The sequence below is a fragment of the Sceloporus occidentalis genome, unplaced genomic scaffold, assembly GCF_023333645.1.
Source record: "Sceloporus occidentalis isolate IW3139 unplaced genomic scaffold, rSceOcc1.0.p SCAF_13, whole genome shotgun sequence".
Taxonomy (NCBI): Eukaryota; Metazoa; Chordata; class Lepidosauria; order Squamata; family Phrynosomatidae; genus Sceloporus; species Sceloporus occidentalis.
This window is the reverse complement of record NW_028316993.1, coordinates 13,581,838-13,726,016: the sequence shown is the minus strand read 5'-3', so window position 1 is coordinate 13,726,016 and position 144,179 is coordinate 13,581,838. Positions and strand designations below refer to the sequence as shown.

Here is a 144,179-nt window from a genome sequence, read left to right as displayed (position 1 = left end):
AGTTGGATATATATATATATATATACACACACACACACACACTTCTTGCTTTCTATTAGTCCCTGAGGGTAGAGGGACGATAATGTTTCGGTCACAAGATCCAAACTACTTTGGGTATGATTAGAGTATGATAGTTTAATTCCGGAGTTAAAAGATATTCAGCCGGCAAGTGGTTAGGGCAACTTGGAAGTGGGAGGCATGACCTTCTTTGCTTCTCCTCATGTGTTCAATCCTAGAAACCACAGAGAAGGTCCTCATGTGATCCAAGGCACTGAATTTGGAAGCTCTTAACCTTTGCCAGGATCTGCATGGGAATGAGCGAGCAAAAGAAAGGGAGAATGTAAGGAGATGAAACTATAAGGGCTGTAAAAAGGGAAACCAGGAAAGGGATTTGGATGGGATGGGTGAGAAATGGGATACCATATTTTAGGAAACCCATGCCACTTATCTTTTCTAGGCTCAGAACAGAGACTAGGACTATAGTTTTTTGTGGGTTTTTCAGGCTATGTGGCCATGTTTTAGAAGAATTTATTCCTAACATTTCACCAGCATCTGTGGCTCGCATATACTGTCCCACAGTATATATATACCTAACTCCTTTCCATGCAAGCATTCTCTGAAGATGCCAGCCACAGCTGCTGGTGAAACATCAGGAATAAACTCTTCTAGAACATGGCCACATAGTCTGAAAAACCCACAAAAAACTATGGCCATGAAAGCCTTCAACTTCACAGAGACTAGGACTATCTGAAACAAGGTCTCTCACCATACAAAGCTGGTGGAGTCTTAAGATCTCCAGGAAAGGGTTTTCTCTTGGTCCCACCACCATCATAGGTATGACTGGAGAGAGACTTCTTGGTGGTTGCTCCCAGGTTATGGAATTCCCTTCTTGCTTCCCTCTCCGCTTTCTTTTCCCCAACAAGCAAAGGCCTTTTCATTGAAACAGACTTTTGCGTTTTAACCGATGGTGACAGAAGGATATTTTCCTAAGGTGCAATGACTTTTAACATCTACTATGCTCCAAATGTGCGCAAAGAGAATTGGTGGCACCTTTGAGACTAACCGAAGGAGAGAAGTTGGTAGCAAGAGTTTTCAAAGACTTGAGCCTACTTCCTTTGAATATATATTTAACTGGTGAATATGTATTAATTGGATTGTTTGCATATATTTTTTTAAAAGTTTGTATTATATGTCATGTTATATTGGTATAATACGTTTGTATATTATATTTGTATATATGTTTGCATTATATGTCATATTATATATTATATTTAGCTATCACAGTGATCAATGCTAGACTCAGGCTGCAGAATCCATGCATTTCGAACCACCTTAACTGCCCTGGCGCCATAATATGGGATCCTGGGATCTGTAGTATACTGTGACGCCCGACAGAGAAAGCTTAACAGCTCACAAAAATGACAAATCCCAGAATGCCATATCTTGGCACCATGGCAGTTAAACCGGTGTTGAACTACTTTAATTCTGCAGTGTAGATGCTGCCTGCACATATGAACGGAGTGAAGGTGACATTTTGGAAACGGCATAGTCTCTTGCACAACATGTCAGCTTTTCCTATGGACCCATCCTGAATATTCATCAAACTGGCACCAGATCAGAATATATATATATCTATTGGTTATTTCTTTAGCAATAAATGTGCTTTATTGAAACTGTAAAAGCATCTAGTAACTAACTCTAGATTTTATTCCAGACACGAAAGGAGCTAGCTACAGTTCTGAATCCTATTTTCTCCAAAATTTAGCACTAAGGATAGCTCCCTTCAAGTCTGCTTGGTGCGATGGCCCAGCTTCCAAGTGGCCTTCTCTATATAAAATGGCTGGATTTTGGCACCCAAATTGCCCAATATTCATTGGTGAGAAAGAGACCCTTCCCTCCATCTCGGTTTCTCAGCAGTGAGAAACCGAGTCAGGTAACAGCAATGGGAAGCATATTTGCAAATGATCCTTCCCCCAGTGAGAAAATGGTGTCTCCATACAATAAGACATCTTCTCAAGAAAATAAGATTCTTTTGCATATGAGCTTTCTTTAAAGGGTAACATGTATTTGCCTTGCTGTAAACGTAACATTTTTTTTGTTGTTGTTGCACAAAATACAGTGCCTTTTGCGCAAAGGGCAATGATCTTCCGCACCAAAATTGTCGGCATGTCTGCAAAACCCAAGGCCTTTTTCTGCAAACAAGCTCTTTTGTAAAACCAGTGCCTCCCTCTCATCCATTGGGCTAACAACAACAACAACAACAATAATATCAATCAATCAATGTTTATTGATTAGCCCTTAGGCCATCTCAGAATAACACTAAATCAAATAAAGCACACTATAAAATCCTATAGCAATTAAAAAAGAGCTAAAATATAGTGACATCGACCCTGAATTGTACATAGAGTACCATATGGATGTCATATAAATGTAAAACAATAGAAGTTCAATAGAAGTACAATACCTAAAAATGGAACATGGTTATAAGCTGATACTAAAGATCAATATAGAAGGTTAATAATAATAATAATAATAATAATAATAATAATAATAATAATAATAATAGATTTTATTTACTTCCCGCCTTTCCATAAGGATCAAGGCGGGTTACGACGAGATACATAAATAAAATATATAGTACAAACATAACTCAAAGTACATATCCCTGTCTCCCTTACCGTAAAACTAAAATAACAACACTAAAAATATAATAATAATAATAATAATAATAGATTTAGCTATTGCTGAAGGGATCGCACGCAATCGGTCGACAACAGAGTTGGGAAAATATTATTTTACTATACTGTGGTTCCCAAAATCACACTGGAAGAATTTCTCTTGATTTCAAATGAAAAGAAAGTGGGGCCAGAACGCATTCACATGAATTCGCTAGTTCAGCGAATTTACATGAATTTGAATTGTGTTCGAACTGACTCCCGATTGCCCAAAAATAGCTTGCCATTGCCCGAAATTGCATGTGATCACCTCTCACGCAAAAACGTGAAACCCCAGGATTGCTTTCGGACTGACTCCCCATTGCCCGAAATTGCATGCGGTAGTCTATCACACAATAACGTGAAACCCCATGATTGCGTTCGGATTGCCATTGGATTATACTTCCAATTTCCCTTGTCTGATAAACTCCTAGGAGAGGTGTATTATTATTATTATTATTATTATTATTATTATTATTATTAGGATTGTTGGACAGAACCTAAAATGCATTTCATCCTCAGTACACTGGATTCCCCCCCCCAAAAGGACTTCATGCTGTTTTTAATATTGCCATTAAAAATAATAACCAATCCGTCAGGTGGTTGTGTAGGAGCTTGGAAAATACGATCAATCCGGGCCTGCCTTTGATGGATATCAGACCTTTTGCCCAAAGCGTTATGAAAATGGGGAACTTTGAAAACACATAACAGCTCTTTTAGGGCCATAAAATATTAACTATTGTTGGGGTTTCCTTCTTGTAAGTTTTTTTTCCCCCCCTTTCTTTTAATTAGGAAGACTAGACAACAATCTATGTGTGTCGCTGATGAAGGCCAGTCGTCTGAAATGGGTTAATGGTCTCTTTAAAAATAATAGCCGGAATTCTATAGATTATAATGCAGCTTTAAAAAAATGTAGAGGACTAAATGATCAGATAAACTATGAAACATTCCTCCTCCGATATGTTGGAACACAACTCCTTGATTGTGGATGATGGGAGCTGTATTCCAACCTATCTGGGGAACGTTGCCGTAACTGTAGGAAGACCACACCAAATGGAAGATGCAGGGAGTTATGGTCCCCAAAAAAGTAACTTTTCCAAGCTCTGCATCTGTTGTCATGTATGTGTCGAGAACCTTTTTTTTTGTGCAAAGGATATTGGAATGGGAAGAAAAACAAAAACAAATTGGAAACAGCCATTTAAAAGCCCGTAACCGCGATGAAAGGCCAGAACAATGGCCGGTTTTCATTCTTTGAAAAGGAAATTCAGGGAAACGTTTTGTCCAAATGGCTCCCTGGGAGCAATAAGGAACATTATGGTAAGGAAAAATAAATACTTACTTAACAAGGTACAAAACCCTTAATGTTCAAAAACCCAGATAGGATTATATACTGGGACATGACATGCTATTTGCTGCAAATGGCATTAGCGAGTACAATAATCTGTCGGAGGACTTTGCATACATACCATAATTCTGTTGTCTTTTCATGCTCAGCTCTTTGAAGAGAGCATGGGAGTGCGAGCCGAACTCATGAGCTGCAGGCGCACCGCCAGGATTGCGGTGGCAAGAGTCCAGGCCCCGGGGAGCAGCAAACACCAATGGAAAAAGAACAAAATCTTAAATATTAGTTATTTAACTCCTCTAAGTTTGATAAACTGCATTTTTAAAAAAGGTAACTGTCGCCAGTTGGGCTCTCAAGTCTTTGTAGCCATTGGAAAGCAAAGAAAAGCTATAGGCTTTGGAGTCCGGATGCATCCGTTGACCAATTGCTGGGAAAGGTATGGTTTGAACCCAGGCCTTGCAAAGATCAAGAGTAAGGCGAGTGTGGGCACCGAATATTGGTCTTGGGTTGGATCCCACATGACTCTTCTCCTATCTTTTGTGAATACACTCATCCCTCCATATTTGCGGATTTGGTTATTCACAGATTTGATGCTTTGAGATTTCCTGCATGGCAGAGGGTTGGACTGGATGGCCCTTGTGGTCTCTTCCAACTCTACGATTCTATGATTCATATGTTCTCTTTAGGAACATCTAGGTCCTCCAGTGAAACTCTTTGGTCAACTTTAACTAAACGTTGCACTGAACGACTGAGAGATTCCTAAAGAGAATACTTTACTAGGCCTTTGTAGCTCCTCCAATGCAGTTCTATGGCCAGTGTCTGTCAGACGTTGACCACAGAGTTGCTCTGGAGGACCTAGGGGTTCCTAGAGAGAATACTCTACTAGGCCTTTGTAGCTCCTCTAGTGCAATTCTATGGTCAGTGTCTGTTGGATGTTGACCACAGAGTTGCCCTGGAGGACCTAGAGATTCCTAGATAGATATCCTCTCAGGTAAAAACATGAGGTTTTTGTTATTTGTGGTTTTTCCATAGTCACAGGGGTCTTGTGCCTCTAACCCTAGAAAATATGGAGGGACAGGTGTAATTTGGTAGGATATTATCCAGAGACATTAATCTGGAATATCCATATGCAAAAGGGACTTGTGCAAATGACTATCCAAGGGTAGCCATGCCGGACATATAACAAACATCCAAAATCCTTTTTCTGCTTAAAGAAACCAGTGGAGCTTTGAAAGCTTGCAGGATGTATTTTGTGCATTTTGCTTGATCGTATGAAAATATTGCTCCAGACCTTCATTTGGAGGTTTTAAAACAGATGCTGGATGGCCATCTGTCGGGATGCTTTGATTCTGTGTTCCTGCATGGCAGAATGGAGTTGGATTGGATGGCCCTTAGGGTCTCTTCCAACTCTATGATTCTGTGATTCCTTATGGATTTTGAATATTATTGTTACTTTGCAAAAGAATTTGTAGCATGGGCTTTCATAGACTTAAGTCTACTTACTCAGATGCATGGAGTCAAATGGTGCCCAGTTCATTCCTTGCTTCTGAAGAAGTAGAAAACTGTTACTGAAAGACACAAAGCAATGACAGCAACAAAGACGCCGATCCAGTGTTGGCTGGTGACTATTGTATGGGACATTTAATATCATCTGGTGCAGGGTTTATTTTGGAAACAAGGAACAACATCTTCGATAGCTTCTTTAAAGCTAAACTTTAAACTTGCTTCTTTCAAGCCAAAGAGCTGCTTAGGTTGTTGTGTGCCTTCGAGTTGTTTTTCCCAACTTATGGCGACCCTAAAGCAAACCTATCATGGGGTTTTCTTGACAAGTGTCTTCAAGGAGGCTTGCCAATGTAGAAGTCAAGGGAGCATTCCCTTCTCCTCTGCGCTTGCTCAGAAATAGCCCTGGCTGGATCAGAGGATGGATCCCTTCACTCCTCCTCTCTCCTTTTCAATTTCCTAAACAATTTCCTAATCGGACTTTTCTGTCTGGAGTTTATTAACAATTCACAGAGCGAGAGGAAATGGTGGATTTCTTTTCTCCCCCCCTTTCTTTGCTTCTTTTTCTTTCTTGGACCCTGCCTTTGCGGAAGGGAAGGAGACGGCCTCTGCGTTCTTCTTTTGGAGCTGAGAGGGTCAGATAAAACAAACCACAGAGGAAGTCTCTGAGGGACATCTGCCCGAGTCAAGAAGACCATCTCCTGTCCCACCATTATTATTATTATTATTATTATTGGTGGTGGTGGCCATAGAATCATAGAATCATAGAGTTAGAAGAGAGCACAAGGGCCATCCAGTCCAACCCCCTGCCATGCAGGAAATCGCAATCAAAGCATCCCCGACAGATGGCCATCCAGCCTCTGCTTGAAGACCTCCAAGGAAGGAGACTCCACTTCACTCCAAGGAAGTGTGTTCCACTGTCGAACAGCCCTTACTCTCAGGAAGTTCCTCCTAATGTCGAGGTGGAATCTCTTTTCCTGCAGCTTGGATCCATTGCTCCGGGTCCTAGTCTCTGGAGCAGTAGAAAACAAGATTGCTCCCTCCTCAATATTGCATCCCTTTAAATATTTGAACAGGGCTATCATATCACCTCTTAACCTTCTCTTCTCCAGGCTAAACATCCCCAGCTCTCTAAGTCGTTCTTCATAGGGCAAGGTTTCCAGACCTTTCACCATTTTAGTCACCCTCCTTTGGTGGTGGTGGTAAGAGAAGACAGGGAGCTACAAAGTTACCAAGAACAAGACACTGGCATCAACTCTCCATCCGGTCATCCAGATTTTTGTGAATCTGTTGTCCTTCCTCAACATCTCTTATGGCAGGAATGGACATAGCATGGCCCATTGCCTTCACCGATGGCCCCTGGACTCCGTTTTTTTGGGTGGTTCATTGCAATCTGGAAATGAAAGTTTAGTTCAGCTTGTATTAAAGTGCAAATCATACATTTTTTCCTTCCCATGCCATTTCCTAGAATCATAGAATCGTAGAGTTTGAAGAGAGAGCCCCAAGGGCCATCCAATCCAACCCTATTGCCCCATGCAAGAAGACAATATCCAAGTACATCTGACAAATGGCCATCCAATCTCTGTTTAAAAACCTTCAAAGAAGGAGATGCCACCACACTTCGAGGGGCCTATTCCACTGTTGGAGAGTTCTTACTATCAAGAAGTTCTTCCTACTGTTGATGTGGAATCTCTTTTCTTGTACTTTGCATCCATTGTTCTGTGTCCTATTCTCTGGAGCAGCAGAAAACAAACTTGCTCCCTCCTCAGTGTGACATCCCTTCAAATATTTAAACAGGGCTATCATATCATCTCTTAACCTTCTCTTCTCCAGGCTAAATATACCCAGCTCCCTAAGTCTTTCCTCATAAGGCATGGTTTCCAGACACTTCACCACTTTGGTCACCTTCCTCTGGACCCGCTCCAGTTTCTCAACATCCTTTTTGAATTGTGATGATCAGAACAGGACACAGTTACAAGGCTTTTGGGTGAAATCAGAGATCGGTCTCTTTGACTCATCGCTAGGAAGGTATGCCTGTAGCCATACTGGGACACTGGGGCCTAAATCTAATTGTTATTCCTAACAAAAGTTACTCCCATTGACAAGCCAAAGCTTCATACCCTCCAACTCTGAATTGCTAGGGACAGACTCAATTAATGAATGGATTGGTAAAAGCTAAAACCAGATGTCCTAAGGAGGGCAAAGTCACCGCACAATGTAGGATCTTCTGGGAAAATGGAAGGAATGACCACATAAAAGCTGCAAACATTTATAGAAATATAAATCCGCGCTTCTTCGTCATGCTCAAAATGGAGGACACTTTGGAATTCTCCCTGGAAAGAAGGTTGAAATGTAGGACATGTCTGGGGAAAGGATGATATCTGGTCACCCTGGTTTCACAGAGTTGAATCCAAGATGGTGGACCCTTATGGATGGATAAGGGTCCACCATCTTGGATCCAACCGAAGAGAGCAGACGCCTCTCCATCATCTCAGAGGAGGACCTCCTTCTGCTTCCTTTCTGCCATCTCCTTCAGTTCACACGGGAGATTTCTCCTCTTACCCTGGGAGATGATCCCCTGCTGTCTTTCACCCCATCCTCCAAAGGACCCCCTTTGGAACGGCCACCAAATCCCGGGTGTATTTACCCAAATGTGTTTACAATTACACAAAAACGCCAAACCGTCTGCAACCGTTCACAACAGGCCCAAGTCAGCAGCGGGGCAACCGAGGGCTGGAGGTCAAAGCATTGTTTACTTTAATTTCTATGAAAGCTTTTTGGGAGATTTCTCCAACTCTCTCCTTCCTCCCCTTTTGCTTTATTAAATTCAGCTGAGGCAGTCAGAGAGGGTTAGATTACAGATGGTCCAGAGAGGACTTTTTTGGGAGGGGGAAAGAAAATTGACGCTTTAACCCATTGGGGAGGAAGATGAGCCTCTCTGCATGCTGCTGCTCAGCCATTTTAAATCAGTTTCAAAACGCCTTTGTGGCTCTTGTGTTGGGACTCAGCCTCCAGGTCTCACCAGTGGCATCTATGAAGCTCAGAGTCCCACCAATCCTTTCCAAGGAAGAATTTCACAAAGAACAGAGATTATTCTCTGGAAGCGATAAACTGGTGCAAAATAGATTTTGGAGGAGTACATTTGAAGTAACTGCTCCATCAGTCTCTGAAATTCCTGAAGGAGACCACAGATGAAGTTTCAGGGGAACATGTATTCCCTATAGCCTTCCGTGATGATGATAGACGGTGGCTTTAGTGTACCTTCCACCACTCCGATTTGGTGGGATTGTAATGTATTTTTTAATTTTTTGCCCTCGTGTCTTCTGCCGGGCGGTATCCCCCCTTCAAAGCATCCCTCACATGCGGGAATGGTTAGGACCCGATTATTCATCCTTCCTGATGGAAAAAGGTTAGAGCAACAGGCCCTGGTGACACACGCCAACGTCATCGGGCAGCAAAGCGGGGTCTTTAGGCCTCTGCTGGGAACAATTTCGTTCAAAGGCAGTGGCACGTCGGGCTGGATTGGCGAATGGAAAAACACAGCAGATGAAAAGCAGGTGGGGGGCACCGTCCTTTGCACGAATCCTGGATCAGGTCTGGAGCCGAGCGGTTGGTTATCTCGGTCGCATAGTAACTCACACGCCTTGGGCCATCCAGGACTCCTGGTATTCGTTCTCAGCTCAGGTTGCCAGAACAAAATTGCAATAAAGCAAAAAAAAGGGCATTCCAGAGCAGTGGATTTCTTGGAAGCTCTGGAAATAACAAATGTGGGGATGGTGTGTCATTGGCAGCTGGATGGCTTTCCATTGGACCCCATGGAATTTGTCCTTTCAAATTCTGATCATGGGGAAACCTGGTTTGCTTCAGAGACTGCCTTATTCTGGCGGAGGGATGGACAGACACCGGGGACCAATTTTCTCCTTTCCAATCCTTCCATCTTTCCAGGTTTGCCCCCCTGATATTGCTCCGAAATATTCCTCCCTTTATGGGAATCCTTCCCAAAATGGTACCTAGAAGTGTACAGTACCTTGGATCAAACACTGATCAGAACTACTGATCAGGCAGCTACGAAAGAACTAGAAAGGGTCCTCAAGAGCAAAGATATACAACTGAGCACAGACGTTAGAACCGTACAAGCCATTGTATTCCCCATTTCCATGTATGGATGCAAGAGTTGGACAGTTCAGAAAATGAACAAAAAGAGAATAAATTCATTGGAGATGTGGTGCTGGAGAAGAGTGCAGAGGATCCTGTGGAGAGCAGAAAGAACAAATGGATGGGTCCTAGAACAGATCATACCTGAAATTTCCCTGGAGCCAAAGAGGACTTTGTGTACTGATATTCCAGGCTATGTCTCTGCAAGCTAAGATACTTTGGACATGTCATGAAATGACACGATGCTTCGGAAAAGATGGCAATGCTTGGCAAAGTGGCAAGGAGCAGAAAAAGAGGAAAGCAGGTTGATTGATTCCATCCACGAAGCCACGGCTGCCCTGACAATTTGCCACAACCAGGGTCAAACTGCATTAATTCTGCATTAAAGCAATGTCAAACTGCATTCATTCTGCAGTGCAGATGCAGCCAGGGATTGTCAGGGGCCTCTGATCAATAGGGTCGCCATTACTCACAGCTGGATTTGATGTCGAACAACAACAAATGCGCCTTGTGCGCTGCAGTCAGAGACACTCCCTCCCTTTGGAGCAATTGCATAAGGTCCAAAAATGTCATATGCTCCCCTCCCCACCCCAGATTGTCCCCCTGCAAGCCCTTTTGGGTGTTCCTGCCTCCATCTTTTCCCTCCTCCGTCCCCCAAGTGAGGAGACAAGGCCCTCTTATGTGCCAGTCCATCTCATGTGATCCTTCTTTTCTTTTCCAGCCTTTTATTCCTCCTCCTCTCAGCAACATCTCCTTCTTTTCTTCCTTTCAAGTTTCTGGGGCGCCTCCAGGCCAGGAGGAAAGAAGAGAGAGATCCTTTCAGAATGGAACAGATCTGTGGAGCGGGAGAGAATGCGGCAGACATGAAAAAGTGTGGGTGATCCACAAGGTTGTTGTTGCGTGCCTTCAGGGTTTTTTGCAACTTGTGGCGACCCTAAAGCATGCCTATTATAGGGTTTCTTGGCAAGATTTGTTCTGAGGGGGCTTGCCCTTGCCATCTTCTGAGGCCGAGAAAGTGTGGTTTGAGCATTGGACTTCAACTCTGGGGACCAGGCTTCAAATCCCTGCTCAGCCATGGAAACCCCATGGGTGGCCTTGGGTGAGTCACACACTCTCAGCTCCAGAAAACCCCTGGAGTGATAGGTTGACCTTAGGGTCACTGTAAATCGGAAAGACCTTGAAGGCCCGTAAAAGGCCTAAAACTGTACTATATTTCTAAATGTTCACCTGAAGTTTGACGTGACGGCAATGCTAGAAATCTGGGGGAAATTTTCGTGGGAGGGTACAATTCTTAATAGGGACAAAAATGCCTTCATTGTGCCCATCCTATCTTTCTATCCTGGCCAGAAAAACCAAAAACAAAAGAGGGTCAGGGTCTGGGTGAGTGAGAGCCTTGGCTTGGCTGCTGGGCTTGCAGCTCCTTTTCCTCCTCCATCCATCTCTCCATCCCTCCATCCTCCATCCTTCCATTGCTGCATCCATCTATCCTTGCATCTCTCTGTCCTCCCATCCTTGCACCCCTCCATTCTTCCATCCCTGCATATCTCCATCCTTCCATTGCTGCATCCTCCATCCCTAGTCCATCCTTCCATCCTCCTTCCCTCCATCCCTACATCTTTCCATCCCTGCATATCTCTATCCTTCCATCCCTCCATCCTCCATCCTTCCATTGCTGCATCCATCTATCCTTGCACCCCTCCATCCTTCCATCCCTGCATATCTCCATCCTTCCATTGCTGCATCCTCCATCCTTAGTCCATCCTTCCATCCTCCTTCCCTCCATCCCTACATCTTTCCATCCCTGCATATCTCTATCCTTCCATCCCTGCATCCTCCATCCCTCCATCCTTCCATCCTCCATTCCTGCATCCCTGCATAGCTCCATCCTCCCTCCCTCCTTCTTCCCTCCATCCTTCCCTCCTTCCTTGGCGTCACGGGTGACGCTGCCCTCCTCCTCCTCCTCCTGCTTCTCTTGCTGCTGCTGCTGCTGTTCTGGCCAGGGCTGGGTGGCTGGAAGGGAAGAAGGCAGCTCCCCTGGAGGCCCTGGATCTCCCTCCGCAGGAGCCCAGCCCGGTGAGTGGCCCTGCCAGGCTGCCCTCCCTTGCCTTGCAATCCCAGGAAAAGAAAAGGAAGGAAGGAAGGAAGGAAGGAAGGAAGGAAGGAAGGAAGGAAGGAAGGAAGGACACCCCCTTCCTCTGCCCCTCTCCCCCTTCCTCTGCCCCTCTCCCCCTTCCAAGGGCCAAAGGACACCCCCCCCCCAAAGAAATCAGTGCATGTGTATATATAGTTGTATATGGGTCTACCTATACTGGTATATGTATGTCCAGATCTGCGTCTATTGTGGTATATGTGCATGTGTGCTTTCCCTTCATATGTCTGTATGTGTATGTGGAGGTGTATAGGCCTATTGATATAGGTACAGGTATCTTTTTCTTTCCCTATGTATATGCCTAGACAGATAGGCATCTTGTCTTTTCCTTCTTATGTGTATATGTCTATGTGTATGTGTCTATATATATGTATATGTATCTTTTCATTCCCCAGGTATATGTATAGAGAGACATGTGTCTTTTCCTCCTTTCCCTCCGTATACGTATATGTTTACCTATACATATATGAAGGGAAAGAAAATATACATATACATAGGAAAAGAAAATATGTATATACACATATATACACATATACATATATGAAGGAAAAGAAGGAAAAGACACATATCCTTTTCCTTCATATATGGATACGTATATATGTGTATGTGTCTACAGTACATATGTGTGTGTGTATTTTTGTTTTCCTTCATATACATACATGTCTTTATGTATGTGTGTATGTATGTATATGTATATATGTATATTTTTTCCTTCATACATACATTAATATGTATATATGTGTGTGTATACACACAAACATATATGTAAATGCATATGTATACCTGTATATTTTCTTTTCTTTCATATATACTGTATGTATGTATATATATATATATATATATATGGGTGAAGAGGGAGTGAGGAATAGCTTCCCTGCTCTGGGCAGATTGGGACTGCAACTCCCAGCATCCCTAGTAGCCCAGTTAAGGGATGCTGGGAGTTGGAGTCCAGCAACATTTGGAGAGTCATATAGGAGAGTCTGAGATGTGGCACATGTGTGCATAGGAGAGCCTGAGATGTGGCAAAAAGGACGGTGTTACACCTGGAAAAAAGAAACCTAGGAATTTCTTTGTCTTTCATCTTGGTTAACTTTTGCCAGAAGTCATTCCTTTCAATAGGGTTCACCATTATCCATGGTTTTATGTTTCCATGGTAGCCCCTGTGGATACAGGAATCATACCATGTTTTAGCCAGTTTTAATTTGTCTTCTTTAACTTGATGAGTTATTTTTAGCTTTATAAAACAATTTTATTTTTGTGTTGTTCTTTGGTGCCATCAGTTAGTTTCCAACATATTTTTTACATTGTTTAAATGTGTTGGTTTTCTTGTATGCCACCCTGAGATCTTTAGGTGGAGGGCAGAATACCAGTATTTAAGTTCAGTTCCTCTCTTTCTGTTTTCCACAGCCAGGAGGGCACACTGATGTTTGCCATGTGCCAGCCAGAGCTACCACTCAATGCGCTCTTCAGTGAAGTGAAGGGGAACGCACAGCTTGATGCGGCCTACCTTGGCGGAAGGGACAGGAACCTCAACTTCATGGGCGAGGAGCCCTACGACAGCAATGAAAACTGGAACCAACACACACCAGGGACCTTGATGCACATGGAAATGGGGCAGCTCAGGGACAGTGCGCCGGTTGCATCTGATAATCGAATAGACCTAATGTGTAAGCAGAAAGCAAGCGGTACTCCAAGGAATGTCCATCAGGACCTGAAATCTGACAGCATGTTTCTTGCCTCTGAAGAGGAAGAAGAGGAGGAGGAGGAAGAAGAGGAAGATGGAGAGGGGGAGGAGGAAGAAGTAGAAGAAGAAGAGAACATCCGTCGATCTCCAGAGGGAGCTGAGGTCACAATTCTGGAGCAAGAGAAGACCACCACCAAGGAGAGAATCAAAGGAAGCAGGAAGCTAGCCAGCTCCCCCTTGGAAGACAACGGTTACGCCAGCAGTTCCCTGAGCATCGATAGCCCTGACAGTGGAGGTACCAGCACTTGGCAGATACCCACCATTGGCACTGAAGAGAGGAAGGGCTGTGAGGCTGAGCCAGAGGACTTGTCTCCTAGTTCTGAGACCCTCTTCCCAGCACTGGCGGAAGCTTTCCAGAGCCTCCAGGAGAAGAAGAAGTTGAAGGAGCAGGAGAAGCAGAAGCACCGGGTCCACTTGGTGATGTACCGCCGCCTGGCGCTCCTCCGCTGGATCCGCAGCCTCCAGCAGAAGGTGGTTGACCAGCAGAACCGGTTGCAGGAGAGCTTTGACACCATTTTGGACAACCGCAAAGAACTCATTCGGTGTGTCCAGCAAGGCATGGCATACACCAAGAGCCCAGTCCAGGCAGAGTTGTGAAGGACCTACCTGCCCTCCATACCCACATACCCACACAGAGTCATTGTGCCATCCTTAACTTTGTCATTCACGCAAGGGACTTACGCAGTTCCATATCTACCCGCAAATCTTGCATGAAAGCAATGTTAGCTGGTGGCTTCCATGTCAATGGCAGGGTGAACCCATCCTCAAGGTTTATTTCAGATTTTAAAGGAGGGATCCAGTGTCCAGAACCTATGTTGGCCATAGGGGCCTAGCTTTTATTCCAAGTTCTAGAGCTATCCAAGATGCTGAGGTTATTGGGGTAATAGGGTTCTGGTTTCACCCTACACTTTAGAGAAGTGGTACACAAACTTTGGTCCTCCAGGTGTTTTGGACACCAGCTCCCAGCATTCCTGATTGTTGGCCAAGGTGTCTGGGGCTTCCGGGAAAAACACCCAGAGAACCAAAGTTTGGGAATCATTCAGCTCCTTGGATTGCTCCTGGAATTAATTCTGTACTAGATTCACTGAAGCCCTGCAACGGAAGCCACTCAGCCGCCATGCGCCATGGGACACTTGCTTCTTTCCTTTTCAAACCATGTTTGATGTTCCTCCAAAGACATGTCAGAGTATTACCATTATTTGCAGGCACCTTCCTCCTAGTGAACAGCCTGTCTTATTTATGAGTAGATGTGACCTCTCTCAATAGCTCCAACTTTTCATTGTGGTGCATGGCTTCTGTGGATGAATGTTAAACCCAGTGCACTGTGAAAGAAATGGGGAGTGTATGTTCATGGAGGAAAACATCTCATGGGCATAGAGATACACCCGTGAAAGTTTTGGCCTCTGTGCTCTCAGAAGGGAGTTATATGCACATTGTGGACATTTTCAGAACGGCTACCAGCCTAAATGCTGTAGGGCCATTATTTGATAAAGGTATAGTGTAGCTATAGGGCTGGGCAGTGGCCAAAATGAGGGCAATTGTGTCCTTCCATGAAATTCTCCTTCAGTTCCAAAATTCCTACCATTGGAGTCCTTTCAAACTTTAGTTGAACATTTTAGAAATACAGTTTGGACATCCAAAGAAAAGAGGTAGACCAAGTGACCAAAGGAAGGAGGAGGCAGCCAATATCAGAGTTCTGGGTGTGATATATTTTCAATTCTCCCTCTCTACAATGCTAAAAGTTTGGGGGACTGGAAAGAAAGTTGCATGGTGGGGGGAGAGCCTGAATTCTTAAATAGGACCAATGTCCCAAATCTGCATCCATGATCTAGTCCATTGACCAAGGATTTTGTTCATTTGTATGTTGTTTCTGTCACTGCTGCTGTTTTTATGGGCTGCTGGGGAAAACAAAACTAAGCTTAGCATGAAAACTCCCATCCAACATACACATTTAAGTGCTTAAATCTTCTATCCACTGACCTCAGCTTGGTTTAAAGTTTTATTTGTTGCCAACAGAATTGTTGGTTGAACATTCACCATTTTTAGAATGTGTTTACTTGGGATTTCTTTTGCACAGCAAATACATATGGCTATATTGAAAGTGTATCTATAATTATATTATATTGTATTATGTGAATGTATATCTTTAGAAAATACATACGAATCCTGCAATCCACCAGATGTTGGTGAACCGTAGCTCTCAGCATCCCCAGCCAACGGAGCCAATGGTGAAGAATACTGGGAGCTACAGTCAAATGTTATCCAGAGGGCTGTATGATTTCCTCCAGTTTCATCAGGTTGAGAAGCATGGAGGTTAAAATGGCCAACCTCAAAAGAAGAGAAGGATTTTGATGCATATGATAAGTTGCCACTGTGTATTTTTTTTAACAGAATGAATTTATTACATATAATATATTTGTTTGGGGGGGTCTTGCAAAGCAGGATTGCAGTCCCAATGTATATCCAGATGGGGTGACCATGTGCCAATAACTGGAACAAGGCAAATGGTGTGAATGAGTGATAATGTCTTCTAGTCCTAAGATGTATCTGCATTGCACAATTAATGCAGTTTGACATTGCTTTAACTGCCATGGCTTTATCCTTTGGAATCCTGGGATTTTTAGTTTGTTGAGAAGTACCAGAATTCCATAGCACTGAGCCCTGGCAGTTAAAGTGGTGTCAAACTGCATTATTTCTGCAGTGCGGATGCAGCCTAAGACACCAAGAAGATGTCAGCCTAGTTCTTTGTAGGTGTGTATCAATCCAAACCTGTCATTCGAGGTGAACAAACTTAGAAGAATACAAAATGAAAACTCTCCTTTTGTTCCCTCCTGTAAGATATTGAAGGTAAGATCACTTGGAGGAGCCCTTTCCTTGAACTTTGTGATGTCCAAGATGCTGGAATACCGCTCCCATCATCCCAGCCAGAATGCGCATGTTGTCTAGGGATGATGGAAGTGTGTAGGCCACTGAGTTGATGAAGGGTCCTGCAAGAGATGCTCACATGTGCCATGATGTGGTTGATGTTATGCCAAAGGTTTACCTCTTGAGGTGGAAAGGGACAGAGTCTGTCCAAACAGTCTTACAAAGATAGAGGGGTCTCTGTTGACAGCGATTATGGTAGAAATCAGATACAATTCTACCGGCATGTCTAATACAACGTTACACAGATTAAATAGACGTTCCTTCTTAGAAGACTTTGGGAATGATAAAAGCTCAGAGGCAGAGATAGCCAAAGATCTCCAAGAGCTTTCTGTGTTCCTCCTGAAGCTACATTTCTGAAGACTCTTTCCTGGAAGCCATGAAACGGGTAAAAACTGATCGAAGTCTGTAGCGTGGTTCAAGCTTTCATGTATAACTGGGGATCATGTGCAATAAGCGTGCATGTGTCTAATGCTTGTCATTATTTTTGTTTTGTTTTAAGTAAGAATATTAATAAAACCACATGCCTGACCAGTCTTTGAAGTGGCCCTTTATTTCTAACTTAATTTTTAAAAATTTTAATTCAATGTAAACCATTCTCGTTGGAGGATACTGATTATTCCAAATGCTCAAAATAAATGAAATCAAATAAAATGAGGAAAATGTGATGCTTCTGATTGGGAAACACATCTTTTGATGTCACTGTGGATGCGCATAGTGCCTTGGGCACATCAGCAATGCCACATGGCACCTCTCTTCTCCAGACCCTTGACTCCAAAAATATCCCTGGGATCTTATTTATTCATTCATTTTGAAGAAGAAAACCATTTCAGGGAAGGCTGTACTCTATTGCCCTATCTCTTTAACTTTTAGGCTGAACACAACATACGAAAAGCAGAAATACTGTATAAACACATGTATAAGTCTGGAAATTTTAGTCAAAACATTGACTCGAAAAACCGGAGTTGACTTATCCATGTTCAAAAATAGTATAAATTCCAAATATCAAACCTTGATTTTCCATTTTATATAAGGGACACCATTTTGCTATGCCATTGTATTTAATGGGACTTGAGCATCCATGGATTTTGTAATCCACGGGGGATCCTGGAACCAAACCCCAGCGGAAAACAAGGCCCCACTGTATACTGTTGTATTTTACTCTTTGTATGCCACTTCGATCCTGGTGGTATATAAGTAAAAATTTATTATTATTATTATTATTAAAACCTGCCCTCAACTTATACATGAGGTCGACTTATAGTTGAGCATATATGGTAGATTTGGAAGAAGGAGGAGTGAAAACTGGAGGAAGGAACACCAAGAATCCAAGGTATGCAGAGGTTCCTATTGCTGCAACTCAAGCACAACTCCTGGAGGAATCAATTCGCACCTTCAAAGACAGGAACTCAAGGGACGCATGTGCATGTGCGAATCGGTTCTTAAAGGAAAGTTCAGCACAATACACACAGGCAGGTGTTGAAGAAAGGTCTCGAGTGAGGATTGTGGCACTCCAAGTGATCCGATTCTTCAGGTTCTCTGATCCTCTCTTGCCCTCCGGTTGTTGCTTAACAAGGAGAGAAGGCCAGCTTAGCCGAGGCAGCTATAAACATCTGAGCTGCGACTTAAAGGTGACTCTGCCGGAGGCTTTGTGGAGATTAAGTTGACTATTCAAACAGTCTTTTTGCTCCTTCCTTCACCTTGTTTTCCTTTCTCCTCCTCCTCCTGTTCACTTGGTTGCAATTCAAGGAAGCTGAAACCAAATGCACAATTCTTCCTTCGGAATTTGCCAAGCAACTTCTCCAGGATCGAAGTTCTTTTAAGGAAAGAGAAGAGAGATGTTCTGACGGTGTTGACTGTGCTCTGGAAGGAATGGGTTTTTTGGACCTCATCCCCACTTACAAATGAACCACTTTGCGATCCGAATCAATGGATCGGATCGGCGGCAGAGCTTGGTTCACACTGCATTTGCACCAATTGTATTTTCTGGCTGCAAAATAAAATAAAATAACCTACTTGTGGTTCAATTGACGAATGGATAGATTCAAAATGGACCCGCTCCAGCCGGCCGAAGGGCAAATTTAAACCGATTCTGATCCGCATCTGGTTCACACTTGCACAGAATCCATTTATCCAAAGAGATGCAGGGGAAAAAATCAGCGTCAAAAAGATGCGTGTTAAATGGGTCTAGCGCATGGCCCCCCTCTACGAATTGCTTCAGTGATTCAACTCAAGTGTGAACCAGGGTTATTTAAACTGGTTCAAACCAATTTGTGTTCCGGTTTAAAAGGTTGTGGGAATGAGGCCTTGGAATGGGTGCATCTACACTGTAGAAATAATACAGTTTGACACCACTGTAAGAGCCATAGGTTCATCCAATGGAGCCCTGGAATTTGTGGTTTTGCAAGGTCTTTAGCTTTCTCTGCCAAAAAGTGCTGGTAACCTCACGAAAAGTACAAATCCCAGGATTGTGAACCATGGCAGTTAAGGCTGGTTTGAGTCCCTGTAATGGGGGGAAAGCAGCAGATGCATGAATCGATAATAAGAATATAAATAAAAATACTACTACTGTTCCCTTGTTACAAAAATAAAAATAAAAGGCAATTGATTTGTAGCTACTTAATGTTCTTGAGATTCATTCCCAAGGTCTTTCTCAAAGGCATGATCCATCTGGGAGCCCTTCGTTCTGTCTGAACCGGGTTTCCTTGTCATATTTACAGACCCGGTTTGTGAGTCAATTTGGTTAGCGAGGTTTATTTGGCTGTTTATTGCTCTTGGTGCGGTCGGGAGCCTCTTGGATTCAGTTACTGCAAAAGCCCGGAGCTCCTGCCGAATTTGATTTCTCCTCGAGGAAAAGGACTGGGGTTTCTCTGTTTGCTTTGGTCAAGTACTCAACACACAAGATACTCATTTCCAAAGCAAATATTGTGAGAGAAGTCTGGTTATTTTCCCAAGCAACTGAAGAATAACTCTGCAACTGCGGTATCAAAGCCGGGGCTGCCCATTTAAGCGCTTGGCTTCCTTCCATAAATAAGACTGAAAGCCTGTCTGTTCTTGCCTAGAGTATTGTTTTAAGGAGACTATTTCTCATCTCAAAAGGAAACCACTCTAGAGATATCCATGGGTTTCAGACATGTTCATCGGGTGACTTCTGGTGACTACAGTGGCTTATAAATGAATATATCGCTTTGTGGACTGCATGCCCTCCACCATTTCAAAAATGAGGACTGAAACACATGCGGCGAAGCGATATCGGAGCTAAGAGAAGCTGCAGCAGTTTGCTTTTGCCTCGACCCACTGGTAAGGGCAAAGATTTAATCCTCGCTTCTCCTCTCTTCCCATTTGTTGAGTTGATTTGGTGCAAACTACTTTTGTCCTATGCACTCATTCTGCGGCAAATGAAGTAAACTAAGTGCAAATGGGAGCAGGGGTGCATCCGCACTTCAGAAATAAAGCTGTTTGGCACTACTTTTAACTGCCATAACTCAATGCTATGCAATTGCAGGATTTGTAGCTTTGTGAGATATTTACATCAATACATTAAAACATGGTTATTGAACAAGTCTCCAGACCAGTTCAAAAAATACACACACAAAAACAAACCCATGCATGGTTAAAACTTACATTAAAAGAAATTTCTATACAATTTAAAATATTTGGATCTGATGATGCCCCTCTTGTAATTTGCACAATGGTCTATACAAGGCCCTTTTTGGCTTCTTGCATCCGTAGAATAGCGGCTTTCACTGCAAACAAGGCAATCCTAAGAGTTGTAAAAGGCTCTACTCCTCGCAATAGCAGAGACGGCTTGCGTGCCTCGCATATACAGAGCCTATTAAGACATTTGTGAGATATTTTGCTTTCCTTTTTGGAGAGCTCTGGTGCCGCAACAAACTACAATTCCCGCAATTCCATAACACTGAGCCATGCCAGTTAAAGTGGTGTCAACCTGGATTATTTCTGCAGTGTGGATGCAGCCAAAGAGACTTGTCGTAGCTTAAAGCAGCCAGACTGAAAACCCCATCATCCCCAGCACTGACCAGCGTAGCCAAATGTTCGCTTTAGATATTTTGTAAGCTCTTCTTCTTTTTCCTCCATCATCTTCATCATCACCATCCTAAGCGTGAAGATCCTGCCCTTTGCGCTGTTATCCCCTGCTCCACCAATTTGGGGATGCCTTTTCCAAAGTCATTTCTTGTCCTTTGTCCCTTTTCTTGGCAGCCTTTCATAGGCAGAAATCCGAAGTGTGTAACTAGGCCCCGATATCTGATGGTAACACAGCCTGAGCCTGCCTTCTTTAATGATTCTCTTTGAAATGGCGTCACGTGCTCTGAAAAGACCCTTCGGGGAAGAATATTAAGCAAGAGCAACTCAGCTGGAAATGCAGATTGTGAGTAGGGTGTGTGTGTGTGTGTGTATTTCATTTATATTCGGACGATAGAAGAACCTTTTTAAAAAACTAGCCTCTTTCACTATGAGGTTCCCCAAAACACACACACCAAGAAGTAAAGAGCTGCTTCCGTCTCAGAGTCTGGGGTTAACATCTTAGTCCCAAATTCCTAATGAAATCTTTGGTTCTTATCCCTCTTTTCCTCTCTCCTTTTCCATTGCTGGACTGGCCCTTAACTGTATCCAGTTTAAATGAATGCTGAACCGTCTCGGGCCACCAGTTTTCTATGGAAAGATGTGACATTGAAGGAAGGCTGGGTTGTCCAATATTTATTTTTCATTGATCTGTCGGCTTTCCTCTGTGTCCTGCAGGTGTACAGCAACCAAAAACTAGACCCAAACAGAGGTGCCCATTTCTCTGAAGATGCCAGCCACAGATGCCAGTGAAACGTCAGGAATAAACTCTTCTAGAACATGGCCACATAGTCCGAAAACCCCACAAAAAACTATAGAGGTGCCAATGTTCGGTATTGTCTGAAGCGCTTGACCTCAATAGTAGCTCACAGCAGAGCGCAGAGGCACAACCCAGTATGCAGATTGCCCATGATGTCCTGCTCTGTTATGATGATTTTAATGTTTTAATGGCTAATGTTTAATGATTTTAATTGTATTTCCAGTTTTGTTGGATTATAATTATGTGGATTATTTTATGAAGGAGGGGGGTAATGGGATGTATTTCTATTATGTTGCATGTTTATTATTGTACACCGCCTCGATCCTTGGAAGAAGCAGGATGAAAATACACTTGTATTTTTATTAGTTATTATTTTATTATGCAGTATTTGGCACTAAAGCACTGGCCAACCTGAAATAAGGCAGAGACACAGTCGACTTCTTCCAAAGTCCTTGGAGGCTTTTATCTCCCCGTTGCAAAATATGTACAAAGTATTTCCAACAGATGCTCTGATGTGAAGTCAAAGGCTTTCATGGCCAGCAGCCATAGTTTTTTGTGGGTTTTTCAGGCTATGTGGCCATGTTCTGCAAGAGTTTATTCCTGCCGTTTTGCCAGCATCTGGAAAGTTTGCAAGTTCTCTGAAGATGGATTTGACCACTTCTTAAAGGGACATTTTACCCCACATTTTATCTACAGACCACACTGACTATAGGAGTTCATAAAAGCTCTGAATGTGAGAGAAGAAGTTTGGGGGGAAAGGGGCAAGAAGCACAGAATATCCTGCAGACATCAGGCACGAAAGAATGAACCTTGATGGCATTTGCAAGAAATGCAAAACGCACCTTAAATAAAACCTGGGGAGGGAGGTAAAGTTTTTAAAGACAATCCACCCACCCACACAAAAAGAAGACAAAACAGAACGAAGGGAAGCCCAGCCAGAGTCTGTTTGGTGTTGATACTGTGCAGAATTATGTCCCATTGCTGCTACTCATAGCCAGAGGGGAAGCAAGTCACTCCCAGTGGAGAGGGAACCCAAGCTGGGGTGAGCAGTGTTGCGCTTTTGGATTGATAACCCAACTCGAAAGGGGGGAAAAGGGGGTGGGTGAGGACTTCCTTCAGGCCAAAAAGCCTGTATTTATCCTGGCGATAGCAGGCAAGCTTGCGCCTCCGGCCTTTGGAGCAGAGAGACCAGCTTAACCTACCCACCCCACATGCTTCATTTATCAGGCAGCTGCATGGAGTTGGAGGGGGATCCCAAAAGGTACAAGCAGCCTGAAAATCAGACTGTTGGTGGAAGGTGGAATCACTCCATTTTTGACATGTTGGTTGTTTCTTTCCTGCATGCATCAGAGTTTTTCGCACTTTGCTGGGCATAGCATTAAGTACCGCGGACATGGATGAGCATGGTACTAAGCACTGTGGCATAGAGATGGCATCAGTGGATAATAATCATTGGCCAGATGCAAGACTGGATGGGCCTAAGTGCTGTGCAGAAGGGGGCCCTTTAAGCAGGTGTTACTTGGCCTGTTTTGATGTTGTTGTTGTTGTGTACCTCTGAGTCATTTTTGACTTACTGCAACCCTACAGCAAACCTATCATAGGGATTTCTTGGCAGGTTTCTTTGGAGGGGGTTTACCATTGCTGTCCTCTAAAGCTGAGAGAGCGTGACTTAAGGTCACCCAGTGGGTTTTTGTTCTTGACTGGGGATGCAAAGCTTGGTCTCCAGAGTCTTATTCCAGTACTCAAACCATTACATCAACTTGGGCTACACTTGCAAAAATCCTCTTTTCTGGACAACGGATAAAGGTGAAAGATTGCTGTTAGTTGCATCTGATACAGCACTGGCTTGCAAATCCTGTGCCGGTGGGGCAACGAATCCAGTCCAAGTTTTTTAAAAGGGTTTTCAAAGTTGCTGAATCTATGGATGGGGGGAATGATAGGGTTTAGCACTTTGGACAGTTCCTTTAAAACCTGGAGTGGGTTCACTGGCCCATTGGCAATGGAAACCTTGGGTTGTTCTTGTAGGTTTTAATAGATTTTTATGGACAGGTGTGAAGTATTGTTCTGCTATGCAAACATCTGGGTTTCAGTGCTTTTCCTCTTGGCAGTGACTCACTTTATTTGCTCAGCTGTTTCCTGGCTACCAGTCGGTTACACCATCCTTATTTGAAGTTATAGGGAAGCGGCTAGGTGCCATCTATAATGCGTGGCACATGCACTTGTTGGCATTACCTTCGTGGCTGTGTTTGTATATTAACTTAAAACTATGGTTTATGTTTGTTTAGTTTGCCGATTTAACCCTGAATTGTCCTGTAATCACAGAAGCAAATCATAGTGGTCTCATTCAAAGATATCACCATGTTATTCTGTAGAATCAGCATGTAGAGAGATCTTGTAGCACCTTTGAGACTAACAAAGAAAGAAATTGGCTGCATGAGCTTTCCTAGACTTCAGTCCACTTCTTCAGATGCATTTGGTAAACCATAGTTTGTCTGCCTCCTTTTCTAGTCTGTTTCCCTCATTCCCCTTTATGTGTTCCTATATTAGGATAGGCGGCTGGGGAAACAAACCAAGGAAAAGTCATAGTCCTGGGCTCCAACATCACACGGCTATACAAACCAGAATTTGTAAGACAACCAACCGTGGTTTTTTAGTCATAGCTGGCTAACAGCTTATTACTTGTTTGCGGGATCAGATTTGGACACAACAAGAAGCTAGAATTCAACAAACCAAGAATAGCAAATCAAGGCGGAATTCTCACCAGAAGTCCAAAGTCATACTTTGGACACTTCATACAATGGTCTGTCTCATCAGGAAAGTTGACAATGATGGGGAAAGTGGGAAAATGCAGTAGGAAAAGAGGTGGGCTTTATTACTGATGGATTGTATATGGATCATAAATGACTGTCTGGATTACACTTGGGTCCATCTCCAAAATATCTCATTATGTATATGCAAATATTCCAAAACCTGGAGGAAAAAATCCCAAACACTTCTGGTGCCCAAGCATTTTGGATAAGGGAGACTCAACCTGTATAAAAATAGTTTGCATTCAGTTAACTTGTGGGGGAGAAAGAGGGGACAGAAACCTGTCCTTCCCAGTAGGCTGAAGCAAAAGCAAACTGCTGCAGACTTTCTTAACTTATCTACATTTCCACATCCATAGCTTTTCCCCATCTTGGCCACACTCTGATATTGCCAAATTAGAGCTAAACTTATAGAATCAATGGAATGTAAAAATGTTGACTGACAAGTACTCATTGAGTTTATTCTCCTTGTGACAAATAGTTGGATGTAGGCCTTATAGTCCAACAACCTTTGGATGGCTGTACATTTCCCAGTGATAAGATATGTGTGTCCCAGTTCTCGTCCGTGAAATGTTGGAGGGTATGGTCACATTTTTCACCTGATCGCTGACACAAACACACACATATATACACACTGATCCTTAAGGCCTCCTCTCTTGCTCAAGGAAGGCCATTCCTCAGCTCCCACCTTGGGATGCGTCGGAGCATGTCCAGCCCAGCCAAAGGTGGGAATTTTTGTGAGCACTGCTTTTGGATGAAAGTGAGCCTTTAGGGTACAGCGTCGTTCCCAAATTACCCTGTTGATGGATTTCTCCCCAAAGCAATTGACGGGGAAACAAAGCCATTGAAAGATGAAAATGCCAATGCAGGTTGACTGCTGTCAAGGTGAGAGAAAGAGGGGGAGGCCAAGAAAAATGTTGCATTCACATTAGGAATCCGGACTACAATTTCCAAAACTTCCAGCCTACACAGCCAATGTGGCAGTGGATTCTGGGAGCTGTAGTCCAAAGAACTAACTTCAGCAAGCTGTGCCTCGTGGGCGGATGAGTTGGCCAAGCAAGGCCCATGGAAAGCGGATGGATACTAAGCCCACATGACAATCTGGAGAGCAGCGGGCCCCTTCTTTGCTGCGTCTGGTGGTCCTTAGCTCTCCTTGCAACTAATACCTGTGAAAATGGAGGCTTAGCTGAGCCCTGGTTCTTAATCTTCACGCTCCGTGGCATAAGACAAAAGGCCCAGCTCTTCAATGGAGTCCTTCGAATAAACCGTAAACCTCATCAAATCCAGTCGGCCAATGCAAAAATCACGTGGAACAGAAGGCTGGCCCTTAAGCTTCCCCTTCTTTTCTTTAATGCCAGGCGAACAAGTTTTCACAAGAGAGTGTTTATCCGCACAATTTGCAGGGACCCATCCAATCTCTAATCCCAACAGGCGTGAAAATGATCCGCCGGGCCCAAAGCAGGTGTATTGTTCCTCCTCCGAGTGGTTTTTCTTGGGGGAGCCAAAGGAGGAGGAAAGGGGGAGTAACACTCTTGAGAACAGGGCAGCTGCAAGCTGAAAGCATCTCCAGCCCTGACCTCAAAGGTGGCTTCCATCCTTTTGCTTTTCTGTTATTTCTGGGTCCACCCCTCCTGCTTCGCCATTCACTTGATGCATGTATTTCTTTCTCTCCAAAGGCAGCAAAAGGGGTTACAAGGTTTTTAAGGGGAGGGAAGCAAAACGCCGGACAATAAGACAGGACAGCAACAACAAAAAAGAGAGGAGAATTTGGAATTGGCTACTTAATCCATAAATGCATGATAATGCAGTGGATCCTGGGGCTAGGAGAACCGAAGCCCCCTTAAGCTAGGCTCCCGAAAAGACTGGAAGCTTAGTGGGATGGGATTCGTTTTTTGCCCTCTGGCATGTTAGGACTTGAGGAGGTCAGGAGGGACCTTCCTGGAAAAGGAGGATAAGAGCAGGTTGTTGTGTTGGGAGAAAATCTGATGGATCCCATTCCCTTTCTGCCTTGCTTTCATTATACCCACAGAGAGAGGAACACACTTTGCATGCGTCAAATGGAGAGCACAACACCTTTTTATCCGAAATGCATGGTTTACTATACTTCCACCTGTGGTTTTCAAAACTAGAAATGGGATGGGAAGGGGTTGAATCAGAGAGTTAGTGTTAAATCTGCCCTGGGTTGTAGTGCGAAATTTAAAGGAACTGTCCAAAGGTTTGAAGCTGGTTTAGAGTGTCTGTGTGTGTGTGTGTGTGTGTGTGCGTGCATGTGTTACGTTTTAACACCAAGATTGTTTGTCGTCCGGTTGAGAGTTCTGGGATGCTGCTAAACACATTAGCCACTTCATCTATTTGTCTGCACCCAAAAAACTCTGGACAGTTTGTGACTCCAGGCTATAACACTGAAGCAGTAAGGCAGAAGGACACGAGGTGGATGTGTGAAAGCGTTCTTGCTTAATTTGAGAAAGATGGATGGTGCTGTGCTGCTACAAGGGAAGAAGACATCTCTTTCCTATTGTGGGGGATTGGTAGCACAGTTTATGTTTCTATAACCCATTCAGGCACCCTTGGAGAACCTGAGACTCCTGGACATGAAAGACCTCCATGTCCAATGCTATGGAATGCTAGGATTTGTAGTTTGGTGGGATATTTACCCATGGATAAGTCAACTCTGTTTATTGGGGTCAATTTTTAGGCTAAAATTTCTAGACTTATTCATGAGTATATACAGGATTTGGTTTAATCTGAAGTGCACATAGGTCCACATATGAAGATGTGAAGTCCTCAACTGAATCGGAGCCCAGGTCTTTTTTTTGACTTCATCAGTTGAACTCTTTCAAAGCTTCTGCCAGATAAGGAAATGGGGGACATATGTGACCAACTATAACAGGATTGCCCTTGAGAAATGGAGAGTCCGAAAGAAGCGATAAGAGCTGTTCGACTCCAGCTGATAAAAATAGCCTGGTTGGGTGATCAGGGCTTCTTTTGGCTGATATCTGCACACTCCATGCCCAAATGCAAACGGCTGCTCCGCGAAGGCAATTGCTTTGCAAAGCTTGCTTAACGCCATCTCTGTTTTCGAATCCCCTTTCTTAGGCCATCCATCAGCTCTTTCCATCAGGCCCTCCAGCCATTTTCGGAGCCCTACCAGGCCCTACTGGCTGTTTGTTTTCAGAAGTGTGCAAGGGTGTTCTCAATGTGAGCAAGTGACCAGGCCATCTTAATCCTCCTCCTTTTAATTGATTCGACCCAAACTCTTTTCTACCCGCAGGCCATGGGAATGAAGAGGGGGCAGAAGAAAAAAGGAGAGACCCCCACTCTGTATAGATTAGCACCCTTTGCTTAACAAATCTGCCAGGTTTGCCTCCTTCCCCCTCTTTCTGCAATGCATAGAAGTAACACTAATCTCATTAAAGCAGAGAAAGGAAACCTTCGGAGTTTATTAATAATGGGAACGGACAAGAGGGAAAGCCAACATTTCAGTGTGTCTTTCTTTTCGGGTCTGTTTTCAGATCTGAAAAGCGACGAGAGAGAAATAACAAGGGCTTGCGATGGGTCACGGATTTTGCTCGGAGGAAAGCAAAACCTGGGTTGGGTAAAAGGTAGAAAATGGATTGGTTTGGATGGATGGTCCTCTTTCTCTGAAGATGCCCTCCACAGATGCTGGCGAAACGTCAGGAAGAAACTCTTCTAGAACATGGCCGCATAGCCTGAAAAACCCACAAAAAATTACGGAGGCCGGCCATGAAAGACTTCGACTTCACATTGGTCCTCTTTCTCTCCAAAAGGCCAGTTAGAAGGAATGATAATGGAGGGAAATCCAAGCGACCGTACAGAAATGTAGGTTTAAATGGCACAACCAGATCTTGGCCATTAAATATCCTTTTTAAAATAAAACAATCCTTGTGATGACACACAATTTAGAAAGTAAGAAAACTGGTGAGTGGTGTGAAGATGACCAAGGCGGGTTGTGTTATCTTCTTTTCCCATTTCTATCCAATACAGAAAGAAGGCAAGACCTTTTTGTTTTTGTTGTACAACAAAGCAGAAAAACAAGGGGAGACTGCTAGACTGAAGCATTCGTTCTTATTTTGAAATTGATTCGAGGAATAAATAAAGGGAGGAGACGTTGGCGAAGGTCTTTGTCGCACGGCTGCAAAATCGATGGATTAAAAAAAGCCGCGAGAGTTTGCCACGCAATCTAGCGAGAGAAGCGCTTTATGATGGATCATTCCAATTTCGTGCGAGTTTCCTGCAGGCTTCAAACTCTGGGAAGTCCTGGGCTTTTTCTTCCCCCTCCTTTCCAAAAGTTATTCTGCATAAAGTGTTGGGCGCTGAGCTGTATTTGAAAGAGAGAGGGTCCTTGATTTATTCCCTGACATCAAAGTGTGGGCAACTTTGGATACACAGGCTTCAGCTGAGTGATTCATAATCCTTCCGCATCCAACCTCCGCCTTCTGCGTGGGGCTTGGAAAAGCGAAGCCTTTTGCAAGGAAAGCTTACAGCTGGGGATCCAGGGGCATATTTCCACAAAGAGCCATCTTTCTCTCTCTCTCTCTCTCTCTCTCTCAGGCATACACTACACACATCACTGCCTTTTTACCCTGGATACCTGTTTCTTTTGCATGCAATTAATGACTGTGTTGGATTACAAACGCCGCACGTGCAACGCTTCCTCACAATCATAGTCCAGCCCCTACAATTAAAAAATAAAGAAGCATAAAATGAGCAATTGCAAACTGCAAATTGAAAATCTAGGGAAATTCCAAGCTATGTAGATGGAATAGTAACAGAAACGTAACCATCCTCTGTAAGGAGTCCCTTAGTACTGATAGAATTGCAAAGAGAGTTTAAACAAGCAGGAGATGCTAAAACAAAAAAAGCCAAGGATGCATCTACACTGTAGAAAAAAATGCAGCTTGATACCACTTTAAGTGTGGTAGCTGCATCCAATGGATCCCAGTGATTTGTAGTTTTGCAAGGTCTTTAGCCTTCTTTGCCAAAGAGTACTGGTTTCCTCACCAAAGTACAAATCCTAAGGTTCTGCAGGATGGCATCAGGGCAGTTAAAGTGATGTCAAACTGCATTATTTCTACAGTGTAGGTGCACCCCAAGGCTAGCATCCTATTAGTCAGTTATATATACGTAGGTTTCCCTATATGCATGGGGCTGCACACTTTTGGCCATGGGGTAATGTCTATATTTTGGCCATGGGGTAATGTCTGTATTCGTAGAACCTTAGCGTACTTAGATATTGAAAGTTCTGGAAAGCAAACCTTAAGAGGAACAGCTGAGGGAGCTAGAAATGTTTAGTTTGGAGAAGAGAAGATTCAGGTGTGACATGATGAGAGTCGTCTTGAAATACCTGTACTGTAAATGACGAAGGCCTGATTCCCACTACCTTTTAAACCGGATCGCAAATCGGCTTGAACCTGTTCAAATGACCCTGGTTCCCACTTGAACCGAATCACTGAAGTGGTTTGGGGGGGGCACGTGCTAGACCCATTTAACCAGTGTCTTTTTGATGCTGACAAGCAAAGAGATTCCACCTAAACATTGTTATTGTGTGAAGTTGAAGGCTTTGTTATTGCGTGCCTTCAAGTCATTTCCAACTTATGGCAACCCTAAGGCGAACCTATCATAGGGTTTTCCTGGCAAGATTTGTTCAAATGTGGCTTGATATTGCCTTCCCCTGAAGCTGAGAGGATGTGAGGTCACCCAGTGGGTTTCATGGCCAAGCTGAGATTCAAACCCTGGTCTCCAGAGTCGTAGTCCAACACTCAAACCACAACACCATGCTGGCTTATTTAGAAGAAATGTAAGAACTGTTCAACAGTGGAATAGACTGCTTCAGAGGGTGGTGGGCTCTCCATCTTTGGTGGGTTTTAAGCAGATGTTGGATAGGTGTATCTTCAAGGAGTATTTTCATTGCATGCTCTTGCGTGGCAAGCGAGGTGGACTAGGTAGATCTTGTGACCCCTTCCAGCACCATCATTCTATATGATTCATTTGAGCAATGTCAGAGGGTGTGGGTTTTCATCCTTCGTTCAAGTCCTTCCTAAATGGAAAATGCAATGTTTTTGAAACAAGACTTGTGAAGATGTAAGGTGGAGAAGGTTGGGGGGCAGATGGATGGGAAAAGTCGCAGAGAGGGAAGGAGTCTGGGTCCTCCGCTGTTTTCCCTGCAGGCTGAACCCCAATCTCTCCCTCCTCTCTCCGCTTTATTACTCTACCTAACATGGCATGCTTTTAAATAAAATATGCAAAGATTTCTCAAATTATTTCCTCGGGGCCTAGCGCACTTTCGAGCTTCTCTCGTGCATGTTAATCTGAAAAATGTAAATGCCAGGAAAGAAAACACTCGCGTACCCTGGCAATCTGTCGAGGTATGGCCGTTTGCTAAGCTTTCCTCCAGAAATGTGGGCTTCCTTTCCCCCTTTTAAAAAATGGATTTTTAAGCAACCATTTCAGTATGTTTTCTTATCCATCCGGACCACTGACTGTCCATATTTATCAGAAGAAAACAACAGTAAGGTTTCATGGACAGTTATCAAACAGAAAGTACCAACGTAATGGGTATCCTCACGTACTATATTATTATTATTATTATTATTATTATTATTATTTTCTTATATCCCACCTTTCTCCCAACACAGGGACTCAAGGTGGTGAACAACACATATAAAACAATTCAATTAAAAACAATTAATATCCAGTCTAAGTAGTGGTGTCATTTGTTAGGATATATAGTATGTAAGGATACCCATTACCTTGGCACTTTGTTTAGTCTCCCCTTGCTATTTGATAATTGTCCAGATAAATATGGACTGTGTGCTTGTGCATTAAGGAACTAAGAAATACTCAAATATTCTAGCAAGCGGTTGCAGCAGAGACTGGGGATTCTGGGACCTGTAGTCCAAAAAAGCTCCTTTTCCAGGCTTTCCACCTAAGCTCACATGGAAGACCAATTACAATGACATACCATATATACTCAACTATTGGTTGATATAATGTATAAGGCAGGTTTGGGGGCAAAATTATGGATTTTGATATGATCCGTGGATAAGTCAGGGGCATTTATGGATAAGGAATCCATGGATACGGAGGGCCGACCATACAGTAAGTCTCAAGCAGAATGCCATCCCTTATTTTCATTATCTAGATTAAAGTAGACCAACTAACTCAATGAGACCTACCTACCTGTTGACTTACCATTCAGCAACGGAGTCAACGTCTCTAGTTGGGAATTGCCAACAGGATTCCAGCCGCTTTTGTTTGCTTTCTGCCAGCAGACGGCGGTGGTGGTTGTTTGCATGCGCCGTTTGGCTCTGTGATGGGGTCACTCAGCTGTCCAAGATGATTTCTGTGATATTTATGAGGCTCCAAGGCCTGTGCGCAAGGAACGAGGAAAGCCGCCCCGGGGACGGCCGTATGGGAGACGCTGAAGAAAACCTCCAAGCCAATTCCAGGATGGCCTTCCCTTCAGTTCTGTCTGGAGGGTTCCTCTCCAATGTCATTAGAGGAGTGCATGAAAACAAAAACCACACATAGCCGCACATAGCCATGCACTCAAAGTCCGGCCTGAGTTTTGGCCGTGACGAGAAGCCAAAGTGACAGAGCTCAGGGTTTTGAGTCTAATTGGCAGCTTCCTTTCGGAAGGCAGCCTGCAAACAAAGTTGCTGGGAGTCTAAATTATCTCCCGTCGCATGCGTCCTCCTCCCTCCGTCGACGTGGACGATAGGTTCGCCGTCTTCTTCACATGGGGCCTCCGGGTGGCCCTCAATGAGGCCAAAAGAGGAGGAATCGGTTGGGGAGGAAGGCGCAACAGGCCTGTCTTCTGACTCTTGCCAGCCTTGGGGAATGTCAGTGTTCACCTAAGTAATGAGGCAAAATAAAGGGGGTGGGAATGAAGACGAAGCGAAGGAACGAGAGGAACGTTCTTCCATTAAGAGAGCAGATCAAAGCTTTACCTTCCTCCACAAAATGCTGTCCCGCAGCTATGTGGAAACTTTGGCTAATGATCTTCAGAGCGCGTTTGCCTCTCCAATGGCTCCAAAGGAGCAGAGGAGGGACCCAAGCCAAGATTGTAGGGGTGACTTAAGTTGTCCCAATTGTGGTTGGAGCGTTGGACTCCAGGGATCAGGGTTTGGTTCCACCCTCGGCCATTGAAACCACAGAATCTTATAGGGCAGGAGTGGGCAACGGTGGTTACAGGACAGTTCTCCCCATAGGTTCTCCCAGGCCTTTGTCTCTTTCTCTCTCTTTCACAAATACCCAACGGCAAGCTCATATACCTCTCTTTTCCTCTTTGGCCTCTCTCAGAATGGCAACTGGAAGTCATATCACTTCCCCTTGCCATTTTGAGGACTGTAGGGGAAAGCATAAACACTACAGGGGTGCTTGTGGTGGGAAATATGTTGTTAAATGCCTTAAACCTATGGCAACCCTATGAATGAGATAAATGACTCCAACCTATGGTGACCCTATGAACAAGAGACTTCCAAGTCTTCCTATCCTCAGCTCCTGCAGATGCCTGTTCATGGCTTCTTTGTTTAAGTCTATCCAACTAGTATATCTGATATATCAATATCAATATACCAAACTACAAAGCCTAGGAGTCCATAGCACTGAGCCATGGCAGCTAAAGCGGTATCAAACTGCATTCATTATGGTGTGTAGAGGCAGCCTCTGACTAAAACAGCTCCCAAAAACCAGTCCCATCCAAGAGCACTTGCAACTGACTGGCAACCACTTGTTCAAAAACCTTTCTGCAGAATATTTGCAAACACTGGCAGCCACTCTGTAGTTGTTCATTGCCAATTTTGTAGGTTTTGTAGTTTTTTTAAATTGTACTGTGTTTTTTTTTTTAGACTCCTAAGCTTTGGGTCCCAGTCTTGGGAGGAAAGCAGGATAATAATAATAATAGTTTTTTGTGGGGTTTTGGGGCTAAATGGCCATGTTCCAGGAGATTTTATTCCTGACGTTTCGCCAGCATTCTCTGAAGATGCCATCCACAGATGCTGGCGAAACGTCAGGAATAAACTCTTCTAGAACATGGCCACATAGCCTGAAAAACCCACAAAAAACTATGGATGCCAGCCATGAAAGCCTTCAACTTCATAATAATAATAATAATAATAATAATAATAATAATTGTTCCCTGCTTCCAAGTTGAGGATTTCTGAAGAAGAGGTTTCAACAGCCTGCATTCACTTAAACCATTGCAACGGAGGCGTGAATTAGCTCTCTGGCCCAACTGGCCATCCCTTTCCCTATGGGATTTTTGCCATCCACAGGGAGCTTGAGATAATACTACTACTACCACTGGTGGCGCAGTGGTTAAATGCCTGTACTGCAGCCATTCACTCAAAACCACAAGGTTGCGAGTTCAAGACCAGCAAAAGGGCCCAAGCTCGACTCAGGCTGGCATCCTTCCGAGGTGGCTAAAATGAGTACCCAGACTGTTGGGGGCAAATTAGCTTACTTGCTAATTAGCTTACTTGCTGTTCACCGTTATGATCTTTGGAATAGCGGTATATAAATAAAACAAATTAATAATAATAATAATAATAATAATGAATACAGGTGGGCATCCAAACTCATCCAGGGATCCAAGCCCCACAGGTGGGATGTTCCTTATCTTGGTCTTTGCTCAGTTTTGGGCTGAAAGTCGGAGATGGAAAGAAGCCACAACCGGCCTAGAAGGAACACTTTGTGTTAAATATAGTTTTTATTTGCATTGCTTCCGCCGAGGATAAGTCGTGTCTGGTGGCCGAATCCAAAGCCTGGATATGGTTCCCATTAGAGGAGAACAAGATATCCTTGAGAGGTTGTTCTCAGCCGCGTATTAGCGGAGAGACCTTTCGGTGAAAGATAAGCAGCGTTCTCCCTGTGCTTCACATGCGCAGCCACTCCTGCCAAGGGTTAATGTCACGGCTAAATGTTGCTGTTGCTGGAGTTGGGTCTTACTCTAAAAAAAGACATTTTCCCAAATTCTTCTTTTTTTCCTGTCGCAGCATTGTCTTGGGCGGCTATTCATTTTGGTACAAGTCCCTTGGTTTTGGCTCCGCTCTCTGAACGGCAACGCTGTCCCTTTAAAAGGGAAATAATAAAATAAAATAAAATATAAAATAAAATAAAATAAAATATAGGCAGGCTCCTTCTTTATTTTTATTTTATATATATATATTTCTTGTTAAAGGATGTCTGCAAGGGGAACTGCCAGTCTGAAAAATGATCCTTGCTTTCCCCCACCATTTTCTTGGTATTTTACCTTCCAGCTCATGATAATCTGTTCAGGTAAAACCGGAGGCACATTCATTAAATCTTTGTCTTTGACACCTCAGCTGGTTTGCTGCCCTGGGCTGCTTTGTCTCTTCCCTTCCCTACCCTCACTTTTCTTTTTTCCTTTTAAAAAGCTTATTTTCTTCTTCTTCTTCTCTCCACCTTCCTTTTCCCCTTCCTTCTCATCTTTGAGCTGATCTGATCAGAGAAAAGCTGAAGGGAGGATAGGGAATGCAAAGCTGGTTTAAATGGAGCTGCTGATCAATGCATTCCCATATGTTTGGCTTTTAGACAAGGATGGGCAATCCTATAGAGTCCAGGGGCTAGTTTTTCTTTAGGTTGTCCATGGGCCACAGCAAACTAAGATTTTGCAAAAGTTCACAACATGCAATATTCTTCTGCAGTCCTCTCCTCAAAATGGCAACCAGAATCGATGCCAGGTCACACTGTGAGAAGGACTGCAGAGGGAAAAAACTGGAACTATTTGGGGTGGCTATAGCGTTCTGCAATGCTTGTGGGGACGGGGTGGGTATTTGTACATGTTTGCATGCACGAGGGGCCTTTTTGCATGGGTTCGGGGTTCAAAGCTGGCCAAAATCCTTGCTGATATTTTCCAAAAACTATTGGGGAGTCGGGAGTTATTGTAGATTGGTGTGTCACAAAGGCTACAAAAATGTAAGTGCTGCATATTCAGTAAGACTACATTGCTTTTCTGCAAGACGACCTAAATGCCCACCCCAAAGCCCACCTTAAGAGCCATCAGCCTTATCATGAAATGGAGATCTGTTCCATTGCAAATCAGGGCATAGAAAAGATGACATTTTTGGCCCGTTCCCAGAAATGGGTCTTCGGCAAGAAGGACACGTTTCCCTGTATTGTATGCATGCGTATGTAGCTATGTGTTGAGATGAATGAGTTGTCTTTCTCTGGGTGCATCTACACTGTAGAAATGAAGCCGTTTGACATCACCTTGGGCTGCAGCTCTATCCTATGCAATCTTAGGGTTTGCAGTTTTACAAGGCTTGTAGCCTCTTCTGCCCAAAAGTGCTGGTGTCACGCAAAATCTACACATCCCAGGGTTCTGTAGAATGGAGCCATGGTTGCTAAAATGGTGGCAAAACTACAATAAAGGCTCATGCCTCCCGAAAGTACTGATCCCAGGATTCTGTAGGATGGAGCAATAGCAGATTAAGTCGTGTCGAACTTCATGGCTTCTACAGTATAGAGGCACCCTACTTGTCTCTGCAAAAAAAAAAAGGGGGGGGGGAAGATAGAAGACAAAAAGTGTGACTGAATTTGCATTTGGGAAGCGTGTGTCTCTGTGTACGCAGAGAAACACGCAGATATACAAGGGCTCCTCTTTGCAATTCTTAAATGATAACCCCCAGCCTCCAGTCCCTGCTGGGTGTGACTTTTCAAAGCATCAAAAGATCTAAGCATCAGAGGATGGCAAGTGACTACCGTGGGTGTGATCTCAGCCAAAGCAATGAGGCGTGAGAGGTTATTTTAAGAATCTTGGGAACATAGAAACTCTTTTTTCTCTCATTTATTTATTTATTAAAAACACTCCTCTCTTTCTTTCTTTCTTTCTTTCTTTCTTTCTTTCTTTCTTTCTTTCTCCCTTTAAAAAAAAGGACAGCAGGGTATGAGAGCCATTTGTGAAATTCTAGCATTTGCGTGTGTGTTTTCTGCCTTCAGGTCACCTGTTGACTTATGGCAAATTCACTCCGTGAATTTCCTTCCTTCCTTCCTTCCTTCCTTCCTTCCTTCCTTCCTTCCCTCCCTGCTCTCTCTTTTTCTCACCAACACATATGCACACACACCTTCCTTCCTTCCTTCCTTCCTTCCTTCCTTCCTTCCTTCCTTCCTTCCTTTCCTGATCACTCTTTGTCCTTCCTTCCTTCCTTCCTTCCTTCCTTCCTTCCTTCCTTCCTTCCTTCCCTGCTCTCTCTTTTTCTCACCAACATATATGCACATACACCTTCCTTCCTTCCTTCCTTCCTTCCTTCCTTCCTTCCTTCCTTCCGTCCTTCCTTCCTTCCTTCCTTCTTTCTTTCCTTCCTTAGTTTATATCCCGCCTTCCTTTAATGTGCTCAAGGCAGGGTAAATGCTGCTCCTCTTCCCCACTTTAATCCTCACAATGACCCTGTGCGGTAGGCCAGGCTGAGAGAGACGTGGCTAGGCTAAGGCCTTACAGAGGATTTGTGGGACCTCAGTAGGGGTTTCATCCTGGATTACTCAAATGCAGATGTAACAGTCTAATCAAAACTTCATACTGTCTTTTTCTAAAAAAATAAAGAGCTGAAATCGAGAAGGGAAATGTGAATGGAGCTAGAGCAGGCAGCTGCAGTTTGCAATTTCTTCCCCATGGCATCTAGAACCCCCCCCCATCATCTAGAACCCTAAACCTCTAAATCTGTAGCATGTTTACATTTCGCTGTGCTGTGCCACCTCTCACCTCTTCTGCAGGAGGTGGCCTTGGCTAGCCATGGCTCCAGCTGGTAGCCAGAGGTCACATGCGCTGGGTTTTAGTTCATCCCTGATGCAATCCTGTTATTCGTTCCTGCCCTGGAGGCCCTCTTTGTCTCTTGGTAATGCCACAGCTGGTGCGCCTGGCGCATGCCAACTCTGGTTTCCTCAGATCAGCGGCTCTGGAGGGATTTCCCAGGCTCTTTTCGGCTTGGACTTTCCTCCCAAAAGGGGCTTACTTTGTTCAGGCCTGGCGGTCACCCATCTGGCCTGCTCAGATGCCACTGCGGGCATGAGAGGAGCTATATGTGTGCGCAAGTGTGGAGTTTGTAGAAAAATAGATGGGCATAAGCAACAGTGATGAACAGAGAACAGAGCTGGGGAATGCAACTTCCTTGAAACTACAGCTCCCAGTATCCACTGCTGGATGGGGGATCCTGGAAGCTGTAGTTCCAGAAAGTAACTTTTCCAGCTGTGCATGGAGAAAGCATTCGATCAAACTCTTGATGCAATATTTGATTCAAGCCTTGGTGTCTATGCTGGCTGGGGATTCGGGTACATTAATTAATTAATATTTTGCTGGGTCTCTGGACTGTAATGATTGACTGATTGATTGATTGATTGATATATTTCTGTGTTGCCCCTCAGCTCGCAATGAGGAGACGAACAAATAAAACCAATTGAAACAAAACATAGATTAAAAAAAACATTTGTAGAAGACATCAAAACACTGTTTAAAAAACTTTTAAAAGCAGCCTAAAAACAATCCTAAAATACATTGGGCCATTGGTATCTGCTGGGGTTTGGTTCCAAGATTGCCCATGGATACCAAAATCCATTGGTGCTCAAATCCCATTAAATTCCCATTAAATACAATGGCCTACTAAAATGGTGTGCCTTATGTAAAATGCCAAAATCAAAGTTTGTTATTTGGAATATATATATACACACACACACACACACACACACACACACACACACACACACACAGTGGATGGTTGAGTCTGTGGATAAGGAATCTGTGGATATGGAGGGCCAAGTGTACAACTTTAAAATAGAACAATTTCAGACATTAAAGATCATGCAGAACAGCACAACAACAACAACAACAGCCTTTTATTACAGTCCACAGACCATTAGGCAACACATTAAATACATGGACATATTGAAATAGCTCTATATAACATTTGATTCAAGATTTATAATACAATTTATAAATGTATTTATAAATCTATTTAGCATATTTTGGCTGCCCACCAGTGGCATAAAAGATAATCCAGCGGGCAGCATAAAAGAGATGAAGCCAGCCTAATTTTCTTGGGCAGAAGTCCCACAGTTGGCGTGTGACTCTGGAGACCAGGGTTCGAATCTCAGCTCGGCCATGAAACCCACTGGGTGACCTTGGGCAAGTCACACTCTCTCAGCCTCAGGGGAAGGCAATGGCAAACCTCCTCTGAACAAACCTTGCCAAGAAAACCCCTTGATAGGTTCATCTTAGGGTCACCCTAAGTTGGAAACGACTTGAAGGCACACAACAACAAAGTCCCAACAGATTGTGTGTGGCGAAGGCATTCGAATCAACCCTTGATGCAGCTGGCGGATGTGAAAATGCTCACTCTTGAAGGGGAGGAACCCATGTGCGGTGTTCATGTCCCATCTTGTACAAGGAGCACACCTTGTAACTTCAACGCTGCCTCTCTCTCCCTACTCCCAAAATCTGATCTGACTTGCCTTTCTCGGGCTTTGGGTCTCCTTTAATTGTTTATTTTAAAGAAGGAGAAGGAATAGGAAAAGGAAAAGGAGAAGAAGGATGAGTGAGGAAGTGAGGCCAGGTGAGCAGTGAGAGATATGCAGGTTTTCCAACCAAGCCTTCCAAGGAATGACTCATAGAACTGGATATGTGTAGCTTAGAGAAGAAAAGACCAAAGGGGGACATGATCTCTATCTTTAAATATCTGAAGAGACGTCATGTAGAAATGGATCAAGCACATTTTCTTCTGTTCCAGAGACTAGAATATGATGAACCAATGGATTCAAATGACAAAAGATTCCACCTTTAGGAAGAGTGTCTTGACTTTAAGAGCTGTCTGACAGTGGAAGCGACTGCTTAAGAGAGTGTTGGACTGTCCATCTTTGGAGATCTTTAAACAGAGGTTGAATGGGCATTTCTCAAGAGTGCTTTAGCTGTGTGTATTCCTGCATGGCAGATGGGTTGGACTTTGTGGTCCCTTCCGACTCAGACACGCACTTCCATGCCACCAACCTCTGAAGATGCCAGCTATAGTTGCCAGCAAAACATCAGGAATGAATTCCTCAAGAACGCAACCATACAGCCTGAAAAACCCACAGAAAATGATGGGTGCCAGCTGTGAAACCTTCGACTTCACTTTGAGGAAACTGTTTTCCATGTCAGACTTGCTTGCCAGAGTGCCTACTGTGGATTTTAAGGAAGGGAGCATAGTTTAGAAATGCGCTCTCTGATGTGGAGGGCCAAAAATTACTCTCTGAAGATGCCAGCCACAGATGCTGGCGAAATGTCAGGAATAAACTCTTCTAGAACATGGCCACAGAGCCCCAAAAAACCACAAAAAACTATGAATGCCAGCTGTGAAAGCCTTTGACTTCACATTTACATTTGGTTCCCAGTGGAAACCCAGTTGTCTTTCCTCACTATTCCTCTGCTTGTCCTAAGAAGGTCACTTTGGCTGTGACATGAGCCTTGCTTACAAGGTCCGGGACCTCAGTAGCATCCAAAACTGACCATGCCCGATGCTTCAGCAGCAACATTCAAAGGTGTGCCTGGAAAGCACCTCTTCTCTGGGTTCATTCCAGCAACGCCGCATCGCTTGCCAAAGCAGGGATGCCCCAGGACAGGGCGGTTCGGAGAAGGTGTCAGTGTGCCAGTGCCCTAGGATGCTGCGGATTCCTGCTGAGTTTTGTTTGCAGGAGCTGCGCGCACAACCCAGTGCCCTGCTCTGAATTAATTATCCGCTGACACGGTTTCGCTTCTCTCCCTCTTTGTGCGATTTTAATTAACGGAGGCCTCCTCTGAGCAAGCCAGCTGTCGGGGAAATTGTAAAACTGTCAGGATGTGAAGGAACTTAACAGGGATTTGGTTCTTGTTCTTGTTGTTGTTGTCTTTGGTGGAAAAACCGCACGCAGTGAAGATACGTCGCACACCCATACATGCACAAATGTATAATCTTTCCATCATCTTCATATTCTTATTGGGATATCCTTCACCAAAATCAACAGTCTACCATCCTCTCACAACCCTTTATTATATTGAATATCCAATGTGCAATATCCAATCTGGGTTTTTCCCCACACACATTGTATGATTATATATCTTGGCAAACTCTATTTTGGCAGCAGCGCATGCAAAAGGGATCTATTATTATTATTAATATTATTATTATCATCGCACCCTTCTCCCGAGGCTGGATTCAGGGCAGCTTACAACATTAAAAAAAACACCATAGAGTTCAAAACATACAAAAATAGTGTATTCTAATAGAATTAAATTGCTACAACAATTAATAATCCAGGAGTCTCAAGTGGACCACAAGATGAACATGAGACAGTATGATGCAGCAGCTAAAAAAGCAAATGTGATCCTAAGCTGCAACAACAGGAGTGTACTGTCCAGATTGAGGGAAGTAATAATACCGCTCTGTTCTGCTTTGGAAAGACATCACTTGGAATATTGTGCCCAGTTCTGGGCACCACAATTCAAGACGAATGTCATGTTGAAGAAGGAGCAAGCTTGTTTTCTGCTGCTCCAGTGTCTAGAATACAGAGCAATGGATTCAAATTACAGCAAAAGAGATGCAACCTAAACATTAGGAAGAATGCTCTGATGGTGAGAAACACTGCCTTGGAGAATGGTGGACCCCTTCTTAAGAGATTTTTAAACAGACGCTGTATGGCCGTTTATTGGGAGTGTTTTGATTCTGTATTCCTGCATGGAACAGGACAGGAGGCATTTCCACTTTTCTCTCACACAATCCTAGTTTCCATACCTTCCAAAGCTCAACAACTATCCCTCGACAACATGGCAATTGCATGTGGGAGCAGTGGTGGATCCAAGATGCCATCCAAGTTACAGGAGCCCTACCCCAGATCTAATCTGGCAATCCTATGGATGCTGGTGGCCAAAGGTCCCATAACCCTGGATGTTACCCATTGCTTAACAAAATTACACATGGCTATTCGGAGGGTACAATTTTGCTGGAGGAGAGCCTTTGCTACGTGCCATTTTCCATTCATATTTCAACTTGGAAGATACTCCAAAACTACCCCTTCCACCGCACAGTGTGAGCTGAACGAATTCAGTCCTTCTACAAAGGAGTGGCCTTTTACAAGGTGTTTCCAAACTGCCCCCCTGCGCCGTGTGAGCGAAATAAATCCAGCAAGTCTACAGAGGGATGGCAGTTTACAAGGTGTTATGGATTTGGGCTGTAAATGGGAAGGGACTTCCTTAGCAAGGGTGTTGTTGTTGTTTTTTAACAAGAGGTCCGTCGGCCTAAGATGTGGGGTAGAAACCCCATGACGCTAGCTTTGGATGGAGCGTCTTAACTAACTACGTAGAAGTGTTTATTATCTAAATAACAGCGGTGAAAGGGAGCCTCGGGGCAATAGCTGAATAGCAGGAAGCCTTTTCAAGGGTTGTATATCCATCCCAACTTCCTGATCTGGGTTTTTCATAGACTCACAGAATTGTAGGATGCTAGAATAGGAAGGGGCTTCATGGGCCATTCAATCCAACTCCTTGCTCAATGCAGTGTCTCCAGCTAAAACATCCCTAGCAAGGAGCTGTCCAGTATCTTTCTGTGTATTGTGTAATAAGGCTTCTGTTTTTTTAAGCTATTGGTTGAGGTTCGTGACTCCCAGTTGCATCCATTTGTCCCATCGCATAGGCACATAGTAAGCTGAATGTTGGATTACATCTCTGGAGGCCAGGGTTCAAATCCCGGCTTGGCCATTAAACCCACTGGGTGACTTTGGGCATGCCGCACTGTTTCAGCCTTGAGAAAGGCAATGGCAAACCCTGAAACTTGCGAAGAAAAAAACCATGAAAGGTTCGCCTTAGGGTCGCCATAAGTCGAAAACGAATTGAAGGCACACAACAATGAACAGTGTCTAGAAGTAAAGGTGTTTTTGACTTGACAGTCATAAGAGACACTGGGCCAGATCAGTGGGAGGATATAGGTACAAATTCTAAGTGATCTATTTGTAAAATCAAAATGGAAATATTGCATTTTAAAATCAAAATGGAAATATTGCAACCGCCAAATCCATGCCTACCCCTCTCCTCCTCCTCCTATCATGACAAATGGCAGGAGGCCTTAATGCCCCCAAAGTTTCATTTTCCGAAGCAACAGGCCCACGCCACTCCGATAGATTGACAAATTGAGGGTCCCTACCCCCGCCTCTCATTTAAATATGTTCTTCGTTTCCGCAGCCTATGCTAATTTATGCACGGCCCATTCAGCCGGTGGCGATTGTCTGTAAAACCGCATCTGATCAGGGCAACAGGGCAGTTAATGTACTGGCTGGTCAGTGAAGCGATGATCGCGCGCGCAGCCTCCTTCCTTCCACTGGCTCGACATCCCAGAATGGAAGAACTGAACTGGAAGGAAAGTGCCGGCGGCATATGCTGAAGTTCATGCTGTCAGCCCACAAACAGCGCCAGTCTCAGCGCTCCATAAAAGCCACCCTGCGCATTTATGCAGCCTTCCGATCCGATGTGGATCTTGAATTTTTTTTTTCCAGAACTGGGGCAATCCTATTAAGACCTCAAAGAAGAGAAGAAAGATTGTTGTGGTTGGTGCTGTTGTTGGTTTTGTTAGTGCTCGGGATATTTCTGCATCCTTCGTGTGGACCCATCAAATGGCAGAGAAATGTCTAGATCAGTGGTATCCAAACTTGGTTTTGGACTTCAGCTCCCCAGATTCCTGGGAGTCGAAGTCCAAAAGAACTGGAGGAACAAAGTTTGGGCAACACTAGTCTAGATCTTACAATAGCACTGCAGAGCTTAATGTGGAGTTATGCATTGACTGTGCTCTGCAAGTTGTGTTGTGATGCGCAACTGAGTGCAAACTGAATGGGCCTTTAAAGGCACATGGCACAGAATCATAGAAACATGGAGTTGGAAGAGGCCTCATGGGCTGCTGAGTCCAACTCCCTGTATAGAATAATAAAATCAAAGAACTGTAGAATCATAGAGCTGAAAGGGGTTTCATAGGTCTTGGTTCCTGAGAAGGAGATCCCACTATTTCTCTATGCAACTGGTTCCGTGGACAGGTGGTCTGAATCATGATAGTGGCTGCTTCTTATGGACATCCCAACATTCAAAGGCAGGACATCTTTTTTAAGGACATGAGAGATGTGGACCTAGATCATTGCCCATGTTTGTAGCTTCATCTTTTTCAGGGCCTCTGGAGGAACCTGCAATCTGAATCTGCTCAAACCAGATGCCTCTTCAAGGCACCTGCAACAGTTAGGGATGTGAAACACTCCTCATGTCAATTCTGCTGCTTTTCTCTCAATCCTAACTGTATGCTCATCCCATCCTTGGTATCTATTGCATTGGGAGATTTTGAGGGCTTCCCTACTGCACAATTATAGTACTTTGATACTACTATAATCACCATGGCTCCATCCTATGGAAAGCTGGGGCTTGTAGTTTCATGAGATACTGGAGAAAGTTGTAATGCTGTAGTTCAGGAGATTATTCCATGTACCTCACCAAACTGTAGTCCTCCAGGGTTTTAAATTGTGGGGCAAGTCTTGCCTCCCAGGTCTGAATAAGGTGGGATATAAACCAAATAAATGAATTACTGAATCAATCAATCCAAAAATAACTAAAGCCATGAGAAGACTCTGAGCAGAAATTGTGACAGCAGAAGCCTGGGACAAATACTTTCTTTGTCAAAAGGATGAGATGATCTGTCTGGCCTGGGGCCTTTCACAAAACTAGGAGTGGGCAAAGTGTGACCCTATGGACCATATGCAGCATGTGTGGCCCCCAAATCTGACCCTTAGAGCCCCTCAAAGCCTCCCCAAATTAAAATAATCTGGGCATTCTTTGACCCTCAACCTCCCCATTCAAAACTGTTGCAAAATGTGGCTTCTCCATCCAATCCCCCCTAACCCTCAAAGGGAAAATGTGCCAAAAATGTGCTGAAATGAAAACTGGAAGTGATACAGTATCACATCCCATTGTGTCAGGTTGCTGAAGCGGGGTCATATGGGTGTGAAAATTGGTTCCCTTCTCCACAGTTGCCCACCTCTGGCCAAAAGGATCCATTTTCAATGGACCTGTCCTTCCCTCTCTGTTTCAAGAAGACACATCTCCAGTTGGGCTGGCCATGCAACTTGTAGGCTTTCGGCTGGAAGGCCGCAAGGGCACCGTGTCACATGCGCTCACAAGGGAGAGCCCCAAATTATCTTCAGAAGTCAAACTTCAAGCCTCCTTTGCCCTCCCCAAACCCTGGAGGTGGACTAGATCCAGCTGCTTGCCACAATAAAGCACGGTTTTGTGCATCAGAGTTCACCCTTCGCTTTGACCCAGTCTAGTTGCTGGAGCAATGTTTGAATGGAGCACGGCGTCTAATTAACAGGATTTTCAAGCTAATTAAGACGATCTTTCCAGTCTCATTTAGATCTCTCCGTTAGGGCAACATCGCTTTGTGTCTGTGTGTGAGAGAGAGAGCTGCCGAGAAGATGGTATGTGATGTGAGGGTCTGTCGGGACTCAAAAGATGAAAACTCCTTTCAGATGACTGGCAAACCAGAAACACGCAGAGACTGGGATTCTGTTGGTGCCATAAAGATGTGCAAATTCTCTTACACATGCTATCGGACCCCTTTGGTTCTTGTGCAATGGGTTTATTCGGTCCCTGGTTGTGTAATAAGAGTTCCACAAGTTTTACCATTTCAGGGGGACCTAAATGCAATTACTTTAGTCCAGTGGTTCCCAACCTTTGGTTCTCCAGATGTTTTGGACTTCGGCCCCCATAACGTCTGACCGTTGGCCTATTTGGCTGGGGCTTCTGGGATTTGAAGTCCAAAACAAATGGAGATGCAAAGGTTGGGAACCACTGCTTTAGTCCCTACTGGAGAAAGAGAACCAGCATGGTGTAGTTGCTTGAACATTGGGCTACAATTCTTGGGATCAGGGTTCAATTCCCTGCTCGACCATGAAAACCCATTAGATGATGTAGGGTCAGTTGCACACGCTCCATATCCAAGGTGACCAAATGTCCTCACTGCAAAGGAGGACAAGGCATTGCAAAATGTTGGACATTCCAGAAAAATGAAGGGCATGACCATATAAAACACTAAAAAGATTCATAAAATATAAATTCATACTACTTCATGTTCTTCGACAGTTTGGAATTCCTCCTGGACAGAAGGACTCAGACCACTAGTAACCATTGCTAAAAAGGGCAGTCCCATTGGCCATGGCTTTGGTTCTCAGAGCTCCCCATCCAACTTCTTTTCAATGCATAAGCATCCGCACATACATCATGCACAGACAGAGCAGTGCATTATGGGAACGGATGCCCTAAAAGCAGCAGCAACAGCAACAAAAGTGCATTCTTGAACATTTAGTGAATTTATTTTTGGAAAAAATATTATTTATTCTAAGGGGGAGATCAGAAGACTTCATAAAGTGTTTGGAAAAGGAGGGTGTCTGATCACCCTGTCCACCCCAGAAAACCCCATGATAGGTTTATGGCACCTTAGGTGTGCCATAAGTCAGAAACAACTTGAAGGCACAAAACAACAATGGAGTAGAGCAAATGAATCAATTGGATTTATCTTTGTGTTGACAGTAGTTGGGTGAACTAGTCTCCTCCAGTCGTCCAACATCCAACAGGATCCAGGCTATGAAGTTGTTTATTCTTGGATGTGTAGTTATGCAGATGGGTGAAGTGCTATGGTTAGGAGAAGCAGTTTGATATTTAGCCTGAGTATAATCATCCGGCATAAAGACATAAAGAGGTTGAATCCTGGGCCTCATTCCCAGCATCTTTTAAACCGAATTGTGATTCAACTGGTTCAAATGACCCTGGTTCCCATTTAATCCGAATCGCTGAAGCAATCCCAAGGGGGGGGGGGCATGCGCTACACACATTTAACCCACGTCTTTTTGACGCTGATTTTTTCAGCTTCTTTTTCAATAAATCGATTCCGCGCAAGTGTGAACCACAAGCGGATCGGAATCGATTCAAATTTCCCCTTCGGCCGGCTGGAACCAAATCATTTTGAATCGATTCATTCATGAATGGAAACCACAAGTGGGTTATTTTGATGCCAGAAAATGCGATCAGGGCAAGTGTAGTGTAAACCACAACCCAACATTAAATTGATCCATCGAATCGGATCGCACACCGATTTATCTGTAAGTGGGAATGAGGCCCTGCTGTAAAGCCATTGTGAAAGCAGTTGTATTTTGTCAGGGATTATTCATGGCAGCAGGCAATAGGTAAGATCCTGCACTGGAGACACATAATCAGCTCTCAACTCGTTTCAGGATTGTGACATTGCACAACTAAATGCACATTATACTTCGATGCTTAGCCATGCACAACTATGCAACTATCTATAGCGATATCTATACTCTGAAAAAGAAAAGAGAGAGAGAGAGAGGAAGTGACGCTAGGCTCAGATTGATTGCAGCATGGAGTAACTTTTGCTCCAAACGGCTCCGCTCCCCACGTCTTCCTAGACATCACTCTGGATTACACCGAGAGTGATATGATCAGTCCTAATAATACGGCTGCGTTGTCCCTAATTAGCTCCTCTCTAATTAGGTACCCTGGAGAAATCTTTTAAACAGCACAGGGGTCTGTTTAGTTGGAGGGGTTCGTTTGTGCTTCTCGACACGGGGAAAGAAGAGAGTTTCTTTGTGGCTGAATTATTGCTAGGCCCTTTCCTTTGAGATTAGGAGCCAAGGGTTGATTTTCTTTCAGCCAAAAGGCCAATTCCTGCGCAACCGATTTCATGGCACGCTGCTGATTAACTTCTTTAACTGGGAAACTTTAAAAAAGGAAAATGAAAAGACTAGATTAGTTTAAAAATATGTTCTGTTTCTGTTCAAATCCCACCTATTGATGAAATCTGCAAAAAGGATGTCCTGGAAAGAGAAGGCGAGGCATACCTTGTCCTACTGTTTTTAAATTGGATTGTTTTATGCTTGTCGTTCGCTGCTTTGGGTCCCTATATTGGAAGAAAGGCGAGATATAAGAAAATATAATAATAATAATAATAATAATAATAATAAGTCAAATGTTATTGCTTTTGGCCAGTGATCTTTGCATAAAGCAATATCACAATAACAACAAAGTACATACATATAACATTTGCAACATCAGTCAGTTATACAGCAATTTATGATTTACAACATTGAACATATATATATATATGTATATATATATATATAGTATAAAATTGTTAAATATAATCATCATCTTTACAACTTATGGCTATCTCTGCTATGTATTTCTTCCTGATTTCTTTGGCTGCTAGTTTCAATGAAGGGTGCCACAAATCATTCCCTTGGTTCACTATATAGTGGACAAAACAATATGTTGTGGACAAGGACATTGCTTTTCCCTGAAGCTGAGAGCGAGTAGCTTGCCAAAGGTCATCCAATGGGTTTTATGTCTGAGTGGGGTATCGAACCCAGGTCTCCAGAGTAATAGTCCCAACACTCAAACCACTAGTAACCATTGCTAAAAAGAGCAGTCCCATTGGCCATGGCGTTGGTTCTCAGAGCTCCCCATCCAACTTCTTTTCAATGCATAAGCATGCGCACATACACCATGCGCAGACAGAACGATGCGTTACGGGAATGGATGCCCTAAAAGCAGCAGCAACAGCAACAAAAGTGCATTCTTTGCTAAGGGGAAGATCAGAGTCTTCATAAAGCTTCCTTCAAAAGGTGCGTGTGCATGATGGCGAGGGATGGCCATTGGTAAAACTCTGTTCAGCTTGAGATGTTAACAGAGAATGCATACTCCACTGTAAACAGTCATCCCTCCATATCCAGGGATTCAACATCCATGGATTCCACCGCACACTGCTTGCAAATAATCCAAAAAGCAAACCTTGATTTTGCCCATTTTAAAAAACAAGGGGTACCATTTTACTGCACCGTTGCAGATAATGGGCATTATTTTTGGTATTCACAAGAGGTCCTGGAATCAAACCCCAAAATATACTAAGGGTCGACGGTAGCCAAAGAACAGCTATTCTTTGAATCCATGTTTTATGCACTTTGAAATGTGCCTGCATTATTCCCCATATTAACGTTAGCCATTTTGGCAATGGTCAAACTTGGATAGGGGTGCAATAGCAGAATGCAATGCATAGGGATTCCTTTGGAGCGAGAAGTTTAGAAACACCAAGGCAGTTTCCTCAGCAAAATGATTAGCTGAAATAGTTAATATGAAATTATGCCATCTTTCCTGACCGCCGTCTCAGGAAAAGGAGAAGGGGGGAAAGAAACCCTGGAATAATAATTAAAAGATGCCTAGAAACGCTCTTGGAAGAGCATAAATTCTGAAGATGAAAGTAAATGATTAAAATAATTAAATACTTCAAGTTGACAAGCAGAAGCAGAATCTTGCCAACGGACATTTGTCGGTAATTAGTTAATTAATCCTAACACAAATTATAAGCCATAACAAACCAGTCAGGCTGAACGCAGCCGGCTGTTCGGAATTAAACTTGGGGAATGGGGGAGGAAGCAAGAAAGAGAGGAGGAAAGGAGAAGGGAAAGTTTGCAAGTTTCTGGCAAGTGGAAATGGAAGAGAGCAAAATATTTTGACATGGGAGAAAGACACTATAAGGGGAGCATTGCATTTAAAACTCTCTTTTGCTCTGCAAGTTACTTGTCCACATTGTTGAGCTTCTAAAGAGTTTGGTCCAAATGTCACATTATCCATAAGTATGTCCTATAGTAATAGAAGGATATAAATGACATGCATGCATGGATACATACATCTACATACATACATACAATAATGGGAGGCTGGTAACTCTTTTAAAGGAGAAATAGTACCCTTTGCATGAGGATATTCAGGAAGAGAAGTATGGCAAAAGGAAAGAAGAACTGAAACCTTAAAGCAAAATCTTAACATTAAGTAATGTAATCCTAACTCAGGGGGCATCTACGCTGTAGAAATAATGCAGTTCGACACCACTTTAAGTGCCGTAGTTCCATCCTATGGAGTCCTGGGATTTGTTGTTTTACAAGGTCTTTATGGCCTTCTCTGTCAAATCGTGCTGGTTTCACAAAATTACAAATCCAAGGGTTCTGTAGGATGGAGTCAGAGCAGTTAAAGCGGTGTCAAAGCACATTCTTTCCACAATGTAGATGCGCCTTCATGCCAGCCCTGGAAGTTAGGCTTGGGCACAAGTGTCTCTTGACAGCAGAAATATGCTTCTTAGAGAATATCTCTGAGGTCCGCCAACAGAGCCATCTCCCAGCAGAACTGCTCTGCTGGCTAAAACCTTTGAGGAAAAATGCTGAATATAATAATAATAATAATAATAATAATAATAATAATAATATTCCACCTTTTCCCCATGGAATCAAAGTGGATTACAACAAGAACATTAAATATAAAATAATCATACAGTAAACGTAAGCCAGAATACAAAACATAAACCTGAAGAGGTTGGAGACATGGCAGCACGAAAGCAGCATTTTCCGATCCAAACCTCTTCCAATCCAGGAATACAGCCAAACACCGGCATAAAGTTAGACCCAGTTGAAGGCAGTCCAAAATAATTTCCAACATCCTTAGGCTAGGAAGGGTTTAGGTTTAATATAACTCCCAAAGGGGCTGGTGTGGGAACCTCTGACATGGATTCGCCGCCAATGCTTCAGCTGCCTCATATATTTAACAGGGCCATGCTTCACCATCCAAGGTAGGACTGTCTTTGGATGCTAACATCTGAAAGGCAACAAGAATGGAGAAGTGTGCTTGGGACAGACAGGTGCATAGCCTGGGTTGGGGGCTTTGAGAGCTACGGTGAATTTGCTCTGGGTTTTATTACAGACAGGAGCTATCCAAGGTCCCGAACACTGTCCCTTAAACATGTTCCATGCCTTGGACAGTTCCAGTAGAATCAAACCTAGGCTAGATCTGATGCATCCCTAACATGGCAGCCTCTGGATCAGCGGTTCTCAACCTGTGGATCGAACGGTCCTTTCACAGGGGTCGCCTAAGACCATTGGAAAACGGTAGCAAAATTACAGTTATGAAGTAGCTACGAAAATAATATTATGGTTGGAGGGATCACCACAACATGAGGAACTATACTAAAGGGTCGCGGCATTAGGAAGGTTGAGAGCCACTGCTCTGGATGCGCCTGTCAGGGGCCAACCTGGAGAAAGTAGAAATGAAATTATACAATACACTGAATATGCATTGAATATGCGTATCTAAGACAATGCAAGGAGGAAAGAAGGAAGCAATGTGATCCAGTTCGGAAGCAAAATATTAACCAAATCCCTTTATGGGGCGGGGTGCGTGGTTTCAGACCCATGCGCATCCCTGGTGAAGGAAAACTTTGGCATCTATGCCTGAGCGCACGCATGAGTGTGTTTGTGCGCGCGTGTGTGGTTTTTTTAAAGTGTTTTGCATGATGTGAGCTCTGACCTTCAGAGAGGAACAGCAGGAATATTTTCTCGCCGGGGGCTAACGTTGTCAGTGAAATGTCTGTCTTCCTTAATAATTTCAATCCGGGTGACAGGGGACAGGGCATTTTTGCTTTGAACGAACGTACTGTAAAAACTGTCAGATGGGATTTGTCTCAAGATGCGGCGTTTCCATCCAGTCAGGGTCATAATCGCAGGCAGCCCATGACCTGTGGAGTGGAGCATTGCTTCTTTCCGCCAAAGAGAGGGAGGTCTAGCAAGTGCGTGGACTGGCATGCGCCGACACCATGGTTGCCACCACTTCTAAAAACATCACACAAAAACCCTTTCTATCCAAATTTTGTGCCTGTCCCTGCAGAAAATAACCCAGGGAGAAATCTAGTTGCACCTTTAAGACTCACTTGTTTCATTTAGCATATGGTTTGGTGGATTTCAAACCACTTTCTCAGATGCTTTGATCAAACGCAATGTTTATGCCACAAGTATGGGTCCCTATATTGGGCGAAAGGCGGGATATAAGACAATAATAATAATAATAAAGAATGGTTACACAATTGTTGAGATGAGATCCTGGTGCAACAAGATCAAGCCGGATGCAAAATGTGACAGTGACCATAAACCTTCAGAGGGTTTGCAATATGATACAGGTCTATCAAGCAGTTAACCTGTTAGTCTTAGGTGCCAAAGCAAAACATTTTTTCTTACCTGAAAGTAAGATACTTTTCTGAGAGGATGATCCTTTTGCTACCTATTTGATGAAAAGAAGATATTACCTGAGTGTAGATTTCTACCCTGCAAACATGATGTACGATCTCAGCCATAGTTGGGGGGAAAGAAAGGGACGTTTTGCACAGAAATACATTTTTGTCCACCTGAGCATCTTTAAGATTGGACATTTAGGTGCAAAATGTCTTTCTCCAGCGCCTTTATGCCCTTGCCCATATTGACAGAGGTCTCTGTCAAGCGAGAGGTCACAGGCGCCTGGTCCTAGTCGTCCTTGCGCTGATTCTCACCTTTGCTATCCATCAACTGAAAATGGACACAAGTGCTAATCGCCTCCATTGACACTACCGGACAGGTGGACATTAATCCATTTTCACCTGTCCACACATCAGTTGATTTCCCCATCTCAGGTGGAGAATAAACACCACTTCTGATGATTGGTGAGAAGCACAAAATGACCGAGTCCCAGAAAAGAAGCTGGTTGCGTTTAACCCACAGGGTGCCAAGGCGGAGGGAGTTAATGGACTAGATCAGAGAAGTCCAAACTCTGCCCTCCAGATGTTTTGGACTTCAGCTCCCAGAATCCCAGACCATTGGCCAAGGTGGCTGAGGCTTCTGGGAGCTGAAGTCCAAAACACCTGGAGGTCCAGAGTTTGGACATTACTGGCCTAGATCCTCCAACTAGAGTACAGTCATACAATCAATTGGATTTACTTACTTATTCCATAAAGGATTGATTGTGTCTGCTCTAATTGAGATGAGTCAAATGGATTCCATGTTGTTGGAGAATGTGGGAGCTAATAGAGTATCTTGCAAACAGAATAATCATTATTCACATGCAGAGGATGAGCAACAACCAGCCCCATGTCATCACCTCCAAAGGGTCTAGCAAAGATATAAAGAAGGTTTAGTCTTCATTAGTAAAAAAAAATGTATGAAGTAGGTTTACTTACAAATGCTAACATTTCATAGCATCTCATGGTGAAGGGATCTGCAACATGGGCTCTTCAGACATGGAGGAGTATGTGAGAGAACAGCAGACTATAAAATGGCGGGTGAACAAATTTGGGCCAACTGATGTAAGAGGAGATTGATGATGTGAAACGGTGCAGGGCAGCCTTTCGGGAGAGCCATCTACCCTCTTTTTTAAAGGCATTTTGGGAAGTCCAAAGGTCACAAATACAGCCATACGTGACCCCAGGGCTGGACTTTTGGTCTTCTCTGATGGAATAGTTTGTCGCAAAAGATCACCGATCCTTGAGGCTCATGGTGACATCTCTATTCTCTTTTGACCAGCAGGCAAAGACCTTTTTATTTAACCAAGCCCTCAGCTCTTAATGGTTTGAGGCAGAAAGATTTTAAATGGTTGGGCTTGAAAGTTTAATTCTTTGCTATGTTTATTGTGATGACTTGTTTCGGCCTCAACTCAGTAACTAAAGTAAATCCATTCAATCAGCAGGAACTTCATGTGTTATTTCCATATGATATGATGAGTCTGTTGTAGTGGGGACTAACAATCGGATTTGGGTTGCAACTCCCAGAATCCTTATACCAGTACGTCCAGTACTCATATTGGCTGAGATTTTGGAAGTAATCCCCAAAAAGCAACATTTCCAAGTTCTATACATAGATTATAGAATGATTTGGGAAAAGACTTGATCTACTTATGGCTCGCCTTACCTTTGAATTTACCGAATCAAAAGTCAGTTTTATTTCAACCCTAATTTGTGCTTAATTAATTGTATTCAAATCTATATTCTAAAATGTATTTTTCCCTCTGGAGACATAATATTTCATGAGCTATTCTTTTTTTCCTTGCCGTGAAATACATTGGAAAACATCCAAGTTGGTGGATAAACCGGTTCCAAAATACATGATCAGCCTGGGAGATACGGATAGGTATAGTTCTCACTGGGATTCACATAAGTTGAAAACGCTTGAACGTCTTAGAGGACCGACCCAAAACGTTTTGCAATGAGTTATACAATATATTTGTTTTAAAAAGTAATGTTCTGAGTTGTAGCACAAGGGCACAGCAAAGTAAACAAGATACATGAAGTATGATCCATCCCATGACTGTCAACATTTGCCACCTCAAGCAATTGCCTGACTTTAGTTATGGAAGAGCTAACTGCTTAATCTCAGTTTAGTGATCTTGGCTTCTAGGAGTAGAATTCAAAGATATCATATAAATGCATGAGTACATCCATTTATATGATATGCTTGAATATCACGTTTATATGATATGCTGGAATATAAATGTTTCTAACTGGATGTAAGGTAATTTTTCTAAACATTTTATTATTTGATGCTATCTGTATGCTGTAATAAAATTCATTCATTCAAGATATAGACATGTTAGTCTGTAGAGATCTTGTGACACCTTTGGGACTAACTGAAAGAAAGAAGTTGGCAGCATGAACTTTCCTAGACTTAATTCTACTTCTTCAGATGCATTTGGATATGATGATGATGATGATGATGATGATGATGATGATGATGATGATGATGATGGGTCTTGTAGCAGCTTTGAGACTCACTGAAAGAAAGAAGTTGGCAGCATGAGCTTTCCTAGACTTAATTCTACTTCTTCAGATGCATTTGGATATGATGATGATGATGATGATGATGATGATGATGATGATGATGATGTAGAGAGATCTTGCAGCACCTTTGAGACTAAACGAAAGGAAGAAGTCGGCAGCACAGCCTTTCCTAAGATTAAGTCTAATTCCTCAGATGCATTTGAACTTAAGTAGACTTAAGTCTAAGCAAGCTCATGTTGCCAACTTCTTTCTTTCAGTGAGTCTCAAAGGTGCTACAAGATCTTTCTACATTGGCTTCTAAGGGGAGTTCAAACCTGATTTGCTCTAAGACGCATTTATTAGTCACTTTGGCAGTCCCATGCTCCGTATTTGTCCCATGCTCCGGTCAGCAAAGGAGGATGGTTGCAGTACAATGGCTGTTGAGAAATTAATCCAGTCCGGTTCAGTCACAGCTTATTCAAACAAGACGGAGAGGAAAACAAGAGGATGGTCATCAGCGGGTCCAGAAGTCCTTACACCAAGTCAAAGCCAGCAAGGAGAAAAACAGTTGTCCATTGTAGTCGGTCCAAAGTTGAGAACATGCTAATATTTATTTCACTTTTGCGTGTGTCCTAAGCTGCACCAAAGCCACGATCCAGTCCTAAAGTCTGGAACGCAGCTTTGGCGCAGCTTCCGGACTCTTAGGACGTATGCATCATTTAAACAGCATACCTCCAATGTGACCCAAAGCAGCTTTATTTTGGCAGTCTGTATGGGGCCTAAGTACAATCTGCTTTTGTACCTTTGAACTGGTTTTGCAGCAAGTGAAGTACAATGAGGACAAAGGAGGAAACTGGGAAGAGGAGAGAGAAATCGGGACGTTTTAAAAGCAGCTGAAAAGTGGGACGGCAGAGGATGAATCGGGACTGTCCCTGTCGAATCGGGACAAATGGAGGGTGCAAATATAAGACTTTAACATATATGACTTGACATAAATCCTTTCTTTCTTTCTTTCTTTCTTTCTTTCTTTCTTTGCTTCTTTCCCTTTGCAAACGGGGTCTCTCTGTTTTACCGTCCTCCTTTCCGTTTCTCCTTCCTTTTGAAAATCCATTCTGTCAAGACAATTCAATGACACCTTTAACATTTAATTGTACCCCCGGGCACAATACAAAACGATAATAGATGATAGCCATGGCTTTTCTTCTTCCCCAATTCCCCCACAGTTTTGGTTAAAGTTCCTTTGGAAACAAAACAACGCAAACCCCTGAAGTTAGGAGGCTTTGTATATCTATGTGCAACCCCTCGCAATCAATGGGGGGGGCGTATTTTAAACCCCCAAACTGGTTCTATGCAGTTTAAAAGGGGCATTGGATAGGAATGGCCATTGTTTTGGTAAAGGGAAGCATCCTGTTTTGATTTATGCATGCGGCCGCTCGATTTAACAAGTGTCGCTGGGGGGCAATTGGAAAATAGTCAGAATGGTGAATAACTGCCCATTTGTACCATTTCTGGGAGACAGTTTGTTGGTGGAGGCGTGTAGGGTTTCTCTCCTGGAATATGGTCCTGAAGGACAATAATAGGACAAGAACAGCTTTTACTGAGTGCTTTTATTGATAGTGTTTTTATAACTCTGAGGTGTTTTGGTCAAAGGCCGTAAATAAACACACATACAAAATCTGAGTCTGAAGTCCAGGATGTTTATTCATTTTTGGATTCTGTAGAGTCCCAGAGAGAGCTGCAAGAAAGCCATGTGAATGCAACCCACACACAGGCAACACAGAAAACATGCATAACTCTTGGGTTGTGTGGAGCAATGGTTAGAGGTGGCACTGTCGTAGATCAATTTAAAACCAGAATTATAACCAGAATTATAACCAGAATTACCAGGGAGACCAAGAGCCCAAATGGAAAGGAAACGGTTTGTTTAGCTGCAGCCTCCCCACAGACTTCCACATTTCTGGGGCCCAGATCCCAAAATGGACCAATCTTTTATAGCACTTTGAACAAAGAAAACTACAAATCACATTTTTGTCGGTTACATATAAACATATACACCCTTTTACATAAATTGGGTGCTCAAACATTGCATGCATGATGCGTCTAATGTGCGTTTCTATGTTTTGTGAGGCATTTGGCCTCCTCTGTCAAGAGTTCTGGTGCCACAACAAACTACAGTTCCCAGGATTCCCTAGCACTGAGCCAGTGCAGTTAAAGCACTCTCAAACTGGATTATTTCTGCAGTGTGTTCAGGACCCTTGCTGTGGAATTCTGGGAATGGTAGTTTGTTGTGGCCCAGAGCCAAAGCTCATTCCTGCAGTGTGTGCTTGGGACCTTAGTGCTTTTCAGGTCTATACAGCAACAAGCAGGCATTTGCACTTTCCAGGGCTGTTTCCACACAGCAGAAATAATCCACTTTGGTACTGCTGCTTTCATTGCCATGGCTCCATGTGACAGAGCCCTGAGATTTGTACTTGGCACCAGAGAGCTCTCTGACAGAGAAGGCGCAAATATGGGTCACAGAACTACAATTCCCAGAACCCAACAGCAGTTAAAACTGTCAATTTGGATTGAGCAAGGCAAGGGGGCGGGGCTGTCCTGGTGAGAGTCTCGCGAGAGCCGCTCTAAATCTCGCGAGGCCTTGAAGGCGGAGAGGAACAAGTGGGCGGAGCTTTTCCTCTGGCGTGAGGAAGGAAAGGAATAGAAGGCTGCAGCCACGTGCCATAGAGTCGGAAAGCCTAGAGCGGCGCGGGCGTGAGTTCTCGCGAGGCGGTTGACGTCATCTCCGTGCGCCGGAAGAGAGCCGGCTTTCTGTTCTGCTGGCTCCCGCTGTGTCACCGTCGCGCCGCGCTGTTCTTTCCTCAAGATGGAGTACCTGCTGGGCATCCAAGGGCCGGACTTCGTCCTCGTCGCCGCAGACACCGTCGCCGCCTCCAGCATCGTCCACATGAAGCGCGGTCAGTGGAGGCTCTCGCGCTTGGAGAAGTTACTTTCCCTGAGGAATACACTTCCAGGCAGTTAGCGGGGGCTTCTGGGAGTTGAAGTCCTCCCGGAATTCTTCCCAGGATCCCATGTTTTGGGGGGCTTCTGGGAGCTAGGAATCTTCCCAGGATTCCATGCTTTTAGGGGGCTTCTGGGAGCTAGAATTCTTCCCAGGATTCCATGCTTTTAGGGGGCTTCTGGGAGTTAGGATTCTTCCCATGATTCCATGTTTTGGGGGGCTTCTGGGAGCTAGGAATCTTCCCAGGATTCCATGCTTTTAGGGGGCTTCTGGGAGCTAGAATTCTTCCCAGGATTCCATGTTTTGGGGGGCTTCTGGGAGTTAGGATTCTTCCCATGATTCCATGTTTTGGGGGGCTTCTGGGAGCTAGAATTCTTCCCAGGATTCCATGCTTTTAGGGGGCTTCTGGGAGCTAGGATTCTTCCCAGGATTCCATGCTTTTAGGGGGCTTCTGGGAGCTAGAATTCTTCCCAGGATTCCATGCTTTTAGGGGGCTTCTGGGAGCTAGAATTCTTCCCAGGATTCCATGCTTTTAGGGGGCTTCTGGGAGCTAGAATTCTTCCCAGGATTCCATGTTTTGGGGGCTTCTGGGAAATAATCCAGTTTGAGAGTGCTTTAACTGCCCTGGCTCAGTGTTATGGAATCCTGGGAGCTATAGTTTATTGTGGCACCAGAGTGCTCTCTCTCTCTCTCTGACAGAGAAGACTCAATGTCGCACGAAACGACACTTCCCAGAATTCCCTAGCATTGAGCCAAGGCAGTTACAGTGGTCTCAAATAGGATTGTTTCTGCAGTGTGTTTTGGATCTTAATGCCTGAGATCTGCCTCCAGCCAGGCTGGGCTTTGATCTATTGCTCTCTGTTGTCATTATATTCATGCTAAGGTTACATAGACTGTGCTTGGGAAAGTTGGGGGGTTTCTTTCCAGGGGGAGCAGGCTCTTCATGGATCTCTTCCACAACCATCATGGAGAGACTTAGTATTTAATATCTAAAACATAATTAATATCTAATACGTGTCAAAATCAATAACAAAAGCAATAAAACCACACAATCAAATCTCTTGAACACCCTTAAATTAATAGATACCAATCCTTTACTTACCTGTTTTCTATTCCATCCACTTCTTCCTCCAGCCTTTCACCTTCCCCAATATCACGCCATTACCTGTCTTTACCGAGTTTAAACATATATTTTCCTTCTCTGGAACCTTCCTATCATTAAACTTTATCTTCTTTACTCCTAAACTCTTTCTTTCTTTCTATCTTCCACCTCTCATACCACTATCCTTCCTTCATATCAACGCTTTAACCCTCCCTCATGCCTTCTCTACACATCCCTAAACCCTCGGCACTTACTGTTACTTCCTTCGCTAATCCTAGAATGAGGAGGGCCTTGTTTTAAGAAGCTTCCCAAAATATAAAGTTTCTGACACTCCCCAAGAGTCCCACAAAACAAGGCTTGGGAAGAAGGCTTGTGTTGTGGTACATCTTTTAATTTAAGGGCCTGTACAGACAGGCCAAAATAAAGCTGCTTCGGGTCACTTTGGAGGTATGCTGTTTAAATGACACGCGCATCTTACGAGGCCAGAAGCTGCACCAAAGCTGCACACCAGTCCTTGGGGCTGGATCGTGGCTTTGGCATGGCTTCTGGCCATCATTTAAACAGCATACCTCCAAAGTGACCCAAAGCAGCTTTATTTTGGCCTGTCTGTACGGGCTCTAGCTTCCTGTCCTATGATTTCCCCTGTCCTCCAGGCTTCACATCTTCATTGAGAAATAGGCTCAGAGCTCATGGTAGGGAACAAGTATGTGTATATTGATGTTCATGTGAACCTTTAAAATACTCACAACGTTTTGGAAGAAAGGAAACATTAACTTCGGAGAGTTTACAACACTCAAGGTGAACTGAAGTTAAGAGTCGGTGGGGGGATATAACTAAGGAAAAGCAAAATTGAACTGAGCAAAAAAGACAGATCAGACCAATCCTAGGTATGAAATCGAAGGTTTTCATGGCCGGCATCCATAGTTTTTTGTGGATTTTGGGGGCTATGCGGCCATGTTCTAGAACAGTTTATTCCTGACGTTTCTCCAGCATCACTCCTCCCTACCCAGGGTCACACAGTGTGTGTGTGTGTGTGTGTATATATATATACACATACATACACCCAACTGTCTTCCATGCCAGCATTCTCTGAAGATGCCAGCCACAGATGCTGGCGAAACATCAGGAAGAAACTCTTCTAGAACATGGCCTCATAGCCCAAAAAACCCCACCAAAAACAATCCTAGGTAATTTTTCCCAAGAAAGTGGTAAAATGGATGGAGAAAGAGGAGACTTCCATCAACCAATCTACAAGATCTAAGTCTCCGGTATGCTGTCTGCACATTTTCACAATGTGATATGTATGTAGAGAGATCTCTTTTGGCACCAGAGCTCTCTGACAGAGAAGGCTAAAAAATCTCACCCAAACTACAAATCCCAGAATCCCATAGCGTTGAGCCAGGTCAATTAAGGCAGCGTCAAACTGCATGATTTCTGCAGTGCAGGTGCATAGAATCCTAGAGTTGGAAGAGACCCCAAGGGCCATCCAGTCCAACCCCATTCTGCCATGCAGGAAATCCAAATCAAAGCATCGCCGACAGATGGCCATCCAGCCTCTGTTTGAAGACCTAGTATTGCTTACCTGTGTTTTAAGTACAAACTCACTTTATGCTCAGAGAAAACTGACAATGAAGGTCCCAAAACACGCTGCAGAAATAAAATACAATCCAGTTTGAGACTGCTTTTAACTTCCCTGGCTCAGTGCTAGAGAATCCTGGGAGCTGCACTTTATTGTGACACCAGAGCTTTCTGGCAGAGAAGGCTAAATGTCTCGCAAAATACAGTTCCCAGAATTCCCTAGCATTGAGCCGGGGCAGTTAAAGCGGCCTCAAACTGGATTATTTTCCGCAGTGTGTTTTGGACTGTAGACTCCTGCATTGTAACAAAATCTCAATGAGGACCTCTGTGCTCAATGGTCCTAAACTCCTCAATGCAGAAGTTTGGCTTTTTTAAAGCACTTTAACAACTGCGGAATAGTCATCTAATCCTATTAAAGGATTATGACATATCAGAAGCTTTTCAACATATCCTCCAGGGAAGATTATTCAGTTGTGTTTTCTAAACAGAAAATGAAAGCGAAATACCGATGTGGAGATTTTGAAAATACAGAGAGAGAGCGAGAGAGAGCTGTTTTACCCAAAGAGACAAGTTGCTCCTGGATAAACAAATACCTACATTTAGCTATATCCAGTTAATGAAAGCAAAGGATAAAATAAAGATTGGGATGATCATCAGTGCCCCCAATAGAGTAGATTTCCTTAAATTATCTATCAAAGTGGTAAGTAACTACAGCTTTTAATAACTTTAAAACAGGACTAGAGAGTGATATAGCTTAATGATTTTAATCACTTTCTACTTTTTATCCTACTTCAGTTAATACTGTACTTAGCTTTTCCAAATTGTAGTTGGGGCTTTTGGACTTTTCTCTGCTGTATCCTTTTATTAGTGTTACTAAATAATCTGCCATTTTTTTACTAAGTCTAGTAGATTTAATAATTTTCAGTACCCCAAAAACACTGATATGCAAGCTCAAAGATATGAATTTAATAAGTTACCACCTTCTGTTCTATAATTGCTCCTCATGTGTCCAAAGTTCTTTACCCTTGTATTTGCCATAAAATCTTACTCCTAACTTCACAATGTAAAGACTCTGATCCCAACTGGAAGAATCATGGTTCCTTTCTCTCTTGTTCTGTCTGAACTTTATGCTGATACTAGGCTGTATTTCTCTTCTCTCTTCGCTGATTTAGATCATGACAAGATGTTCAAGATGAGTGAGAAAATCTTGCTCCTTTGTGTCGGAGAGGCTGGCGACACTGTCCAGTTCGCAGAATACATCCAGAAAAATGTACAGCTCTACAAAATGAGGAACGGTGAGTTTCTCGTGTTGACTGTGATGATATTGATGTTGGCTGCGTGAACAGGACAGCATCTAGGAGTCTAGGATTTCTTTGTATGTAGTAGTCGTGCCAAAACAGGGACATTGGCTTCCCTTCCCCTTCCGCATCCAGTACAAGCTTTTGTTGTTGACTTTCAAAGCCCTCCAAGTACTGGACCATCCTTACTTATCTGAACTTCTTTCTCCTTACATTCCTACTCGTACCCTCTGCTCCCTGCCCCAGGATGCCTCCTTTTAACCATCCATTAAGAAGCCAAGCCCTCCCTCCAGTCCATCTCCCTTGGTCCAGGCATTGGAGGTAGAGAAGAACTGTTGTACCTGATCCCCTTCCCCACCACCATTCGCTTCTCCCTTTGTGTCATGTCTTTTTAGATTGTAAGCCTGAGGGCAGGGAACCATCTAATTAAAAAGATTGTATGTACAGCGCTGTGTAAATTTAAGCCCTGTTTAAATATTTGAAGGGATGTCATATTGAGGAGGGAGCAAGCTTATTTTTTGCTGCTCCAGAGAACAGAACCCGGAACAATGGATGCAAGCTCCAGGAAAAGAGATTCTACCTCAACATTAGGAGGAACTTCCTGACAGTAAGGGCTGTTCCACAGTGGAACAAACTCCCTCGAAGGGTGATAGAGTCTCCTTCCTTGGAGGTCTTTAAACAGAGGCTGGATGGCCATCTGTCGGGGATGCTTTGATTTGGATATCCTGCATTGCAGGGGGTTGGACTGGATGGCCCTAGTGGTCTCTTCCAACTCTACGATTCTATGATTCTATGAAATAAAGGTTAATAATAATAATAATAATAATAATAATAATAATAGGCATTGAGATGGAAATATCTCATGGGTTAGAGACCTTATTCGCAGGGGGGGGGGCTCATCATACCCCCACAGAAAATGATATTTTTCCCAAGGTATTGGGTGGCGTCTCTCCTGAACCGTTTTAGCCCAAGAGAGACGTTTCCCCGAAGTCAGTAGAAAAAGTCTTCTCTTTGGCCTAAAGGAGAATGGAGCAATCAAAAATGAAGTTGACCCCCACATCCCACAAGTAGCCAAAGGAGTGGGGAGACCAAGGGACCATATGTAGCCAATGAGCTACACTTTCCTTACCCACAGGTAAAACTGCAGAGGCTTTTTTTCCCTATGTGTTTTGGGGAATACATCCAGCCCTGATTATAAGTACAGTCGCCCCTCTGTTTTTGTGGGGATCCGTGTCCCCCCCCTTGCAAAAATGGAGATTCACCAATATTCAAGCTCCATTGACTTGAATGGCAGCGTGCGTCTGTGCGCATCCCATTTTGTCCCCCTCCGTTTGCTGCCCGCAACTGGCCAAGCGATGCAGATTTCAGGCTTGCAAAAACAGAGGGGCGACTGTACTTGTACAAGAAATGAGACAAATCCTTTTCTGTGCTATCTGTATAAGGAGTAGAAATTGCCGTACGATTTGAGATTTTCTGGAACAAGTTTTGATTTGCCATAGAATGTTAACAATAATGTCCACTTCTTAATGCCAGGATATGAGCTGTCTCCGACTGCGGCTGCCAATTTCACACGCCGGAATCTAGCAGACTATCTGAGGAGTCGGGTAAGTCAGGCAGCTTTCATAAGCCTAATTCTCTCTTGCTAAATCTCTTGGTACTTGCTCAAAAGGTAGTTCTTTGGGTGTGCCACCTGCGCTATTTCCTAATACCTTGAAGATGCGGATTCGTTGGTTTGCCCTTCATACCATAGGTGTGGTTTAAGACAACTTAGAGCATTTATGGAAGGAAGAAAACAAACACATTCTTGCCCATAGCCACCTCTGCTCCCCTAAAACTCACTTTGTTCAGGAGAACCAGTGACTTTCCATTGTAGGGCTGTAGAGGATTGCTGTGGGGAGGGAGAATTGGCTACTTCATACCCCAAAGGGTCTCTTGATCCAAGAGAGTCTTGTTTGGGGAGGAGCTGTTCCAGAAGGGAATGGAAACTTGCCCCTTTGATATTCTGCAAGTCCTCCTTGCATTCCAAGCTCGTGTATTATTTTATTATTTGATTTGATTAGAAAGTAATGAATTGCCACATTACGCTTGCTCTGAGCCAAAGAGCATTATGGTTGCCCAGGTTAATGTAGAAATACAACTAACGCTTTTGTACTTTTACCCTTCTCTTGCTTCTTCCTCCATCAGCTTTCACTCAGCTCTTTTTGGTATGATTCTTGATTTATCCTTTCTTTAGAAAAATAAAATACATATAGACATGTGCCACCTCGTGACTCAGTGCTGCAGGGCAGAAAACCTAGTAAAAATGGAAATGACATGTGACCAGTCATGGTTGCCTCTTACTTTGGAAAGGCTTGTTGTCTCAGTGTTAAGATATTTTGGAACAGGGCCTGGCTTAATACTAGAGTCCATGCTTTACATGCAGAAGGTCCCACCTCTGACACTTCCAGGTGGGGTTGGGAAAACCTCTCAACACAAGTCTTTGTGGACTGGAGTAGGTTAGGTGCAGTCCTCCAGCTTTTGTTGGATCACATTGCTCAGAATTCCTCACCACTGGTTGTTCTGGCTCAGGCAGGAATTTTATTGGTGAATTATACTGGAATAACTGGATATTATGCCAACGTAAGAATTTATGCATAGAGGTACCCTGTCGTACTGGGTCAGGCTATTCATCCAGAAAGCCTGGTGTCATCTGATAAGTGGCAGCCATCATGGTGTAATGGTTTGAATGTTGGACTAGGGCACTCGGAAACCAGGGTTCAAATCCCCACTCGGCCATGAAAACCTGCTGGGTGAACTTGGGCAAGTGACATTATCTCAGCCTCAGAAGAAGGCAAAGCCAAATTCTGCCAAGGAAACGCTGTGATAGGTTTGCCTTAGGGTTGCCATAAGTCAGAAATTACATAAAGGCACACAGCAAAAACAACAACAACAACGTCTGATAGTGATTCCCCAGATTTGGGACATGTGGGGGCATTTAGGGGCAAAACTGCATTGGCCTCAGGCCCCAGTTTGCCCACCCCTGCACTAGGTGGTCAGTCAGAACCGCATGATGTGCAATCCAACAAGCAAAATGTGACCGGCACTTATGACTTGTCTCTTGCTGGGTGCTTAGAAGCACTCACCCCATACCCCTGTTCTAGCTGTAAATCAGCTTGTTGCATTTAGTTTAATGGATTGGTAAATACACATAACAGGGTTTCTTGAAGTTGTTGTACTGTTAATTCCATAATGAAGGATTTCTCCCCCACCCCAAACAGAAGGGAGGATTTAAGCCCCCTCTTTAAAAAAAACAACTTGAGATAAGGCCTTCATTTCTCATGCAAATGTGCAGATTCCGTTTAATCTCTTTCCACAAACAGTTTAGTCAAGTGAAGTTGTTTGATGTGCTGAGCCAAACAAGCTCCTTTTGTCGAAACTGAACATGAAACGTTACGTCAATATCATATGAAGCTGAGCAGGGGGTGGGTGTCTCTACATGCATACACACAAAAGATGTAACACAGCAACTGTATTTTCTTAGCTCTTTTGTGAGGAACTGTCAAGAGGAGTGCTTCCTTCTCTGGCTTTCCCAGCCCATGAGCATTTCCCAGTCACTTCTGCCTCCATTGCCTGTTTGCTGACCATCACCTGAGGCTGGGCACCATCCTTTTTGTAGCAGGACAGTCTGTGATGGGGATGAGGCAGTTTGGCTGGATGATGTATATGATTTTACATGGATGTATGTCTGTTTTTTAATGCAGCCTTTTGTGTTCTACCACTGGCAGCTTTAAACCAGTATGAGAGGCTGCTGATTAATGGAATATGATATTGAATTTAAGATCACTGTTTCAAAACAGTTAACATTTCTGGCCCATCTATTATTTATTCTCACCTAGAGTAGCCCAACTGAATCAAATGAAACATACCTTAATTTTGTCTTTCCCAAGCCCCCATGGATTCAGTGGGGCTTTTCTAGTTGCGACAGAAATTTTGATATAGATGTTAGTTCTTAACTCTCAGTCTTTTACGTCTCCATTACAGTTCTATAAAATTAGTAGTTTATACCTTTTTTGTTTGGAGAAATGCCTGGCCAAATGGCCACAGTATAGTTCTTTTTTCCCTCTCTGTGTTAAGTGAGCATTTAAGCCTGACTTACATGACCCTGGTCTGATGTTCTCTATAAATGCATGTGAAAGTACGTTTGTAAAAGAGTAGATTTGGGTCTTAAGTATAGGGGAGATGGAAGAGGCTGCAGTCTTTGGAGAGCAGTTCATTGCTGTTTTTGTCTGATGGTGATAGGGAAGATTTTCAGTTTCTCCTGAGCAGGCTGTAGGGGGGACATTGGGATTTGGGTTTCCCCCTCCATACACAGATAGTTGCTAAGCTTTCTCCTCTCAGCCTCTTCCAAGGTAGACTGTCGCCTCCCTTACACAGTGCCACAAGGTCACATGAACTTTGAAGCAGATGGCCCAGGTGACACTGGCTTGGAGCATCCTTACTAATGAGGGCAACATTAACATGCCACTTGGCAAAAGGAAGGGGGCTTTCAGGATGCAACGTGATGGGATGCATGCCGCCTCCTCCTCCTTCCTCTGTGTGCCAGGTCCCTTGAGGCCTGATCCTGGCTGCTTCTCCTCTTCCCCCTGCTTTCCTCTTTCCATGACTGGCTTTGCCTTCTAGCTTACCTGCTCCAGATGGGCCACCCAGCAGGGAGGGCACTGGCAGAGGCAGATGTGTTTATTTACCGGAGATGAAACCTTGTGCTCTTGCAGATGGCAGGGCCCCTCCAGCAAACGGTGCACTTTGACACCATGGTTGTGCCACTTGGTGGGGTGGGGAGGAGACTTCCATCTTCTCTTTGAATGTCACTTCACTCTGTATTTGCATGAAATGACAGAAATGCTTTCATTCTAGATGCAGAACTCTTGACATTGGATAATACCCCCCCCCCCCACACACACACACACTTTGAAGAATGGCCTTCCATTTTCTGAGCTGTTCCAAGATGCCCCAGAAGTCACTTCTTAAAATCAGGAGACGTTTTTAATTCTGATTTTAATTTATTCTAATACAAGTTCAGCCCTTCTTTGGGGCACATTAAAAGCAGGCTTGCATGGTCAGCTTGTAGTGGAAGGGTCATCATACCAGGAAAAAGAAAGGGAGAAACGTAAGAAAGAGTTAACAACAATAACAACAAAATGATAATTTAAATGGAAAACATTTAAAAATACAGGTTGGGGAAAAAGGGGAAGTCACTTTTTATACTGTAGGAGTAGTTATTGGTTGAAAAACATCTATGTGTATCCCAAGTTTCTGACTGTGAAGACTGCCAAAGCCACTTGATGATAGCATCCAGTGGATTGAACCAAGTTTAAGCAAAACAAGACTACCAGCACAATAACAGAAAATGTCCATTGCACAGAAAGAAATCTGAAGAGCCATTAGCTAGCAGTCAATGAACTGTTGTTGGATTGTATCGCCTAGCGTTCTTTGCCATGGAATATGCTGGCTAAGGTTGACGAGAGTTGCAGTCCAACAACATCCGGAGGGCTCTGGTTTGGTTGGTGCCATGATGGACCTCAGTACCAACCAAGTCAGGCTCTCTGAATTAAACAAGGATGAGCCGTTCTTGTGGGAACCCACTTTCCATGGCTTCTTGCTGTCTCCTTTAAAACTCTGCAAGAAGCCAGGTAGGCAGACTCTCCCATGGGTACAACTGTCTAGATTTCCTTGAATTCTCCCAAACCAGAGCCTCTTGTCAGCCTGGGAATCGCTTTCCATCCAGAGGCAGCAGTCTCTGTGATAATTGCCATAGAGTGAGGATGCCCCTGATTGAGCCCCCTTTGGACACGTGATTCGAATCACAAGACGTTTTAAAATGTGTCTCATAACTGATTGCCCTCAGGGCTGAGGGCTCAGAAGGGCAGAATCATGTTTTCTGCCTTTGTACCCATGAAAGTGGCGCAAGATCCAAGGGTCTCTGGTGAGGTAGGGCTATAAAGCTCCAGAAATTTGCCTGTGGGGAGAGGCACGTGTTAGGCGAGGCTTTTGGAAGTTGGGTCGGCAAAGTTGATTGCTCTGATATTCATCGAAATCATACAAGCCCTTTTAAAAAAATCTGTACAGAGCTGCCCTTGTTCTTCGAAACTTGGAGCTGTTTTGGCCCTGCAGGGTTCAGATAGCCGTTCATCAGGATGCTGACAGAGTAATGTGATGCTGTTGAGGGGCTTTGAAGATTTAGGAGCAGGTGTGTATGTGTTTTTAAAAAGTGTGATGTGTTTTTTTTAAAGGGCAGATTCTGGCACCATGATCACTCAGCTATAATTCCAACCATGAGACTACTGAGCACCATGGTTGTGTCATGGCTTGTGAGCTTTCAGCTAAAGCCAGGCACAATGACCGTTTCGAAATACACGACTTGCTTTTCCCATTTTGAAATTTTGCAAAAGGGTATGGTGATAACCATACTCTCTGTCTCATGCTGCGTCTGCTCCTCTCCTTGGTAAGCTGGGTACACCATTTGGTAGATAGGATGAGATGGAGAAAGCATCTTACACTCAAATTGCTAATGCAAAATCACTTATTCCAAAGGCTTGCTGGAAGAGAAAGGTCCTAACCTCCCACTGAAAAGAAGACAAAGAAAAAGCCATCCTAAGATCCCTGAGCTCCAAAGTGTTGGGTCAGCCATAGAGAAGGCCTTCTCCAGCATTACCACCTACTATACTTGCCCAAGGAGTGGGATAGATGGACGTGGAGATCTTAAAGGCTCCATGGGGAAGATACAGTCCTTCAAATAGCCTGGGACTGAGCTTTATAGGTCAAAACCTCAATGGATTCTTTTTACTGGCTGCCATTAGGCAGGCAACTTAAGTAGCTGTGAGAGGCTTTCTTTAATGTGTTCATTCCCCTGCCCTCCTGCCTTGAACTGTGCATCAGCCAAGCAAGTCTTTGGAACTGCTCAAAAATGTGTAGGCTGTTTTGGCTGCCCAGTCATACAAGGTGATAATGTGCAATCTTAATTTCCCCATTTCTACGGATCTAAATGCTCTAAATCAGACCTTTTACTTCTCAAAGTGCATGTGTCGGTTGCTCTGCATTGCTCCAGATACAGTATATTCGCATGACTTAAAGCCAACATTGTGGTTATAGAAGCTTGGACCCTAGTGAGAGCCAAATCAGCTTGCAAATTTGCTTTCAGTTCTACTTGGAAAGTAATTTAATGCCAACTAATTTATTGCCAAGTGTAGTTAATGGAGATTTTGATGTAGATGTAACGCTTTAAACTAAAATTATCTCCAGATATTGTGGGGAAAGAGGACACAGTCCTGAAGGCTTTCTGAATTGTCAAACTATGGATTGGTCCAGAGTCTCTTTGTTCTCTGAGGAGCATTATTCCATGTAATAATAAATGCCATGTGGTTGAACACCTGTCAGTTTGAAAGTGAACAGAGACACAGATACAAAGATGGTGGTGTTTCCATAATCCAATGATGGGGAGTAGCATGTGCCTTACATTTTTGAAGTAATATATGATAGTAAATTCCAGTGAGAAGATTTAAGATATGACAACCTGAAAGCTACCAAGATTTCAGATGCCAGTTGATCCTGTAGAGAAAAGCAACTCCAGAGTAGCTTACTCTGAGTTGTAATTTCTAGATTACATTTAATGCCAAAGACAGAAATTCCTGTCTTTAGTGCTACCTTTTGATTTGATAGCAAGGTGAGGAAATACTACTACTACTACTACTAATAATAATAATTCCAAAAATTTATATCCTGCCTTTCTTCCACAATGAGATTCCAAAACAGTGCTGCCAACAATCCTTATCCATTCCCCCCTTTGTTTCTTATGGATAGATCGCATTATCTTATGGGTTATTTAAAAACATATGCATTGATCTTAAAATAGTGGATTATTTAGACTGGAGACAGATAATACGGTGGGAACTGTTAAATGGATACCCAAAAGCATGTTTGGGTTAGGAGTGTATCCCACATTTGTGAAGGCTTGAAACTATGGCTCTAATGCAATGGTTCCCCAATTTTGGGGGCTCAGTTCCCAGACTCCTCACTCTTGGCCAGTATTTTTGTATTTAAGACAAAACCCTAAGCCAAATAGTGGCTTGGAAAGGCCTTTTTAGATGGGAAAAGTACTTATTTGGGGTGAGATGGTGGGGATTTGATCACTATTGGTCCATTAACATTGGAAGGTTGTGGGGGAACCATAGGAACTTTCTATTTTGGGGGTGGGGAATCCAGCCTGAAGGCTCTCAGTTGGTTAGAGCCCCCCACGTTTTAAAAAAAGGATATTGAGTGGATCATGTGGAAAGCTGCTCTGCAAACTTTCCCCATGACCGATTAAGGGGGAAATTTCAGCATGATTTTTTTCCCTCTTTGACTTTTGATGTTCTGTGGAGCCAGAGGCAAGAAAGTGGGCAATTTGGGAAGGGAATGCTTTTGGATCTGTAGCATTGCAATTTCACTCATGGAAACAGAATCCTCTCAGTGTTAAATGTGTTTGAACGTCGGCTGTTCAAGTTTGGGCACAGACCTCTCTGCATCTTTTCACAGATTTGGTTTCACAGATTAAGAAATGGTATACGTCAGTTAACAAAGTAGATGTGTTCAGAAGCATTACTTCATTAACAGAAAATCGGGGACCAGAGCTAGAGATAACCCAGAAAGAATACGGATAGGTTCCTACACCACAAAACTAAGAGCAGTTCAGTATCTTTCAGTACAGCTTTTTACGTGAAATGAAACAGCCAGGTCCGCTAAGGTCCAAAACACACTGCAGAAATAATCCAGTTCGAGACTACTTTAACTGCCCTGGCTCAGTGCCAGGGGATCCTGGGAATTGTAGTTTGTTGTGGCACCAGACCCCTCTGACAGAGAAGGGTAAATGTCTCACAAAACTACAATTCCCAGAGAAAGGGGATTTCTGCAGTGTGTTTTGGACCTCTAAGGTTCTATGATACTATAAAGGACCATTTACAAGAATGGTGGTGGTGGTGGTGGTGATGATGATGATGAAGATGATGTTAATGTTATGTGTGTATACACACACAAACATACACAGTTGACCGTCCATATCCACGGATTCAAGCATCCACAGCTTTAAAATATTCAAAGAAAATATATAAATTCCAAAAAGCAAACCTTGGTTTTACTGTTTCATATGTTACTATTCATTGTATTTAATGGGACTTGAACCTTCACAGATTTGAATATCCATGGCAGGGGGGGGGGTCTGGAACCAAACCCCAATGGATACCAAGGGCCCTATATTTATGTATATGGATGTGCCCAAGTTTTGTACAATACACAGCAGAGCCTCTGGATTGTCTCAATGCACCCACCCACCCAGGGCAGCATCTGCTAGGAATGTAAAGACAGCTCTCTTTTGTGCACAGCCTTGCAGTATCTCCCACCCCTGTACGCACCCATGCTTAACACTTCCCCATTAAAGTGTGTCTCCTTACATCGATACACTTAATTATAGGTGGCACAACCTGGCCTGGGTCCAAAGAGGGGGGTCTGTCAGTTCCTCTCACGTTGTCCATGCACAGTAGGATGCCTTCCTTGTGCTCATTGCATCTTCCCTCCTCTGTGGCTTGGTTTCCGCCAGATGTCACACCGCCTCTCAATCTCCCCATTGCTGATTTGATTGTGTTGTTGTTGTTGTTGTTTGTTGTGTGTCGTTTTCACACACAGTTCCCTCCAGCTGCAAAGGTAGAAAAATTTCACGCTCTTCCCAATCACGGCCGTCGTCTTACATTGAACAGTGAAAGACATTAGTCCCCACCCTGTTACACACACAAATGTCTTTTTTTTTTACTAAGAATAATGTGATATTATTTTCTACGGTACTTTGTTTAACTGTCCTTTTAAAACCAGCCATGCCTTAAGTGAAGCTCTATTTTATAAATGAAACAGCAAAAAGTTTAGTATTAATTGTATGACTCTAAAATCCATAATGACCTTTGAGTTGGGTTTACAGAACACCTTTGTTTTCTGTTGGTTCGTAGTACACAAACTTAGTTTCACACACAACATTATTTAAAATACTTTGTATAAAATTACCTCCAGGCCATGTGTATAAAGTGTATATGGAACAGAAATGAATTTTGTGTTTAGACTTGAGTCCCGTCTCCAAGATACCTCATTATGTATATACGGATAATTCAAAAATACAAAACACTTGTGGTCCCAAGCATTTCAAACCTGTAGCTATTGTTTAATCTCTGCTCAAATCTTTCTCTACCATGACATTTGTTGGAGTAGCTGTGCCATTTTGCACCTGATTCACAGCTTGTTGGTGTGCATTTCGATGCTCCAGTCCCACCTAGAACAAGAATTATTATTATTATTATTATTATTATTATTATTATTAACCTTTATTTATAAAGCGCTATAAATTTACACTTCTATCTCAACCAGCAAAACTTAATGGGAAGGTTGCAGGAATAGGACCAGAATCTCACATCAGGATTGTGAAGCACAGTGTTCTGTGTGCAAAATAAGACATTGGTGAAGCAACCCATGTGTTTTGAATGGTGGCATTGCATGACTCAATGCTTATGCACAACAACACAGGTGCGCAGCTCCACTTCCACAACCTTGAACCAAATGCTGACAATTTGTATTTGATAGAAATCTTCAACAACAGGATTCTGACCCTGGGTTCTGAATTCTGGTGGAGAAAGTGGTCCTTGCTTCCATGGCTGCAGTCTCATAGGACCCTAAGTTCATTAATTTGTGAAATATTAATTTGGGATGCAGCTGTGAGTAACAGGAGACATGTTTCTACACAACCTTGCCAGAAGCTTGTAGTAACATGCCACAAACTGCCCTAGAGAGGCTGATCTCTGGGTCTCTCCATAGCATAGAGAGAGCAGTTTGGTGTTTTTTTGGTTTGGGTTTTTGTGTGTATAAATGTGCCATGGGCCCTAAGTTCAGGAGTTTGTGCATCTTTGCAGAGTTCCATTCCCATTCTGCTGCCTTGGAGCTTGTGTTAGTGCAACCTGTTGCAGCTGAACTGCTAACTGGTGCACGTTAACAAGATCATGTTACCCTCCGTCCCCAAAAGACCTGCACTGGGTACATGTCGTAATAATGTGAAGTTCAGATCCCTGTGCATGCACCTCCTGCCCCCAAACAGTTGAAAATAGTAGGATATAAAATTTTGGGATGACCTGAACCATCCTCTGCGGTGGCCCGAATCAAACAAAGCATTCCTGTTCAAGTTGTCACACAGCTGCCTGGGTCTAGTTAGCTTGCACATCATTTATGTATGTATGCTTTGACATCTGGCACTGACTCAGATTAAAAAAAGTTGGTGTTTCGAAGCCATGTTTGTGGCCCGGAACCCGATTCTCCAATTACAGCACAGCTTCGATTTGCCAGCTTCTGGATGTGTAAGATCCTTAGGCATAAATCAGGGAGTGTTAATGCAGCCTAATTAAATCAGTCAGGCTGGAGTTGGGGAGCCGCTTCCCATCTAGGAAAAACCCCTTCCGACATTACTCCGTGTTGCTTCCTTTTGAAAGGAAATCTTTTTCCTGATTTAGAGGTTTACCACTTAATTATATTTATTATTATTATTTTTTAAAATCTTATTATAGTGGGTTAAAGGCAGGGGAACATGAACCAAACAAAACCAAGTCTGTGCATAGCCATATCGGAAAGAAATCTTGTTTGCTTTTTGGTTTAAATCTGAAAAAGATGTGTGTCTGTGTTTCCATTAGTGCTCCTCATGGTGATTTTTTTTTTAATGGAGCTGAATTGTGGGATGTCTACTGGTCCCCTGGGAGTTCCAGTGTATTGAATTTTCGGGTTGGCAGAAGGGTTAATTTTGTTCACTTTGTATTTTCTGAACCCACCATGCCACATGGGACACATCATAAACCAACATGAGCCACTGGAAAAGAGGACTGCTCAGTTGGATAAGTTGGAATCCTCAGTCAGACAATTCCAGTGCCTCACCGAACTAGAAATCCCAAGATTCCATAGAATGGTGGTCAAAATAGAATCCTAGTACAGTGGTGCCTCGGGATACGAAATGATCACGTTACGAAATTTCCGGGATACGAAAAAGTTGGATTGGAAAAAACTGTTCCGGGTTACGAAATATTTTTCGGGTTACGAAATTCATTTCGGCGCGAAATTCAAATGCAAAGTGCAGCTATAGGCTTTCCAGTGCTAACGGAAAGCCTTTTCGGGTTACGAAATTTTCGGGTTACGAAAGGAATGGCGGAACGAATTAATTTCGTAACCCGAGGCACCAGTGTAGTATAATTATCTAGTGTGAATGGGCCCCATCAACAGGTATGTTTTAGAAGGGGCTGGAATATGGAGCAGGAGCTGACCCCAGAGCCTCTAAGCTTCTATGAATGCAGAATATTGATGCCATTTGCAGGCCTGCCTGATATATCCAAATAAAGATTCTGACTCCTTTCTCTTTTTCTTCATTGCAGACTCCCTATCATGTCAACCTCCTCTTGGCCGGCTATGATGAACATGACGGGCCTGCCCTCTACTACATGGACTACCTTGCTTCCTTGGCAAAGGCTCCCTTTGCAGCCCACGGTTATGGGGCATTCCTAACACTCAGCATCCTTGACCGCTACTACAAACCAGGTAAGTTGCGACCTGTTTGTCCCAGGGGATCTTGAGGATCCTGACTTAATTCCTCTTTTGTTTTTGGGGTGTGCGTGCGCGCGTGTGTGTGTTTTAACCTGGTCCTTAAAGCTATAAAAGACAGGCTTGGCGATGTGTGAGTGAGTGGGCCCCAATTTTGGAAAATTTGGGCATGACGACAGATTTTCTTGGGTTTCTGGGGACAAGATTTTGGAGTTCTGAATTCCTCTTTCTCTCTCCTTTGGACCATGAACAATAGAAGCCATTTTGTAAGGTTTCTCACAAACTCTACAATCAAGGCTATTGCATCAGGGATAAGCCTGGAAAAAAAAGCGGGGGTCATGGTGAAATTGTGTTTTAAATATTTTTCAATCCTCGCTTGTTGAGGCACAGGAAGCAGGGGTATCTGGCTATATTTGACAGCTGAGGTCTGTGTGATTTCACAGCCAGATTCTGCAAAAACAACCAAAATGCCAATAAAGTTGAAGCATCCCTAATCCCCAGATTAGAATGGCAGTCTCACATCCAAAGTATGGATCTGAGCTTGATACCTCAAACCCAATACTAAAGTGTCACAATTCATAATTGAGGACAAACGCTGAATATTTCTGAGTGTTTCTGCTCAACAATGTATTGGAGTATCTTTTCATGAAAGGAAACAGGTTCAAGTGGTAATTTTCAAGCCGCTCCGAAGCTGCTTTGCATCTGTAAGATCCTTGTCTGTCTTCACTTTTCTATAGCTCTTTCCTCCACTCAAATAATTGTTAATGGAAGAAGAACTATGCTTCCCCCTCCTCACAAATACATAATGCTTTGTCACAGTTTGCTGGCCCCAGTGTGGGCAAACCTTTTTTTTTACTCTTGATGCTTGAAAATAGCTGGGCCACTTTGCACACGTGCCGTTTCCATTGTTAAAAGCGAACGCCTGACAGGGAACACAGTGCTGGGAGCCCAGTTTCCCCCCTTCACTCCCTCCAGTGCTCCCCTTTGAGTGATTTGCAGCCGACCTCGGACAGATGGAGCTGATTTAGACCCATAATCAGCTCAAGAAGGCGGAGATGTCCGGGCCCTTCGAGAGCCCGAGCCCCTGGCCGTGGGAGGCAGGATCCTGCCGGGCTTCCCCTCGTGGTGGAACGAATCAATTTGGGACGCCTCGTTGGGCAAGAGAGCCGGGGCACAGGTGATCCTTCAGACATGTGGAATGAGTTTCCGTGGAGCTGGGAAAAGAGGCTCTCATTCCTTTGTGTGCGACTGAAAAGCTGTTCAAACTTCATAAAGAGGGTTTTCTTGGAGGGCCTGGAGACTTGGAGCTGCTAATCAAAGCTGTCTGTGGTTCTCTCTCTCTCTCTCTCTCTCTTTTCCTTCCCAGGTATCACCCGTGAAGAAGCCATAGAGGTTCTCAAGAAATGTCTGGAAGAGGTAAGTGACCCGCCTCGGCCCAAGAGACTCATGTTTGGTTCCCTTTGTCTGGCCTGGCACACCCCTGCCCTTCTACTGTTGCATCTTCTGTCCTTCTTTACCAGGAGGAGAAATGAATACAGAACAACCAGATGTGAAATTTGCTACTGGGGAATAAGCCTTCCTGTTCCCCTCACTTAGTTTCCTTTATGTTTTCCAGACTGTAACATTTAAAAAACAAAAAGGTTCTTCTATATTTAATACTTATAACCTGTTTTTCTGCATCATTTTTTCTGACTGGAGGGTTCAAGTCTGATTCATCTGTTTGATACTTTGATAGTGGGGGAGGGTATCAAACATGTGTGAGGCCTGTATGCATCTGATCTGAATTCAAGATGCTCTTTATGGCTTTGGGAATTAATCATCTGGAGTCCTGCATTCAGTTCTGGATGTCTCATTTTAAGAAAGATAGAGACAAGTTAGAACAGGTTCAGAGAAGGGCAGCAAGGATGATAAAGAGGTATGGAGAAGAAAACATTTTTGGAAAGGTTGAAGGAGCTAGACATCTTCAATTTGGTGAAGGGAAGATAAGAGGGGTGACCGATTACATTCTTTATATACATCTTTTATAATATGTTTTCAGTCTATTTAAATTTAGAGAGTTGACTTACATCAACCCTATCTTAGGGTTATCCTGGCCAGATTGAGGGTGTTTTCTATTACTTTCCTCTCAGGCTGAAAGAGTGTGACTTGCCCAGGGGCACCCAGTGGGTTTCCTCATCCAACACTCAACCATCACACCACACTGGCTTATTTGCACCATGAGGGATAGATGCAAGTGAAGAATTAGGACAAATGTTAGTTCTTGGAAAATTAGTTTTGGGAACCCCAAATCCCTGATTCCTTCAGCCAACATGGCTGCTGCCTGAGGATTCTCAGGACTGTAGCCCAAAAAGTAACTTTTTCAGACACAGAGTGCTGAACCTAATACTTCCATCCATCATTCTAGCAGTGAAGCAGGGACATCCTTTCTGCTGACTAAACAGGTCCCAAGAAAAGCAGAAATGAGCCAATTTGAAATACCAAGAGGAGGACCTTTTAAAGTTCTCAGAAAGCTCCCCTGTTACGATCCCCCCTGAAAATTCAGTTATCTTATCTATTTATCAATAACGTTAAAAATAATGAAAAAGCAGTTCAACAATATTAAGGAAATAACTCTCATTTCAACAGCTCCAGAAACGCTTCATCCTGAATTTGCCTTCCTTCAACGCTCGGTTCATCGATAAAGACGGCATCCATGAAGTCACCAACATTCCCCTCCTAAAATCAGTGGCCTGAACACAGTCTGCACTTTCCCCTTCCCACCTCGTTTTTGGCTTTTTGTACTTGTTGGAAATCCATTGCTCATGTATTGCGTTCTGCGAATACAAATAAAGATTGACTCCTACAATACTTTTCCTCTTCCTTCTGAGCAGCCGGTTGAAGCGCAAGACAGCCTTAGAATGAATTCAGTAATGTTATCCACATGCAATCTCACCCACCCAACACATTCTTTGCCAGGTCTTTGTGGTGCCATTTGTCCCACAGCAAATTAGTTTCATACTAAGATGTTATCTCCTTGCCATTCAAATAATTATTTTGGTGGGAGATTTACTTTCTTTTGCAAGGCAAGCTGTGTGTGTGTCTGTATGCCTTACTCCTTACTTCTTCCTAGCTTGTTGCCTTTCTGGGGTGGAATCTTTCAAGTTTTTCAATTATTTACGACAAAAACAAAGTGATGGCAGCAGTCGATATCATTCAAATATTGATGAAATAGGAATAATTGCTATAAGAGAATAATCTCTTTTTGGAGATTGCTATAAGAGAATAATCTCACTTCAGAGATGGCTACCATTTTCACCTCTTAAAGACTCTTTTATTGACGCTCTTCTTCACTTAATTGTCATCCCATGCCTTCTTATATGGCCCCAGGGCAGCTAAGACCTTCCATGAAGTGCACATACGTACAATTAAACCCCCAAATTACAAATATCACTGAACTCAAAATACACAAGACCGATGTGCAACCCCATGCCCTTGAAAGCACATAAAAATACATACAGTTTTAGCTGGCAACTCCATGACAATGTGGAGAATCACCCAGACACTGCTGGAGGGTGCCATCATGGAAAAGCCCCTGCCAAGTGTGTATGTCCCACAAACTGCCCTGTTATGGGGGTCTCCAGCCAATCTTCAATCCCAGTGAGGTCAATCCTGGGAGAAGCTGACCTCCAAGAACCTGGGGTTCTGACCTATTGGGCACTTTGTACCCAATTACTTTGAATGAGGTACTAACATTGAGTGCAGATATTCCAGAACAGTTGCAATACACTAATATATATCTCTTTCCCTCTCAACACTTAGACCTACATGGATGGAGCCACCATCTTATCTTTTAGTTGGGGAAGCAAAATATCTCAGTTGGCCTCTGGTTGGTAGTTTTCTATGAGCTAAATTGTGTTGCTCGTCTCCACTAGAGCAGATCCATTGAATCCATGGGACTTACACAAGTATTGATGGACCATTCAGCAGTTGGTTCAGAGCATCTTCTCTAGGACTTCTTTATTGTATAGACTTAGGATTTCCCTGTACATCTGTGAAAAAGAGTAAGACCAAGCAAGCAGCTCGTCTTCAAACAGCAGCTGAGGCTGACCGATTTGCAATGCTTATACCCGCCGCTGCCGCCATTTGGCACGGTTCCCTCCCCTTCGTGTTGCATTAATGTCCCCCCTTTAATAGACCTTCTCTCTAATTAATTTCATTGCTGATCTCGACTGCTTTTTCACATGTTGTGAAACATCCAGAAGACACAGTGATGTGCGGGAGGCTGTCGTTCCCTTTTTTGCGCGCATCAAGCAGAAAATGCATTTAGCAGTGCCACAATTGGAAGACGGCTTGTGCTTGTTTTAAAGAAAAAACAAAGATCAAGTCCCTCCCATCCAAACTCTGTGATGCTTTCCATTGTGAGCGATCACTGGCACCCTGGGAATACGATGGGATATTAGCTCTCTTTCTGTGTGCATGTCGATTTTATGGTCCGTCCTTTGCAGGCAGGTGATGGGCACATGTATATTAATGATCCCATCCCTAAACAGACTGGTTGGAGTTTAGGTTAGAACGGAGCATATGCTCTGCCTCAGGGCAAAGAACCGAACACTGGATCTCCCCCGACTGCGGCTGATATGAGAGGATGCGCTGGAAGAGGTTACAGAAGCAATCTCTCGGAAGAAAACAAGGGCACTAAATTAAGCCACAGAACAAAAGAATTAGTTGAGCCCTCCAGGGCAGATCCATACGGGAAACGCTTTGTTTGGAAAGCAATTTTAAAGGGCTTTCCTGGTTTTCATTGTGGGGGGGGGGAAGGAATATTAATAGTGTTTCTTAATTATTTGGATTAACTTAACAACAACCCAGAACTGACTCAAGAACAACTTGGAAGGAAGGAAATGAAACAAGTAAATAAATGTTTGCCAGTATATAAAAGTTATGGGCCTAGCATCCTTCTGCATACACAAGATTGGTATTTTGTGATGTGAGCCAGAGATGGAGATGCCATCTTTCAATTACTTTGTTCCTGGACATACCTCTTTTCACGCAGAATAAATGATGCTAAAGAAATATGTTACTATACTGTACATAGCTCATGCATGGTTAATAGAGATTGACTTGCTGGCTCAAGCAACCATTTCTGTTACTCCAGGCGGGGCGTCTAGGATAATAAGCAGTATAGAAATGTACTTGCGCTTGCTCTTGCTATTGTCAACTTGCCAGAATGGCTAGCTGTGATGGATTTGGGGGGGTTAAGCGGGAAGAAAATATTCCAAAATGGGATGGTATAATCTGAGAAGAGGAAGAGGGTGATCAAATATGCCTGCAATTCAAGATTGCTCCACATTTCGGTAGGCAAAAATTGCCAGCAGTCGGGGAATTCTGGTGGCTTGGGGGGCTTCAGGCCCTGCAAATACAGGGCTCAGGGACTGCGTTTAAACCACAAAATGCACACTGCCCACCCTTGTTCTAAACCAAGGGTAGTCTTAGCCTGCCTCCATGCAACCTATGAGGATAAAGCACAGAATAGGGAACAAGCGGGAAGGGAATAATGACACCTTTCACTGGCTCTTAATGAATCCAAATATCTGATCCATGTGCGTTAATGTTGATGGTTATATATATAGCAAAAACAAGTAGCAAGAAAGGATATCTGTACTTGTCATACAGGAGTGTGAGTCTTCAATAGATTTGTTCTCACATTTCTAACCAGATATTGGCCGATAGTCAATGACTGGCAACCTGTTAGTGGCATACGCAGGTGAGATTTAACCTTAGCACATGTCTCTTTTAGATTGCTGCAGAAGTGATATGTATATCGTTCCTCCTGAAGTGACCAAAACCACATACTATGGAGGTACTGAAGACCTTCGCCATCGAAGCCATTCCATACTGAATAGAGAGCAAAGGACGGATTCCAGAAAGGTCTGGGCTGTGACCCTATGTAGACCAGTGATTCCCAGACTTTGGGTTTCCAGATGTTTTGGACTTCATCTCCCAGGATTCCTGACTGCTGGCCAAGCTGGCAGGGGCTTCTGAGAGATGAAAAGTCCAAAACACCTGGAGGACCAAAGTTTCGAAATCACTGCCATAGACGGACACAAAATGATGACAAGACTCTGGAGGACCACATGCCATTTTGCCATGGACACGTTCTTGTTGTGTGGCTTGGAGTTGTGTCCTGCTCACAGCAACCCTGAGGCAAACCTATCACAGGCTTTCCTTTCTTATTAATATTTTTTGAATTAAAAAAAAACTTCTTGTACAGACACAGGATTTCCCTATAAATCTGTGGAAAGGGGTGCAACCATGCAAACCAATGCATAAGCTCGACTCACACATTTGTAACTGCGCAATAGAAAACATCAACAAAAAAAGAAGTCATTGAAAAAATGCATTAAAACTTTTGCATTTTACCCATTTAAAAAAACTGGAAAATAGAATAAATAAAATAAAAATAAAATAAAATTGGAAATGAATTGTTCCTTCATGCAATAATGATTGACATGTCTGCCGCCCCCCTTAATAAAAGGGTTAGAAGACACTTAATTTATCAATGAAACCCGATCGTTCAGGGAAGGGGCTGAATGCCCCGAAGGCTCCTCACAAACACAAACCCAACCTCCTGCACCTACAATACTGTTTCTTTTTTGCCAGCCAGAAATGTTTTTGATATAAAGCCTGAACAACGGCCTTGTCTTGTCTAAATCTTTGTTAACAAAATTAGCCGTTCAGGAAGTCGCTGATACTTGTAATGCCAGAATGGGCCTTTTCATTTTCAAACAAGAAAAACAAAACGGGGAGAAGTGGGGAAGGGGGGAACCCTCCACCTTGAGATGCATGCATTTCCTCGGACAGCTGGCTTGAGTTAAGCTACACGAATACACTTATTGGATAACTACCTAATGGCACATTAGCGCCGAACCAAACGGCTTAAAAATGTCACTTTCCATTTTCTGAGACGGTTGTGTTTCTTATCGCAGGGAACTGCGACCCGAGTGTAAAAGCAGCCTTCAGGACTGGGAGGTGAAGCTGGATCGATCCATGCAGCAAGAAAAAGGAATGGAAGCTGCGATTATAAAAAGAATGGTATGATTTTATGTTTCAAGAGGGGGATCGCATTTGTCAGTCAGAGCTTGGAGACAAATTGCAAATAACTGAGATGCTGCAACCTGAGATTATGATGTGGAACATTTAGAGTGATATCACTAACATGATGTGCAACCATGCTAGTGAAATAGTGCACAAGAGGGCAGCATGCAAGATGTTCTATTGGGCAATGGGATTCTCATTGCAATATGTGTTCCAATGTGTCCAAATGGACATCAAGATACATGCATCCAGACATGTGGTGCATTGGGACACTGCTGACTCTATTGTGCAATGACCACAAAGGCCTAGTTCTGTTTCTGCTCCCTCCCTGGATGGACCTGGTGTGTTGTTGCAATTCACCCTTATAAAATTATAGAGTTGGAAGAGACCCCAAGAGATATCCAGTGTAGCCCCTACTAGTGTTTGGTGGCTCCCATATCAGTGATGCAATGAACCTACTCTGGGTTTTAGCCTGAGCTGTAAAGGAGCTATCCAAGGTATTGGACATAACAAGATGTACCACCTTGAAATTCAGAATAAAACCCAGGGGAGATTCGTGGCCACATTGACATGTAAGTTTGTTGCTGTTGTTAACTGCCTTTGAGTTGACCTCGACTCATGGCGACTTTGTGGATGAGACATCTCCAAGAACCCCTGTCCTCCATTGCGGTGCTTTGGTCCTGCAAATTCAGGCCTCTGACCTCCCTGGTTGGGTCTATTCATCTGGAGTGTGGTCTTCCTCTCATCCTACTGCCTTCTACCTTTCCTACCATCATTGCCTTTTGAATGAATGATGTTTTCTCCTGAGGTGGCTGAAGTATGGTTTCCAGGGAAAGTTCAAGCTTAATCTGTTCTAGGACCCATTTGTATGTCTTTTGGGTTGTCCATGGTATCCTTATCATTCTTCTCCAGCCCTACATTTCAAATGGGTTGATTTTCTTCCTATCCACCTTCTTCGCTGTCCAGCTCCCACATCCATACATGGCTTGGCTGATCCTAACTTTGGTATTCAGTCTCATAGCTTTGCTGTTCAGGATCTTGTCTAGGTCTTTCATAGCTGCCCTTCCCTTTCCTAGTCTTCTTCTCATTTCTTAACCGTTCTGATCAATGCCATTTTACTCTTGTTCGCCTTAAAACTCCGCCATGACACAGGAAATGGGCTGTTGGGCAATGGGACTCTCATTGCACAATGCATTCCAATGTGTTCAAATGCACATCAAGATACATGCACCCAGACATGGGATGCAGTTATTAGACTCAAGAATTGGGCTGAAGCTTGGTAGATCCGGGTTCTGTTCCCTACTAGGCCATGCATTGCCCCTGGCTGGGCCTTGGGCTAACTGTGCTCTTTCACCCTGACCTACCTCACAGGGTTGTTATGAGGACAGAGTCGAGCGGAGAGGAGAGGAGCCATGCACAGCTGTCTTGAGCTCCCTGTTGTACGCTGGCACCCAAGCAAAGCTTGGGTTTCCTGCTGTGGTGAAAAGAGATCCCTTTAATAAGACACCTGTTTTGCAGACAGGTGCTTTGTGCCAGGGGAGACGCAGGGCAGGTAAATATGCCAACCTAATTGCTAAAGAGCTAATTGCCAGCTCTGGTTGGGGAGGAACAGCAGGAGCCGCTGGTAGGAGCTGGCAGGAAAAAGAGGTGGAAACCTCCTTAATCCTGGCAGACAGGATTTTTGGAGATATTGGCAGGACTTGGGGATGGATGTGTCTGCCCACCCACTTATCTCCAACTCCCGTGATTAAATCCGAACTTCCCATAAAGAAGGGCTTGCAAGCAAACGTAACACCCAAAATCTAAAGTGGCGTGCAGCCGAAGCACAGCGGCTGAATATAGGAAACACCATGATAAAATACAAAAAAATAGGAGCTGGGATTCAGTGTCGCAGTTACAGATTTATAGAGCTATTCACGATTATGACACTATTGCCATAATTGTAAAAATCCTTTAATCCTGCAAGGTTTTTGTTGTTATCCCCCCCTTGAGTCAATCTCAATTCACAGCAACCCTGTAGATGAGAGCTCTCCAAGACTCCTTGTCCTCCATTGCTTTGCTTAAGTCTTGCAGATTCATACCTATAACCTCTTTTATAGAGTTCATCCATCTAGCATGCAGTCTTCCTCTCTTTCTGCTTCCCTCCACTTTTCTTAGCATTATTGTTTTTTCCAATGATGTGGCCAAAGTACGACGGCCTTAGTTTGGTCATCTTGGCTTCCAGAGAGATTTCTGGCTTGATCTGTTCTAGGACCCATTTGTTTGACTTCTTGGCTGTCCCTGATATCCTCAGCCCTCTTCTCCAGCACCACATTTCCAATGAATTGGTTTTCTTTTTATCCATCTTCTTAACTGTCCAGCAACAATCACATCTGTACATAGAATCATAGACATGATAATAGGGAATACAATGGCTTGTGCGATTCTAACGTTCGTGCTCAGTTGTATATCTTTACATTTTAGGATCTTTTCTAGTTGCTTCATAGCTGCCCTCCCAGTTCTTTTAGTCTTATGATCCTACAAGGTACTTAGTTAAAATAGCAGACACAGAATACTGGCCCATAAACATGAATCCCCAGCAGAAGGGCATGCACTCAGTTTACAATCTCATAAACATCATCATCATCATCATCATCATCATCATCATCATCATCATCATCATCATCATCATTTCTTCTTCACTCCTCTTTATCCTCCTCCTCACCTTCTTTGCATGGCACTTGTACCTAGTGACATTGACCACATAAATGTCTACTACAGCAAAGAAGATGCTACCCAAAATTGGACACAAAAGCGACAAAAAAAGAAAGCGAAAGTCACAGTGGCTGAAGGTATGACCACTTTTGACTACGAATGTTTCCACCCAAGGATTTTGGCTAAACTTCTCCCCATTTCATGCTGCCCCAACCTAAACCCCCAATTAAGAGGCAATGGAACAGCTTTCCTAAAACCAAAAACACGCAAGTGAGTTTTGGTTTCAGGTGCCCATTACCTATTTGCGGAGAGGGGTGGTGTGCATGGAAACAAAAACGTTCCTGGAAACAAAAACATTCTTGCCGCCAAGTTCTAGCCGTCACGAATCCCACAAATTTCTCCAAGGTGTGTTAAACGTTGCTTTTCCAATTAATTAGAGATGGGAATGGGGAGGGAGAGCAGAAACGTAACTTCGTTAAAGGCCTATTAGACCGGTTTCCTTTTTTAAGAGACGCAACCTGGTTTTGGCAACTCTGGTCGGGGGGCAAAAACACAAGTTTATCTCCCAGCAATTTTCCTTGGGCTTTTATGGCTGAATTTCTCTGGTGTTCATAGCCTTGTGCTTCAGCTTCTCAATCAACATTTCCATTGCTTTTCAGGGGAATGGGCTGGCAAGTTGGCAGTGAAGGGTACATAGCGAAGCAGGGTGGGTTACTCCGGCTGAATTTTCCAAACACTGAGGTTTACCACCGTCAAAGGGGATTCCAAGACAGTCACTTCCATTGTAGCCCCTTCTGTTTCCATTTGCATGCAAAAAAGGACCATGAAATCCTATGTAGTATCTCCATATCTGCAGAGGATCTGTTCTCATTGATAAGTGAAACCACAGCTAACAGTGAACATCACATTTCTGGCACAAGTTGGCCACAGAGTCATGCTGGGAGACCTCCAGATTCCTGGAAAGGTAGTCTTTCTAGGCATCTGGAGATCCTCCAGCATAACTCTATGGGCAACATCTGATGGAAGGTGGCCACAGAGTCACAACCCCTGAGCTAAATAGTTCAAGGGTTTGACCCAATAGAAAGCAGTGTTGTATGTTCCTGAACTCCTAATTCATTGGTGTGGCTGGTGATCTTAAGGAGACAGGTCTTTCTTAAGCAATGAGGGAAACGTATACACACACTTTTCCCAAGACAGCACTCCCACCCGGACAGGAGTAAAGAAGATGGACCAGACCTTGACATCTACAAACCCTATTCTGTTTCATCCCTTTCTCTCTTATGTCCCCTTTCCTTTGAGCAACGGGAATAGTTCAGAAAGAAGGCAATACATTTGCAAATTTGCAAATACCAGAGAGCTTGTTATGGAGTCCAAACAGTGCAGGCATCTTTTGCTAACATTGATCTGGTAAACAGAATATATAGTTTCCTTAAATATCAACCTATATTCCCTCTCTGTCCCTAAACAGCTCAGAACTTAGTAATAATAAGGATGATGATAATGATGATGATAATAATGGTGGAGATGATGATGATGGTGGTGATGGGGATGATCTATTACCCCCAAATACCTGTTTTCCTCTACAGTCCTTCACAAAATGGCTGAACATTTCCTCCACCCACCGCCATATGTTTTTTAGGTTGCCTTGAATCCTTAGGTTATCGTCTTTGCTCTTTGCAGATTTGACCCTAGCACAGTCTTTACTCATCTGTTGCCAACGTCACAAACACAGGGAGGTAACTGCATTTCCAAATAAAAAGAGGGTTTATTAAGATAACGGCTGACATGTTTGTCCTTGTGGCTGCGGTCGCAGGGTTGTTACATCTAGAAACAACAGGACATACAGAAGGGAAAACCAAAGAAACCAAAACCTAATGGGAAAGTAAAGGATGTTCAGTGTCTCTCGTATTATTGTTATTATTATTAGCATCACGGGGCATTTGTCCATGCGACCATGTTGGGAATCCAAAAACTTTGTTCCAGAAAATTCTAAAAACAGACTTCTCTTTCCAAAAAAGAGACCTTTTTTAAAAAGAGAGAGAGAGAGAAAGAAAGAAAGAAAGAAAGAAAGGTGAAGTCCCAACCGAATTGGATATAAATAACGCTCACTGGACATTTAAAAACTTTTTTGATTTAATTACACATAAATAAATATATACAGAATTTTAAAACAGTTCGGTTTGGCCTCCTTCAAGGTCTGCTTCTTGTGCTTTAATCATTTATTAATTTATTATTATTTATTATTTAGTCACTCTTTTAATATTTTTTTAACTAATATTTCAATAAAAACCCAAGGCAAGGAATGGGGAGAGACGGTCGTATAAATCTCACTCGTCCTGGGCCCAGATCAGCTGGAACGCACTTTGTTGGATGGGAAGATTTGCTGAAATTCTGGTTCCTTTGATAGGAAAATTTCCAAGAATTGTGTATATCTATTTATATATATATATCGACGAGTCGGCCTTCCGCAGAGAAAATCCAAGTCGAAAGGGTGTAAACAAAGTCAGAGCGTCACTGGTAAGGTTTTCCTTACCACTAGAAAGGACAGGAATACCTCTCTTTCTCTCCTTCTCACATCTCCAGGCTTGCCCCATAAGATGATACAAGTCCATGGCTTCCATCAAGACCTCCTTGTTTGCTTTCAATGGTCTTGTGGAACATCTCAATATTTTACGACTCTGGGCATTTAAAGAAAAACAATATATCGGGGAAGGGGAAAAGAATTGCACATGTAACCTGGCTTCGGGTATTCACTACTGCAAAATGAAAAGCGTATCCAGAAAAGGAGCGTCCACTCCTCTCCATTGACTTCAGTCTCTATGAAATTCCTCCTGATGGTTCTCCTCCGGTTCTCCTCGTCTGCCTCTGCTTTTTCTCAGCTAGGTTCCAGAAACGCGTTTGTCACAGTTCGGAAAACACGACGACAGGAACGAAAGGGGCGTGTTCGTTTTAGGTTTTCCTGACATTGATAAGAACCAAGCAGGCCTCTCTTTGTGTTCTCACGAACCGAGAAGGAAACAACCCCTCTGAAGAGCCGGGCTGGGAAACGTTGGCGTCATTTCCGATGCTTCACGTCCTTTTCTGAAGTTTTGGAGTCGCCGACCGGATGGCCGTTGCCTGTGCTGTTCAGGAACATTTTATCAAGCCCTTTGAGCGACTCCACTAAGTAGTTCTGGAAGGCTGTGAGAGCCGCGCAGATTGCCGGACCCCCAAAACCGTGCGTTATTAGGCTGAAGTGGGTTAAGCAGCTCTGGACTCCCGGTTCCAAGATGAAGGATGGGCGACTGTTCCCGAGCGGAGAGCGGTCTTGGGCCATGAGATCGGCAAACTCTTTGCAGATTTGCCTAGAACAGGAAGAAAGGGGAGATGTCACATTTGAACCCTCCTCCAGGCCGATGGGACAATCTGGTCCACCAGAGTCCTATTGAAAAATTCACATGGAACTAGCCCTGGAAAGGTGCCATTTTATGACTTGCTCATTGGAAGAGCTGAAAACACTGGCCGCCATCTGTTAGCCTTTTCGCACCCTACAGTTGGCCCTCCACATCCATGCATTTCGTATCCACAGAATTCTTATCCACGGATTCAAACAATCAAATATATATATAAATTCTAAAAAAACAAGCCTTGATTTTTTGTGGGTTTTTTGGGCTTTGTTGCCAAGTTCTGGAAGAGTTTATTCTTCAACTCTTCTAGAACATGGCCACATAGCCCGAAAAAAACACAAGAAACTATAGATGCCGGCCATGAAAGCCTTTGGCTTCACAAACCTTGATTTTGCCATTTTGTATAAGGGACCCCTTATATACTATGCCATTGGATTAAATGGGACTTGAGCATCCACGGATTTTAGTATCCACAGGGGGTCCTGGAACCAACCCCATAGAATACCAAAGGCCCACTTGCACTGTGCAACCTTTGTGTAGAAAAGCAATGTCGCCCAGCTCAGTGTGCATCTCTATGCACAACAGTATGGCAAGGCCAACTTCAGTTCCACAATTCAGAGAAACATATTCAGTCACCTCCATAAGGAAACTTACACATGTGTAAGACACTGACAGGGATATGGACAATGTCCCCAAGATTCAGGTACCTACCGTGTGTATGTTTGGGTGTGTTTATTCGAGACAAAAGTGTGTGTGTGTGTGTGTGTGTGTTAGAGGTGACGGTCATACCAATATTAAAACCCAGATGGTGTGTTCATTGTGATGACGAAGGCTTTCATGGCCAGCCTCCAGAGTTTTTTGTGGGTTTTTCAGACTATGTGGCCATGTTTTCAGACTATGTGACCCTCCAGATGGTGTTGGACTCCAGTTCCCATCAGCCTTCTCAGATGGCGAATGGTGAGGGATGATGGGAGTGGTAGTTCCTTAGCATCTGGACGGCCACAAGTCCTTCCCTTAGAATCTAGGCTCTCCATGAATGCTTTTTTATATATAATTAATGCAGCTCACAGTTGGGGAATTTGACCTCTGCAACTGGCCATTTATACTTTGCAGCCTGCACTTCATTTTTACAGTTTTATGAAACAGCAATTTGTTGCTCGGTTTGGAAACTAAGTTTGGTGGGGAGGGAAAATCATCTCATTCAGCTCTGAGGCAGGAACGGCTGTTTCAAGAATTTGGGATCACCCAGCCAAGAAAAACACTAAAATGCATGTGCGCTTGGCAAGCTCCTGTGTACATGTGTGAATGTTTGCACTTGTGAACCTTCAAAGCACAGCCTTTAGTCTACCCAATGGTGAGGGCTGCTAGGTGTTGCAATCCAGTGACATCTTGAAGACCAGACTTTGTAGAGCCTTCCTTAAACCACAGCATATGGCTGGTGTGGGAATTGTGGGCTACATGCACTTCATAGGACACCCTAAGATCCTGGCAACCATTACACTGAGACTCCAGGACACTTTTACGATCATGATACCATTGTAACAATGGCAAAATGCCTCCAAAACCTGCCTTAAAATCCAGCCAGCTGCATTGAGGAATGCAGCGATGGTGAGTGGGGTGCTGAAGGATATTGCATCAAGCCTCCAATGAGTTGCAACAAGACCTTGCACTGGTCTCTGCTTTTGCTGGTGCGCCGCTGATCCCTGACAGGAGGTGGCTCAATGCATTACCTTTCAGCCCTCTGCTTACCAACGCTGTGCAACTCTGCTCCTCCATGCGGCTGGATGGATTTATAAATGTGTTCCCAGGGTCAGATCAAGAGATTGCAGGATTTCAGCAGGTGTTTTGTGGAGCCACCTTGAAACAGAAACCCCAAAAGGCCCCACAAGGCAACTGAGGGTGCATCTACACTGTAGAAACCATGCAGTTTGCCATCACTTTAAATGCTGTAACTCCATCCAATGGAACCCTGGGTTTTCACAAGGTCTTTAGACTTCCCCACCAATGAGTGGCCGGTGCTGCCTCACAAAACTACAGATCCCAGGATTCTGCAGGATGGAGCCATGGAAGTTAAAGTGGTATAGATCAGCGATTCCTAAGCTCTGATCATCCTGGTGTTTTGGATGATGCATTCAGAACGGCAGACCGTTGGCCAACATTATGGAGGTTTTTGGGAACTGAATTCCAAGGCACTTAGAGGGCCAGAGTGTGGGGATCACTAGTGTAGATGCACCTCCATTGAGTCAGCAGTCACCACTGACCTCTCATTCCAATCCAAAAGGAAAACAATACTCACTTGGTTGCCAGCAACATGTTCTTCCGAGCATGGAGCTCACCGGGGTCCACATGCTGGCGACAGAGGTACTCTGCTGCAGCTTTGGCTGGGAACTCTGTTTCGCACACGTAACCAAAATCCCGGGCCAGATGAACAGCTTCTCCTGTTAAAAAATGTATTTTAGGATTGACTGACTGACTCATTGATTGATTGGCAATTAGCAACCTCTTTATCCATAGATTCAGCATCCACGGATTAAACCATCCATGGCTTGAACCTCACCCCAAAAATCCATAAAGCAAACTTTGATTTTGCCATTTTATACAAGAGACACCAATTTACTGTTGTAGTTGTGTGCCTTCAAGTCATTTCCGATTTGTGACAACCCTATCATGGGGTTTTCTGAGGCTGAGAGTGTGTAACTACAACGTAGTAGCACTGCCCTAAGGATGCCATCAGGCAATGGACAACATAAGGCAAAGCATGTTAAACTCAGCTGTAACATCTCTAGGAAGATGCAGCTCTGATCCTCCACTGTCACATTTCTCCCACTAAAAAATAACTTCTAACATCTGTGCCTAATGAAGAAGACTATGGTCTTGGAAAGCTTAGATTATGTATTTTGTACTTTTTGGTGGGCTTAGTCAAGGCGTCACCACAATGGATTTTGCTGCATGGGTAATATTGCTACTTTAGTTGTATCTTATTGGTTGACACAACCAGAATAGATCTGCTGAACCAGTGGTTGAAGGGTGAAGCGATGCAGCACTTCTAATATGGAGGCCCATATGCTCAGTCCCGAGAACTGCTATCTCCATGGGGCAGAATACAGAGGACTATCCTCATGTTTTAATCTCACATATTCAAATGTGGGGGGAAATCATCATTCTGTAGGGCCATGAGAGCTAGAAACTTAGGATGGGTTCCTCTAGGATTGTGCTCAGATCTTCTAAAAGAGAGAAAGCCCAGCATCCCACAAGGACAGCAAAAGCGACACCGGCAACTAGGTTAATACACTGGGGATGGATGGCCCTAATCTGGCAAACAGCAGGAGAGCGGAGATGAATTAGCGGCCTGTCTGCCTAACTTGGGTGTTCGGGAGCTGGATGTGATCGATTGCCGTCAGCTTTGATTACTTCCGCAGGGATGCCTGAAGACGGATCAATTTCACCAATGAGAGGCCATGTCCATGGAGTGATGGATAGGGACGGCCTCAGAGTTGTGTCCTAAGGAAGCCTTGGCGCTGCATTGATGGCGCAGCGTTCATGGCGCATTGTGTCTGCCTCTTAGTCCTCCTCCCATCCATGTGTAAGTCAACAGAAATTGGTCATCCGCCCAACCCATGGTGGCCTAAGCCAGCCAAGGGGAAAACATTTTATGCAACCGTGACCCCTGTATTTTCTACATGGCTAAGATATCAGGCCAGAGGTGTAGCCATGGGGGTCGGATTGTGAGAGCCATGAGACCTAGAAACTTTCTTGCACCAGGAAGAAAATGCAATAAATAAATAAATAAATAAATAAATAAATAATTATTATTATAATAATAAATCAAAGACTTCCTTACACTAGGAAGAAAGTTGCAATAAATAAATAAATAAATTGAAGACTTTCTTGCCCCAGGAAGAAATCTGCACAAGTTACTCATTGCTTCTTCATGAATAAAATTAGGGAAGGATTACATCCTTACAACCAGAGGACCATCCTCCGCAGAGTAAGAGACAGGGCCACCCTACTTGTTTCCTTGTTCAAATGCCCCTTTGCCTGTAATTTACCCAGATCCTTTGAACATCAACAGCAGCAGAAGCAGCCAGTGACAGTTCCCAGCTGCCTGGGCTGAGTCAAAAAATGTGCCTTTGGACACCCGCACCTCTCCTCCTTCTCATGGAAATCAGCCACGGCGCAAAGGGAGAGCCTGCCCCAAACGCCTTGGGGAACAACTGCTGCCGTGGCGCAGACCTATTCGTTTCATTTGCTGCCAACAAAGACGATGGGGCTTCTTCTGTTCCTCCCCAGCAGCTGCTGCTTCTCTCTTTGGCACAATGGATTCTCTTTCTGCCGGTGCTGGCTTTTGGCATCCAAGTTACTCGGATCAGCAACAACCTCCTTCGTTTGCATTAAGTCCAAGGATAAGGCCTCCTCTGCCTCTTTCCTGGTCTATTTCTGATGTTGGAGTGTGTGCCGTTTCCCCCCAGATTAATGTATATACTCATGTATAAGTCTAGAAATTGACCCCAAAAACCTACAGCGACTTATCTATGGTTAATACTATACTTCAGCTCTTATTAAAAAGGGAACCATCCCTGGTGAAAGGCAAGAGTGCAATCTGTCCAAGAAGCACTGACCTCCCTCTACATTCTTTTCCAACCAGCCTTCAGTGTGAGCCAAAACAGTTATGAGTTCTATAATTTTGTAGGTTCTTTGGCATTATTTTCCTTTGCTTCATCATTTAAATCCATTGTTGCACATCTCTAAGTTTTACCCTCGACTTATCCAAGAGTCATATCAAAATCCATAATTTTGCCCCCCAAATCTACCCCGACTTATACATGAGGTCCACTCATAGTTGCGTATCTATGGCACTTGCAAAGAATCTGACCTCAAGGTTCACTTCTTTATGTGAAAGTATCATCATCCCAGGGTACACAAAGAGCCCTAGCAGCACATCCATACCCTCTGGCTGAGATCCCACACCAGGTTTGCATAGCACAAATCTCCACCTGCAGCGTTTCGCATTAACTGTGCTACACGCTGGTCTTGTGTTGAATGGTAACATTGTGCAAATGAGCCAAGAAAACTAAAGCCGGGATCCTATGCTGAAGTAGTGCAAATCTACACCCAGGGGCTTGTACTACACCACCCTTCCATTGCACACCAACGTGTGTAACTGCATGTGCATTGGCCCACCTGCCTGCTTCTCATTCCATTCTGCAAAGGATAATGCACAGGTGTAGTTGTTGTGAATCAAGTGTGACAATGACGGCGTTAAAATGAATAGCTATGCACCATCCAGGAATGTGCAACTCCATGTCTGGGATCCGGGAGTTTAATCCCAACTAAAGCAGGTCAATTTAATCTATGGCTGAATCAACACAATAGATCAGGGATTCCCAGTGGTGCAAGATAGTACTTCAAGGGTTGCAACAAAGAGTGGCTTGTGTCCTTGCGAGAAGAGTCACGAGTCACCACTCAATTTTTTTTCTGAATAAATTAAAATTTAATTGCTGGTTTTAATTTGCATTCTGCACACTGATATATATATATATATATATATATATATATATATATATATATATATAGTTAAGTTCCACAAATTCATTCTCAGTATTGTATGTGGTTCAATTTGTGGTTAGAAAAATTAGAAATCAGAAGACTCCATCTTCAATTGCGATGTTGCTTTTGTAGGGGTGCGAATATGAACCAAACTTAGGGGTGTGGGTTATTAAAAAAACAAAAGGTTGGGAACGACTGACATAAATGTAATCGATTCAAAGGCTCTACTTTGAACTCATCACAGAATTTAGGCGCCTGTTTACACTTAAGGAAATCCACTTATGCAACCATTAAACCGAATATGCCCATTGCAAAATAGCCCTAAAAGGGAATCCACTTGTGTAAGGCAATCTACACCTAAGTAGGACATCAACAGGAGTCCAGCCTGAATATGCAAACAAATGCACAAATGGGCCTGAGCATCCATGAGCAATGCCCATTCATGCGCAATAGCATTGCATGGCCATTCTTCTTCCCCAGCCTTGGAACTGAACATGCCCATTCTGTATCAGATAAAATTTACCACTTGTGTCCAACCACTTGTGTAGAGGAATTTAGGCATGTGTAAAACAGCAACAGGATTCCAGTCTCAGTCTCTCACTCCTTCTTTCACCATCCTTAGCAGAAAGTGTGAGTTGAGAGGTGGTCACAGCCAGGCAAATCCTGTCAATGTCATGGAAAGCAAAAGTCCAAATTCTGCTGGAGCACTACCTCGGTGCAAGTGGCAGTAAGATAGAAAATCTGGAGCCGGCATGGCGTAGTGGTTTGAGCATTAGACTATGACTCTGGAGACCAGGATTCAAATCCTGGCTTGGTCATGGAAACCCATTGGGCAAGTCACATTCTCTCAGCCTCAGAAGATGGCAATGGCAAACCCCATCTAGAGAAATGTGCCAAGAAAACCCCATGATAGGTTTGCCTTAGGGTCACCATAAATTAGAAATGACTTGAAGGCACACAACAACCACAACAAGCAGTTAGATTCGGATTAGATTCAGCCCTTAATTTCTGTTTTCCAGAGACTGTTGTCTTCCTACATTATTTGCATTATTTATTCTATGGTGTTTACTGTTCTCCTACAATGGATGTTTATTTTAATTCCTGGAGACCTTTTAGGGCTGAAAGGTTGGACATGTACACTTTTCTCCATCCATCCATCCATCCATCCATCCATCCATCCATCCATCCATCTGCTCCCCTCATAGCCAACAGATATGCAAGGCAGATAAATGCAACCATCAGAAAGTGAAGACATTTTAAGTACCCCAACAACCCATAGGCCTTCAAAATAATCCCACAATATGCCAAACGGAAAGAAAATTTACCTTCCACCAATGATGTTAGCAAGGTAACGTTGGCTGCTTTACGCCTCCCGGCAGGTAGATTTAACCCAATCTTCTCCAGTCTTTCCCTTAAACACCTTCCACCATTTTTAGATTTTGCCCTAAAAGGGGAAAACAGAGAAAATGTTATTTATTTATGTCCACATTTCTTCCAGGGAGTTCATGTTCATGTACATCATTTGCCCCCATGTTATTCCAGCAATGACTCTGAGAAGTAGATGGTTTAGTGGGAACCATCTCCCAAGGTCCAGTCCAACCGATCTAAACAAACTAAAACCCATGCAACTGATACTAGTTTGAGATGTTGTCAGATCAAGCAAAATAACTATTTGTGACCCACAATGACCCGGAGAGATCTTCTGGGTTTCTCACCTCCGGAGGACTCCGCCAAGCAGAGACGCGTTGAGACATTCGGGGGGCGAAAGCCGCCTCTGGACTTCGCCAACGGTCACCTTGTATTTTGAGGTGGAGCTGAGGAGGGAGAGGCGTCCAGGAACGGAGCAGAAGACTTCATTGGGATTTGTGACGCCTCCTATCAGGGTGTCTTTGTTCATGGTCAGGGCCGAGATGGTGGTCCCGTTGGCTTTTGGCGGGATGGGCACTAGAAGGACACAAAATGGGAACACACGACTGAGTAAAAGGAGGCTTAATTCCCACCAAGCTAGAATGGAGTTTTGCTACCTGGAGACAATGCTTTTTTGCACCGGGTGGGAAATAATCCAAGGCCTGATTCCCACTACCTTTTAAATTGGATCACAAATTGGTTTGAACCGGTTTAAATGACCCTGGTTCGCACTTGAACCAAATCGCTGAAGCGATGCGGCGAGAGGGGCCACACGCTAGACCCATTTAACCTTTTTGACACTGATGTTTTCTGCTTCTTTTTGGATAAATCGATTCTGCGCAACTGTGAACCAGATGCGGATCGGAATCGATTTAAATTTGACCCTTCGGCCGGTTGGAGAGGGTCCATTTTGAACCGATTCAAAATGAATGTGAACTGCAAGTGGGTTACTTTACAAGGGGAAAAATGCGACCAGGCCACATGTAGTGGGAACCAAGCTCTGCTGTCAAATTGATCCATCGATTTGGATTGCAAACCGCTTTTTTTTTGTAAGTGGGAATGAGGCCCAAGGGACATCGGGATCATACCATCATAGAGATGGAAGGGGCTCCATAGGGCATTGAGTCCAACTCTCTGCTCCATGCAGGATTACAGCAGAGAGCCCTCCAGCCTCTTTTCAAAGACGTCCAAAGAAGGAGGTTCCATTATCTCTCTGAGTTGTTGGTTCTAATGCCAAACTACTCTTACCATCAAGCTGTTCCTCCTAATGTTCAATCAAAATCTACTCTCCTGCAACTTAGACCCATTAGACCTGGTCCTGTCTTCTGGGGGAACAGAGAACAAATCTGTTCCCTTCTTTCTGCAACAGCCCTTGAAATATTTAAAGAGGGCGTTCCTATCACCCTCAGTCTGCTCTTCACCAAGTTGAACAGACCCATCTTCTTCAACCTTTCCTCCAATAATAATAATAATAATAATAATTTTATTTATAGCCCACCTCTCCCAAAAGGATCAAGGTGGGTAACAACAATTAAAAAAATCAACAACACATATCATACATACATAATTAAAAATTACACAATCCCTTTACCCCCATATTATAAAACTAAACACACAGCATTATAAAATACAAATTAAATTAATTAAGTAAACATAATTGAAATGAGGCATAATAATAATAATAATAATAATAATAATAATAATATAATAATAATAAATGTCTTCTTCTCTATACTTTATGTCATCCTTGGTGCCCTTCTCTAGACCCAGTCCAACTTGTCTATATCTTTCGTAAAATGAGGCACACACAACTGGATTCCAGATGTTGTCAGACCCTTATTTCAGTTGCTGCAAACTGAGTTCAAAATGCAAATACTTTTGCATTTTGACCTCAGTTCACTCATCAGAGGCAGAGGAGGAAAGGAGGTGGATAGAGTCTTGCCCTTCCCAGTAGATGCAGGCAAAAACAAACTGCTGCACCATCTCCTAGATTGTGTATTCTTCCTTATTAATATCTTGGCTATACATGTCCCATTTTTCATCTGCAAAACATTGGAAGGTATCTGCACAACATGTGGATTCACTTCCTTCCTTCCCTAATTTTTGGAGTTTCCAAACAATGCACAGTGGAAGCATACTGTTTGCAGTCAGAACAAAAGATTTCAGCAAAGGCCTATCTGAGAATCGGAACCCATTTCAGTCCAAGGTTTCGAAAAGCACCCTCTAGCTTCAGATGTAATAACTCCTGGTCATTGAACGCTTGGCTTTCTTCCCCTTTTTAATGGTTTTCCCAATTTAACGGTTTGCTCCAGAAGGCATGCTCTCGTCCTCTCATGCACTTTGCTTAATAGGGAGATCAACAAATCGCCCCCCATTTTTATGAAGGAAGTACAAGAGACCCAAATTGGATAAGCCACCTCAAAACTCCCATCAGGAGAGGGCTACGCAACCAGTGGGAATCCATTAAGAGGGCCCTGACAATCGGCACATTGTGAGCCACCAGCCCCGCAACTTGTTAGCAGGGCTATAAAAAGCCAGCACATGTTATATAAAAACGGCAAATGCTTTTAGGGCTCGGAAGATGAATGCGAGTCAGCTGAGACATCCCCTTCCTGCTCAGCTTGAGATCTCACCAAGGGGGTGAAAGCAAGCAGAGCGGATCAGGATAGTATCTGGGTAGTTGCCCAAAGTCTCCCTTCCAAATTCAAAGGCTTAATGTGGGGCATCTGGACCAAAGGTCCAGCATATTTCCATCTGTGGAATGGGTGGCCATGAAGATAGCCGCATTAGATAGTTATACCACTTTCGTACCCCTTTAAATTGTTACGGCTCCATCCAATGACATGGTACGATGGAAAGTTGCATGGTGTGGATACCTCCTGGATTTTCAGGGCAAAAACATGAGACCTAAGGGCGATCCCTTGTGATGTCACAGGAAGTGGACCCTGATGACAGTGTCATATTAAAAGGGGGAAACCCTGAGTGATGTCATTAAGCACGATGACGTCAGCATCAACCACTATTATACACAGTCAAATGAAAAACATGATGTCAAAGTAATCACAACTACATTTATACAGTACGCACAATTTTCAAGGTGGCATTCTCACCCCAAGATTCCTTCCCCTTGCAGTGAGAACCAGAAAAGAAGATCTAGAAACCATACTGGGATTTCCAGTTTGATGACGATGACTTCTCTATGGGAGCACTCTTAACACCTGGCTACAGAGAGCGGTAAGTGCAAATCTCAGGATCCCACAGGATGGGGTTCAAAGTGGTATTAAACTGCTGTAACTGTAGGTGCAGACATACTATAAGAGCAGCGGATCTATTGTTGCTGTCATTGTGTGCCTTCAAGTCATTTTCTTACTTATGGTGTCCCCCAAGCAAAGTTATCATGGGGTTTTCTGGGGCTGAAAGGGTAGGTCCCCCAGTTGGGTTTCCATTACCAAACAGAGAACCGAACCTCGATCTGCATGGTCCTAGACCTATGCTCAAACTATTTTACCATGCTGGCTTTCAGAGGATCTAAACCCTTGCCAAAAGAACTGGTGAGGTACAGATGGAAGTCTGGAAATCTCGGATTCGCATCATGGTTTAATCGGAAACCCCAGAAGCCAGGTTAGCAAACTGGACTATTTCAACCTCAGTCACGCTTCCAAAATATGGACCTAATATTGCGGTCTCCACCTTGAACCTTCATTTTTTATTATAATCGTGGCTCACTCAGCGATCGGTGCAGATGCAGCCAATGACTATTTCCTCCTATCCAGGCCTGTATATCTTCTTTCAAAGCATGCCATCGTCCCTTGTTTCCATGTCCGTCCAAAAGGACTTCGGGCAAGTCTCACTCTCTCAGCCTCAGAGGATGGCAATGGCAATCTCTTCTTACTTTTGATACATAGAAGGCAATCCCTTCCTGGAGCTAAATTTGACTTAATTTGCTTTGACAACCTGGGGGAGAAATGAAAAGTCCCATGAGACACCCAAGTGTCCATCCGGCCGTTGCAAAAACATCTTACATAACCCTCGAATTCACGGACAGCGACATGCCCATGCTAGATTGGTGAGCAATTGCCGTGGACCATTTTATGTCCAACAAAACAGCCAATTGTGAAACCATGGGCACCTAATGAATAGTGATTTATGACTTAAGAAGCCCGGCAGGACTCCACCCAAGCCAGTTCCCATTTGTTTTCTATTAGGATTGCTTACATTAGGAGTAGTTAGTGGGTCATAGTAGCAATCTCAGATTCATCTCGAAGGCCATCCCTAACCTTTCCAAAAAAATACACTCCCAGTTTTGGAATATTCCCAAAGCACTGTGCAAAATTATTCTTCAGAGGAAAAACACGCAGGGTTTTGTGGGTTTTTTGTGCGCACAAAAAGAATAGGTTTCCTGCACAGAAAACAGTGCGCAGGATGAATATAAGAAGTGATAAAGCGGCTGCGATGATGCATTGGAATCGATGCCAAAATTAGTTGGTGGGAAGATAAGGATGGAAAGGTTATTGAAAACAGGCAAGTAAAAAAATCTTATAGGATGCTAAGATTCATGCTGATAATATGCCAGACATAACTGTGGTTAAGGAGTAAGAAAGTTTGGGTTATGGATGTGGCAACATTGAAGACAAAGAGAGAGAAAAGATGATGAAATATTGAGACTTACAGATAGAAATGTAGTGTGGTTTCAGTGTTGGATTACCACACTGGAGACCAGGGTTTGAAACTCAAATCTTGGTCTCCAGAATGGTAATCCAGGGCTTAACCACGCTACATTTTTGGGCATGTCACACTCTCTCAGCCTCAGAGAATGGCCATGGCAAACCCCCTCGAAAGAAATCTTGCCAGCAAAACCCCAGGATAGGTTCGCCTTAGAGTTGTCATAAGTCTGAAATGACTTGAAGGCATGCAACAATGACAAATAAATAGAAATTCAGTGCTTCTGGGGATATCATTAGAAGTAGTAGTAATAGTAGTTGTGGTAGTAGTAGAGATTGAGTCTCCCTTATCCAAAACGCTTGGGATGAGAAGTGGTTTGGAGTTTGGATATATAGTGGGACTTTGTTATCCGCTGGGGTTTGTTTCAGGATAATAAAATTCATGGATGCTCCAGTCCTATTAAATATAATGGCAGAGCAAAATGGTGTCCCTTAAATAAAATGGAAAAATCAAGCTTTGCTATTTGGAATTTATATTTTTTAAAAATATTTTCAAGCTTTGGATGCTTGAATCCGTGGATAAAAAAAATCAGTGGATAAGGAGGGCCGACTGTATATATTTTTATCCAGATTTTGGAACACTTGCAAATACACAAAGTGCGATATCTTGGAGATGGGACCCAAGTAAAATTCATTTATGTGTTTCAGAGGGAGAAAAGGGAGCCGAACGGAAGTTTTGCTTTTGTTTTCACTGGGAAAAGAGGCCTGAGAAAAAGAGTCTTTTTGTGGGGTTGCTCTTTAAGCTGTAGGTCTTAGAAAACTCTGCATTGCTTCTGGCCCGGAGGCTAGTAGGGCCTGCTTTGGCTTGCGTTTCCCTACTACTCCTTCCTTACTCATAAACTTTACAAGTCTAATCATTACATACAAACAGGTTTCGTGCTTTGCCCTGCCAACCTCACGCACGAATGACGTGGGTCAAAGGCTTAAGACATTGCCTCTGGCGCAGATCTAAAGCAGTCCGGAGTATCAGACACGTTTTACACTGGCAAAGTTGGCTTAGCCATAACCTCCATGGATCCAGATTTGGTTTTGAAAGTCCTGGTTCATCCTCTGCCATCCCACTTTTTCTGCTGCTTTTAAAAATGTCCCGGTTTCTCTTTTTCCTTCCACTTTCCTCCTTTGCCCTTGGCTTACTCCAATTGCTGCAAACTGAGTTGAAATTGCAGAGGTAGTTTTCACTCCATTAAACTCAGCAGGAGTGAGAGGTATTTATTTTATTTTGTGAGTTTAATTTTCCGTCTCCCTATACATTGCAAATTTCTGTGTCCGTTTTCCTCATACACCAAAGTTTGCATTATTATTATTATTATTATTATTAAACTTTATTTGTATCTCTCTGTTCTGTTATTATTAAGCTTTTCATATCTTTATGCACCATTTATCGTAACACATCTTATATACTTTCCGATCGTTCCGTGAAACCCTTTAATGTTTTTTAATATATGTTTTAATATATGTTGCATATATTTTTATCTGTTATTGGAATTCTGGGAAATGTAGTTTGGTGAGCCATTTAGCCTTCTCCGTCAGAGAGCTCTGCAGTTCCCAAGATGCCACAGCACTTAGCCATGGTGGTTAATGTGGTGTCGAACTGGGTTATTTCTGCAATGCGGCCGCTGCCGTAGTTGACAGCTGCCGTTCTCCAGGTCCTCACCCAAAATTTAAAAGACTTGCTTAGTGCTTGAGGCTCAGTGATGGGGAATCCTGGGAATTGTAGAGCTCCATGAAAGTCTGGATCATCTGCTCCATGGTTTTGGTCCACACTTTAAAGGGCAGTCCTCAAAATAAGGTCAGCACCATAGACAACACTGTCAAAATTCAGGCTAAGGGTGCATTGAAGAAGTCATGCAGACTGAACCCTCTTTAAGTGCTGTGTAGCTGCATCCTATGGAATCCTGGGATTTCTGGTCAAAAGAGTGCTGAGGCCTCACCAAATGACAAATCCCAGGAATCTGCAATATGAAGCAATATTGAGGTTAAAGTGGTGTCAAACTGCATTATTTCTTTAGTATAGGTGCACCTTAAGACCTTCTCCCCAGATGACAAATCCCAGGATTCTGCAATATGCCCATAGAGGTCAAAATGGTGTCAAACTGCATTATTTCTACAGTGTAGATGCACCCTAAAACCCAGAATACATTATCTGCCATGCCGAAATGGAAGCCAGGAGCTGCCACTTATATGGACTGATGCGCGGTTGCTTTGCTGAAAGGTCGGTGGTCCATATCAGCTCCCCGTCCATTTTTACCTCCACTATGTCAACTTTCAACTCAATTACACAACCTGGAAGAAAAGCAACATGGAAACTGTTGCTTCATCTTGTAGTTTTCTGTCCTTATCTTTCGCCCCAATCGGCTCTTTTAATTATACCTTCGGTGTTTTCTCCCTTTCCTGGAAACCCACTGGGCGACCTTCAACAAGTCACACTCTCTAAGCCAAAGGGTGCGTCTACACTGGAGAAACAATGGACTTTTGGACACCGCTTTCAGTGCTGCAGCTCCATCCTATGGAAAGCAGGGATTTGTAGTTTCACAAGGCCTTTAGCCTTTGGTGCCAAAGTGTACTCTTGCCTCCCCAAACTACAAACCTCAGGATGGAGCCATGGCAGCTCAAGTGGTGTCCAAATGCAGTATTTCTACTGTGTAGATGCACTCTAGGAGGGTCCAATGGCAATAGTTTTTGTCCAACAGCAATAGTTAAAAAGAGCAAGGCTTCCAAGCCTTTCCAACTGGCGTGAGGTTAATGGCGGCACGAGGCGGATGCCGCGTGGGAAAATTAAATGCTCGCTGGACTGCGATGCTTGGCACGACTTGGGAAAATATCTCCAATGGGAACCTTAAGGGAAGGTTGGTTTGGTTTTTTTTTAACTAGCTTTTAAACATTATTTAAAGTTTTAAAAGTGGCCGGTTGCTCACTTCCTGTGTCTAAAAAAATAGAATAAAATAGAATAAAACCGACGCTTTGGGGAGCAGAAATAAGCCTGGGGGAGATTTATATTTAGAGGGAAAATCATAACCCCTCTGAGACTTCTGCCATTTTGGGGACTATTATTTTTTGTCCTGGACAAAATTATATTTATGTGGCCCACCAAAGGTCCAAAGAGTATAGTGCTTTGGGTGTCGGATCTATGGATCAGGGTTCGATTTATTGCTCAGCCATCGAAACCCATTCAGAGACCCTTGGCAAGTCATATGCTCTCAGCCTCAGAAAAGCTTGGGATAAGTTGACCTTGTTGTTGTTGTCGTGTGTCTTCAAGTCGTCTCCAACTTGCGCCGACCCTAAGGCGAACCTATTGTGGGGTTTTCTTGGCAAGGTTTGTTCAGAGGAGGTTTGCCATTGCCTTCCCCTGAGGCTGAGAGAATGTGACTTTCCCAAGGAAATGTGGGAAAGCAAACCCTGGTCTCTACAGTCGTAGTCGAACACTCCAACCACTACGCCATGTGGGTTCGGAAACAACTAGAAGGCACATGAACACAATGTGTGGGTAGCGGTTTGAACATTGAACATCGACTCTGGAGACTCAGGAGACAAGGGTTCGAATCCCTGCTGGGTCATGGAAACCCAGTGGGTTACCTTGGGCAAGTCACACACTCTCAGTCCCAGAAAACCCCATAACTGGTTCCTCTTAGGCTCACTGTAATTCGGAAACAAGACCCAGCATGGCATTGCGGTCGAAGCGTGGACTCCAACATTGGCAACCAAGGTTCAAGTCTCTTCTCGGCCAAGGAAGAGTTGCCTTAAGTTGGAAATGACTAGAAGGCACAACAACAACGACAACGACAACAGGACAAAAATTGCAAATAAACTGTGTTGCATTTTTCACTCCAACCAAGGTATTGAGGAAGGAAAGCCAGGCTGAGACCAGGTTGGAAGCATTGCTACTGGTAGGTGCCAGCCATGCCCCAAAAGAGGCATCACCTCCTACCAATAACCCTTCAACTTTCTCTTTCCAAGCCAAAGGTGGCTCAGAGTTCAAATTCTTGCAGCAGGGAAGGTATTTATGGCTGAGCCCTCAAAGCAGGTCAGAGGGGGCTCTCAGCTACATTTTAGTCTCCTCTATCATTAGCCTTTTCTTTGCCGGAGGGAGTTTTTCCGCCTCTTAGGTATGCTGACCCTTATTATCTTGACTGAGTAACCTGAGCAAGGTCTTCTCTGTCCTGGTTCTCCTCCTTTTTGGAATGAAAAGAACAGAATCCTCCAGAATCAATAGTAAGAGTTGTTGTTGCATGCCTTCAAGTCGTTTCCAACTTTCGGCGACCCTAAATCAAACCTATCGTAGTGTTTTCTTGGCAAGGTGTGTTCAGAGGAGGTTTGCCATGGACTTCCCCTGAGGCTGAGAGAGTGTGACTTGTCTAAGGTCACCCATGGGGTTTTATGGCTGAGCAAGGATCAATAGATTTGGGCAGGGATCGCCTCTTCTGTGATTCAGGGAGAAAGCCTAGGTTTGCTCTTTCATCAGCTCCAAAGTCGACCCAGCATTATCAAGATGAAATAGATAGGTGCAAAAGAACAGTGGAAATTCTCCCCTGGACAATCTTGAGAAACCAGTTTTTCATCCATGCTCAGAGACTAAGCGATTGCTCTATTTGGGGTGAAGAAGAACCTTCCCTAGAGGTCAAGCCAGCTATTTGTTCATTGTTCTTATTGTGGCTCATCTCTTTCACAACTGAAACTTATAGTGGTTCAACCAACATGGCTGCATCAAGTGGGATCCTGGGATGTGTAGCTTGGCAAGGCATGACCTTCTCATGCAGCTACAAATCCCAGGATGCAGCTATGTCAGTTAAAGAGCATTTGTAGTGCTGCACTTGGATAGTATTAAGCATAATAATAATAATAATAATAATAATAATAATAATAATAATAGAGAGAGTCAGCATGACACAGTGGTTTGAGTGTTGGACTAGGATTCTGGAGACCAGGGTTTGAATACTGGTTCGGCCACGGAAACCCACTGGGTGACTTTGGGCAAAGTCACGCTCTCTCAGCCTCAGGCGAAGGCCATGGCAAACCGCCGTTGAACAAACCTTGCCAACAAAACCCCATGAGGGTTTGCCTTAGGGTCAACATAAGTCAGAAACAACTTGAAGGCACACAGCAACAACAAACTGGGTTAGTGAAAATCTGACATCAGATGCAATGATGCCTGCAGAAACCCATTGAAATCAACAAGACTTGGGTTAGGCTTGATAAAGTGAAGTCTGATTGATTTTAATGGATCTACTGCAGGGGTTGGCAATGTGTTGCCCATGAAGCGCATGCAACATCTAAATGCCAAAATGTAGAACCTAAACCCTCCAAAGCCCCTACAGACAGCTTTCAGGTGGATTTTTTAAAGCCTCAGATGGCTCAAAGTGGCTCAAATCCACTGCAAAATGCAGCAGTTCTCCCCCCTGTGCAAAAGCACCACATCTCTCTAAAACTTAGGCCTCATTCCTACTTACAAGTAAATCGGTTTCCGATCTGAATCGATGGATCGATTCGACAGTGGAGCATGGTTCCCACTACATTTGCCCCGGTCGCATTTTTCCCCTGTAAAATAACCCACTTGTAGTTCACATTCATGAATGAATCAATTCAAAATGGATCCGCTCCGGCCGGTCGAAGGGCACATTTAAATCGATTCCGATCCACATCTGGTTCGCACTTGCGCGGAATTGATTTATCCAAAAAGACGTGGAAAAAATCAACGTAAAAAAAGACACAGGTTAAATGGGTCTAGTGCATGGCCCCCCATCTCCGAATGGCTTCAAGTGGGTACCAGGGTCAAACCAATTTGCGATTCGGTTTAAAAGGTAGTGGGAATCAGGCCTTAGAAAAAGCAAAATCAGTTGAAAATAAAACCAGAAGCAACCTCATTGTGCACACACAATGCAACTCATAGGGGGATGTATGGGGGGGAAAATACCCCCATTGCAGATACACTTCAACATTTCATGGATGGAAACCGGGACATATGCGCCCATGCAATATCAGAGTGTGGTCAAGGTGGCCGAAGTTATCAATGAGGAAGAATAACACAAGATAGGAAAGGATGCAGCACTTTGCTTTTGCATCTTGGGAAGAGCAATATTCCACACCTCTTCTCCTCTCCTTCCTGCACAGTTAACTGAATGCAAACTACTTTTGCACTTGGAACTCATTTTGCAGCAATTGGAGTAAGCGGAGGATGAGAGAGAAACCAGGACATTTTAAAAGTAGCCGAAAAAGTCTGACGGAAGAAGATTTATCGGAAAAGTCCCTACCAAGTTGGGACAGTTGGAAAGTATGGGTCTATCCTAAGCCTGCTGTCAAAGTCTGAATATAATACCATATTTCTGTCTTGCTTTTCTGCAATGAAGTGGACTCAAGACAATGCCAGAGGTGTATTTTTAGCTCTCCTGTGCAACTCATTGGCTCCACGCATGTGCGCTTAATCTATCCGGTTCTTACTATATAAAACCCATCTGTGTGTATGTGCGTGTGTGTGTAGTCGTGAGTAACATTTTTATAACTCCCTCCTGATACATATAACGTGTATTTATAGGCCTAAGAACTTTATACGATGCAGCGGGACTCTTTTCGGGATGAAATCATCACATCGACATCCGATCCCCTGGTGCCAAACGTGATGGGAAAATGGTGTTTTAAATATAGCTCTCTCTTTTTTTCCCTTTCCACTTTCTCCCGCTATTGTGTATTAATTTATTTTATAGTTTGCTTCCTGTGCAGTGAATGGAGGGAGATAAAAACAAATCCAGACATGTAAGTCGAAAATGGACCGTAAAGCAAACAGATCATGAAACGGTCTGTAAAAATGAAACAGCTCTGACCATAGCATCTTCCCAACCATCTTTTCACATTTACTATAATATTTACCATATATATATATTTATGAGCCAATAGGAATTGTGCAGGTCTCCAGATGCACCTGGACTACAACTCCCAGCAGTCCTAGCTAAGACAAGCAATGCTAAGGAATGATGGGAGCTGTAATCCAACAACAGCCGGGGACGCTTGTGCCCTAGAGTCAATCCTTGAGATTGACGGAAATGAGCCGAAGACCAGATTCAAATGTCGATTCAGTGATGAAGTTGGCTGGATAACTTAGCCACCTAGTCTATTTATTATTATTATTATTATTATTATTATTATTATTAAGCTTTATTTATAAAGCACTGTAAATGTACACAGTGCCATACATACTATTAATTAAAATAGATAAAATAGATAAAATAAACTTGCCTATGGCATACATTCTACAAAAATAACGAAACGTAATGCATATTAACACATCTTAACATGCACTGTTGCCATTCTTAACAGTCTACCTCACAGGGTTGTTGTGCTTTATTTATCAAGTCCATGCAGACCGATTCCAAGAGGGAAGGACTTTGGCACTTTGAATTCTCTTTCCAGCAATGGAAAGAAAGCCAAGGAGGAAAGTGGGAGGACGAAAGAAAAACCAGGATGTTTTAAAAGATGATGAAAAAGTGGGATGACAGAGGATTAATCGGGACTAGCCCCGCCAAATCAGTACAGATGGAGGGCATGGGTTTTGAAACATAGCACTGAACATGTGTAGAAAACCGACCCATGCATAGTACCACATTTTCAATGCTAGATGCAAGCTATTTTGCCAACTTCTGCTTATGCGTGTTTAACAGACCAAGACCAACAGTTTTGTGCTAGCACTCCAGATGATAAGAACAGCTGGCAAATGGGTTCAGATGTGGTGCCAGGCGCATGGGATTGTGCACAGATACAGGTTTTTAAAATATACAACTTTCCTGCATCACGTTTAAAGATCCACTGTGTGTCCTCAGGGTTTTTTTTCCTTATCTGGAGAATGCCTAATCTCAGGGTTGTTTGGAGAGCCAACCAAAGAAAGGTAGAGGCCACACCGGTTAGCGCAAGAAAATGCCACAAGAATATTGGAAAGAATCAAAAACGGAAAGAGGGCTGCTGGCCCTTGCAATCCCATTTTGTGCAAGTAATTCCCATAGATGTTCATCTGAACTAGATATGCACAGGATCGGTTGCAATCCCATTGAACTCTGCAGAATTTACTTTTGCATAGACAAGCTTACTCCAGTGCTGTGAAAGTTACTTTTGCCCCTCTTAACTTCACCAACTTTCCTACACATTGCATCCATTAAAAGTTCATGTTTGAGCCATTTTTTCTCCTAGAAATGACGATGGAAGCCTGACTTTTTCCTATTCTTCATATTTGATGTGGATTATTTTGTATGTCGGGGGGGGGGGGTCCAGATAGGCCTTCCATTAACTAACTTCATCCTTGATGTTCTTGTCCGCATTCAAGTCATTTCCAACTTATGGTGACCCTAAGGCAAACCTATCATGGGGTTTTCTTGCCAAGTTTTGCTACTGCCATCCTCTGAGGCCGAGAGAAAGAGAAAGATTTGCCGAGGATCACTCAGTCGATTTCATGTCCGAATGGGGATTCGAAGCCCGATCTCTATCGTCACAGTCCAACTCTCGTGGCGAGACAATAAAGTGATAATAAAATGAGATTTGGGATTTCTACTACGCTTATAATTTGGTCCATATTTTTTTACCCACACATAAAGGTTCAACTGAAAAAACACACACAGCGAGAGAACCGAACAGTCAGAAAGCTGGCCCCGCACCATAAAAATGCGCGCTGTTGCCCTGAAGCGCAACGACTTCAAAGGCTGCCTTTTGTGGAAGAGACGGGTTTGCACAAATAAAAGCCACACACACACACTTACACCACACGCAAATGCAAAGGAGCAAAGCTGGGTTTTTGAACAGACAAAAAAATCATACCTGCAGTCAAAAGAGAGAGAGAGATTCATTAAAACACATGCACATATACCTCTAATTAGACAAGTTGCAACGAAAAATACGTGGAATTTGGAGATAGCGGTTGCCTCGGAGGTGCAGTGAACGGTTCTTGGCCTCCCCTATTGCCCCCCGGTGCTTTATCTCTCCTCTGCAGGCACATTCCCTCACTCTTTCCCCTACACAACCCCACATACCTATACCTTCCCTCTATATTCTCCTTAATTAAGCTGTATAATTATCATCTTAGAAGGGACTGCTGTTTCGGCCCGGCCCTGGAGGGAGAAATCTCTCTTTTAAGTTTTCCTTTGTTTCGCTGATTAGGGAATTTTGGAGTCAGAACAGGGAAAAGTGCATGGAGAGGAGGGAAAGAGCCATTTTATAGTTTTGGAGGGCGAGATGGGAGGTAAAAATCCAAAAACACACAATTAAACCATTGCCACCGCCAACAACCCAAATGCCCTCCAACTGCCCCAGTTTGACAGACAGTCCCAGTTCATCCTCTGCCATCTGCCTATTTTTGTTGTGTTTAAAGAGCAAAGATTAAAGTGGTGAACTACATGACACCAGAGGTAGCCGTGTTGGACATATAGCAAATCCAATAACATCCAAAACCCACCATTCAATGATACCTTCCTTGGGACAACCAAAATGCACAATATCCACAAAACACCTATACCTTTCTTGCATCAACCAAAATGCACAATATACACCAGACAATGATACCTTTGTTGCATCAACCAAAATACACAATTGCCATCAATTTCTTTCTTTCAGTTAATCTCAAAGGTGCACAAATAGTTGCATTTCTTTAGCCATTGTGCAAGGGACATAGTCAGTTTATGGTTGCACAAGTGGAAGTCTACAAGTGTCAACATTTCATTGGGGCTTCGTCCCGAATAAAGCAGAGCAGTTGAATCAATGGGATCTATTTGCTTATTGGCTGACCATTCCACAATTGATCAAATGGGTCTATTTTATTTTTACCGAACCAACAGGATTCCAGTTATTCAGTTGTGTATTCTACTTGCCAGTGCCTTCAGTATACCATTTTATTCACTGGGATTGCCATAACAGCCAGTGTGCATTCACTTCCCATTGCACAAGGGTCAATCAATAGAAACTTTGGCATAGCTACAACAAGTTGCACAAAATCCTGGTGCATGCTGAGTCTCCCTTATCCAGAATCCCAAAATCCAGAATGATGTGACTGAGATAAAGACACCTTTGCTTTCTGATGATTCAATGGACACAAACCTTGTTTCATGCATAAAACTATTTAAAATATTGTGTATAACATTACCTTCAGGTTATGTGTAGAAGGTGCATATGACACCTAAGTGAATTTCATGTTTAGACTTGGATCCTATCTCCCAGATATCTCACATGATGGATGTGCAAATATTCCAAAATCTGACATCCCAAACACTCCTGGTTCCAAGTATTTTGGATAAGGGGAAACTTGTTTTTGTTATGCTGTTCGGTTTTGTATGGTTTATATTTTAAACTCGTTTTAAACTTATTTTGATAAGTTCATCGCATTTTCACTTTTGTGGTTTGTGAATTTTTACCTATTGCTTTGTTTAAATCTGTTCTAAGCCACCTTGAGTTCCAAACTGAAAAAAAAAGGGCAGGATCTCAATATAATAGTAACAACAGTAACAACAATCGGGGCTTTTAAAAGTGATTTGAGGGAGACTCTAACACTCAGTAGTAACCATGTTCAATGTGGATTCTGGGAGTTATAATCCCAAGTAGTTAATTCTCCCATCTTTTGCAACAGTCTGTACATGAGAACATTGCAAGACCCAGTTGCCAAGTCTTTGGCAAGCTGTTTTCAACCCACCTCTCTCCTTTCCGGCTTTCTGCCCCGCAGTTCAATTATTCCATGGCTAAAGAGATTGTGTTAAATACTCACTGACTCAGTGCAAGTATCAATTTGTGCAATGGGAATATGGATCCGCTCCAACTAGATCTATAATTACAGCGGTGTACTAAAGAGATGGGGAATAATGCACCCCTGGGGGACTCTGAGGCAGGCCGCTTTTCTTGTTTACAAGCTTGCTCAGAGGTGACTAATGGGAGAGTTTCCCTCTCCTCCAAGCTCAGCTTTTCATTGTTGTCGTTGTGTGCCTTCGAGTCGTTTCCGACTTGCGGTGACCCTACGGCAAACCTATCCTGGGCTTTCCTTGGCAAGATGTGTTTGGAGAGGGCTTGCCTTTGCCTTCCTCAGAGGTGGAGAGAGCATGGCTTGCCCAAGGTCATAGAATCATGGATTCTATGGATACTCTCTTTTAACTTCTCCTCTATCTTCAATCCTAGCCCCCTCCAGGTATGCTGGACTACACCGGCTATGATCCCCAATGGGATCGTATGGGAGTTGTAGTCCCTGTCTCTGAGAGTGAAGGGGAGAATGTGGAAGACATTCAGCCATAAGCTGTCCCTGTGAAGCTGTGGGTATGCGGAGAGCCAGCGCAGCATTAGTGGTTTGAGTATTGGACTATGGCTCTAGAGACCAGGGTTTGAATCCCATCTTGGTCCTGAAACCCATTGAGTGTCCTTGGGCAAGTCATACTCTCTCAGCCTCTGAAGATGTCAATGGCAAACCTCCTCTAAAAAATCTTGCCAACCCCCCCCCCAAAAAAAAACAAAAACATGCTAGCTCTGGTGCCACAGCAAACTACAAATTCCCAGGATACCAACAGATGGAGCCATGGCAGTTAAAGCAGTGTCAAGCTGCATTATTTCTGCAATACAGAAATGCTGGACTGCACCTGCCAGCAGCCCCGGTGATAAGGAATGATAGCAGTTGCAGTACAGCAGCATTCAGAGGACATACAATTCACACCCATGAACCATATTGGCATTGGCGTTGGCATTGCAATGGGTATGCAAAATCTGATCAAGGCCCATATCAAACTAGGAGCCCTTTACTCGCAGTGTGCATGAGCGAAGGAGGCAGAGAGAAAGAGAGGTTTGGCACATCTGTCTTGGGTGCAGCTGGTTAATTCAATGACTCTCAAAGCCAAGTAATTACCTGCCCACAGAGGAGTATATATCTGTAGGAGGGAGGAACGGAGACCGAGAGACAAGGAGGTAACTCAACAGAAACAAATGTAGGAAGGATATAATACTTGGCCACTAAAACCTTCCTTGTCTTCCAAAGCATTGTTCGCAGATGCTGGACTGGAAGGAGAACCGGTTTCCCCTTCTTATCAAGGCTTTTCCTTGATATACTGCAGATCGGACTTGACTACTTTAAACCTGGTTGGTTTAAACCATGGTTTAAATCAAAATGACCTTTTAAAAGTCGATTATTGATATTGTTGTTGTCGTGTGATTTCATGTCGTTTCTGACTTATGGCGGCCCTAAGGGGAACCTATCATGGAGTTTTCTTGGCACGTTTTGTTCAAAGGAGGTTTGCCATGGCCATCTTCTGAGGCTGAGAGAGTGTGACTTGCCCAAGGCCAACCAATGGGTTTCATGGCTGAGCGGGAATCGAACCCTGGTCTCCAGAGTCATAGTCCAACACTCAAACTACTACACTGGCTTTGATTAGTCATACATTCTATATTATATTTGCATGGTGTAGTGGTTTGAGCATCGGACTATGACTAACAACTTTGTATTGTTAACGTCAGAAAGCGTGAAAACATGCTTGATCAAGCTTTCTAATGCGTGAAATAATGTTTCACAGTACTGGTATAATAAGCGCGATTCAGTTTTTGTGCATGAAAACATTAATGCAAATAAACTAAACTGGTTTAAACAAACAAACAAACAAAAAACAGTTTTATTTATTTATTGGTGTGTGCGTAGTTTGTGTGCGTGTGTTTCAAAATACAGGTTTTCTTCTAACTCTGCTGCAGATGCTCCAGGCTTGTTCCTCCATCCTCACAAACCCACTTAAGGGTTTAAAAATTAAGATCACCATCAAAACTAGCAGAATATAAACATGCAAGAGAGATGCCATGGGTGTTGTCTGGCTTGGCATGTGTGAGCCAGTGCACAATAGTGCCGCCCAAAGGTCCACCCAACATGGCCATTTCCTGAGCTTTCCGACCCATTGGGCATAAAGTACAAGGCGATCCGCTCGCTATAAAGTCAGACAGGCGTTGGCCAAATTTGGGCAGTCGTCGTACATCCGTTTGACTGTTCTTCTGCTGGTGACATTTGCTCTCCTTCGAGGATGGGTCCCAACTCCTTTGGGAAAACCACGACAGCAGCTTTGTAGGATGGGAGTGCGAACGCAGAGGAGGAGAAAAGAGGCATGATGCAATCTCAGACCAAAATAAATATGGCTGGGAGGGAATGAATTCTGCTCGGTGCCAGCTAAGGCTTTGGGTGGGTGAGTGCCACGTGCCCCACGGTACAGATAACAATCTTCTGTATGAAGGTATACTCTGCATGAAGGGCTGGGAGGTGAACTCCAGATTTAAGTATGTGGAGAGATCCTGTGGCACATTTGAGAGTAACTGAAATAACGAAGTTGTCACCATGAGCTTTCGTAGGCTTAAGCCTACCTTCTCAGGTGCATATATGGAAGTAGATTTAAGTCTAGGAAAGCTCACACTGCCAACTTCTTTCTTTCAGTTAGTCTCAAAGATGCTACAAGATATCTCTACATACTATAGGCCCTATACAGACGGGCAAAAAGTGCTGGCCTATGGATGGAGTCAGGGCTGAGTGTCCCCATGCTCGACACCCTTACACCGTTACCAAGGCACCATTTTGGCATGTGCCATTCCATGCAGTGAGCGCCATGATGATGCACCTATGGCGCCGCATCCAAATGGCGCAGCACCGAAGGGGCTCATCATGCCAGCCTGTTGCAGCTATGATGCCCTTTAGAGGGCACAAAAAGCGGCCAGTTTTTCCAGCTTCTTTTTGCTCTCTCTAAAAGCTGGATTGGCGCCACGGCATGCAAAGGGGTGCTGTCCTGCTGTCCTTTCAACCCAGTCTGTATAGCATCTATCGTTTTTTGTGTTTTTTTCGGACTATGTGGCCATGTTCTAGAAGCATTCTCTGAAGATGCCAGCCACAGATGCTGGTGAAATGTCAGAAACAAACTCTTCTAGAACATGGCCACATAGCCAAGAAAACTATGGATGTTGGCCCTGAAAGCCTTCAAGTTCACATCTGTAGATTAACACAGCTATGTCTTTGAATTCCAGATTTAAGAAGAACCATAAGTTTGGTTTATTTTTTGGGGTGTGGGGGTGGAATCAGACCAGAACTCCCAAATTATTATATTTAATTATTTTCATAGAACACACACCATAGGCAGGTTTATTTCATCTATTTTAATTGATTGTATGTACAGTGCTGTGTAAATTTACAGCGGTATATAAATAATAATAATAATAATAATAATAATAATAATAATAATAATAATAATACCACCAGTGGAAGTGTCCCTGCATTCATCTCCTGTTTCATTTTGGGGTAGAAAGCAAGGCATGCTACTCTTGGAAGCCTTCAAGAAAGGGGAGCATGGTGTCGGGATCCATCAAGTTATGGTTCCAGCACATGGAAGATCCAAGAAGGGTCCAGAGGCTGCAAAAATGGCCCCAGAATCTTAAATGGCTCATGGCTCACATTTTGCCCCCTTGTTTTTTAACCCAAGACTCTGAAAAACAGAGCCTCGAGATGCATGATCATGGCTCATAACACATCCGAAGAGAGAAGGAGGCAATTTTCTACATAATCGTAACGGCTGACAAGGAAAGCAACCTCCCCCCCAAAAAAAAACCCCAAGCCTCAACATTGTAATTACATCCAAATTTTCCAGCCTTGTAAAAAAATAAAATAATAATAATAATTTTTTAAGTTGCTGAAGCACATTTTCTACATATTATCTCTCACTCGCTTGGCGCAGGCACAAGAAAGCAAACGGTTGCGTGTCATGAATGCACAAAACGCGCACTGTATGCATAGCCAGGCTGGCAAACCGTTTCTTATGCGGTGGTTATTTAATGAAAAGCCTGTTACGTTCTAATTAAAGTGAAAATCATTACGGTTGTTAACGTTCGGCTCACTTCCCCCCTCAATGTCTCTGGATTATTTTATCTTTTTTCAATGTAATGAAAAATTATGCATATTTGGCCCCTTCCTGGATCTTCCCTACTGGAAGAATAACAATTTCCCTACAGAGAAAGGTTAGGACATATCCCACTTCTTACGCAACCAGCAACAGTTGCATAAAAGGATCATCACAGTTGGCTCTTATTTGTTTCCATACTTCCAACAGACATCATTTTATGTTGGCTTTTCCAGAAGGAAACTGAGATTTTGAATCTCTTTCCCACGCACCTGTTAGGAAATGTCCTGGCTCATATGGGTTGGAAAACATATAGCCATCCAAAAGGTGGCTATAACCTCTGGAAGATATATAGGGCCCATACAGACAGGCCAAAATAAAGCTGCTTTGGGTCACTTTGGAGGTATGCTGTTTAAATGATGCATGTGTCCTAAGAGTCCGGAAGCCGTGCCGAAGCCATGCTCCAAAGTGACCTGAAGCAGCTTTATTTTGGCCTGTCTGTACAGGGCCATAGTGACTACGTACTTGGGACATCTCAGATATTAGGGACATCCCAAATATTAAACTCTGGTTGCTGGAGGACTATAACTCAGGGCTAATCTAGGCGCAAGTGTATTATGTGTGGAATTTGAGTGGAATAGAATGTGATCCACAGAAATGAGTGTGTGGCTGTCCGTCTGCTTCATGTGAATTTGGCTGTGGATTTGAATAGGTGCAACTAGATGTGAATTTGGGCAGGAAGGTGAAGGCCATTAATGGTTGATGTGCGTGTGTGATAATAATCCACAGCGATGCGCATAACACACTTACGTGTAGATTGGCCCTTAGTCTATCTCATAGACATAGTGTGTGGGTGCCGCTACACACTGTGGAAATAATGCAGCTGGACACCACTTTAAGTGCTGTAGCTCCATCCTATGGAGTCCTGGGACTTGTAGTTTCACAAGGTTTTTAGGCTTCTCTGCCAAAGAGAGCTGGTGCCTCGCAAAATTACAAATCCCAGGATTCTGTAGGATGGAGCCATGGCTGTTAAAGTGGTGCCAAACTGCAAAGTCGATGCACCCAATGAAAGCTTATGCTACCAAATCTTCTCAGAGTTACTAACAAAGGTGCTACAAGTCTCCTTGGCCTACTGATCCAGACTAACAAGACTCTATTCGAAACCTTGTTTTTGCTGTGTGCCTTCAAGTTATCCTAAGGCAAATGTATCAAGGGCTTTTCTGGGGCTGAGAGAGTGTGGCTCGCCCAAGGTGACCCAGTGGGTTTTACGGCTAAGCTGGGACACACACAGAGAGCCAAAAATGTAATTTATGCCAACCTTGAGTTGATAGGAATTTATGACATCCGGGGAACAATTGATCCAACACACCACTTGCAACTGCCAGTACTGGAGGAGTTGTTGCAACCTTGCTCCCCTGTGCCTTATTCCATCTTATTTATCTCATAATACGTCCATTCATTCCCATCACGTCCACCTTGTGCTCCTCTAGGGAAGGAAAAAGTAATGGGGTTAGAGTTGCAATTTGTCCCAGAAAACCTGGAAAATCCCGGATGGAAGGGATCAAAAAACGTCCCCGTAGGATGGGCAAGTTGGAACCATAAATCCCAGATTTCTCCTTTGGGAGAATAAAGTGCAATGATTAATGTGCTGAATGCACACAATCGGAATGCAAATTAATAATATGCACGATTGTATTATTTTGCATAATGCGCCAATTAGATATGAGGGACTGGAATATGGCAACCCTACATCGATCTTGTTGAAGAGGCGGGATAGAAATTAATAATAATAATAATAATAATAATAATAATATGGGGTGGATGTGGGAAAGGAATGAAGTCCTCCCTCAATCATTCCCCATTCTACATAGTGTTGAACCCCTGCTCCGAATTTCCCCCAGGTTTCTGGGGAGAAACAAATGTTCCCCAGGGTTGTGTCAATCTTGCACCAGCATGCAACGTACTGCTTTATTCTCCCTGCCTGGAGGGACATCCCAAATATTATTAAACGCATCTTTCTCTCCCTCCGTAAGGAATGCGGAGCCCATGAAAACTTCGCCGTGTCAGGCCCTGTTCTTAGCCTGGAGAGCTGCGGCGGATCAGTTCTTTCTTTAAAAATAAAAATGAATTGTAGCCTTCCCTGGATCTCCTTCTTCATCTATAACATATACAGTGGGTTTCGTGGCTGAGCAAGAATCAAACTCTGGTCTCCAGAGTCCTATGGTCAAACCACTTTGGGATTGCCAAATACCTCTCCAAACAACAAACTCCAGGATTCCATTCAATGTTGCCATGCCAGTTAAAGTGGGATCATAGTGTGCGAAATAGTCCCAGAAGGGGATATTAGGCCAATTTTGAGGAATATTTTGTGTGATCCATGGATGAAAAATTGCCCCCAGAGCTGCTATAGTTCCCCATTCTTTGTGTGTGTTTGTGTGTGCATTTGTCTATCCATGCACATTTCTTTTGAACGTAAAACAGCACTTCAGACCAAGTGTGTTCTGGATCCCAGAAGGTTACAGTTAATTACCTAGAACATATAATTATGGGAATGACTAACAGAACAGAAATATTCAAATCTTGCAGCAAGATCTGCCGTAAATATATAAGTCACGTTCAAAGCAGCTGTGGAAGAACTCGGCAGAGGGCCTGAAAAATTTCATGCCTGATATGACATATCCCTTGCACTTTGGAGTAAACAGATTGTTCTTTTACACTCCACCCAAAGAGTCTCTCTTCTGCCGTCATACGTCCGACTGGAGAAAATATTTCACTCGGAGTGGAGCTGTACTTGAGGCAACTTGGCACAGTTCAAAGCCGACCACACAGAATCCCAGGCTGCGAGAAAATCTCAGCGCAAATCGAGACACACAAACCTGGATCCTATTGTTAGCAACTGTGCCGCTTTGGCAGGGACAGCCCCACTTAATCCATTTTCTTCAGTTGCTTTTGAAATGCCCTGGTTTCTCTCTCCTCCTGCCACGTTCCTCCTTTGCCCTCAGCTTATGGCAGTTCTTGCAAATTAAATTCAAAGGGCAAAAATTATTTGTATTTGTAATTTGCATTTGGAAGAGAGGAGAGGAAGGGACAGAATCTTACTCTTCCCAGTCATTTTAGGCAAAAGCAAACTGCTGCAACTCTTCTAGCTGGTCGATTCCTCCTCTTTAATAATGTTTCTTCAGATGTATTAAGACCTCAGTACTGTATCTGAGATAGTGGATTTATATCCACAAAAGCTCAAATGACAATAAAATACCAGTTAGCCTTAAAATACCAGACGCAAGTGGGAAACATTGCCTTGGACCCTAGATTTGTTGGACTTTGCTCGGATTGGCATCAATGGCCTAAATCCAAGGATTGGTCCCAACTAGAGTAGAGATGCTCAACCAGTGGGACATTATCAAGTCAACATCCATAAGTCCCATTAATTCAATGTGTCTACACTACTCAGGAGTAACAATAGGATTTAGATCAGGGTGAGAATGTGGGATCGTCCTGATATTATAGGACTGCAATTCGGAGCCAGCATAACCAATGGTGAGAAGTGCTAGTAGTTGACGTTCAACAACATTGAAAGAGCCACATCAATTTCTACCTCTTGATTTAAGCCAACAAGAGTTGCAACATGACATGACTAACTTGTCATTGGTTTCAACACCAACTCACTTCAGCCAATACAGTCTGGAGCGGCTACAACTTTGGATCAGCACCGAAAAATTTCCAACTTCTATCTTAAGGCTGACTTCAGAAAGGTTTCGGGTCAAAGGGGAAAGATTGGGAATCCAAATTCTCATCTGAAAACTCAAAAGACTGGTTTAGGGAGGGATTAGTGCATTCCATCTCTACCTCCCCAACTCCCCAAAATATGTGATATGCAATTCCAAAGCCATAACACAGCGCTTGGTTATGAAGTTTACAATGCCTTACTGCTTATCCCAGGCAAATTCATGCATGCGCATATGCGTGCATTCGTTCGGGCTATTTATATCCTATGCTGTTTGCAATCCGGGCGTTTCCAAACATACATAAAACATCAAAATAATATTAAGTATAATTGAAAATGTAAAAAAATAAATAAATAAACCAAGCCAGTTCCAAGATGAAACTCAAGTACCCACAAACTCAGAGGATGAAGTAATACCCTTCTTGCAAAACCTTATTACTAGATTCTTGGTTGTGGTTCCTCCCTCTCAAGTCAGCTTCAACTTATGGTGACTCTATGAATGAGAGACCTCCATGAGCACTAGACACGAACAGCCCTGCTCAGGTCTTACAAAGTCAGGACCAAGTTCTTTTGTGGGGTTTTCGGGCCATATGGCCATGATCTAGAAGAGTTCATTCCTGACGTTTTGCCAGCATCTATGGCTGGCATCTTCAGAGGATGCATTTTCTGAAGATACCAGCTATAGATGCTGGCGAAACATCAGGAATAAACTCTTCTAGATCATGGCCACTTCGACCGAAAAATCCACCCAAAACTATGGATGCCGGCCATGAAAGCCTTCGACTTCACATCTCTACATACTGATTCTACAGACTAACACGGCTATATCTTTGAATTCCAGATTTAGGATAAACCCTAAGTTGTTTTTGCGGGGTGGAATCAGACTAGAACTCCCAAAACCTTGGACAAGGCATGTTCTCACAACCTACTCGCCATAAATCTCACCAAGAAAAACTTGGATAGCTTTGCCCTAAGTTGGAGCTGACTTGACTCCAATTTACACAGCACTAATAACAGCATTTGCTTTGTCCAAGACCAGCCCCTCAGTCCTCTACCATCAATGGCAACAGGTAGTTTAAATTGTCATTGAGCAGTTAAATCGCCCTGGATTTTAGAATTACAGTGGATCCTTGTTATACGCTGGGGTTTGGTTCCAAGATCCCCCGTGTATAACAAAATCCGTGTATGCTCAAGTCCCATTAAGTATAATGGCATACCAAAATGGTGTCCCTAATAAAAAATGGAACATCAAGGTAAATTTATACTTTTTTGGAACATTTTCAAACCGTGTATGCTTAAATCCGTGTATAAAAAATCCATGTATAAGAAGGGCCGACTGTAACTCTCATCCAAAATGCCAGAAACTGTTGCCAAAGTATGCTTAGCACCTTGGATAATGTCTGTAAAGATCAGACGGAAACACAGATCATCTGCTCCACAACCTGGGAACCATCGGCCACCATTGTATATACATATGTAGAAATAGGAACAGAGTTATTTTCTAGCCACCAACTGGTTGAGGACAAATATTTCTGCACTTGGAAGGCACTCAAAAGCTGCCACCACTTTTTGGTGACCCTCAGAAATGTGTGGTTCAGCTCTGACTTTTTGGCTTGGAAAGTGTGCGCTATGCCAATGGCCATCTCCAATACTTTGTGGCAAGGAATGCCATAACTTAATTACACCCCTTTTTAATATATGTACTTACTTTTTAAAAAATCATCCTGATTTAAACACGCTGCCTGTATTTCAATGGAGAGTTGTTTGTTTTTATGGGTGGAGGGGAATGCAGGGACTTCAGATCTCAGCTCTACTTCTGACTTTGTAAATCTTTATCTTGCCTCACCTGCCTGCTTTATTTTCCCCAGGCTATGAATATGGAATGGTATAAATCTTTCTTGATAATGAAAATGCCTACACAGGTACACATGCGCGCACACCTGCCATCCATGTTTTCGTTCTCATTTCCGGCCCTCGCTTTTGCTTCTCTGCTTACCCAATACTACTAAAATCCAGCATAGAATCATAGAGTTGGAAGAGACCGCAAGGGCCATCCAGGGCTAAACATCCTATTGCAAAATAGTATGTATAGTATAGAAATTTATTCAAGAGGAAGGTAGCAATCCTAAACTTGAGAATAAACCATATTGGGTGCCCTTGATGGTGTTCTGTACTTGTGTTAGTTCCCTTGCGTATAATGTTACACACTTTTTTGCAGTGGACATCGTTCAGATCATGGGTACAGTTGCCAGATCTCAGGACCTGATCCCAATTATCTGCTTTTCAGTTACCATCTCCAGGCAGGAATTGTTGCTACGTCCCTCCAAACCGTTTCTGACCTATGGCGATCCTAAGGTGAACTTTTCATAGCGTTGTTTTGTTTTTGGCAAGTTTTTTCAGAGGGGGTTTGCCATTGCCATCCTCTAAGGCTGAGAGAGTGAGACTTGGCCAAGACCAACCAGTGGGTTTCATGGCCGAGCCGACATTCGAACCCTGGTCTCCCAGTGTCCAAGTCCAGCGCTCAAACCACTACTACACCATCCCATGAATTACAAGCTATGAGCAACTGTGAGTGGTACTTAAATGCACAACGTTTGATAATATTACCGGGGATCATTTGGGCCCAGAAACATTAGGGACTGTGATGATCCTGAATTGCCAGGTTATTTATGGTTGCTTTAGCAGCGGCCATTTTCCGGGGTCCTACATCCTCTTGATAGTCCTGAACAGAGTAGAAAAGAAGTGCAGCATCCAGTGGAAACACAGAACAAACTGGAGATAGGTCTCAAAATGGTTGCAAGACGGTTATTTTATTAGTCAACGCGCCTGATGCATTGTGGCCTATGTGTACTTCTTCCGAGGCTATATAAAATCATACAAGGACGGCACACATATATATGATATCGTATTGCATAAAATCCAAATTATATGAGCACATTCTTTGTGGCTTCTAGATACATATTTAGAACTGAAGTTCAGAAATTTCTCAGCCGGGAATGTCTTGAGACCTGTCTCCAGTTTCCTCTCTAAACAAAGCAGAGGCATTGAATCGACGGCATTGACCTACGTCTTGACTTGACTTGATTCAATGGCTTTCCTCCAGTTGGGACTTACTAACAAGATTCCAGCCATGGAGTTGCATATTCTTAGATGGTGTCTCCATTTTTTGCATTCACATCAACTTTATCAGGGATACCAAAGGTACAGGTTATGGCTGCCAGTATTGTTCTTTTGGTCCCCAGGGGCCCATTATTTCAAAGCCATGGATGGTGGAATCCGTCGATGCAGAATCCAAGGATACAAAGGATTACGTTGCACCTTCCAGACAAGTCTGCTGTATGGCATGCTAGAAAAACAGACGGCATCTTCTACAAGGCTTCCAACAATCTCAAAATAGATATGGTAGCGCTGACATTTCTCCTTTGCCTTGGTGTGCATATATGTGTGTGTGCGCGCGCACTGTTGTTTCCAGTTTCATAATCTGGCAGGCCTCCTGGATGACTAATTTTTACTGCCCACGTGCAAGCTATTTTTAAAACATGGTGTAAATAGACAAATATTGGTTGGGAGCATTAGGAAGGAGGGAGGGGCGCTAAGCTTAGATTCTGCTTCGGCGTATCGTATTGCAAAGGCAAGCAAAACACCCTTGACGCAACACAACCCAGACATACCCTCCAACATTTCACACACAAAAGCTGGGACGCATGTACCCAAGCAACAACAGAGTATGGTCAAGATGGTAAAAGTGATCAATGAGGAAGAATAAATAAGCTAGGAGAGGCTGCAGCAGTTTGCTTTTGCCAAAGCCGACTGGGAAGGGCTAGATTCAGCTCCTTTCCTCTCTTCCTGAACAAATCTTGCCAAGGAAACCCCATGATAGCATCGCCTTTGGGTTGCCATGAGTCAGAAACTACTTGAAGGTACACAGTTACAACAGCAATCCCCACAAAATAAGAGGTCTGCCTCCCCAGTGAAATTTTCCTTTCGTCTCCAGATTTTGAACATCGCAGTGCAGCATTCAGGAATACGGTTTTAAGCATCCAAAGAAAAGGTTGTGGCAGAATCCTAGCCACAAGAAAGCTTCGCAGAGTTACTAAAACATTGCGCATGCACACTTTGTATGCTGCAAGGGGTACTCAGTTTCTCAGCTTGACCCAGGTGCCAAAACTAAACAGGGGGTTCAACACTTCCTTAGTGAAAAGTGAATTTAGTGACTTTGGCTTTTCAAATTAACCTGTCTGAAGGAATTTCAGGGGTTCGCCAGAGGTTTGCAGAGAAATCATGCCATGCTAGTTTATTATTATTAGTTGAAATCATTGCAGGAAGAGGAAGACCGCATTGTGCTTCCAGTCGCCGCGCTTTTGTTTACACTGCCATTTTGCACACAGCAAATATTGTATTTGAAACCTGTTTGCTTTTCTTTTAGAAACTCCAGAACATATGTTCCAATTAAAATGCTCTCGTTGGGGGCCTAGGTTTCTCATTACCTAGGAAGGTCTTTAATCCCCACTGATACCTATATATATATATATCAATGCCCAAAGTTTTCTACCATTTTTGTTTCGGCCTTCCCTACCCGCGCACAAAATTGTCACTACAATGTGAGTTCGCTCTGGCAAAACCAGCTCTCAGCCTCCCTGGCCTAAGAAAACTCTATGGCAGGCGACATGAAGGCACCTGCAGACACACAAGCGTGTTGCGATGCACCGCGTTGTTGGAGATACACATGTTGTGCACTGTATTCTTTACAAGGGACGAGTCCTTTGTGCAATTCCACCTGGAAGTGTGAAGCGGCTGAGATTTTGCTGTCCCCTGGAGAGGCTCCAGACCTCGAAAAGGCAGACTGTTACATGTCATCTCTGATTATTTTTAAAGCCCCTTCCCCTTGGGCTAGGAGAGCTTAGCAACACCTGGATCTGTCAAGGTAATTGCTTCTTTGATCGGTGGGGAAAAAGCTGGTATTTAGTTTCGAGGGACACTTTTGGAGGGTCTCAAAATGGGGGGATGATGGCCCATACCTCCCCAATGCTTCCCCCCAAGGAAGCTTTCTTGCACTCCCCAAATTTCTAGCTCAAAATGTCCATTGCACATTATGCTAGAAGGATAGGGGATTATGTATTGTGGGTTTGTTTCTATTATGCATTTCATTGTATTAATTGTGTTACCATAACCACCCTCGATCTGTAGGGAGAAGCGGGATATAAATAAATTTTTATCACTATCATTATTGTTATTAGAAAGAAATGTTTAAGCATCTAAGGAGAAAGGGCTGGAAGAGAGACTCAATCCAGCTGCATCCACATTGCAGAAATAATCCAGGTGGACAACACTTTCCATGGCTCCATGCTATGGACTTCAGGGAATTTTAGTTATGTGAGATATTTAGCCTTCTGTCGGAGAGTTCTGGTGCCACAACAAACTACAAATCCCAGAATCCCATAGCATGCAGCCGTGGCAATCAAAGCAGCGCCAAACTGTAACATCTCTGCAGTGCAGATGCATCCAAAGTCTATGGAAAGTCAACCACTTAGGACCAGGCAGGTTTGGAAGAAGACAAGGCTGCATCTACACTAATGGGGTTTGACTCCACTTTGTCATGGCTCAGTGTTATGGAATATTATTATTATTATTATTATTATTATTATTATTATTATTATTATTGCCTTGTGAGCCGCCTTAGGTTCCTTTCTGGGAGAAACGTGGCGTAAAAAATGAAATACCATATATACTCAACTATAAGTCAGGTTTTGGATTTATGGATTTTGATATGATCCATAGATAAGTCTAGGGTAAAACTTAGGGGCATGTAATGAAAGACGTAAAGGGCCAAGCAAAGGAGAATAATGCCAAGTAACTTACAAAATCACAGCAGATGTAACTATTTGTACTCATACTAAAGGTTGGATGGGTGAGAGAGTAGAAGGAGGTCAGTGCTCCCAGGTCAAATTAAACTCATACATACATACATACATATATATATATATATATGACTTATAATGCAGTACTTACATTGACCTATGGATAAGTCTACTCAGCTTTTTGGGGTCCATTTTTAACCTAAATTCCTAAACTTATACATGAGTATATACAGTAAATAAATAAATAAAATAATTTCTTATGCTTTTAAAAAGTTTAAAAGGGGGATTTTGTCAGAACTTCAGATCCATTCTGCTACTGACGGTGGTTCTTTTACTTTAATGGGTAGGTTTTCGGTTTGTCTGGCTCTCTCTTTTTTCAGGGTCTGTTACAGAACGGCTGGCCAGAGAGAGCAGTCGCTTCGTTGCAGGTCTGCCGGCATGAGATTTAGAGATTATATTTACCTTCTTGCCTCCTCCTTCCATCCATCCATCATTGCCTTCCAGAAACAAAACCACAGTTTTCTTCCAGGTGGTTGAGCACTCTTGAAGCAACATGTATCGCCATGTTGCTATGGCTCATTAAAGGCCTTTTGCAGGAATATTAAACATTCCTGGCTGCATGACACAACGGCGGCGTGTTTTGTGTGATGCTCCGCACCTTCTCCCTTGTTGGAAAGTAATCGCTGGAGCATAGGCTGGGAAAATCCACTCCGGGGAAACAGGTAGCGCACTGGCACAGCGAGTAAAGATACTGTATATACTCATGTATAAGTCTAGGAATTTAGGTTAAAAAATAAACCCCAAAAACCTGAGTTGGCTTATCCACAGGTCAATGTAAGTACTGTATTTTAACTCATACACACACACACATATATATATATGGTGAAAGGCCTGCTGGAATCTTGTAAGCTCTTTGGCATTGTTTTCCTTTACTTTGTCCTCTATATCCTTCATTACATGCCCCTAAGTTTTACCTTCGACTTATCCATGGATCATATCGAAATCCGTAATAAGAATAAGAATAAGAATAAACATTATTTTTACCCCGCTCCTTCCCATAGGATCCAGGCAGCTTACAGTCACATTAAAACATGGTAATACAACAAAACCAATAATACAAATAAAACCCAATTATCCTTCCCTCCCAATAATACATAATCCATGGAGAGATGGGCCTCTGGGTGCATTCCCTAATTTTGGCCCCCAAACTTGCCCTCGACCTATAGTCAAGTATATAGGGTACATGCTAGTATGGTTTGAGTGTTGGATTATGATGACTGTGGAAACCAGGGTTCGATTCCTGCTTGGAAACCGTCTAGCTGACCTTAGGCAAGTCACACTCTCTCAGCCTCAGAGCATGGCAATGCCAAACCACCTCTGAACAACCTTGCCAAGAAAACCCCATGTTAGCTTCACCGCCATAAGTTGGAAATGACTTGAAGACACATAGAAGAGACACATAGAAGAGGCTGTACAAAATAAGCATCTGCACACAGAAACATTCCTGCTAGTTGGTCCTATGCATTTCTATATCTCCAAAATCTACTAGTTTGAAAGTTTGCAACAGAATCAACCCTTTGCATTAGTCAAAAGGAAGGACGGTTGGATGCATAACCTACTAGCATCTCCCTCTTATATACATATGTGTGTGTGTGTGTGTGTATGTATATATGTTGTATTAAAAGGACAATACAGTAATACAAATATAACAAGCATACACACAATAAACATAACACTGACAAAACATAGACTCTATTGGTTATACTCAACATTATTCTCAATCAAAATCAGTCTTATCTTACACCTTACTTGCAAATGTATTCCTGTTTGTCTAAACCTCCTTACAAATGGTTTTTCAAGGGTCTTTCGGGCGATGTGGCCATGTTCTAGAAGAGGTTGTTCCTGACGTTTCGCCAGCCAGAATAAACTCTTCTTGAACATGGCCCCATTGCCCAAAAAACCCACAAAAAAACTATGGATGCCGGCCATGAAAGCCTTCGACTTCACATTCCTGATCTTTATCACCCTTTCGCTCATGTATGATCCCCTTATTTACAATAATACAATACCAAAACGCATTCACACCAACTTTTAAATGCCCTTATTTTACTAAAGTCTATACATAACCTAATATATTTTCAATATACCTTACTAGCATCTTCGCTTGCATCCCAAGTGACCCTACAAGAAGATGCTAGGAAAGCCAGGCCAGATGCTTGCTGGAAAGAGAAAGCTTTCCTGGCTACTACTACTACTACACATTTTATATCTGATGGTGGTGGGTACATTAAAAGGGAAACAACAGTGCCAAGCCAAAAGACACCCAGAGGGCACAAATGCACAGGCCCAAGCCTTCTTTTTAAAAGCAGACACAAAAACAACCTCAGCATTATTACCACAGAGAGTCCTTATCTTCTGCACAGCAGCTGAGAAGGAGTGCATCAATACCTCCCAGGCTCTGAGTCTGATCTTCCTCTTTGGAGCACCCCCAAATCTCATAGCTGGCATCACCATTGTGGAAAGCCTAAACTGGCGCACACAGATCTCTAGGTGGGTGGGTCTGGCACCATAGGAAAACATCACAGAAGATGTTCTGTGCAAGTTGCATTCTATGTTCAAGAGGGCATTCGGTGCAAGATGCATTTTATGTACAGGAGGATATTCAGTGCAAGATACATTTTATGTTCAAGAGGGCATTCAGTGCAAGATGAATTTTATGTTCAAGAGGGCATTCAGCGCAAGATGCATTTTATGTTCAAGAGGGCATTCAGTGCAAGATACATTTTAAGTCCAAGAGGACATTTGTTGCAAGATGCATTTTTAGTCCTCTTCCTAAAGGTTCTCATCTGGCTTCTGTTCTCTCTATAAGGATGCATGCGCACTGCAGGAATAATCCAGACTGATGCCACTTAGCTATGATTCATTGCTACGGGATTCTTGGAACTGTAGTTTGGTGAGACGTTTAGCCTTCTCTGTCAGAGAACCCTAGTGCCACAATGAACTACAGTTCCCAGAATTCCATAGCACTGAGCCATGGCGGTTCAAGTGGTGCCAAACTGGATTGTCTCTGCAGTGTAGATGCAGCCTGTGAGACATGACTAGGGTTGCATCTGCACCTGCACTTCAGAAACAATGCAGTTTGAACTGCCATGGCTCACTGCTATGGAATCCTGGGATTTGTAGTTTTGTGAGCGTTTGGCCTTTTCTTTCAGGGAGTCCTAGCATTGACAAAGTGGTGTCAAACTGGATTATCTCTGCAGTGGGGATGCAGCCTGGGTGCATTTGGTTGCAAGGGTGAATTTGACCAGCAAGGAATTATTTGTGCCAGTATCCATTGGTCAAAAAAGGGGGAGAGACAATAATAATAATAATAATAATAATAATAATAATAGTTTATTTATATCCCACCTCTCCTTATGGATCAAGGTGGGTTGCAAAACTTACATGGTACCTATAAAGACCCACAAAAATTAAATAATAGCCAAAATAATAATTCAAGAAACCAGGAGTGGAGGAAAAATATATTAGTAAAAACCAAAGGTTTCCTTGCATTCAGAAACTTCAACTCCATGCATCTGAGGAAGCTGACTTGCAAGCATGCGCTTGCAACTTCTTTCTTCCTCTAAGTCTCACAAGATCTCTTGGCATACTGACCTTCCAAGACTGATTCAAAACCCAAAGGTGCACATAAGCAACCACAAAGCATGTGCACTCAGGTGTACATTCATGTACACTCAGGTGTACATTCTCATCTCCAGGCTCCAAACTACACACAATCAAGTTACCAAGTGAAAAGGTCTCTCTTACCTTTCTTGATGACAGACTGGTCCAAGAGGCTCATGCCAGTTTCATCCACTGCCTAAAAGGGATTTTGTAAAAGATAGGAAAAATAAATCAACTTGGCCTACAATGCAGGGCTGTTGTTCCCCTACTTGCAAGCATGCTCTACAGATAGGATAATTGGAGCAGGATTTACTGAATTGATCCCACTTTTCGAGTGCTTTCAATGCTCCGCTGTTATTACTGCTATCATCATTGTAGAATCATCATCAACCCATTACTACCCTTGGAGAGGTTTACGCTTTTATATTTATGGTTCTTTTAATCTGTTTAAATTGAGATATTTATATATATATATATATATATATATATATATATATATATATAAATATTTTATATATACATTTTATTTAAATATTTTATATATTTTATATTATATTTTGCATTTTACATTTTATGACTTTTTAATGTGGTTTTCTATACGGTTGTTTTAATCGTTATATTTGATAATATAAATTTTATTTTAATCATGTGTATATATATATATATATATATATATATATAAAATTTTACATATACATTTTACATAAATATTTTTATATATTTTATATTATATTTTACATTTTACATTTTATGACTTTTTAATGCAGTTTTCTATAGGGTCGTTTTAATAATTATATTTGATAATATAAATTTTATTTTAATCATGTGTATATATATACTGTATATATATATATATATATATTAAATTTTACATATACATTTTACATAAATATTTTTATATATTTTATATTACATTTTACATTTTATGACTTTTTAATGCAGTTTTCTATAGGGTCGTTTTAATCGTTATATTTGATAACATAAATTTTATATATATATATATATATATATTAAATTTTACATATACATTTTACACAAATTTTTATACATATTCTATATTATATTTTACATTATATTTTATATTGTATGAGTTTTTAATGTGGTTTTATATATGGTTCTTATATTTTATAACAATAATTTTAATGGTTTTTATCTGTAAGCCGCCTTGAGTCCCTTTGGGGAGGAAGGCGGGGTATAAATGAAATTAATTAATTAATTAATTCATTAATATATTGTTGTTTTATGCCTTTCCAAGTCCTTTCTGACAAATGGGGACCCTTTATGGAGAACTTATCATGGGGTTTTCTTGGCAAGATGTGTTCAGAGAGGGTTTGCCATTGCCATCCTCTGAGGCTGAGAGAGTGTGACATTGCCCAAGGTTATCCAATGGGTTTCTATAGTAAGACTTGAACCCCGTGTTTAGATAGGAGACTGCAATTCATCGTCTATGAGACTTCAAGCAAGAGGGACCTATGAAATCCAGAGGGTCTTCTTAGGCAAGGAATAAGCAGAAGTGGTTCTGCCAGTTCCTTCCTCTGAAATCTAGCCCTGGCGGTCTCCCATCCAAGGGCTATCCAAGGCTGATCCTGCTTAGCATCCGAGATCAGAGAGGATCAGACAAGAGAGCTGGGCAGGTTTTCACAAAGGAGAAGGGCTTCGACACAAATATGCACAGAAAACATCACATGCAAAAAAAAGATACAGAGTTTTATAAAGCAATGCAGAGAGATCCTTCACTGTTTGAAACTGGATTATTTCTACAGTGTGGATGCAGCCTGGTTGCATTTGGTTCCAGGTGAAATTCAGAGGTTTCCTTCCCTTTGCAGAAAGAAAAAAAGGCACCAAACCTAGAGTTCTCCAAAAAGTTTCCAAATGGGTCCCTTTCCAAAAGTTTCTTTCATTTTAAATATGTTATTTTATTTGCTTGAAAAGAGAGGATGGTTTTTATAGGGAAAGAAGGGAGTACTTTAGCAGTGGGTCCTATATTTTCTTTTTTAAAACGAAATGGGGGGAAAAGAAAATGAACCAAACCAAGGCCCCCCCTTTTTTATTTTGGAGAGGAGATGGTTGTTTCCAAGAGAGAGAAAAGAAACCACAGGAGAACCCCTCAAATACTCCTTTTTGAAAGGCCCAATACAGCTCAAAGCAAGCCTTTTTAAAGCATCTATTGAATCCCTTTTGGAAGAGATTTAGGCTTGGGTTTAATAGGTGTAAGCCCCATTGCAAGAAAGTGGGGTTTACTTGTGAGTAAACACTCTAAGCAAACAGTGCAGTCCTAAACTCCTGTCCCATGAAAATCAATGAATCCTCCATCTGGGTCTGCACTGCAGAAATAATCCGAGTTGACACCACTTTAACTGCTCAATCCTATGGGATCTTGAAATGTGCATTTTGTGATGGCACCAGAGCTCCTTTACAGAGAAGGCTAAGTGTCTCCCAAAATGAACACTCCCAGACTTCTACAGCCTTGAACCATGGGAGATGATGATGATGATGATGATGATGATGATGATGATGATGATGATGATGATATATTTATATTCCGCCTTTTCCCAAAGGAATCAAAGCAGATTACAATAAAACTAAGATTAAAAGCAGTGTGGTGCAGTGGTTTGAACATTGGGACTATAACTTTGGAGACCAAGGTTCAAATCTTGGCTCAGGCACAAAAACCTTGGCCAAGTTGCACTCTCTCAGCCTCAGAGGATGGCAATTATATATATATATATATATATATATATATATATATGCAAGGATAGGTTCACCATCAGTCGAAAAAAGACTTGACAGCACACAACCACAACAACAGTATCCCAAAAAACCCAACCCACAATCCTATCTCCCTCACATCTTTTCCTAACTTCTGGTTGTCTTGCATTTCAAAGATTCAACACTAAAAATGCAACCTTTTTGTTTTAAAGTGGAGTAATTGCAGATGGTTAGTTCTTTAGCCTGTCTGTAAGGCTTCAACCCTGCAATGGGATTCCTTGAGAGTAGAAGTCCTCCTATTTCTAGCATTCACATTGCAACTGAGCATTTAGGGAAATGCAGTTTAGACAGCCAAAAGGGAATGGGTTAAGCAACCAATGTTCAAACAAGAAAGGAAGAGGGAGAGAAGAAAGGCTGAAGTGTCAGGACATAATAATAATAATAATAATAATAATAATAATAATAATAATAAATAATTAATAATAATAATAATAATAAATGAAGGGGAAAGAAAATTCAGTTTTTAGAAATGCAAGGGAGAGCATGCCATTTTGGAGAGCCTCATCCAACTCTGAAAGCAGGTCTAACTTTCACTTTAATTTCTTAGGCTTTTTGGAAACCAAACCAAAGAACAGCACAAGACAATAACATTTTTTAAAAAAATTCAATAATAATAATAGTAATAATAATAGGAAAATTCAATTTTTAGAAATACAGGAAAAAGATCATGCCATTTTGGAGAGCCTCCTCCAACTCTGAAAGCAGGTCTAGCTTTCTGTTTAATTTCTTAGGCTTTTTGGAAACAAAATCCAAAATAACAATGCAACAATAACATTTTTTTTGAAAGCCTCTAATAATAATAATAATAATAATAATAATAATAATAATAATAATAATGTCACCACTAAGATGCCAATCCTGTGCATGATATACTCAGAAATAAAGGCTACAGACTTTTGCATTGATAGAGTTTAGCTGTGTTTAGCTATGTATCAAAATGAAGGCATTAAATTAAATTAAATTAAATTAAATTAAATTAAATTCAGGATTCTGATTTTTAGCCTTGCAGAGAGGGAGAAATTGAAAACTGAAAACAATTCTTACTTAAAATTATGATGATGATGATGATGATGATAATAATAATAATAATGACTCTGCCTGTCTCCTTTTCCTTTGGATCCCTAAACTGTGTTTTCTTTAAATGCTCCATTGCAAAGCAATTTTTTTTGCAATGCTAGAAATTTGAGGATTGAAGGAAAAATTAATTTGGGGGGGGGGGGACAATCTATCCCTTTATATTGCATGGATTTGGGAAATTCAACTACCTTGAGCTAATGTATTGTCTATATATAAGTAAATACAACATTTCTGTTCTGTCATTGCACTGTTACTGGTACAAATTTCATGACGCTACGATATTATATTTACTGATCAATATGTGATGGCATTATTGATAATGTCCTCTATAATCAGGTTTGCAATTTTTGAGATTCTAGGTTTGCAATTTTGGGGGTTCTAGGTTTGCAATTTTTGAGATTCTAGGTTTGCAATTTTGGGGGTTCTAGGTTTGCAATTTTTGAGATTCTAGGTTTGCAATTTTTGAGGTTCTAGGTTTGCAATTTTTGAGATTCTAGGTTTGCAATTTTTGAGGTTCTAGGTTTGCAATTTGGGGGGGGTCTAGGTTTGCAATTTTTTAAACAATAAAGGTGCAATTGCAGATTCTCTATTGAAAGGAGAAAAAAGGGACCCAATCTGCCCAAATTTATTCCTCTTTTAATTAATTAAAAAAAAAAAAAGGACAAAACATTTTGTATCTGAGCCTTTTTTTTTATGGCTGGGAACTGGAAAATAGGTCCCATTTGAAGTCAAATTGTGTAGGAAAGTGTTAACATCGCCTCCTAAATAAACCCTATTATATTTAATGGGGTTTCAATATTTCCCAGCTAAATAGGTTTATACTTGGCAGCCTTATTTATTAATAAGGAAACGGGGGAGAAAACATAATAATTGGCACTGTATTTAAAATTTCACATCTTTAAAAAGGAGCCATTTAATCGTTCCCGGACCCATCCTGAAATTTTTTAATTTCAATATTGTAACTGTTTTTCATGTTGCTGCTGTTTTAGTTCTGAACGTCTAAAACATAGAGTTCATTAACAAATTTATTATTATTATTATTATTATTATTATTATTTATCAATTCATTTCTGACTGATTGTGTTGAGACTGATGTTCCGATTTCTATCTTTTTTGTGGGGTTTTGCACAGATTTTTGTGTGTGTCGCATCAGAAAATTCAAAGGTTTTGGAAAGTCTGCTACTAGAAGTCTTTAAACTCAAAGGCTTCTAGTGAGACTTTTCAAAACCCTTGAATTGGCTGATATGACACACTCACAAAAATCTGTGCAAAACCCACCCCCCAAATATACTTTTTGCACAATCATTCTTTGCAGGGCCATTTCAATCAGCAAATGATAATACAGAAACTGTCAAAGCAAATTGTGGGGGGGAAACTAGACACAAGGGAGCATCATCATCATCATCATCATCATCATCATCATCATCATTATTTAGAACACCAAACCAATTTTGCAGGCTTTTCTATTGCCAAAAAAGTTGTTCATACTTTGGAGCCCTGATGAAGAAGAAGGGAAATGCAAGGGTTATTCCCTTTCTAAACATCTGTCCTCAGCAGTCTGGGGCTGCATCTGCACTGCAGGAATAATCCAGTTTGAGACCGCTTTAACAGCCCATGGCTCAATGCTATGGAAATCTGGGGTTTGTAGTTTCTGACAGGGAAGACTTAAACCTCTGACAAAACCAGAGGTCCAAGGATTCTGTGAGACTGAGCCATTGGCAGCTAAAGCGGTACATTCCGCAGTGCGGATGGAGCTCTGGAGAGTGAATCCGATTCCAAACCTTTTATTCAGAGGGAGTCGCTGCCCTGGACCCCAGTTTTTAGACCAAAGGGAGGATTGGGACAGTCAGAAGGAAAAGGGATGGAGTCTGAAAAGAAGATACACGTTTTGGAAAGGCAAAGGGAGAGGAAGAGAGAAAGTCCTGGCTTCGAGAAGATGGAAAGGAATTGGGAAAAGAGAAGGGAAAAAGAAAGGGAATGGGAAGGCGAAAGGGAGGGAGGGAGGGAGGGAAGAAAGAAAGAAAGAAAGAGGAAGGAAAGAAGGAAGGAAGGAAGGAAAGAGAGAGAAGAAAGAAAGAAAGAAAGAAAGAAAGAAAGAAAGAAAGAAAGAAGAGGGAAGGAAGAGAAAGAGAGAGAGAAGTAGAGAGAGAGAGAAAGAAAGAAAGAAGAGGTAAGGAAGGGAGGGAGGGATGGAGAGAAAGAGAGAGAAGGAAGAGGAAGGAAGGGAAAGAGAGAGATGAAGAAAAAGGAAGGAAGGAAGACTGCCGTCCAGTTTTCCAGAAGGCGATGGGTTCAGGAAGACTTATTCCAAATGAAACTCTTTAGTTCCGAAGGTGACTTTACATTCGGCTTCTTTTAATCCCAGGAAGCCCTTTCTTTCCCTGGCTTTCTTCCAGGGTCTTTCTTTCTGCCTCGGGACCCTCTTCTCTCGCCTCTCCTTCGCAGCCAAAACCATCTCTAGTTCCCTCCGTTTTTAATCCTGTTCTTCTGCAGGGTTGGTTTTTTTTTTTTTGGGGGGGGGGGGGAGGTATCACAGTTTTATCTCTAAACATTTTAATTTAAAAAAATCTGATCAGGAGAATGATAAACAAACAAACAAACAAACAAACAAATAGCTACCGGAAAAGACTGTCGCAAAAGCAAGCCCTTCCTCGCCATTGAATTAAAAGTCTTTGCAATGGCAAATAAGTAAAATAAAATAATAGCCAATTCGTAAAAATTAGTAACATTAGTAAAGGAAACAATTAGTGACATTAGCAAAATAGGCAAATAAGTTGCAAAAGAAAGTAAACGAGGCTGAAAAGGGCCAGAGAAAATCTTATTTCAAGGTTTTTGCAGCTGCCAGAATGGAGTGAAGAAGTTTGGCTGGATGGAAAGAACGAGGAAGGAGGAAGGAAGGAAGGAAGGAAAGGAGAGAGAGAGAAAAAGAAAGAGGAAGGGAGGGAGGAAGGGAGAGAGAGGGAAGGAGGGAGGGAAAGAGAGAGAGAAAAAGAAAGGAAGGAAGGAAGGAAGGAAGGAAGGAAGGAAGGAAGAGAGAGAAGGAGGGAGGGAGGGAGGGAGGGAGAAAGAAAGAAAGAATGAAAGAAAGAAAGAAAGAAAGAAAGAGGAAGGAAGCATGGAAGAGACAGAGAGATAGAAGGAGGGAGTGAAGGAAGAGAGGGGGAGAAAGAACGAAAGAAAGAAAGAAAGAAAGAAAGAAAGAGGAAGGAAGGAAGGAAAACAGAGAGAGAGAGAGAGAGAGAGAGAGAGAAGAGAGAGAAAGAAAGAGGAAGGAAGGGAAAAAGAGAGAGAGAGAGAGAGAGAGAGAAAGAAAGAGATTGGCCATTCAAATGCATAGTCTGCACTCTGTAAAGTTGGTTTGTCAATTCCCAAAGATTCCTCATAGGATTGATAATAGGGTTAGGACACTGGAAGACCAGGATTTGAATCCTGTCCCAGGAAGGGAAAGCCGCTGGTCCAGTCACACTTTCTCAGCCTCAGAGGAAGGCAAAGGCAAGCTCTGAGTAAGTCTTGCCTGGGAAGAAGGGTCCCCTCAAAGAGGAGTCAACCTGAAGGCACAAAACCACTCTGCAGGATTGTTGTTGGGGTTCAAAAGGGTGTCGCAGTTTGTGTGTTGAGTTCAAATCCTCCCCAATTCGGCCACGAAAACCCACTGGCCAAGTCCCCCTCTCTCCGCTTCAGAGGGAGGCAATGGCAGTCTTGCAGAGGCTCAAGATAAATCAGAGTTGACAGGGAAGTTGCACATCACAACCCTTGCCTCACAAAACTGGCGTGAGAAAGAAGCAAAATCCTGGGATCTGCAGTTTTGCAAGACCTTTCCGCCTTCTCTGCCAAAGAATGTTGGTGCTTTGCAAAGCTACAGATCCCAGGATTGCATACAATGGGGCTGCACACACTCTCGGCCCAAAAGCCCAATGTGAAGAAGGCAGACCCCTCCAACGCCATCCCTGCCTTCCAGGGTCCCAGGGGGCTTTGGTTTTGCTTTAGCAGAGTTTGTTAAGTGTTTTTCTCTCCATGGGTCCCTTTTGGAGAGAAGGAAGGAAGGAAGGAAAAGAGAGAAAGGTGGCATAGACAAAGCTTTATCTTCTTTTTTCTTTCTTTCAGGGATTTCTCTCTTATTTCTTTCTTCCAAGGATTTCTCTCTTCTTTCTCTCTTTCTTTGGTGGATTGCTCTCTACTTTCTTCTTTCTTTCTCTCCAGGATCTCTCTCTCTCTCTTTCTTTCAAGGGTTTCTTTCTTATTTCTTTCTTTCAAGGGTTTCTTCCTTTCAAGGGTTTCTCACTCCTTTCTTTCTTTCTTTCTTTCTTTCTTTCTTTCTTTCATTCGTTCTTTCTTTTAAGGCCCAATTTCCCCCCCTTTTTTTTTTCTTTCAAGGACTTCTGTTTTCTTTCTTCTTTCTTTCTCTCCAGGATTGCTCTCTTCTTCCTTTCAAGGCTCTCTTCTTTTTTGCCTTCTCTCTTTCCAGGCTTTTCTCTCCCCCCTTTCTCCCCTCATCCCTGGGGGGGGGGGGACTGAAGGCTGCCTTCTTCAAAGGAGACCCTTCCATCCCTCCATCCCTCCATCCCCCTCCCCATTGAGCCTTTGGCTGAGTGACCCACTGTCTTACCTGGAGCTCATGGAGGGCATGGGCACCCAAGGCGTGGAGGCCGAGGGCCCCTTCGGCCAAGGCGTGGGCCCCTGCTTCGGCCAGGCCCTGGTGGAGTAAGCGAGGCCCCTGGAAGTCTCTGGAGGACCCTCCTCCTCCTCCTCCTCGTGGGTCCAGAGCCAAGGCCCGGTGCGTTTGTGAAAGGAGCCCTGCAGCTGCTGCTGCTGCCGCAGCTGCAGCAGCTTCTTCTTGTCTGGCCCTCTGGGCATGCCAGCCTCCTTGCTGGGGATGATGGTGGTGATGGTGCTGGTGGTGCTGGTGGTGGTGAGGATGGAGCGGGTTGATGGCGGCATAAGGGTCCCCCAGGTGTGGATAGGCTCCTCCGCTGCTGCTGCCTCCTGCTCCGGGGCTCTCCTGGCTCTGGGTGGCGAAGGGTAGTGGCGGTGGAGGCGGCTGCGGGTACGGAGGTGGGAAGTAGGGGGGCTGGAAGTCCGAGGCTGGAGTGTGGCACAGCGGGGGAGCCGAGGAGTAGGCGCCTTGGTTCAAGGAGGAGAGCTGCGAGAGGCGTCCGCCGCTGCCAGCCCCGCTCAGCCCCTCCGCCCGGTCCTGGGGGGAAAAAGACACAGAATGAGGTCAATGGGGGGTCCAAAGGGGGAAGGGGGCCCTCCATGACACCCACCCCCACAGCTTCTGTCCCTTTCCCAGGCTGCGTCTACACTAGAAACATAAGATATATTTTCGATTCATGTATAAGTCGACCTCATGTATAAGTCGAGGATAGATAAATGACCCATGGATAAGTTGAGGGTCAAACACAAAGGGACAAAGGAGGTAAAGAAGGAAGCAAAAGGAAACAGTGTCAAACAATTCACAAACTCCAAGAGTACGGCACTCACATGGACCTGTGGAAAAGTCGACTTAGGTTTTTGGGGTCAATTTTTGGATTAAAATAACTAGACTTATACACGAGTTGATACAGTAAAGCGCTTTCAGCCCCGTTTCAGATGCCCTGGTCCCAGGCTGTGAGGTCCCATAGGCTCCACTGGAGAAATAGTCTGGTTGAACCCCTGCTTTCACTGCCCTGGCTCCAGGCTATGATGATGATGATGATTATTATTATTATTATTTAAATGTATTTGTGTTTGTTCTCAGAACTGGGATCCAGAGCGGCTCACAATACCATTCGTTCCTATGGGATCCTATTTAGGCTGAGTCCGCACTGGAGAAATAAGCCGCTTTGATCCCACCTTGGCTGCAGCTACACTACAGAAACAATCCAGGTTGAACTGCCCTGGCTCAACAAAACTACAGATCCCATGATTTAATAAAGCACTGAGCCAGAGCCTATATAGTGAGTCCCTATATTGGGAAATAATGGCAGGATTTAAGAAAATAATAATAATAATAATAATAATAATAATAATAATAGCAGTGTCTTGCCGGAGGATTTCTTCAGTAGGGCCACAAGAATCTACAAATTCCTGAATGTCATAACATTTGAGCCATAGCAGTTCAAGCGGGGTCAAACTGGATTATTTCTATGGTCTGGATGCAGCCCTGGATTGCCCTGAATTGATCACGGAAGGGCTTTGGAAATGCTTGGCTTCTTTCCTATCCTGAGCCCTTCACCGCCTGAGGTCACACTTTCTCAGCCACCGGGTCCCTTGCCTGGCCTACTGCCCATCCCATCATCCCCATCATCCTATTTCTCCATCAACCACTGGCGCAAAAAAAGGAAAGACCAGAGCGCAACAGACTTCCTAACTGCCTCTGCTCACTTTTTTGGACTCTTCCCCCCCCCCCAAAAATAGCCCAATTTAGGGAGAAGGTGGCCCAGAAGATCGAGGGGAAAACCAAGGACCCTCTGACTCTATCCCTTTGAAAGAAACTTTCCCCTTTTCCTTAATTCAGAGGGGAAAAAGAAAACCTTCCCGGTGCGCAGAGGATGCGTAAAAACGCGCGGCGGACGTTTGCGGCGAACGCTCCAGTTTTCAAACTTGGGGGGAATCCCAACGCTTTCTCCTGCCTTCTCCTCCAAAGTGAGACCCTTTGGATCCAGGGGGAAAACTTTGGGGGGGATATCTAGTTTTATAGGATGGGGGCTGAAGAAGACATAGACCCTCCCTGCCTGGACTGGATGGAAAAGTCCCCGAACCTTTCCACCAAGATTGGTTTCTTTCCCATTGATTTATTTCAAATAAATTTTTAAAAATGGGGGGGAAAGGATTTTTCCTTTCCCTTTCCCCCCTTTATTTCTCTCCCCCCAAATTAACCCCCAAACCTTCTCCCCCCCCCTCCAAAAATAGAAACCTTTCCCTTTGGCTGCTGAGTTCTAGTGCGTAAAAACAGCTCCAGCTCCAAAACTGTTCCTTGCCTTCCTCCTCTCTTCCCCTCTCCTCTCCTCTTTGAGGTTTTTATTATTTTTTTTGGGGGGGGGGGGTCAATGGATCCTCTCCTTCCTGGCTCCCTTTCTTTGCCCCCCCTTTTTCCTTTCCATCCCTGGGGAGGGTTTTTTTTTTTTTTGGGGGGGGGGAGATCCAAAGAAAGCCAACCCTTCTCTTCCCCAACATCTGGGAGGCATTAGATCCAACTGCATCTCCTTTTTGGGTGGTTTCCATTTGCAGAAGGAGCCCAGTTCTTTTGGGTGGGGGGGGGGACTTTTTTTCTGGGGGGCATACCCCTCTCCCCCCTCTCCCCCCCCTGCCAGCCCTCCATCATCCATCGCAAAGACACACAAGAGACACAAGAGAGACAGACACAGCCCAGTCCCCACTCACCATGGCGGAATAGGTGTGCACCAACATCTGGGCGGTTGCCCAAGAGCCCCAGAGGCTTTCTTGGGGGGCAGAGAGGAGGAATCCAAGGGGGCAGGGAGGCAGGGAGGGGCAGGAGGGGGGCAGCCCCTTCGCCCTCCGCCCCAAGGGCCCCCTCCCCTCCCCGCCCCGGGCCCCTTAAGCCCGGACCCCCCTCGCCATGGGCCACCACTGTCACCACCAGCCTTTGCTGCTGCTGCCTCCCGGATCCTCCCAGCGCCTGGCTCTGGCTCTCTCTGAACCCAAGGCAACTCCATGGGCCCCAGTTATAGAGCACGGGGCGCGCGCCCGGGAGGCGGGGGCGCGCCTTAAAGGGACACCCGCCTCCTCTGCCTGCCCTCTGCGCAGGAAGGAAGGGAGGAAGGAAGGAAGGAAGGAGGAGGAGAAGAAGAAGAGGAGATGAAGAGGAGGAAAAGCAAGAGTAAGAGGAGAGGAGGAGGAAGATAAAAGGGAGAGGAGGAGGAAAAGGAGGAGGAGAAAGAAAAGAAAGAGGAGAGGAGGAGGAAGAGAAGAAGCAAGAGGAGGAGGAAGAGGAGGAAGAAAAGGAAGAAAAGGAAAAGGAGAGGAGGAGGAGGAGGAGCAAGGGAAGAAGCAAGAAGAGGAAGAAGAGAAAGAAGAGAGGAGGAGGAAGAGAGAGAAAGAGGAAGAGGAGAGTCAAGAGGAAGAATAAGAGAAAAAGAAAGAGGGGAGGAAGAAGGAGGAAGAGGAGAAGGAAGAAGAAGAGGAGAGGAAGAGAAAGATAAGAGAAGGAGGAGGGAGAGAAAGAAGAGGTAGAAGAAGAAAAGGAGAGGAGGAGGAGAAGGAATAGGAAGAGGAGGAGAAATGCCCCAGGGAAAGGCTCCCGACCAATTGGACCTGGCCACCCGCGGGCTCCGGAACCGGTTCTAAACCGGCTTTGAAGCGGTCCAGGAGGGGGAAGAAGGGAGGCGAGACTCAGCCCTCCATCCCGCTCCAGCTTTTGGTGGCTACTCTTTTATTTTCTATGGGACGGAGGGCTTAGACAGTCATTTCTTGTTGCTGTTTATTAACCAGGCTACATTTTGGGGGGGGTTAGACGAAGTGCTTAGAAACTCATCATCATCATCATCATCATCATCATCATCATCATCATCATCACAATAATAACCTGTAGCCCTAACTGAAAGAAAGAAGTTGGCAGAATGAGCTTTTGGAGACATTTCCATGGACCTTGGTTCTTCGTTTTTAATCCAAGAGGGATTGCTTTTCTCCTCATCCCTTCATCCTTTTCTTTGCTTCCTGAACTCTGGTTGTTGTTGTTGTTGTTATTATTACTATTATTATTATCATCCTGACTTCTGAAGGGCAAAGATTTCAAGTGGAAATTTTTCACATTGTTGTAGTTGTTGCTTCCTGACTTCTGAAGAGTAAGGATTTCTGGTTATATTATTATTATTATTATTATTATTATTATTATTATTATTATTATTATTATTATTATTATTATTATTTTACCTCCGATGTTTGTTGTTGTTGTTTCTTCTTGAGCTCTTCTTATGCGAAAGGATTTCGGGTGGTAATTTCTCATATTATTACCATCATTATTATTCCTTTCTGACCTCTTCAGGGAAAGGATTTCTGGTGGTAATTTCCATTATTATTATTATTATTATTATTATTATTATTATTATTATTATTATTATTATTCCTGACCTGTTATGGGAAAGGATTTCTGGGAGCAAGCTCTCCTATTATTATTATTATTATTATTATTATTATTATTCCTTTCTGACCTCTGAAAGGCAATGCTTTCTGTTGGTAATTTTGGTAGTGATGAAGATGATGATGATGATGATACAGAGTCCTTGTAATAAGTTGTTATTGATTTAAGGTCCTTATTGCAATAAATTGTTGCAGGGAGAGGCTGAAATACAAATAAAAATTATTATTATTATTATTATTATTATTATTGTAATAAATTGTTATTGACTTATTGTCCTTATTGCAATCCGTTGTAACTGATTCGTTGCCGTTATTGTAATACATTGTTATTGATTTATTATTGTAACAAAGGATTGCAATAAGGACAATAATCAATAACAATTTATTGCAATAACGACAATAAATAAATAACTATTGCTATTGATTTATTGTCCTTATTGCAATCTGTTATTGGTTTATTGTCGTTATTGCAATAAATTGTTATTGATTATTGTCCTTATTGCAATCAGTTGTTATTGATTTATTGTCTTTATTGCAATCCGTTGTTATCGATTTTTATTGTCCTTATTGCAATCCGTTGTTATTGTAACATTGCCATCAGTTGCTGTTGGTCTGCTTGCCTCTTGGTCTGTGGGTTTGGTCTTCTGCGTAAAGTTTGCGCCTTAGTTTTAGTCCCCAAAACCCAGGTGCCTCCAGGGATTGATTTTCTCCGGGGAACTGAAGGTGGGAGCTTGGATCCCATTAGCCCCCAACAAGGGGCTAATTCCCCTCCTTTCCCCCCGAAGCCCCCGAGGCTTCCTTGGGTCTCAAAGGGAGGAAGGAAAGACCCCAAAGCCCAGAAAAGGGGCAAAGGGAAGGAAAAGGTTGGAAAGGTGAAAGTCACATTATTCCCCCCCCCCCTCTGCTCTTAGCACTAGTAGGCAAATTACATATATATATATATATATATATATATATATATACATACTATCCACTTGAGCTTCCAAATCCAATGTAGTTCATTGCAGATGGAAAAACACACATATAAATATAATAATATAATCTCTACATTTTTATATATATATATATATATATATATATATATATATAATGTAGAGATTATATTATTATATTTATATGTGTATATGTGTGTGGGATGTGGGTGTGTGTGTATATATATATATATATGAAATCAACGGGATATATATATATATAGTGAGAGAGAGAGAGAGAGAGAGAGTAAAGGTCTTTCTCACACACACACACACATATATATATAAACTCAACTGATTTGTATACGTGTGTGTGTATGAAATCAACTGGATATATATATATATATATATATATATATATATATATATAGTAAAGGTCTCTCTCTCTCTCTCTCTCTCTCTCTCTCTATATATATATATATATGATTAAATATTATTGTTGTTATTATTATTATTATTATTATTATTATTATTATTATTGGAGCTGGAGGAGGTTGGGGAAGAATAGTATCGCCAAGTCTTCCTGGTTCATCGATTACTTTTTCAGAGTCTTTTTATGGAGAGACAGAGTTTCTCCAAACAAATCCGAATTTTGCAAAAGAGGAGAAAGCAAAGTGGACCCTGGGCTGAGCAAAACAACCCCAGACTCTTCTCCTCTTTTCCTTCCTTCTTTCCTTCCTTCCTTCCTTCCTTCCTTCCCTCTGCATTTTCCCCCAAAGGAGGTCCCGATCCACCTGAGCTTCCAAATCCAATGGATTTGGATTCTTCCCTTCTTGAAATCCTTGGAAACTAGAGGAGACCTTTTGCATCCATGGGATTTTCAGAAGGGTTTTCCCAATCCAGCCATTGATCCAATGGGTCTCAGCCCTTTTACAGTATCATCATCATCATCATCATCATCATCATCATCATCATCATCCCTCTTTTTTCTCCCAAAAGATTCTGTTCAGTGGCTCTACTCTGGATGGGAGAAAACATTAGATTCAGCCTATTATTATCATTATTATTGCTTTAAATATATATAGCGACCACGGTTTCCTTAGAGATCCTCAAGTTCAGGATTGTTGTTGTGTGTTTTCCAGTGAGTCCCAAAGGTGCTACAATAATAATAATAATAATAGTAATAATAATAACAACAGGGAGGAATACTCCATTTTAAAAGGTGCTTTCCCCTCCAAACCCTTTCCATAAATCATTGCCAAGCCCTCTGGCCATGAAGGCCTGGCCCTCCTTCCAGCTGCTCCCCCTTTGGATTCAGGGAAAGAAAGAAAGAAAGAAAGAAAGAGAAAGAGAAAGAGAAGCAGGTGCAGATGGAGAGAGTGAAGGAAGCACTACTTTTGACGAAAGGAGAACTTTAGTGTTCAGTACCACAATATCCAGCATCCACAAAACCAGGAGACCTTTTTATGGGGCCAGGCATAATGCACAAAAAGACATGTTGCAAGCTTCCGAAGCTCCACTGGCTTCTTCTTCATGGAAACTGAGGAAGAGGAAGAGAGTATCTATCCATCCATCCATCCATCCATCCTTAAAGCCAGGAGTTTATGCTCTTACACTCCTCGGTCAGTCAATCATCTGTCTGTCTATCTATCTACACTTCTCAGTCAATCACCTATCTATCTATCTATCTATCTATCTATCTAGCCAGCCAGCCAGCCATCTCAGCAGGTGAGTTCTAAGGCTGGCACATCAATGGAACCAGCGGTGTATCCCCTTCCATATCTATCTATCTATCTATCTATCTATCTATTCATCCATCCTAACCGGCGAGTTTTAAGGCTAGAGCATCAATGGGACCCAGAGCTTATCTCTTTACATTTTTGTATCAATCTATCAATAATCAATCAATCTCTCTCTCTATCCATCCTAACCAGCCAGTTTTAAGGCAGGAATAACAACGGAACCAGGGGTTTATACTCTTACACTTATCTATCTATCTATCTATCTATCTATCTATCATCTATCTATCTATCTCTCCATCCATCCATCCATCCATCCATCCATCCATCCACCCATCCTAACTGGCTGGCACATCAATAGAACCCAAAGCGTATATCCTTACTCTTCTCTATCAATCTATCAGTAATCTATCATCTGCCTATCATCCATCCATCCATCCATCCTAATGGTATAAGTATCAAATCCTTACACTGCTCTAGCAATCTATCAATAATCTATCATCTGCCTATCATCCATCCATCCATCCATCCTAATGGTATAAGTATCAAATCCTTACACTGCTCTAGCAATCTATCAATAATCTATCATCTGTCTATCATCCATCCATCCATCCATCCTAATGGTATAAGTATCAAATCCTTACACTGCTCTAGCAATCTATCAATAATCTATCATCTGCCTATCATCCATCCATCCATCCATCCATCCTAATGGTATAAGTATCAAATCCTTACACTGCTCTAGCAATCTATCAATAATCTATCATCTGTCTATCATCCACCTGTCCATCCATCCTGACCGTATAAGTATTAAATCTTTACAATCCTCTATCAGTCTATCAATAACCTATCTAGCATCCATCCATCCTAACCGTATATTAAATCCTTACACTTACCTATCTCTATCTATCTATCTATCTATCTATCTATCTATCTATCTATCTATCTGTCATCCATACTAACCGGTGAGTATTAAGGCTGACACATCAGTGCTACCTGGAACTTATATCCTTACACTTCTCTATCTATCAATCTAGCAGTATTCTATCTATCTATCTATCTATCTATCTATCTATCTATCGTCTCTGTCCAGAAGTAAGTTGAATACAAGGGATCCAGGATCACAAACTTTTGATTTCTTTGGTCCCATTAAAGCCAAAAAATCCGTAATAGGTCGAGCCTTTCTCTCTCTCTCTCTTTCTCTTTCTTTCTTTCTTTCTTTCTTTCTTTCCTTTCTGTCTATGCACACCTTCATTCAAACACACACACATGAATGACTTTTATTTCTTGTTATAGTAAGAATCATTACCAAATTCTCACACTGGGTGCCTTAATTGTTGAGAAATAACAGTATTACTCGAAAGGAATAATAATAATAATAATAATAATAATAATAATAATAATAATAATAATAATAAATTTTATTTATATACCGCCTTTCCAAAGAATCAAGGAAGGAAGGACGAAAAGGAAGCCAATTTGAGTGCAATAGGATGGCTTGCAAATAAATCTAGGAATATATATATATATATATATATAGAGAGAGAGAGAGAGAGAGAGAGGAAATATAGGATATTTATAGTTCCCCATATTTCATATATATATATATATATATATATATATATATGAAATATGGGGAACTATAAATTGGAAATATAGGAAATATGATGGCTTGCCAATAAATCTAGGAATATATTTATAGAGAGAGAGAGGGAGGGAGAGAGGAAATATAGGAAATATAGGGAAATATATATATATATGAAATATAGGAAATAGGATGGCTTGCAAATAAATTTAGGAATATATATATAGAGAGGGAGGGAAATATAAGAAATATATATGTATATAGGAAATATAGGGAACTATATATATATATATATATATATATAGGGATTTTCTTTACCTGTAAGTAGTACCGTTCCTCTTTGATATTCCCGGTTTTCCAATGCATTTCTTTCCTTTCCTGGCTGCAAAGCAAGGACTTGGAGGGAATATATATATTGTCTTGTTATTTTGGGGTGCCCTTGCTCTCTCTCTCTCTCTCTCCCCTGCCTCCTTTCCTCCAGGAGATCTTCAGAGACCTTCTCTCAAGGGGAGACCCCCGAAAAGTTGCAAGTTGGCATGAAAATCCTTTTTTTTCTGGCATTCATATAAAGAGAGAGGAAGAAGAGGCAGAGGGAAGAGCAGCTGCCTTGGGATCAAGGGAGGCCTCCAAGAAAGAAAGAGCCACT

At 43.0% G+C, this 144,179-nt stretch overlaps 3 protein-coding genes across 4 annotated transcripts; 2 read left to right on the top strand and 1 right to left on the bottom strand.

Moving 5' to 3' along the window:
* Window positions 1-11,704: 11,704 nt before the first annotated feature.
* On the top strand, window positions 11,705-17,169 carry LOC149305027 (UPF0500 protein C1orf216 homolog). The gene is made up of 2 exons (XM_089479047.1): window positions 11,705-11,784; window positions 13,268-17,169. The coding sequence occupies exon 2, from the start codon at window positions 13,284-13,286 to the stop codon at window positions 14,199-14,201; it is 918 nt and encodes a 305-aa protein (XP_089335173.1). The 5' UTR covers window positions 11,705-11,784; window positions 13,268-13,283; the 3' UTR covers window positions 14,202-17,169.
* Window positions 17,170-56,630: 39,461 nt separating this feature from the next.
* On the top strand, window positions 56,631-76,301 carry LOC149305026 (proteasome subunit beta type-2). Its single transcript, XM_089478845.1, has 6 exons — window positions 56,631-56,811; window positions 60,708-60,830; window positions 62,367-62,437; window positions 73,289-73,451; window positions 74,821-74,870; window positions 76,080-76,301. Exons 1-6 carry the CDS (start codon window positions 56,721-56,723, stop codon window positions 76,185-76,187), a joined length of 606 nt encoding a protein of 201 aa, XP_089334971.1. The 5' UTR covers window positions 56,631-56,720; the 3' UTR covers window positions 76,188-76,301.
* A 9,031-nt stretch (window positions 76,302-85,332) lies between these two features.
* LOC149305025 (transcription factor AP-2-epsilon-like) lies at window positions 85,333-143,971 on the bottom strand. Of its 2 annotated transcripts, none has more exons than XM_089478401.1 (7): window positions 143,852-143,971; window positions 134,827-135,411; window positions 126,519-126,570; window positions 93,871-94,099; window positions 93,481-93,599; window positions 88,905-89,046; window positions 85,333-86,566 (listed from the first exon to the last, which is right to left on the bottom strand). In XM_089478401.1, exons 1-7 carry the CDS (start codon window positions 143,897-143,899, stop codon window positions 86,278-86,280), a joined length of 1,464 nt encoding a protein of 487 aa, XP_089334527.1. In that variant the 5' UTR covers window positions 143,900-143,971; the 3' UTR covers window positions 85,333-86,277. The 2 variants fall into 2 exon arrangements, with proteins under 2 accessions (XP_089334527.1, XP_089334528.1); XM_089478402.1 differs by lacking the exon at window positions 143,852-143,971 and adding an exon at window positions 137,583-137,980.
* Between the last annotated feature and the right edge of the window lie 208 nt (window positions 143,972-144,179).

Bases quoted from the DNA above. Each gene is read 5' to 3' on its own strand.
- LOC149305026 (XM_089478845.1), top strand. From the start codon at position 56,721: ATGGAGTACCTGCTGGGCATCCAAGGGCCGGACTTCGTCCTCGTCGCC. The intron at 56,812-60,707 runs GTCAGTGGAGGC...TCGCTGATTTAG, and splicing joins CATCGTCCACATGAAGCGCG to ATCATGACAAGATGTTCAAG. The intron at 73,452-74,820 runs GTAAGTTGCGAC...TTTCCTTCCCAG, and splicing joins TGACCGCTACTACAAACCAG to GTATCACCCGTGAAGAAGCC.
- LOC149305025 (XM_089478401.1), bottom strand. From the start codon at position 143,899: ATGCATTGGAAAACCGGGAATATCAAAGAGGAACGGTACTACTTACAG. The intron at 93,600-93,870 runs GTGAGAAACCCA...TTCCCCTTTTAG, and splicing joins CTTGGCGGAGTCCTCCGGAG to GGCAAAATCTAAAAATGGTG. The intron at 86,567-88,904 runs GTGAGTATTGTT...TTCCTGTTCTAG, and splicing joins AACATGTTGCTGGCAACCAA to GCAAATCTGCAAAGAGTTTG.
- LOC149305027 (XM_089479047.1), top strand. From the start codon at position 13,284: ATGTTTGCCATGTGCCAGCCAGAGCTACCACTCAATGCGCTCTTCAGT.